We start from the raw sequence: 142,245 nt of genomic DNA on the forward strand, positions 1-142,245 counted from the left end.
CTATCCGACAGCCAATCAGCACATCCGACAAACCCGTACGACGCATCTCCAATGAGCGACACCGATGTTTTTAAACATCGATGATTTTGCCCATCTCCATTACAGATACCGTCCGCCATTAATGGATAATCTGTGACGCGTATTTCAAATTCACTTCTGTAATAAACGAAAATGATACGTAAAATGCACGCCTAAAGATGAAAATTTGAGTATAAAATGATACAAAACGCTTCAGAATAAAACACGTTACAAATATATTTTGTACAAAGTTGGCATTTCTTTATGTAAATTGTTATTTAACATTGTACATAAAATTATGCGAATATTATTGTTATTTATTAGTACACGCAATAATAAATTTTAATTTTCCTACTTCTATTTCCCTATTGCATATGGCGAATCGGTGTACATACGTACTCTGGCTAGAGGTACTCTAGATCAGGTGCATACCGTTATAAAAAGAACGGACCGTATGATTTATCGAAATTTATCGCACGCGATAGCAGAATAAAGTTGGTCGGCGCTTACGTGACCGAGCAACATGGCAGCCATCCTAGCCTTCTTCACGGCCGTTTGCGCGTAATACGGCGAGTGGATACGCGATCGAGGAACATAATGGGCGCCGAGGATTGCTGAGAGGTCGACGAACAACAGACGTGTGACGGATGATGAGGAGGCGGTCGCGCGTTCCGCGTTTCTCCACACTGTGATCGTCATCGGAACGGAGATTGACAGCCCGGGTGTGCGTGCGTTGCGTTTAAATCGTGCGTTGCGAGGGTTGACAGGTGGTGGTGGTAGTGGTGCGTGCGTGTCATCGCTGTTCGTCGCGTTGCTGATTTCAACGCGGCCGCATTCGCACCATGTTCGCCACCCTGAAGAACAAGATACGCGAGGAAATCGGCAGCGACGTATCTACCGTCGTCAGAAACGCCGGCAGCATACGCGCCATCAATTCCAGACAGGTGTCTCAGGTAAATACGAAGTCGAGGTCATCTTTTGCTGCACGTTTGGTGCCTTCACGATGAATCGTCCGACGGCTTTGCCTGGCGTCTAATTCATTTCTCTTCCGATATCTCAAGTGGTATCGTAATGTAGAAAAGGTTAATAGGTCGCTGACTCGTGGTATCAGCTAACCGCTGGTGCTTGAACCTGAGAGCCAATTACTCCCAATTACTGTTAATGTTATAGTATTAAGTTATCGTCTATCGGCTATATCTTTGACACAAAGGGATTTGGAAGAAATACTAACCGAAATTACTTAATAATCTATGACGAATATGTGGATTTATATTATCCTTCTGGATTTACAGATGTTTCTTTATAAATTGTGATCGTACATCTAAAAGAATAGAAAAATGAAATTTTATTTTTATGCATTGCTACTTTTGATTTATTTAGTATAAAAGTTCAAAATCGATTTTGTTATCTGGATCTTTAGATGCCAATAACATTGTTATTGTTGCAGACAGGCTCTACAAGTAGTATTAGTGGTTCCCAGGTATCGTTGGATGGATCGAGAGAAGAAAATGCAGCGTCTCCTTCACCACCGGTTTCACTGAGAAGAGAAAATAGTTTTGAACTGAAGCTCAACGATGGGATGCAATTATCAGCGAAAGATATAAAGAGGTTCGAAAATAGAGAGGAGGAATGGAGAAAACGCTTGGCCAAGAAAGAAACGGAGATGTTGAAGCGAATGGAGAAAAAGGAAGAAGAATGGAAAGTCAGGCTCTTCGAAAAGGAAAAGGAATGGAAGAAAGTTGTGGAAAGGCAGGAGAAGGAGAAGCGGAAATTAGAGGAGGAAATAAGGAAAATAGAAATCACGAAACAGTCCTTAGAACATGCTTTGAAAGATGCAGAAGGTAGTTTCAAATAATTCAATTTTTAAGGCATTTTTATCGATTGTTTTTTGTCAGTCTCAGTATGTGGGACATTTAATCGATTTAATTCTCGTAATTATTTTCCAGAGTATAAAAAGAAGTTGTACAGCTTTCAAGAGGATGCGGAACAGCTGGAAGGTTTTCAAACACAGGAGATGGCTAAAATTAAACATCTTGTAAGTTTTTTTGGAAAAATTATATGATTAATATGTAAGTACGATATTTCTTCTGTTATCATTCTTGAGAGTATCGACGCATTGTATTATTGCATGGATAGCAGGTAGTAATACATGTGTACAATTATTTGTTATATTGTTTATTTCTTTCAGTTATTAGCAAAAGAGCAAGAAGCGGACGAAAAATCTCACCACTTGAAAGCTGCTACATCAGAAATAGAGAACCTGAAGACCGAAGTTTCCCGTCTCAGACGATACGAGGACGAGTTGAACAATGTGCAAGTGAGTAGACTGTAGTGGTTGAAAATTTTTATCTGTTAAAAATTCACTTTTAACTAATTATTTCGATAGAATAACCAGTTCGTTCACTTTCTTCGACATTTTGTTATGACATTTTAATATCTTTTTACTTTATATGTAATCACATAACACACCTATATCGTATTGTTATTATGCAAGATATACAGAGTCTAAAACTGATGGAAATTGATTTAAACGATACTTTGTGTCTGTCACACATCTATATATACGTTGGAAGTTTTGTAACTTATATCAAAACTGTAGTTCGCAAATTTCTTCATCGATCGGAAAACAGGATTATTATTTGTCAAACACATGATAGTCGTACAGCTTAACATGTGTTTCACAGTAATGCGTTCTGCAAAAACGTTCACCTACAAAAACATGCATAAATATCGATATAAAGTCGAACTTCTTTACTTATTTTTGACAGTCAAATTCAATACGTTCGTCGATGCGACTTTTGCGAATCATCGTCGACGGGTACTCAGAATTTCTCGGCATTTCTCAAGCACGCTTGTCTGAGAGAGGGATTTTATATTCGCATTACTTTATATTCGTATTAATGTTTTTGACAGTAATATTACATCGCTTTTTGTTTCGTCACAGTTTGCCATATTTTCCTCTGCACCTTTTTTTTTTACCGACACGCCGCTCAAACGTGAATCCATGACATAAATATTACATGTGACTCTCGCTGTAGTGAAACACGTTCAAATTGAGGCTGCGTGAGTTCCATAACTCTCGGTTACGATGTCGCACGGCAACTCCGCTGCCCCAGTTGTACCGGTGTCGGTACGTTGCATTTTATCGAACTTAATCGAGAAATTGACCAAACCGATCGACCGAACATTGCTGACGCGTTTGGGAAAATTATTTTTGGAAATCGAAGGGAAGAGAGATACGTTTTTCTGCTCGCCAAAGATAACAGGTGTCCTTGCACGAGACGGTTCCATTCCTGGGACTCGCGGATACACACACACTCTCCGCGATATAGTATTCGACGGTGTCACCAGTTGGCGACGTTTCCCCTAGAGTTATGGAACAGCGACGTTGCTAAAAGTGATACCGAAAGTTTCGTGAACGCAACACACGCATGAAGATTGGAAAACTTTGGTAAACGAGAGCGTCGGAGATCAGAGTTAGGCGGTCGTTTCCGCTAATTCGCTGCTGCTACCGCTGATGCTAGAGGTACGTCTTCAAGGCTTTGCCGCTATCCGCTACGTTTAGAATGCTCGCTCACACTCTTATGCTTGCTTCTCAACGTGCTCCTAGAATATGAACTCTTGATATGTCGAACGCGAAACCTGACGGAATTTTCTTTACCTGACGATAATGCACGTTGTTGTGTGTACACTTTAATCGCGGCACTATCTCGGAGATAAGGTAATTTTTCTGTTCTTTTTGTTTTTTTTAGTTCATGAAAGGTCTTCTTTCCTCTTCAATTCTGTTCTGTTTTGTTTCTACTTTACTTTCTGTAGCATTCCTTTTTTAAAAGGTGATGGCAGCTCTGTGTTTTCTCACACCTTGAGTGGAAAGAAAAAAAAAAATGCGAAAGGGTCTGCGATTTTTATTATTCCCTGACTTGTACGCGTTTTGACTTCCTAGTTTCAAAGAATCGGAACGTCGAGAGAGTCGACGCTCAACGACGCAAGTCCGATTCCAAGCAAGTATCGCTTCTCTTGTTTGCCTTTTCGTATTTCCGTTTCGTCTCGAGAGACTGATCTTTTAACCTTCCTCGCTTGGCAAACTCGAACTCTCGCGTGTTGTCGCTTTGATTAAGGTTCGCCGGGGAAGCTTTTTCTGTAAAGATAAAAAGAAGGGAGCTAAGTATAATGCCATCAGAAGAAGATCGGCAGGCGGCGTTTCGGTAATCGTGGGCTCACTTTCAGGACGAGATGGAGACGATGCGCCACTCCACTCAGCGAGAAAGAGCGCAGCTCTCCTGCCAGCTGGCCCACACGGAGGAGGAGGTCCGTCACCTGAAGGACAAGGTGTTCGTGTTGGAGCAGAGAATCGCCTTGGAGACGAGCGACCAGGTGACGGTCGACGAGAGAATAGCCGATTTGATGCGCGAGCGAACGTTGCTGGAGCGTAAGCTGGAGGAGGCGCACCTACACCTGTCCGACATAAAGACCAGCTGGTCTGGCAAGATCTCCAGTCTGGAGACGCAGGTCGGCCGGCTGAGTAGGCAGGCCGGCGAGGAGGGGCTGGAGCGCAGGCGAGTCGAGCAGGAGAAGGAGAAGCTGAGACAGAGAATCAAGCAGCTAGAGGCCGAGATAGAGGTGAACAATGTTGTCATGGCGACGAAAGACGCCAAGCTTTTGCGCATGACAGAGGACATCGACGAGATGGCAACGGAACTGAAAGAGCTCCGTGCCAGCGTCGATGACGAGGTGGAAGAGTTTAAGCGGCAAATTGTGAGTTACCGCGATATGTAGTGACAGCAAGTTGCATGAGATCTTTAGATTGCCCTTTCTGCCTTCGAGAGAGAATCTTTCTTACCCGAATTACTCGTAGACAGCGCCGAATCGTTCCCGGAAGCGGCGGTAGGTGTCACAAACGATCACAGTGCTGAACGATTTTTTTTTTCTCTCTTCGCGAAACGTCCGAAAACGAAGCATCGTTAAATTCGTCGCGGAGCCTAGAGTCTCGAGCGTTCTCGTCGATCCGACATCGCGTTCTCAGGATTTTGCAAATGAATCCTACGACTTATCGTTGTTCCGTCTCACCGAACGGCTGTGTCGCGTCGCCATTATCGGAGAGGAAACTTCGGTCGTCTAATGTCTCTTCTTCTTATCTGTCTTAATGCATCGGAAGAAAGAAAGAGGTACACATGGCCGCTTTGTCTGTCTATTCTCGGTATATTCGCTTGTCGACAACGAACTAGCAGCTTTGATCGTTTTCGATTCTTCATCACGCGTTTACTTCCGGAACGCGCGACCGACTGTTCACCGGCCATCAAATTTTATAAGACTGATGAATTCCACTTATTTGAAAGAGAAAGAGAGACGGGAAATGCGTTCGTAGAGCCCGTGTTTGTGCGTCACGTTCCACACTCTTCGGCGCCTTGTTGTCCGAAGTTTCGTTAACATTCCTTATCTTGTAAGTTACGGATAACGACCGGTATGCTAATGAAATCGTTGAAGCGGTCACGCCAGCGGATAGACTCTGCCCTATAAAGCAGCATTATCTGTTACTTATGCTGATTATCTTTGTTAAAGCCAACCCAAGTGTGTCGCAATGCGTATTACATACACTCCGGCGCGTCGGCACCTGTTTTCAGGCGTGCTCGGTAGAATCTTCAACGGGACGAGTCGTGTTAAATTCAGCAAGCGAGCCTTGATATAGCGGAACGAAAAGTCGGATCACATTGAACAAACAAAGATTTTGCATCGTGTATATTGAGCGAGCCTGTAGAGTCTAATTGTATTATATATTGTATTGTTGTGTACTATACAGGGTATCCCAGAATTATTGTATGGCCTTAACATGACAGATTGAGGCGGATTCTAAGACGAAAGTTTAAGTACGACAACAAGTGAGGTTGCAATAATTTAGAAAAAATTAAAGTTGACTAATCGTACGATGAATGTTTTCTGAGCTGATATAGTCTGTAACAATGCTGCTATTACGGACGAAACGGATTGTTTCTTCTGAAAATTTCTGTACAAATATGCAATATAATTTTCAGAAAGAAACTTGTTTTGTTTAGACGTTGCGCATTTCTACGCGCATTTTACGCAAATTCAATATTGAATACGAAATAGAATTTAGATATTACATGAGTCAGCTCTCAAATCACTGTTACTTGATTCATATGATAACAAGTTTATGATAAGACAGGACGGTAAATTATCATAATAATCTAACAGCGAATATGGCCACACACAAAATTCATATCCTGCTGCGCGAGAATACGTAAGATTTCCAGATCGTAAGTGCAAGAAAATCTATCTGCATGTTTGGACAAAAATTTTCAAAAAATTAGTTTTCATCATGATAGCACCCTCATTAACCTCTATATTGCCATACCTGAGCGCGGAAAATGTCAACCGAATGATTACTTAACTTTAATCAGTTATAATTTACTGTAGCCTCATTGTTTTCATACTAGAACTTCCATCTTAGAATATCCCAAAGGATTTGTAATATTAAAAACATACGGTGATTCTGGGCCACACACATATACACATCCTGTATATTATATAATATGTCATATATAGTATAATTGTATTATTATTATATGTGAAATCGTAATGAAAAAACGACAGCTAGTTTCATTGAATCGTCCTCACAACTCATTGAGTCGTCCTCGATGTCGCATACCGTCCGAAGTAAAGTGAAAGCGAAAGTCTTATAGAATTTGCGGTCGACGTAGTAGTTGTTGTTAGACAATCATCAGTCGCACCCTCGGATAGCACCCATAGTATCTTGTCTGTGCCATCGCGTACTAGTCGCGTAAAGAGCAGTATAAACATATCGTCTGGTCTCAGTATTACATTTAAGAAACTACATATCGTCGCATGCTGTTCGGAAGCTTGACGCTTCTTCTTTTGCTTGGCGCACATCTTTATATCCCCTACTTAGTCTGTACTTTGCACGTGCATCTTATTGCGAGCCTTTTTGATTTTCGCTTTCTGACGATCTTGTCGTTATTATTCTTACTCTAAGCATGCTGAGGAAAAAAAATAAATAAAAAAAGTTACCCGCGCCGCGTTTCTCGGAAAGAACCCCGTCGGAGGAATGCGTAAGTCGTTCAGTTTCGCAGTTCTGTTCAGATTCACCGAGAATAGCATTGCTCTCCTTTGTACATCACCTTTGTACATGGACATTAGACATGCTGTACGCTGATATAATACATATATACAGATATATACGGATATATATTATATTTTTATGTACGATCGCACCTTATGTACATTTTATTTGTGGAATAAAGAAAGGAACCAAATATACAGTCTTTCTTGCGTTTCACCCGTTTTTTCGCTTCTTTACCATCACTTTTTGTTCCCGAGCGAGATTTGTCGATACCCCTTACCGCAGTTCCGTCGTAGAAAGGAAGCCCGGAGGGGGATTTCATTTCGAAATCGTGTCTCGCGTCATCGTCGCTCACGGTGAGAGACGGATTCGATTTCAAGATGAAATCGAAACCCTTCTACAGGTGTACACCGTAATCCTCTGTGAGCTGACAGCCCTATTATTTTCCGCCACATTATCGATACACGTCAGTTACGTAGGTCCATATTGCATAGTGCAAGAACTGCCAAAGAGAATGCGTTGTACCCGTTAGTTGGATGTAGACCATTTTCAAATTTGCCTCACAATTTATCAAATATCGTGGCAGTAATTACACTGTCCGACACACGGATTTCAGACTACGAACCAGACAAGGTGATTCTCATTAAGTTTTTCGTCGCTGAAAACAAATCCGCGAATGAAACTGCTCTGTCGCGTCGCATTTTTGGGAAAATTCGACTTGCAAATGCAGAAAATGGCATTTTTTGAGGTACTTTCGAGCTAAAATAGCTCAAAAACGTGACGTTTATAGAGCAATTTTATTTGCGGATTCGTTTTCAGCGATAAAAAATCTATAAAACTCGCCTATGGTGCTGGCTGCTTTATGGAAGAAGTTACAGATATCTTACGGTTATAGATAGTTATAAAAAAAGCGATAATGGTCCGCTTATGCAATTTGAATAACACTGTGCAACACCACTTTCCAACATGAATGTGGAATAGTCATTTCCGATATATTTTTGTCTACTAAACACGAATCCGTTGCGTAACCAAATTTGGTCAATCATGTTAGAATTTTGAGAAAAATAACGTTAAAAAGCAAGGTCAAATTTTGTCGGATAGTGTTATAAGACGCGGAGCGAGATTCAACAAGAATTTCATAAGCGGAATTCTTCGAAAGCGGAGGAATATACCGTTTCAAATTTCTCTACTTAATCAGAAGGAAGCTTTATTAAGAGGAAAGTACACAACTAGATTGCTAGACGTTCTTATTACGCGCGAGATATTTGTTTTACCACAATCGTCGGAGTATATTGTACAATAATGACAGATACACACAACCACACGAGAAATGATCGTGAACATAGACAGGAGTAAAACTGTGTACGATTCAAACGAATTTGCGTTTCTTCAGGAATCCTCTTCGAAGCAGATCGGCCAGTTGAAGACGGATCTCGGGGACACGACGAGCAAACTCACCGCGGCCACCAACGAGCTGTCGAGTCTTCAGTCGTCCTTAGAGGAGGAACGGTCGAGCAATGCCTCCTTGCGCGTGGAATTGGCTGGTTTGCGGGAGACTCTTGAATCCGAAAGGACGACGACGTCGGAGCTGCGCGTCTTCCTCGAGAAGGAGAGAGGCGAGAAGGACACCGCGTTGCTGAGAAATGCCCAGGTGTCGCAGGACATAGAGATCGTGAAGCAGGAAAATCGGCAGCAGGAGATTGAAAATACGGAGCTGCAGAGTAGAGTGGAGCATCTCGAAGAGGACCTGACCGGTAAGACGAAGGAGGCAGAACAAGCGGCGGTTGCGTTGAAGGAGCTTGAGCGAAGAGTGGCCGAGCTAGAGGAGGTGGAACGCAGCAAGGAGAAGCTGGAGAGTAACGAGAGGATACTCAAGAGCAGTTTGCTAGACCTGGAAGAGCAGCTGAATGAAAAGAATAAGGTGAGCGGTCGCGCGCAGGGACTGTAAGTGGGTTAACACTTTGGCTACCGGGCTAATTTTCAATAACCGTACAAAAACCTAATCGATAATCGCTGGAGCAATGTTTTTATCTGTTAAATTTACTATCTGAAGCAGTTGTATATCGAGAATCTCCGTCGTGACTCCCTTCGTTTGCCTTCAGACAATCAAAGTTCTGCAACAACGATTAGCCGACATGAAAAAGACGCTCCAACGCGAACTGAGGATTCCAACCTCGTCGTTGGACAGCGACGTCGAAGCTTCCGCGGCGATTCTCAATCCGAGTTCATCCAAAACCGTCACTGCCAGACATAATAATTCCAGAGAAGATGACGTTAATTTTAAATACCTTAAGCATGTTCTCATCAAGTTCCTCACTAGTAGAGAGTATGAGGTGTGTGTTCTCTCTCTCTCTCTCTCTCTATCATCTCTCTCTCTATCTCTCTCCCCATCCCTTTCTTCTTCTCCCCCACCTCTCTCACATCCGATTAGTTGGATCTACAATAGATGTAATCTAGCTAGTAATAAGCTTTCAGTTTTAGTTGTTTGCCTTTAATCTTTAGTTTTTAACTAAGCATTAAACTGTAAAGTAATTTCTAGCGAAAAGTGTTTCCAGCGCAATCAGACGTCGCAATCCCTCAAATTTAAGCATTATTGCAACTTTCGGCGGCACGAAAAATGCCTCCTGTCAGAAGTTGCGTTACATTTTATCGCTTAGAGCAAAAAGGTTGTTACACCTATCGCAGACTCGAACTTAACGTCTGTATTTTCAGCGCGCGCAATTATACGGCGTATCGTGTATCATCTTCTTTCCCTCTTCTTAAAGGCGCTCCATTTGACGAGGGCAGTGGCGACGTTGTTGCACTTCTCGCCGGAGGAGGAACGACTGCTGCAGGAAACTCTGGAGTGGAAGATGTCATGGTTCGGCACGAGGCCTAATTTAGGATTCGGACAAACCGCCAAGGCGATACCGCCCAGCTGATAATTGCAAGATGCTCCGTACTCGGCGGGCAGCAGGGCGAGAGTGAAATCTTGTCTGAGGTCCGGCTGGTTCGCGGAAGGCAGCCACGACTGATTCCAAAGGGCATAAGAAAGGAAGGAGGCAGTAAAAGGAGCGTTCTATTAGAAGAATTATATAAAGCTATAAAAAAAAAAAACGGTGATTTTTTTTCCGAAACGCGCGTCTTAGCATTCACGCGTTAGCACGATATGAGAAAACAAATTGCGACATGCTCTCAAGGCTATTTAATCGCGGCGGAGGGTGGCTTTGTGAGACACATCGTCTCTCTCGAGCGTATCAGACCGTACGACGCGGAGCTGCCGACTCGTCATATCGCGTATGTATGTAATCACGGACGCGCCGGAGAAACACAATTTCGAAGCGCTTAAACGAAGCACTCGCGTGTGATGATATATGTTGTGATGTTGCGGCACGCTCGGGCCGCCGCGTGATACACGTGCACAGTTTTGATACGTGATGCGAGTGTCGTAACGCGCCCGTGTCTTTGTCGAGTGTGAAATGTCTCACGTGCAATATCAAGCACTACGCGACGACAATGTAAGCTTGGTGTCGTTGGTTGCCGTCTGTCCGCGTTACCTTTACAATCGGCGGACAGACCGATTCGTGCAATAGACAAGTTTAATACACAGCCATATGTTTGTATCAATAAAAGCATTCCTGGCGATTAACAGATCCAGCTGTGTTTTCTTCGTGTTCTTACGCACGGATATTTTATTATTATTATTACTATTATTACGCCGATCATACAGGGTGAACTGCGCAACGTAATCAGCTTAGTTTATTCTGCTGTCAGTGGACCGTTTGAACATTTCTTTGTTTAGTATAACATAGTTCAAAGTGAGCCTTAAGATGATCTTTCAAGCTTAAATGGGACAACATTACATATTTTTATCATCGCAGTATTATAGCTGACAAATTCAATTATGTATGACATATATGATATGTTGACCTTCAGGTGACCCTTTCTCTCTGCGGTGCTATTATAAAATTGTAATGTACAGAGGCGATATGCATGTTTTGCTTACAATTTGATTTTATGACCGCTGACATGGTGGACCGTCGCGGGTAATATTTTCACATGCTCTTTTACAAACAATTTAGGTTCATACTTACACTGGATTGGACGAGGTGGGATTGTTCAATGGTCAGCATGTCCACCTGATTTGAACGCGTTCAACTTTTCTTTATAGAGCAGAATAAAAAAATATTGTTTATGCTTATAAGTTGACCTTACAGGTTAGGTTTCTAATGTTAGGTGACTCATCCTGTATATGAATTTGAAATACAAGTTACGTGAGTATGTAATTATTGCGATATAAGAGATATCTAACAAAGTTCGATTTAACTCATAACACAAGATTTATCTAATCTACCGCAATTATTTTTAACAATGAATAAAGCAGGGTGGCATACGCACGTATACACACAGCAATTGCCATTGAAAAGTATTTAAGTGAAAACTTATACAAATTCCTGTTATTTTATTAATAACAAGTTACACAATTTAATGAGCTTTTTACAAATATCCTCTATTTTATACATTAATTATATATTCATAATCACATTTGCGTTTAATTAAAATAAAATATGTCTATAAAATTTTCGGTCGCCTTTACATATATTTTCACCTCATTTAGATAAATAAAACTTAACTTCTCTGCTGAATCTTTCTTTAATCCATCGAAACGTAAACGCGTTGTAGAATATTTCCTTTTAATTCTGTAAAAGTTATGAGATGTAATAAATTCCCAAATGTATTATTTTATTGCAAACACAAGTATTTCTAAATGTTAACGGTATTGAATTACTCTGTCACATTTAAATGTCTCACACAACATTTTGCAGAAATGCGTTGAGATCATAAAACTTAGCATGTGTTAAATACGTGTTTATAATAATTTACATAAATTATTTATAAGCCTATCATTTTTTAATCAAATTCTTACATACGCACGTATCTTCTTAGACCCAATGACAACATGTACAAACGTAAATCACATTAATCTCGGTATTTTACTTTGTTATTTCTTCCACGACATTTACAAAGAAACTCGATAAAATTATAAGATACGAGACGTCACAATGTTAACGGTAAAAAATGAACATGGAAACAAGCCACAAGGGCTCGTTGTTTGAAATATTTCAACCGCCTTCTTCCCCGTGGAAATTTGTTGAACTGCATAAATGTTGAATGGAGGTAGCACCATGTCAGACATAAACGCGTATCTAGAGTGAAAACGTGATTGCCATAATTAATAAATGTGTCTCAATGATGACCTCATATTAGGGAAAAGGGAGAAAGAGAGGGAGAGAAAGAAAGAAAAAGAAGTTTTCATTTATATAAAATAAAATATAAATTCCAAGTATGAGATTACTCTCTCTCTCTCTCTCTCTCTCTCTCTCTCTCTCTCTCTCTCTAAGAGAATATATATATATATATATATATATATATATGCACACACACACACACACACACAATACACACACAGTTTTTTGGAATTTACCCGTTAAAAAAATGCTCTTTTCCAAAATACATTTGAACTGGACGTTCAAACATATTTACAGATATAGAGTGTTTTATTTCGTCTTTTGCCTTTTTTCTCGCAAACTATAAAGACAATGTCCGGTTATGCTGCTTACGATGCGCGAATACGCACATCCGCATTCTTGGGAACGACTGATTATCAGCACAAGGCCGTCACGGATTGATACTTGTCGAGTGAAAAGTATATATATATATATATATATATATATATATATATATATATAACATGTTTTTTATTCAATGATTAAGCAGGAAAGATTAGTAATAATCATTTACAATTGATCATTTGTGATTTGAGAAGTACTGACCCGTGACGCGAACAGAGACGCTCAAATTAAAACGGCTGGGATCAGCTGGAAATTATTTATACATTTAGATAGTATGCATCATTAGCACATTGAGTGCCATGTCACCCATATTTGAATGACGCGTGAGTCCCCGCAAGGGCATTGTCGCCATTGCGTTTGCGGTTGACGATTTTGCTTACCCGATTAGGAACGATTTTTACTATCTCTTCTAATCAGGCGCATTCTCGAGTCGTTGACAGTAATGTTTTAAGTAATTAAAAATTCGTGTCTGCTGAGATCGTACATTCAAATCCAACATGGCACTCAAAGCGTTAATAATGCACCGCAATGAAATTGCTCTTTTTTAGATTTTATATTTTAATATATATATATAAATATAAATAAATATATACCTTTTCATATTTATATATATTTATACACATATATATATATGTATATATGTATATGTTTATATGCACAGGATTATCAATGACGTTCACGAGAACAATAGTTCCAGATCCTCCATGTCCGACATGGAGAATTCATCTGAAAGATCGTTAAGATCAACGTTCGGATCGTAATCCACACTATCGTCGCCGGAATCGTCACCATCGCCACCATCCTCATCGTCATCGTCGTCGTCATCGTTATTCTCCCGATCGTTCTGCTCGTTATCATCGCCGTTATCCTCCGCGCCAGCATCTGCATTATCACCGTCTGCTTTAACAGAACAATACAAAATAAACATATCGAAAGACTGTAATGACAAAAAAAGACATTCTTACGGTAGTCTATGCTGTCGCCAGTATATTTAGTATAATTACCTTACAAGAGATATTCGGCAACATGTAAATTAAAAAAAAATCTGAAATTTTGTAGAATTATAGAGATAGATCTAAGAACGAAACAAATTTTCGTTGGTGGCCCAAAAACGTTTTCAAAGATGGAAATAGCCTTTGGAAAAATCGGTTTTTACATTTATCGATAAACATCATTGAAACTATTAAAGATATGAAGAAGTATTATAGACGAAAGTTTCATGGTTTCGAAAACACTTTATGACGACATATTTGGATTTCTCTGTAATGCTATATTTCTCAAAATATTTCCACCTCCATTCACATTCTTTAGGGATTTAATTTGCAACGAAACTAAAGTATATTTTATGTCAAAAATTTAATCATATATAATGAAGATATATCTCAAGAACGTATGTTTGAGAAATAATTTGGAAACATCTTTATATGCATGTTATCTATACCAATCTTACGTACTCGTTACTTAACGAGTTTAGGTTTCTTTTTTTCTTTTTCTTAGTCATTCCCTACAGTAGATAAGGATGTAGATATTCATAATTGTTGCTGAATGTTCCTTGTCAGTATTAATTTTTCCACTCATTATTATCTGAATGTTTCATGTAGATATGTGTATATATTTATGTGCATCAATCGCGTATTTAATGCAGCGATGAAAATTAACATAAATTTAACGATCTCTTTTATACTGATGCTTCGTTAGTATCTAGTACTATGCTTCATTAGTACTTAACCCCTTGACTGGCGAAAACGCAATACTGCGTTCACAAAAAGTAGCCCAAACTGGCGGAAACTGCGTTTTGATATTTTTAGCAGTTCAATATTTCTAAAATTGAGTATTCAAAGGTTTTTGAGGTCACTCTATTCAATGGTGAACTTCAAAATTCAAAGTTCAAGACGGTGGATGTAATATGTCCGACCTAAAATTGAAAAAATATAAATATTTTACAAAAACTTTGAAACGTTTTGAGGTTTTCGAAGTCGTTCTTTTCAATGGTGAATTTTAAAAATAAAAATTCGAAATGGCGAGTCCTTAGACCAATATATATAACTAAAACGAAATGTGTTATCCATATCTCAGACAGCACAATATCTAAAATCGGGTCATGAAACGTCTTTAAGCTTATACTGTCTGGAATATTGTAAATATATATATAATATAATACAATAATACTATATATTAATATTATATAATACAATATATTAATTGAAAATCCACTTTTTGCCAGCTTAAGCACTTTTGCGAAATTCAGTTTGCCAGTCAAAGAGTTAATGTACTACTACTAATACTGTTATATATTGAAAAAGTTAGCAAATCTTTTATCAGCGCGTTCGATTGTTTGTTAATTTAATTTAAAACTTTAAAATTTTCTCTGTTTTCCTCTCAATGCCGAGATGCAAATTTTACGGCGAATAATGCAACAACATTAATGTTTTTTTTACCGTCTGCATTATTATCATCAGACCCCGAGTTCGAACCGTCATCATCACTGGCGTCAAGATCTTCCTCCTCATCGTCCTCGTCCGCTTCATCTTCGTCGTCCCTACGTCTCCCAACGTCGTACAATCTAACGCATGATTCCTGTATACTCGAGAATTCACCCGCATTTTCCACTATAGCGATCTGCGTATCGTACTTATTGCATGCGAGACCATAAATCCCTCTTTTCACATCGTAAGTTGCTAAAATATTAAATGTTAAAATATTAAGTAGTATAATTACTTAGAATAGTTAAAATATCAAGTGGTTAATTACGAAGTAAATGCGAATAGCGACTAAAACGTTTGCATTCTGCTTTGAATCGCGGCGACAGAAGTACTTACCGATATTACTGTAATCGAAAGCATCCAAGGTCTTGAAGGAAGTTGCAAAATGAGTCTCATCAGTCTCCTGGTCTAACGACATCGCATATATAATATTGTTGACAGGCGAGAAAATGATCTCCATTTCGTCCAAAGTGGGAACCGTCTTGAGTAGATGAAACGTTCTCAGGTCCCACACTTCGGTGTTGGACACAACTTCGATCCCATTCGGATGAAAGACCCCGTTCAACGCTTGATTCAATTTATCAAATTTATGTATCTCCTTGCCCGAATTAACATCCCATAATATACCGTCGCTGAGCACCAGCTCGTCGTTCATACTGAATGTCGCGCGATTTTTCGTGTATTGATTCGAAATTGACGGTGTCAAGGTTGTTAGTAATTTCCCTGTTCCTATATCGTATATCTGAAAGACAAGTGCGTAAGGATACATATGAGACACATAGATAATATGAAAATATTCAAACCTCTTCAGATTATACGCAAATTGCAAAGTAAGGCAGAAATATGACATTTTAATTATACAATGCTGTTAACGCGATCGAGCATCGGCGATACTTAAGCATGCAATTTACCGTCGCACTCTCTCCTTGTGTGCCAATTATTCTGTCCTGCAACTTCCCGAATTCGACATAGTCTTCGTTGTCCAGGGGTAGTTTCATCTCAAAGAATGAACCCATATCCCAGAGCGCCGACATGGGAGTTCGCCAAGCGGTTGAGGTCAGTAAAAGATTACCACGCTGATTACATTCCATATGATACACATACGACTCATGGCATTGATAGGTCGCTTCTTCCATCCCCGTATGGGTATTGAACATCTTGATGTCTCCAGCATGAGTGCCCAGAATGAGGTATTGTGTGCATGGCTACATAGGAAAGTATATTTTGAGTGAGTGATTGAATGAGTGAGTGAGTGAGTGAGTGAGTGAGTGAGTGAGTGAGAGAGAGAGAGAGAGAGAGAGAGAGAGAGACGCAGAATGCGCGGGATCAATTATGAAATAGTAAATCCAAATTTACCGAGAAAGCGCAACAAGTAAAGATTCCTCCCACGTCAGTAGGCCGGAAGGTTTTTACAGGACAGAAGCGACTGTAAATGTATCTTCTATCTAACTTCCTGCTATCCATCCCTAACGGTTGTCTCGCTAATCTCACCGTCACGTTTGTAGGTAAGGAATTTTTTATACACGGGTCTGGACACTTGTGTGGCCTGTGAATAAAATAATTGGAGTAGAATCGCGGCAAATCGTCTCATTGGAAATAGCTACCGTATCTTAGAAGGTAAGATAGTATTCCCTAAAATATGCCCTTTAAAAACATTAATATTTACTCAAAAAGGTTGAACTGTGCGCACGTCACCATGGGGTTTTTACAGAGAGCGTGTTGATTGGTTAGATATTCTGTAATAATAGAATCTAGTGTGACAGATACATTGGAGGTGACTACACCAGGCCCTCCACCGCCTCCAGGATCTCTGGAAATTTGTTTCTGTAAAGATCTACAGCTAGTAGGTTGCAGCTGTACTACAGACTGGCAACCAGTCGAAGTGACTAGAGGTGCTTTGTCGGATGATGTTGATTTCCTGCAACGGAAAACGGCGCGTACCTTAAAAAAAAAAGGCGAGAGACGAAGAAAGGAATATGTCGGAGATATATGCGATTCTCACCTCTGACTAATTTGTAACTTAATCGGTTGATTTACGTTATTCGAAATGACGTTTTGATTAAGGCAGTCCGTAAATTTCAATCGAATGTTATTGTTGACAGTTGGTGAACTAGAACATGAAGTCGTGTGGGATATAAATCGAGATGACGATGTTGGGGTGACATTGTTTCTACAAGCGGTTTCTCTCGACGCACATCTACTGGTATTGTATAAATTCACAGGAGCACCAGGAGAAAAACTGTTCCTTGGCTAAAACAAAAACAAGCAAAATTTTGGACGTTATTAATTGAGTCATCTATGTACAGAAAGGATTAAAAATGTCTCAAATAACACTTTATCTAAGGGACATCTGTATTGTACAGGGTTTATAAATGTATAAATATATATGCATTTTGTAACATATATAACAATTTTATAACTAAGGGTTGTAAAACACTACAAAAGCAGATCTTTTTTCGATATGTCAACTTACAGTTACGTTCACGGGATTTCGGTATGTAAACGGTTGATATGTCGCTATAGATTTCATGATTGCAGAAGAATCTAAGTTTGCTTCTCTGTGTAGTATATTAGCCGTTTCAGTTAAACCCTTCGACATGAGATGCTGATAAATCAATTGATTGAGTTGTTGTTCGTTATATTGTATCCTAGTTTGCGCCACAACATTCGCCTTTAAGAAAAAATACTTAAAACTTACAAAGAGGGAAGATACATGTGATTATGTAACACAATTCAATCTTTTTTTTCGAGGTTAAACACAACTGTAAATTTATCAAGGAACTTAGAAGTGAAAGAAGATAATGAATTATAAGTGTAGTAACGACAGATCGGAAGCTGCTTACCCTGTGTAAACTAACTAGAGACATCTCGTACTCGGCACCTGTTGGCTTCGCTTTACCAGATACCCTTTCTATCAATTCCAAAGCGTACTTTTGGAAAGTAACGTGTTCCTGCCGTTTCTCTTGCAGGATGGGATCTTTCATGAGGGACTGTATCTGCCCGTCCGTGAACATTGGTAACTTACTGATAATCTGCTTAATCTTCTCACTACGTGCTAGTCCAGCTAATGCACGGCACGCTAATGCCCGTATGCTATCGGCGTCCGTGATGGGTGTTTTCACCATCATCAACTGTAGTAATACCTGTGGAAAAAAAATCACTCTGTACGGATCGTCCTAACGATTATCTGAACCAGTATTCGAAATATTATTTGCACTTTCGAGAAGTGACTTTCGAAACGTCTTTCTTCCCTTTGCCTCTTCCATTAACTTAAGCGCGACTAAACGCAACAACTATAAGTCACATAGTTCAAAGGACGAAAGACAAAGGGAAGAAAGCAGGCGTAGCCCTCGAAAGTCGCTTCGAAAATAATTCCGAGCACTGATCTAAACCGCAATTATACATACCATTATTCCATTATTCGACCTGACGCTTTCCCAGATTTTCTGTATCAATTCTTCGCTATTGTGAATGTTCGTCTTCTTTTTAGTGGATCCCGATACGGAGTATCTAGCTACATTTCCACCGACCTGAAACATTATCAAACGACATCTTTAGAAATTATACCAATACGACGACTAATTCGGCCAATTAATACACAGCATACTCTGTTTATAGGAGCGCATACGCAATTGATCAGAGCTCTGAGCGCCGCTCTCTGTACATCGGCGTCCGCCACGATTTCGCATTCGGCTGCAGCTAACAAGAGATTGATCGCCATTGTCATCGACATATCAGGCATATCGACTCTTTCACATAACAGCAGCATGACTTTCGGAACAACGGAACAAATTGCAATCACATCCAGGCACGATCTTACTGTCTCCGCACTGGAAGTATGCTGAATGTGTACCCTAAGAGAAAAAGACAGAGAGATCATTCGTTCATAATTTAAAGGTACCCAGCGTACCACTTGGCTTTTTGTTAAATTGGAGCGCCAAGAGATGTACGATTGGGAAGTTTGACGAGAGCTATCACGTCGATCACGCGATAAATCGCACTTACCGTCCACTGTAGTTCCACTCGCGAGCAAATGCGATGATTTGCAGGAGCAATGTGATACCGCCCAAACGATGGAGTTCCTCAACCGGTGGCCACACCGCTCTGATCGACATCAATTCTTGAAGTACTTCTACCTTCGCCTGAACTTCCTCACTGCTGAGCTTACATGCCTGAAATAATGCACGCATCTTCAGAATACACATGTATACACACATAAATATGTAAAAATTAGTCATTCAATAAGATATAAATTGAGAATTATTGCTGTTTTATAATTGTCTGGATGGCTAAACCGACTGTGACCAACATAATGTAATCAGAGATATGATAAATCAGGGCTGTAGATTTTAAGATGTCTATATGGATAATTTACATATTGTCTACGTGATGTTTATACGAACTTTGTTCATGTAAGCATAATGTAAATTATGGAAATATTATAAATTACATTATTTAACAGATTCTCTATGTTAAAGTATAACAAAAATTTCAGTGGACCGTTTTCAACACATTTTTTACTGTATTACACATAATTTAATTGTCTAAATGTAGACTATTATATTTTATGCGTAAACGCCTAACTGTACAATAAATCGCCAGATGTTTTACCTTGTAAGGTGGTAAAGACGGCTGCCACGTATCACGGTCGATTCTAACATTTTCCGCTCTTTGTAGTTGCTCAGCTTTTAGATGCAGATGTGCTTCCATGTATCTTTTTAAAGCGACAGCTACATGCCTTACGATTTGCCTCGACGCACACTCTTCGTCATCGTTTATAGTCGGCTCCTCTTCGATATTCAGAATAGACAATGTAGATATCTATAGCGAAATACAATGCATCTCGGGTTATTTTCTTCACGATAAAATTCAACGTGCTCATTTTTCGATATAAAGATATAACATTGTGTATATTTAAGAAAGTTGTATAATAAAATTAATTTGATAAGAATTCGATGAAAAATTTGCACTACGTATATATTGAAATATCATCTAACCGCTTATGCAATAAAAAAAAAATTTGACCATTCGAGAACCATAATATTTGCAACTAAAGTTGACACTTTTTATACATATTTTTTCATATATTAGCGCGCTATTTGTAATTTCTATTCTTAATATTTTATAGGTGAAGAATGATCCAAAATTGTTTCAAAACTCGAAAGCCAATTCGAGAATATCGTGTGTACTCTCGATAATATTGATTTTAGTCTCATCGATGCAGCAGTGAAATCGATCAACCCATCTCTTACCACGTTGAACAGTTTCCTCAAGCCGTCCTGTGCGTCGAACACTTCCAGGATTACTTTAAACGGGAAGGAGAAACCGAAGAACATGGTCGCGTGACATCGGCCGGAGTCGTGGCTGCGTTCCAGCAACCACAAGGCGTAGGTCACGAGTTCTGATATGACGGCTTTCGACAGCAGGCAGACACGCTCCATGGCGTCCTCGCAGTACGCCAGGTAATAAAGGCATATGGAGACACCAGTCGCCGCGACGCTCGGCCTCGGCACTTCCAACAGCCGTTGCAAGCCGCCAACGTTGAGGAACTCTATTGAGAACTTCTTGTGGCAGAGCAACGACGCGAGATATTTGAGCGCCTCGAAGGCGAGCCTGCTGTCTTTGGTCTCGCGCACATTAATGTAATTCAGAATCAGCTCCAGCGCGTTCTGCTCGAACACGTGGCCGAGGAATTCCTGGTACTCGCCCATAGGCGTGAGATAGCGCAGTATCAGAATCTGCCGTGTCGCGAGCGTCGGCGGGTGCATCTGCACGTTACCGATCACGTACGTCTCCATCTCGGCCCAGGACGAATTCGAGTTACCCTCCAGCAACGACGAATGCGCGCTGGAGTTGAGCGACAGACCGGACGACTTCTGCAGATTACGAACACAAGGCACGTTCGCGTTTCTCGACGACAGCTGCACGCCACTTTGTTTGGACGGCGTCACTTGCGAGCTGACCGAGTTGTTTGGCGTTTTCGGTATGCACAGGGGCGGGGACATGATCTCGGGGTACGAGGTGTCGTTGTTACTCTTCACCGGTGTCTGCTCGCAGTCGGAGTTGCTCCTCTTCTTTTTGGAGACTGGCATATCGTCGAAATTGCGCGTCGAGTCGTCCTCGTCGGAGAAGAGCGAGTCCTGCGCCGGGCTCTTCGCGATGCCGTTCTCGTGCCGTTTGTCTCGCACCTTCCGCTTGCCGGGCACGCCTTTGTTGTCGGAGTCGTTACTGTTCCGTTGATCTTGACCGAAGTGAGCGAACGGCCTGGCGTTTGGCACTACCTGACGATCCTCGTGCGCTCTCTGCTGCAACTTGTGCAACCGTTGCAGCATCAGCGGCACCATCTTGGCGTTCTGTTCCCTGAAACCCGTGGCGATGTCCTGCACTTCCATCGCAGCTGCCAGAAGACCGGTCGAGTAACTTTGCAGTGGCTCGACGCTCTTTTCCGCCCAGGAGAATAATCTGTGTATCAGGCCCTCCATGTCCGGCTGAAATACCGCTGAAGTCTCCAGTCCGGGAAGTATGTCCAGCATCAGGCGACAGGCGGCGATGTTCAGCTTCCTGACATCCCTCCCGTTTACTCCCGCCCGAGTCCAGTAAGTATCTCTTAAGTAGTCGTTTATTAACTAAAAGTAAAGGTGTATCATGGAAAGATTAGGTAGATAAGAATAAGTAACATCATATATAGTTGCAAGGTAACAGTGGATAATAAAAATATCTATCTCATGAATGAATGATGGAACGCATCAAGTGTTCAAGAACTGCGTTATATTTAAAGATAATAGATTTCTCCTAAACCACATTGATATATTATCTGGGTGATTACCTTCGTCATAAAGTTATCTTTTCTAAAAAGAACCTTCAATATATGGCCAAAGTTACATTCCGGATCAGTACGTGATGGGTGTCTCTCATCGAACGGATCCGGATCCATCTTCAGATAATTCTCCGTTTCCAGCTCTATTATTTCCGCCAATCTTTGAAGGATAGGAATAGGATCGTAGGTTAAAGAATTCTGTTCTTCCTCCCATTGCCGAAGGATTTGCACAACGTCCGTCACTTCCGCGAGTGATTCCGCGCTCGACATTGTTTACCTGTAAATGTCGATAATGTGCAAAGATCAGAATCTCACCAAAGAGTGATTTGAGTATGTGAAAAAAGTTTCCCCAACGCAACAGAGTAAGTAAAAAAATTCGATGAGATCATTCAAGAGATATTCCATTTCGACGAAAAAAACTTCCAACAATAATTTCATCCGCTACTTTCGCGCAAACAGAAGTACACGGTCACGTTTGTTATTGGCACGTGCTTCTTTTTATCTTCAAACGTATCAACGTTACGAAAACCAGGTCACAGCACGTCCAGTGTCGATTTTTCACCAACGGTAGCGTATATTCATTGAAGTGAACGTTTCAACGGCTGATCTCGCGAGAGATTACCCTCGGCGTCACAATCGAGTCACATATGAACCGCGACATATCGACGACATAACCTCACACCGAACGATGGATAAACAAAAGGCAAGACACGAACGAGGGATCATCGTCCTTCACCACTGTGAAGGAGGAAAAGGGCACGTCACCGCCACGTGCTAAACAGCGCGGGATCGCGCGGTGAGTCGAATTTCGACACGCTGCCGGCGCGGTGGGACCGCGAGAGCTCGTACGACGAGCACGGAGGCAGCGTTACGTCCCGCCGCTGCGTACGGTGGCGCGTGTCTTTTGTAGGTTAGGTACGACGAGACTTCACCCAGAGAACTCTCTGTCTCGACAGTTTACCTCCCGACGATACCTCGGTGCGACGACGACGATACGGACAACGGGCACGATACAGGTACTTAACAACGTAACTTCTTTGAGACTTACGGCTCTACGTTACTCTACTTCTTCAGATGCACAGCTCGCAGAACGAAATTGTCTCACAAAATTATTCTAACGTAGAAATACAACCATATAACAGGTAATACCGAGACAAGATGCACACCTTATAAAGGATTCATATTGCAACGATACAATGCGCAAGGATTCAGGCCTGGGAACACAATATGTATCGCGTATCGTCGTCGGAACGCAGCCGATGAGGTCCAATGAGACCTGAAGCCAGTATCGGACTACAGATCGGGAATTGAGATTGAATTAAATTTGTCCAATCAGTGCAAAGTTAACTGAACGCAAGTTCAGTAAAATTTATTGAACTTTGGTCGAATTTCAATTCAATTTCAATCTTGAATCCGTAGTCCGATACGGGCTAAATGCGCTTACAACGATGTCAGGACGCTAACTGGTCGACTTAGGGAGAATTCACAACTTGACGGAAAAGCAGCAGCCAATCAGAACTCGCGCTAATAATCGACATAGTAGGTCTATTCGTTTTCGCTGAACTGCAATAAGTTAAAGTGAGAAAATATATACTTGTCTCGCTTCAACTTATTGCACTAGTTCAGTGGTGCAGCGAAAACGAACAGACATAATGTGATGTCATTTGACTACGCTCGATGCTCAGTATCCAATGAATTTGCACTTTTAGAGGCGCTCTACATGCAACTTGGTCGTAGATATATACGTTTATGGACGCAGCAATGCTGATAGTGTAACATCCAAACATAGCTTGTTTATCGAATTTGTTTAAAAATATGCTGTATCATGAATGAAAACATTATTGGTCTATTCTTTTTAGCTGCACTGCTGAACTGGTGCGATAAGATGAAGTGAGATAACATATACTTGTCTCACTTCATCTTATTGCACCAGTTCAGCAGTGCAGCTATAAAGAACAGACCATATGATTATATAATGTAAACATGCATCATACATATATGCATACATGTATGCATCAAAGTTCAACATTACTTACGACAATGGTTATATCTGTAAACCTTTCACATCACTGTTGCTCTGATGCTGCATGCTACAATGAATCAAATTGTTCGCAAATTTGGTAGTACAACTTCCTTGATTAAATGCAATCGACTAGAAGGAAAAGTTGCGATCGTGACAGCATCGACAAATGGGTAATTTCCAATTATTACCATCGTTGATTAGCTATATAATTAGTACAATCTTTGTTTTATCGATTTCAACCAATAAACTTCATCTGTAATTAGCGAACAAACTACGTTATTGATGTAAATTTTTATCAGTTAATGTAACATTTTCCTTATTTTTATTATTAGTTAATATAATAATCTGTGATTGCTATATTTAAATTATATCTTTTATTTTCACAGCATAGGTTTCTCCATAGCGAAACGTTTAGCACAGGAAGGTGCTAAAGTAATGATCAGCAGCCGCAAGGAATTGAATGTAAAAAATGCGGTAGAAAAACTTCAATCTGAAGGATTAGAAGTTGCAGGTACTGTTTGCCATGTAGGGAAATCAGAAGATAGGAGAAAATTATTTGAGAAAGTAAGTTATAACAAGTTTGCTATATTGATTATACTATTAGGTTGGCGCGTATGAAATATCGGATTTTTAAGTGAATATATAGAACTGCATATCTTTTTTCAAAGTTAGATTCGTTTCCACCAGTGCTTTCAGAACATCATTATTCACAGACGTTTTGGGTCTTCCATGCGGTTCATTTTGTAGGGAAAAAATACTAGACCGAAATTTTTCGAACCAACGCTGCACTTTTCATTCATTAACAGTATTCTTCCCAAACGCCTGGTTTATATTGCGTGTAGCTTTTGCATCATTATTGCCAAGTTTATACTCATATAAAAAATTTACACGAATATCGGTTGAATTCATATCCGTACAAAATTCAAAACAGATAACAAAAGAGCACACTTTTGAAAAAATCTTTTTTGTTAAAATATGACTCTGGCAATAAACAGTACGACTGTAAAAGAAGTTATGCCAAAAACAAAAGCATAACAAAAGCAGGGAGACAAACGTTCACATGTAAAGAAAATCCGACATTTCATATGCACCAATTTAATAATTGTGCTCTATTTTTCAAAAATTCACGCTGTTGTCACACTGTTGTTTCCTATTCTTTGCATGATATATTTTCTAGTAGAAGCTTATATTACTCCCTGTGCAATTTTATCAACGTATTGTAACGGATAGATAAAATGGTGAAAAATTACAGACTAAAGCAGATTTTGGAGGTTTGGATATTCTGGTATCTAATGCAGCAGTTAATCCAACAGTAGGAACGGTATTAGAATGCTCAGAAGAAGCATGGGACAAAGTTTTCGATATTAATGTAAAAAGCACGTATCTGCTCATGAAGGAATCCCTGCTACTGCTTAAGCAGAGTAAATCACCGTCTATTATTATTATATCTTCAATCGCAGCATATCAGCCTTTCAGCGTGAGTTATTTTGAAAGATCTTTCTTTTGTTTATTGAAAGAACACATTATGACAGAATATAGATCTTCTAACTCTGTCTTTCTTCCCTTCTTTCCCCTTTCTTCTCACTCGCTCTACTTGTTTTCAGTTACTAGGTGTATATGCAATCAGCAAAACTGCTTTACTTGGATTATGTAAAAATACTGCGGATGAACTGGCGCGCGACGGAATTCGTGTGAATTGCATCGCACCAGGGATCATAAAAACGAATTTTTCACGTGCGGTATTTATCCATAATTATTTTTAAGTCATACCACGTCTCATTTTGTTAAAGAAGGATAACGTTCTACCTAATATCCTATATAATATCCTATATATATATACACATGATATTTTGGAATTTTCAGCTGCATGAGTCGAAAGAAGCACACGAAATTGCTGTATCAACGATTAGTATGGGAAGACTTGGGCTACCGGACGAAATTGGAGGTACAGCTGCATTTTTAGCGAGCGATGATGCTTCTTATATTACTGGTGAAGTCGTAGTGGTGTCTGGTGGAATGAAATCTAGACTCTAAGCTTTTTTTTTTACATCACTATGAAGTTTACAGTTTAATCATATTATTCCTTTGACAATAATATACACACAGATATATATATAAATGGTCAATAATATCGAAGAACTAGATTCTTAGATCCGACTCAGAATACCGGCCATAATCTGATTTAGGGATGGGAAAAACATTGATGTTCGCTCGTTGAGAATGGTATTCCATCTAGAGGAAATATTAGGGACTCTAGAAATGCTCTATCCGACAAACTCGTCGTATGATCAATCCTCAATGAGTAAACATTGGTGATTTTGCCCTACACTCGAAGCTGAAATAATTCAACTTCTCTTTGACGCTAACGTCAATTTGGCATGTAAGAAAACTTTGCTGTCAGATAACTTCCAGCCGGTAAATTTGTTGAAATTTGTGTTAAAAATCAGCGTAAATAACTGCGAAAATGCAGTTTCACAAAAATATTTAATATATTTTATTGTAGGCTATGTATATATCGATAAAAATATCAAGGAGGGGTGGGGAGGGGCGGATCGTAAATAATAAAATTAATACTTTCATTATGTCTTGAAAGATACTCAGCAAATAATTGTGATAACATATCAATAAATAATAACAAAATGGTTGGATAATGCCAAATCTTTCTTCAATTATCCGCGAATTCTTCAAGGTTTCTATCACTGTACGAAAATTTACGCAGGGCTGAAAAATCTTTTTTGTTACCTCATTGGTGCGTCATGTAATGTGAACCGTCAATATGAATATTTTAATGTTTTACATTACTTATTCTATCTGTCTATTCTATTATTTTTTCTGTAGCCTCTTGACCACGTTGCAATATTTACTCGAAAACATATTTCTCACAGAAACTATGCGGGATTAATGCCGCAATGTTCAAAATTTGATGCTGCTATACGTTTTTTTACATGTTTTCCGTTATCCAGCGATATCTCCGATTATGTAATGTTTTGACGCTGAAAAGCGTCAGTATGGAAAGATACTTTAACACGTAACTATGTAACTAATAAATTGCAACGTTTGACATTTCTGTTTTAAGCATTTAAAAAAATAGAAAGATATGATTGGTTACGCGTTACGCGGAAAACGCGCCATAGGACTCCACCCTTAGGCTGCGTTCGGGAATACACACTGAGGATAAAGTGGTATTTAATTATCCAATCATGATAAAGAGATTTTAGTTCTTTTTGTTTTGATTGGCCGATTAAAAGCTATCTACTTTCAGTGTGGTGTTTCCGAACGCAGCTCGAGAAAACGAGTACCGTGGACTTAAAAAAATACTAAGCCGTCAGTCTTTCGTGGTGTTTCGTCGATGGTTGAGTTGTTGGGTCGTTGATGCAAGCGATATAAAGTCGATGTAGTTATTCGCAGAAGAGTGTAGAGTGGAACGTTTACTGTTTCGCGAATACGAGCGAACGCGATTGTCGAGATGCTGTGGCGTATCTTTTAAGGAAAAAAGAGGTCGTCAGTCCGCGTCGTCGTGTTTCCGATATCGTTCCTTCCATTTGAACGCACGTTTTTCCAGCCCTGTGTGCCACGATGTCTCTCAGTCACAGCACAGTGGTGAGTAATGAACGATCGAGCTCGAATAAATACGGCGGGGCTTGTGCCGCACGAGAAATCCGCCTCCGAGTTTTTACCTTCGTGAACGAGCAATTTTCTTCATCCCGATGCTCAATACTCACCGACACGATTCGTAATTCGTGTACTTTCCACGAGTTGAGTTTTCGATCTCCGGCTGTCGGTAGCGCGTACTCGACACGTATTGACAACTTCTTGTTAACCTCACACGTAGACGGAATAAGAAGAAGACAGTGTCCTTGTAAATAACGTGACTTGTCCGACTAAGGATGTTCGATCCTCTCAGCTGCGGATTATGGTATGCGACGTTATACATTAACATTCGTTGTTTAAATTCCTAAGTATCAATGTGTGTATGTGATATTCGTGTGTCGCTCTCGGATTCAAAGTGTTTTCACCAGAAGGCTTCTTTAAGTCGCCACATATTTATCACAATTTTCACTATCAGCCGATGATAAGTCGATCGAGTTAACGTAATATATATTGTCGTAAACTTAAAATACCATCCGTATGATCTTGAAATATTTATTTTCCTCATTCGTATGAAAAAGTTTATGCAGGCACAGGGAAAAATTTTAATTTTCCCATATTTTTACTCTCTTCAGAGTCAAATTTTCCGAACACTTTAGAGTTTAGATATAATATTTCGGTTATTCTAATATAGTAAAAAGTTAATTAATGTTTTGTTTATAATTATTTTTTGTATTTATGATTTGACGTTCACGTAATATTTTTCCACGAGTATCAAAAAACTAACTTAATTGACTGTTTACAGCTGAAATTATACAATACTGTGATAGAAGATGTAATATCCGGAGTAAGAGAATCTTTCATAGACGAGGGTGTCGATGAGCAGGTTCTGCAGGAGCTTAAACAGATATGGGAAACAAAGTTGCTATCTTGTAAAGCTGTGGAGATGAATCCAGATCCACCAGAATCACAAGTTCCTCAACTCAACCCGCTCAAAGCTATAAGTATCAACAAAGGTAAATCAAAATTGCATAAAGTTAAAACATTCCTCTAAAACACCAATATCTAGGTTTTCATTTTACCAAAATACATAAGGTGATAACTGTTACCTTAAATATCCTTGAAAAATAAAATATTTTATTAACGATTAGATGGAAAGATGGAAGTGTTTGAAGTGATCGATGGTCAATGCAATTTCTGGCAGATATATTTTTTTCTTATTCTTATGCTTTAAAAATATTCAAAGTGATAATGATTATTACCTTACAACCTGCACAATGTCATGCACCAAGTGTTCAATCGCTTCCTACTGTTCTGAATGAGATACATAATAACAATGGATCGCGTCATAAATCATCATTATATATATACATATCATACATTGCAACAGCTTCTGTAGGAAATCATTATAATCAAACTGGAAAAACAGTATCGACGCAACCTCAACCACAAGCACAACCAAAACCGCAACAGCAGCAGCCGCAGCAACAGCAGCAGCAGCAGCAGCAAGCACCGCAGCAAGCACAGCAGCAAGCACAGCAGCAACAACGACCTGCGCAACCTCAACAACAACACACGCATTCTACAGCAGGAACAACAACGTTGCAGCAACACTCGCCAGCGCCGGTGCAACAAGTGGTGGCTGCTTCTGCCGCTGTACTTGACCGACAAGTGCCCATTCAGATCACCTTACCGCCCCAAACCGGCGTTCCAGACGCTCCGCAACGGATTTTGACTATACAAGTTCCTGCGTCCGCTATTCAAGGTGAAGGTGAAGATTTGATCGTAATATAAGGGAATTTTTTTCAGATTTGAATCGACACCCTGTATACATAATTTTTTCATGCTTGAAAATCAACTTCAGCACTATATTTAATGTAATATAGAGAATATTTTTATTACAATTTATTGGGCTGAATAAGGAAGAATCGCATTTTTTGATTTCTTCCAGAGAACCAGCTGCACACGATTCTAACAGGTCCCGTAATTTCCGCCGCTATGGGTCTTCCAGCGAATTTAGCTTCGACCCTGTTGCAGCAACATGTAAATGCCACGCTACAGGGACAAGCTACGTTAGCGCCACTGCAAGTGAGTCAGCCTATTCAAGTGGTTACACAAAGTACAAATAATATCGTCACGCAGAGGACGGTGCAGAGTCAGGTGATACATTTAATCTAAATGATGAATTAACATAATAAATACACATTACACGTGGAATATAATATGTCGTACTTTGGTTGTTTGCCAGCAACAGAATAATATAGCCCAATTAGACGGAGCTGCGGGTGACTCTTCTGACGATGATGACGAAGAGGAAGAGGAGGATAATGACGATGACGATGAGGACCTTGATGATAAAGAGGAAGAAGAGAACGATGAGGCGGCAACTCGCGAAGAAGTTAGTATTTTCAGAAAGATCTTACGCTTGACAGCTTGAATTGTGGCTTACGTAAAATTCTTCTGACCTAGGAACCTCTAAATTCCGAAGATGATGTTACCGATGACGACCCTGCGGATCTCTTTGACACTGATAATGTAGTCGTATGTCAGTATGACAAGGTACGGCCATAACTATGTGAAAGTGTCGGGCTTGAGCGTTATCTCGATCGATTATATAAAGATAATTAAGCTTCGAATCAACGTCATTCTTCTTTCAGATTACAAGGAGTAGAAACAAATGGAAATTTTATCTTAAAGACGGTATAATGAATCTAAGTGGGAAAGATTACGTGTTTCAAAAGGCAAACGGAGACGCTGAATGGTAATTCTAGGGTATGATGTGAATATCGTGTTGCCCACAGTAAGCTCGGAGGATGCTATGCGTAGCAGCTACTTCACTGATCATGTGTTCATGTGAAATTGCATTTCATGGTTAATATAGGATGTACTGGGAATGATTCTACTGATCGTACGACAATGTTATATGGCCGAAATGGCAATTCGGGGGAGCAACGGCAAGAAATAATCATAGTTATAAATATCATATATTAACGCAATTTGCGTTATCATCATCCTCTCTCCCCCTCTATGGACGACACTACAAAAGCGTCAGATATACGGATTTCACGAACTCCATTTACCGAAACCAAGTTTATATTTTGTAAGTTGTGTCTTTATGTTCTCTTAAAAATAGAGCGCATTATCGATATCCTTGATTGAGTACTTCCGTCGAATATTTTTCAATACTTTTTGTTAAACTTCTTGCGGAGTAAAACTCAGCGACAAGTTTAAGCAAAGCAATACATCGTACAAATTACATTAGCTTCGACCTTGTTGCAACATATAAATGCTACGTGTGGGCGCACGTGCTATTCATAGTATGTTACTGTACAGTCAAAACGGACTATATACATATATATATAATATATATATATATANAATTACACATATACGCTGTCCAAATTACACACGAGTCTCCCACTGTTATATTAGTCGTACATTCGTCGTGTATTATTGTATCATGTTCGTGGACACCGAGATTCCTTCTAGAAGACAGCCACGACGAATGTAAACTTCCCCCGGCAGATGAGCGAACTTAAGTGAAAAGAAAGTGCGTGATGTGTTTCACCGAAACATCCATATCGATTAGTAGTTCTGGTTGTGTCGAGAACCACTACATCACTACATCACTGACGGTGTCAAAGATTTTACCGTATATACATATATATTATATATATATATATATATGTGTGTGTGTAAGTATATATATGTATATATATATATAAATATATATATTTTTTGTGAAATCCTCGATTATGGACTTTTTCACATGCAGTAAAGTGTAAATAGTTTTAAGGAATTGCAAACTACGGCACATATGTGATGCTTCGGAAAGGAAAACGTGTCTTATATTGTTGCGAGCATTAACAAACTCGCTTGCCATCAAAAGACGGAAGATAACGGTTTGGAACTTAGGAAATAAATATGTGGTGTTCTAACTCCGGAGAATTGATTCGTTTAGAGAGCGACAAAGAAGAAATCAAATCACTATCAATGTCTGACTCGAAATATATTTTATTTGTCTGTACATAGTAATCATTTAAGGCACTTAAAAAAGCCACCATTCTAAATTTAATTTTCAGTTTTTCATCCGGAATATCGATAAAGATGTATATATAACCGTGAAATCGAAAATAACGTGAGCTCGTAAACATCAGATTTACTTGAACATCAGACTAATCCAAACCGTTTCAGTTAAACACATCGTAAGACTCGTCAGTTAGTAAATTTTACGTTACATGCGCCGTAAGACGTTTAAATAAAATCTATATTGCGTATGTTTACAAAGATTTATTCGTAAATTATAATTTATGAGAGAAGACACAACATATAGAATCTTCTCGCTTTCTTGCGTCGTTATAATTAATTAATATTTAAGTTAGAATCACTTTTAAATTGGAGAACGACGATATAAACAACTTCTCTGTTGGAAAGGCGTATAATAATGTTACGAATTATGAATACCCCAAAAAAATGATACGACAGTCCCGTCACTTTATAAGTGTACTTCGAATGTTGATAGTATTTCGAAATCTGAATTATATATTTTAAACAGAAAAGAGGCAAAATATATATATATATTTTTTTTTGTCATATTCACTCTGTCGTTTATACCGTCAATCAGCCAATCATAAGTCTCTAATTTCCTAAGGTTACCAAAAAGCACGTGTTTCGTAAAAATTGCGATCAAAATCCTGCATCATATAGATATGATACAGATGCTGTTCGCTAAATATTACGTTATTTGCGTTATATCATTCATCGTATGCCTTATATCTCGAGTTTAACTTATAAATAAATCTTCTTGGAATTTGCAAAATAATAAATGTTTAATGAGAATATTATTTTTCACGAGAGAGAGAGAGAGAGAGAGAGAGAGAGAGAGAGAGAATGTGTGTGCGTGTGCGCATGTATATTCTTATATAATATGATTCGACACATTTTAACTGGAAATTTTTCAGACAACTTTAAACTTCCAAACATCAAACATAGGACATGCTTGAATAAATGTTCGCTTATGTAAGAAATTGTTAATTTTCTATGTAAATAGTTGCAAGTTTTATTGGTTGATGTCGATTAAGGCAATTTTAAATAACGTCGAGTCTTGGTAAAAAGCAATGATTATCATTCAGATATTTTTTCGAAGAGCCTGGAGATTAGGCAGTTACAACACCGACTGCTTTGGCTATTCGATTTGAATGTGTAGATGGTTAACCTACAACAAAGTAAAGCCGAAAGTTGAAGGTTTAAGACAGAGTGAGAGAAAGTTACTTAATTTCCACTGCTTTCTATTGCTCGTTGTTCCAATACAGCAAGAAAATAATCATCCTCTATTAAGTGCACAGTCACAACTACCTAACACTATGTACAAGATGACAATGAATTGAAGAAATAGAATCATAAATATGTTTTATATCGATGTAGCGCGTTGATATTCGTAATATTTTATACCGTGTATAAATTATTTTCGCACTTCACTTTGGATGTTAGTAATAATTAATAAGCAGCTTAACAGTATAAAATATTTATTATACTTTCCCGTATAAATTTTATTCCGATATTCTCAATAAAATACATATGTAAATATGCTCTCGATCAGCACACGACAGGATCTTGTGTGAAGTTTTCATCTTCAATAGTTTACTTATTACGCAACAGAGTGCATTGTATAATTGTTTATAAGCTTTCTTAAATTATATAACATGTTAGTGTTATTTTTGATATTTTTATGTAAACTATTTTTGACATATTTATTGGACATTGACAATAAAAAATGAGCAGTTTACTTTTCGTTTCAAGAACAAAAAATATATCAACATAAAATATAAAACTAACACTTTGCGAGTACTCTACACTATTCTGTTAAATTTCGATTATAATAGTAAGTTAAGACATAGAAATTTTTATTTCCCGCAAAATATTACAAAAAAATTTTTATACTGTACATTTGATGTGATTTCATGTATAGATACGATTGTATATTGCTTATTTAATTCTTAATTTAAGTAGGATAAACAGTAAATTTTGGCCATCAGGAGTTTCTGAGCCTCACATATTCTGTTCTTATCATTTTTCAAAGCAGCCATAATTACGTGGAATAAATATCAATTGCATTTTGTAAAGATATAAATATTAAAAAATGTGTATCCTGAACACCAGATCAAAGGTTCAATATCTTGTATCAATAGATAGTACTAATAATATTTGAATTCATCGTAAAATAAAGTCAAAGACAATAATATTACTAATAACTGAAGATTCTTGAATAGAGTATCTTCATTTTATAATAATTGGCAAATTCTTTTTAAACAAACATTTTTTAATTTTATATTAAATACAATGAAACATATATTCCTCTATAGAAGCATTTACCGATGTAATAATCAGAAAAAATACAAGATGATTTCATGCTTCATTTTTCAAAATCATTTTTATTACAAACGAAATATTGTGCATTTTATTCATTTTTTACTTATTTTTTCATGAATCATCATCTTCCTATTTGTAATACCAACAATAGTTTATCTCCTATATGTTATATATATATGTGTGTGTGTGTGTGTGTGTGGGTGTGTGTGCGCGCGCGCGCGCGCGCGCGCGTGCGTGCGTGCGTGCGTGCGTGCGTGCGTGCGTGCGTGCGTGTGTGTGTGTGTGTGTGTGTGTGTGTGTGTGTGTGTGTGTGTGTGCATAACACATATATATATATATATATACTTTCATGAATTATCATTTCCTTAGTTGTAATACCAATAACGGTTCGTCCCCTATAGATGTGTCTTTTACACACATATATATATATATATATATATACACACACACACACATAGATGTGTGTGTGTGTGTGTTTATTATACATATGTATTATTTAATATCTCAGTCGTATATATAATATAAAGATATAGCATGGCATATGCTTTTAAAATTAACGTGATGCAGAATTAATCTACTGAAACGAAATCATCCTCAGTATATTCGGAACAAAGTATGTCATTTTCAATATTGTTAACTAGTGGTTTGATCAGATGCCACATCTTCAGAAGCAATATTGTCAGATGCCGTCATTTCAGTGTCAATTTCTTCTTTTAGTTTGTTTGCTTTCATTAACTGCCCTGTTATCTCTATATAGTTCCTAGGTACTAAACCGACAGTTTTACCATCAGTGGCCATGACCCAACCTGGCGGGTTCTTGTCTTGCACAGGCTGTGGTGCCAACCATATCTTCTGATCAACCTTCAGAGTCAATTCCTCATTAGAAACTGGCATGAAATCGTACTTTGCTATTGCTACTGGAACAGTACGCTCACTCTTCAACCAAGTTGACGGATTACTTGCTGTAAATTTGTCTAATATATATAAAGTATTCTCACATTTATACCAGTTGTTTTACACAGAGTATAGAAAATTATATCTCAAAATTGATCAGCAACTAAAATTATTACGAGGAAAAGAAATTTAAAACGACTGAAGAAATGTTTCACAAAATAATATATGAAATGTTCTGATGATTATAAGATTTCGTTATGTGTAGAACTTTGGTGACAGAAGAGGCTCTAGGTAAAAACAACCGTTACTTGCAAAAAAAATATAGTTCTTACGTTGAAATTGAAACCGTCTAACATTGCTCATGATCTTGAAAATTAAATATGGAATGATGGCGAAAATGGTGGTGAGCAGAAAGCTCATATGCCACCCGAATACCGACGTATGGTCTTTAACTTCATTTGTCATTTGTGACATGGAGTTTTTCCACAACATTTCATTTATCCTGTCCTGTTTTCCTCTACCTATGAGAAAGCAGTAATTATTAAAATTGCATATCATACAAATCGATGTTTTTCACTGTATGGCAAACTTACCAAACAAAGCTAGAAATTTCCTATAAATCCATTTCAATAGTCGGATTAAACTGAACGTTTTTAATATTTGTCCAAATGTTGAGCGCATTCGACCGGTATTATTTGCTAAAGATTCATATGCCCGAAACGAATTGATTAGAGCAAAATGTGATGATTCTACCACCGCAGTGATGGACGACAATGTACTTAATACAGAATCTACTACACTGACAACTGGTCTTGTAGTTTCTTCAACATAATGCTGAAAGCTAAAATATATAATAAGTTCTTTTAGATCAAGTATCTTGAATACATTCAAGGATATCTTTTCCAAATAAAAGTAAAAATTTTAAGGTGTTTACAACTTTTTATAATATCTCTCCTTATATATATAATTAAATATATCTCATTAAAATTATTATTAAATTAAACATATATGTAAGTGATGGTTTTGCATCAATAATACGTACCTATTTACTGCATTTCCAAAGGGTACATTATTAGGCATGGACATATGATAAAACGGATCCCCAGAATTATATCCATAGTTATTATGTCCATAGTTATTATATCCATAATTTCCACCATAATTTCTGTAACCACCTCCAAATCCTCCATTTAAATAGTTAAAGCCACCAAGTGGTCTATAATTATTATATCCTGTATTATATCCTGTATTATACCCTCCTATATTATATCCTGTATTATACCCTCCTGTATGAAAACGTGGTGGCACCGGTGGAGGCTGATTAGTTGCGGACACAAATGGATATGGCATGCTGTAATATAGATTAAAAAAAAATTGTATTATGTTGTTAACATATATTATTAATATATTTTTTATATCTGTTATATGTATCATCATGTAATTTATACGAATATTGATTGGAACTGTTTCTTTCAATACAATTTGAAACACAGCCAATTATTTAAATAAAAATGATAATAATAAAAAAACTTGTTTTTATTTAATTTCCAGAAATTTTCTCATTGGACTATTTGGCTGTTGGTTGCAAACTGCATCAAGAAAAATGTTTGAACCATATTAAAATGAAGTATATATCTAGCAACTGTAATTTTTCTCACACGTATAAAAATTATAAAACGATAGAAATGTACAACGTATACAAAGTAAGGATAAAAGTAATGATTTGTTACCATTATTAAGAAATGTAATATCATTATAGTTATTAAAAATTAACTACTACATGTATAATAACTACTATTACTAAGTCGTTACAAAGCAAAAGTATTTTGTTACGTTAACGATGTTAAATAATGCGTCAAGTTGCACGGATATTAATGCATAAATAACAGTGTTACTTTACCTTGTCGATACAGGAGGAATGTTATGTAGTTGGAAGTTATTTGTTCTATTATATTCAGGTGCCATTGTTCAAATCTCGATACTTGCGTTTAATACCAAATTCTATGTTGAAAAAGAAGCACACTTATTATGATCGCAATGATGTATATATATTTTTTATATCGTTGCTCAAAGCTCGCATAAACAACTTATCATTGGACTGTAGATATTCGGCAACTGTACACACGGCTGTGTCAAACAAAGTTAGATATTTTGATATAATAAAGCTGGGTCTACAACACTATTCCTCGCACTAAATCATAAATCATCGTACGAGTCGGTCCACTTCCAACTCCAGCGACTGGATTGGTCGGAGTCGCTGGAATCAAAAGTGGACCAACTCGACAACTGTGACTATACAACTCTGTACATTAAATCACCAATAGCTTCTGCCAATCAACTTGCTTCTTTTCCGTAAGAACGAAAGGTTGATTGGCTATCTTATGTCTCTTACCGCACACAAAAATATATAAGCTGTTTCATTGGCTACATAATTATTTTACGATATTTTTTCAAGATGATATATAACCAATAACTGCGTTCAGCAGAGAAAGCAGCTTTGCAACAGTGTAGAATTCGTGAATCTAATTCGTGAATCTAATTGGTGTATACATTTAGATTCAACGTTAGAAACGTACCAGTCAGAACGCAGTACGATGATTCCGATTCGGGTCAGCAAATCGAAAATGCCAATATTCTTTCTTTAAACACTTCAAAGCGTTTGCAGCTTTAAGTGGATCGTACCCTAATTCTGATTTATACATTTTAGAATCGCTGACGCATCGTGCTAAGTATTTGTGTATCAAGATTGATTAAAAATAAATCTAAAATTCTTTATAGGTTACTTTTTTACTATATAATTCCGTTATTTATCTGTTTTAATCTTATATTTAACTGTTTACATACTTTTAAACATTTAATACTAAATGTTTAAATTCATTGGACACAATTACGATACATAAACATTTAGATATAATACGTTGGATTCATAAATAACTAAAACTGAAAGGTGTTTAATTATGTAAAAGAGAGATTGTTCCAATCGGTAAAAATTTAGTTGTTTCAAATGGATCTGGACGATCACAATGATGACAATGACAGACCCAAAACACCACTGGAGGAAGATTGTTGTGGCAATGGCTGTATACCTTGTGTTTTTGATGTTCATAAAAGACTACTAAACGAATGGGAAAATAGAAAGGCACAAGATGTAAAAATTAAAATAAGTAGTAATTTATTGTCTCTTCTGTCATATAAAGCATTTGTTATTGCTGATATATCCGAAACTTCGAAAGATTACATTTTAGTTCATTTAGAATATCAAGGTATTGTGGCTATATATGTATCAAATATTTATATAAACTATATAAAATTTTCTCACGAACATCAAGATATTATATATTTAATTATATAATCTAATAATATCTATTATCAAAATATGTTATGGTCATTGGCAACATATCTTAAGTTGTTTTTGCATACAATACAGAATATAAAATGCAAAACAGTTTGAATTTGTACCTCATACCTGGCCAATACATTATGCTACATTCCTGGTGCATGTCCCGGCCGTACACGCCAATTACATGGACCAAAAGAGGTTTAGTTCTTTTGGTAAAAGTATATAAACAGGGTAAATTCAGTATACATCTAAAAAATGCACCACTTGGTAGCTCAATTGATGTCAGAGGCCCGTACGGAGATTTTAAATACGAAAGCAACAGGTGCGTAAAGAACGTGTACAGATAAGAAATTTGTTCTCATACGATTTCATGTATCAATAGTTTTCGACAGATCATCATGTTCGGTATTGGATCCGGAATAGCAGCGCTTTACCCTATTGCGAGAACAATTGTCGACGATGAGACTGAATTAACAAAAGTACACCTCATTGTGGGATTTCAATCTGTCGAACATGTTCCTCTGAAAAAAGAATTAAGATGTCTAACTGATTATTGGAATTTTAAGTGCACGTTGCAGCTGTCTCAGTTAAATAGTACGTTATTAAAAAAAAACAAAATAAATTATAAGATCATATAAATAAGATGTCCCAAAATGATTACATTTTTAGCTATGAATGAATTTTTTTTGTTCTTACATATCAATAATTTATTCTTTTTTAATCATTTACACGATTAAAATTATGATAACATTTTAGCTATGATAGTGGCTGAAGATAAATTTTTTTGAATAATTCTCTTTCAGATAAGACAATCGGTCCTCATGGCCTCAATATAAAAATCGGTCGCTTGAACAAACTACTCGTTGCTGATTACCTTCAATGTAATGATACAGAGACAACGTTGATTTTAATATGTGGGACTTCAGAGTTCAATCGATCCATGAAAGAATGGATTCAAGAAATGAATTATACTCACTTACATATATTTGAATAAAATATATTTTAAAAGTTGGAGAGAATCGTTAATATTCAATGGAACATGATATATTTTCCTTGCAATGTGGACAAGTGCCATGAATATGACCGAATACAACTTGATTTCCGGCTTTTGTCTGTAACCACTGTAATTAAAAACATTACCTTTTACAGTCAGTCGCATTACTTTATGAAACATATCTTGCATTTCTAATAAAAAAATATTTCATATATGTCATACCTACCTTTGCTAAGCATGCCGAATGGTAGTGTATCATGCATTTCTTATTGTTACATATCTTATCAGGTAACACAGCAGTTTCTTCCATTTTCGCAAAGAAACATATACCGCATTCTCGACTGCCAATAATAGAATTTTTGTCCTCCAAACTTTCTTGTGGCTCAGGAAATTCATACATATTCAGCAGCATCCTTAAATTCTCCAAAAGACTACAGTTTAGATTCCAGTTCTACAAAATATCAATGTAGATTTTTAGTCATGCATAAGTGAATTGTGATTATTATTACACTCCCCACAATTGCATAATTATAAAACTTACACCAATATTATTGGAAGCATATTCTTCTTGTTTTTTCACCTCACTATCGCTGCCTATGAATTTAATTTCTGGCAAAGCAGTAGGTTTTAGTGGATCTATTGTAATTATCACAGATATGGATTGTGAAAGGTGAATACGTCTGTGCATATGGCTCTTATTTGGCTCAGGCGGATCAATCACCCAGCAATTTCTAGCAAGAAGACATTTTAAAATAAATCTGAATTTAAGCGTAACTTTTTCCATGGTTTGCCGATTCTATTGATAAGTGTTGACAAATATTTTCAAAAATATTTTTAAGATCTTTCGAACATCATTTTTGTCTTCTAAAGCTACTGCAAACATTAGCATCACAAGTACTTACTTATCAATCTGCCTTAATTGTTCCCATGCTTTCTCCAATAATTCCACCTGCCACTTAAACTTTGTTATCGCAATACTCAAATTCTTTATATTTTTTTCAAAACCTTCGAAGGCTAGTATCTTGGGAAAATCAGAAGATATAATCTTCCAAGGAACTTCAGTGTTTTCATTTCTTTCTAATATAACAGATATATCATTTAAGGATAATTTAATATTTTTTAGCCTATCATCACATGACAACTGTACACCCTTAAACATAGTATAAATAATTTATCTTCAACAACATTTAATTGACTTGATGATTTATAGGATACATCTTAGAAAAATATACTTACAGATGGATTTGGAAGAACTGATTGTAAATCTTCCATAAAATTACTTAAAGATAAATAGTTCGTATGACTTTCATTGTGTTTATCATATAAATGTTTACCCTATTCATAAATATATAATCACAATATAATATTCTTTTAGTATAAGAAAGAAATGCTGAAATAATTACCTAGTACTTACAATGAGTGATTGTAATCGTGTTAAAAATGAAGGCACCATTACATCACAACTCATTAATTCTTTCATCTTTTTATCGAATTTTCTATCGCGCAGCAAGGCTATTGCTGTGCCAAAATTAATCTGTGCATCCCGAACTGATGGATAATTTGGTGCGATTAGTTGTAATTTTATTCTAGTTTGTATGCAACCCAACGTAGCGGAGGGTGAATTTGGAATGATTAAGAAACCTTGCAATGTGACTGGTGCTTTTGACACCAGTATCATCTCTGGATGCCAGGCCGACAAACGATAGTCTGAGATAACATTTTTGCCATTACTATCATTGCGTTTTTCAGACATTATCAACGGATAACTTCTGAAAGATAAATTTTAGTCGAATATTATTGAATAAAATATCTTCTCGTAATCAACTTTGTGAAGATACCACTTCAATGAAACTTAGAAATGACAGTGTACCGATACGAAAAGATATCAAATTATAATAGAACCTGCCATCTACAAAACTCTTTATAACTCTTTGTAATTTGAATTGCTCGCCCAGAATTTACTGGCATATACTTTTAGATCCCGGTAAAATCTAGAAGTATGTACCAATAAATTTTGAATATTTATCCAAAGATTTAATAAATAAAACGTGGAAACGCTCAAGATACGACGTTGCAAGATACGACGCGGTAACCAATCAGCTTTCTACCTTTACGGAAAAGCGGCAAGTTCTCGGGAGACTCAAAAATTCGAATGTTGAGAATTTAATTTTCAAAGAGATTCGAATTGATTGCAATAAGTTCGAAGAAAAAAAATGTGTGCAAAGAACAAAAGGCTATCTAGTCAGCTTTGCAACATATTGATAACTGGAATATGAAGATACGTGGATCTCGTGAATAACCTCGAGCCAAAGGACGTGGTTGCCAAAGGGACTGCCATTCTCTGTCACACACGTATTTCGGAAATTGAAAATATCACACTACAAATGTATTTCAATACTAATCGATAAATCTAATTCAAAATTTGATTAAAAATAATATATAGAATTTTTAATTTTATCGAATATAATTCACTTGAAACACATCGGGCTATTTGTTTATACGGAGGTTAGAACGATAGCACACAATATATCAGAGACACAAAGTACAATGCGTGAAAAAGACAGAGAACATAATATCTATTTTAATTTGACTATTTACAAACAAGTTTACCTTCCAGTATATTACAGACTTCACTAGAATATTTTATGTTTCTCCTGTTCGAAACTCATGAAAACAAAAAGAATATCTTAACGAGACCAACTTAACCTGACCTAGCCTGACCTAACCTAACAAAAATAGGCATAAAAGAATATTGCGGGTTGAAGGGATTTGTTGTTTTGCGTGATCCGTCAATAAACCAGCTTCGTAAAGATCGCGGTGAGAGTTGCGATAGATAAGATTTGATGTGAAGTTCTCGATTACTTTTATAAAATTTATGTAGATACTGAAGCGGAATGTTTTAGACAGTTAACCTAATTTTATCGCAAAGGATAAGTAAATAGGAGAAAGCACAATACACGGTACAATCTTAATAAGGACTGGTAGAGATGTTTATGTAGAACGAAGAGGAAGATCGAGTGAAGTACACGCAATTGTTTATCGATCAAATGGGTCGGCGCAAGAGCAAAAGAAAGCCACCTATTAAGAGGAAGGCTATCCAACCACTGGACACACAATTCAATTGTCCATTTTGCAATCATGAAAAGTCATGTGATGTTAAAATGTAAGTACATCGGAAATCCGCGCTTCTATTCAGGTAACGAAAGAATCATACCTTATCAATGTGATCAACTAATACGAGTTTTTCTGGCATGTTGAGTAAATAAATACTCGATGCAATTTGAGATAAAAATGCAAATTTTTGATGTGTCAGAAAATATAAAGATTATGCAATTGTTGAGTGATTATTGTTTCTGACTGAGATGTACTTTTAAATTCATGATACATTGAAAAGAACATCCAATAGCAATGAATGTTCACTTTTTCTTAATCCTTGTACTTTTCTTAATCCTTGTACTTTTCTTAATCCTTGTACTTTCTGGATATAGCCATGTCAGTTATGTTAATTTTATAAATTTATCAATATTATCAATATTATTATATTATTATCAATACTATTATATTTACTTTTATATAAGTAGAAGAATTTAATTCTATTTCTATCTTTTCCCATGACACAGGGACAAATCGAGAAACACAGCCAAGATAACATGTAGAGTGTGCTTAGAGGACTTTCAGACAACTGTGAACTTACTCTCGGAACCTTTAGATGTGTACAATGATTGGATCGACGCCTGTGAGAATGCTAATTAAGAAATCATCAATTATGCGATCTAGATAAGATTTCTATGTATCTATAAATAATAGTTTGTATACATTAGCTGAAACTTGATCTTTTAATCAAATTATATTAATATTATTGTTATAGTTTTATCTAAATTGCTTTGTGAATGATAGATATTCTGATATGATGTAATGTAGCTATCCAGGGAAAAATGATTATATATGAATTTTGTTCATATATATCTATATATAATCATATATAATTATATATGTCCTACATCTAAAAAATACTATTATACGAATATAATTGTGAAGTAAACGCTGTTGTGTTTATGGCTGTCCATGATGTAAACACTTAATTTAATCAGAATATTTCTTCTGCTTTTCATTCGTTTATGGCTGTCCATGATGTAAACACTTAATTTTATCAGAATATTTCTTCTGCTTTTCATTCAATAGTATTTTTATTTCGTGTGGACATATATAATTATACATGTCCATAGTTAAATTACATATTTATGAATAAAGTATAATAAATTTCTGAGTAAAGTATATGATACTTGCCATATAAAGTATATAATTTTATATAAAGTGATACTTGATAATTATGATGATAAATAATATTTATAATGAATTATAATTATACTTCATGGATCTTACAATAGTTAGGATAATTATTTTATTATTCAAGCTTCCTTTACCACATGTTAAATTTAATAATTAACCATGAATGGAGGAACAATTTTTGCATCATCACCAGTTTAACCACGAGTTGACCGTAAAACGAAAAACCGGGTCTGAGAAACACACCTTGGGAAGCGTGACTATCACCGTCGGAATAAGAATGCATAAATTTTTGCTCCAGGAGGCGATCACGAGTATTCTCTCCGGTGGGAACTCGTGAAAAGTGAATATCTACAAATGCTCCCCTAAGCTGGGAAAGGAACGTTAGTTTTTCACGAGGAAATTTTCTCTCCTCTACTTTCACGCGGCGGAGAAGGTTCGTGAACGACCCTCCGAGCGTAGACCTCTTGCATCACCTTCGGTCGGACGGCCGAAGCACAGCGCGCACCCTGGAGAACCAACCACTTCCGCCAACCACGGCCGCGAACGTGATTCGTCGGCTCGCGTTCTCGACGGCGGCGGCGCGACGGTGGCGCGGTCGGAGATCGGCCAAGATGGCGTTCGCCGAGCGGAATACGCTGTCGGGCAAGAGCGCGTGAGGAAAAAAAATGCCGCGGGGAGCCGCGACGACCAGCGACGCTTCGCGCGCTGGCGAGCTCGCGTGAGTAGGTGTACCGGGAATCGGAAGTGCGCTCGGGAGTGCGTGCGCGCGCGCGCGAGAGACTATCGGGGGTATTACCCGAGCAGCCGATTAACCTAAGTGGTGCGCGCGGGGCTGAACGGCTGCGGTGTGCGGTACGTTACGGCGCGATACGGTGCGCAGGGACGCGGTGCTGAGCGATACGCAGCGCGGACGAGGAGCTGCTGCCTCCTCGTGCTGCTTGGCATGGCAGAGACGATCCGGCCGAGCTGTCGCGCGGTTCGCCGGACGTGAGGCGGCATCGGGACGTCGTTCGTCACGGTGATTGCGAGATCGGACGCGAGACCGTCGTCCGGCCATGGCGTCCGTCGCGCGCGCGTGATCGTGAGGTGAGAACGCCGGGACGCGCGACGTCGTCGTCCGCAACGACGGTACACGTAACAGGAGGAAGAGGAAGAGTGAAAAAGAGAGAGAGAGAGGGAGGTAGAGGGAGAGAGAGAGAGAGAGAGAGAGGAGAGAGAGTAAGTGAAAGAAAGAAACAGTGGTAGTGTCAGTCTCGCCGTGTGTAAACAAACATTCTGGCCTACCCGTTGTATCCTGGTGCTCGTATCCTCCTTCGTGCGTTGCTTTGTTTCACGTTTAACAGTTCTCATTCACTGTTGTGGATCACTCTGGACAACATGCGCAGCCAGCCTCTCTCAGAGGGACGTCCTGGTTACTCTGCTCACGTGTATGAGGCTAGACTACACCTGGGCTGATCTCTGTTGTTCAACGGGACAGTTGAATCGTTGGCAGGCAGCTGATGTGAGTGTGCTTCCTGTATTGTAGTTTTACACAGCGAGCGAGTATGGTTGCTTGCAGGGAAGATTCCGCGAGAGTTACGCCTGGCAAATCTCCTTTGTGTCACCTCCTCGCTGTTCTAACGCTTGATACAGGTGCTATCAGCGGGTGTTTGATTTCTTTTTTTTTTACACACATGCAACGAGGAAATCTTGCGAGTTAGTCAAGCGTTACTCTTGTATGTAGAAATACATTGTGAAAGAGAGGGAGAGAAAGAGGAAGAGATTACATTAATATTTTTGGTGAGATCATTTTGTTATGATGCAATACTGAGTCAAGCATGTTTCGAAGAAGAAGCTAGATAAGATGGATAGAAAGGATGAGATAAACAGATTCCTTACTGCATATTTCTTCTAAATCAATGAATATTTCATTTTATACATTATGAGTTGAGATAGTCTGGAATATTTTGCCAGTATCAGTTGCGTTTTGCTTATAAATATAAATGAATACAAACTGAAAGAGACAGCAGAGTTGAATACATTGCCAAGAACTTTTCAGTCTCTGTGATCTGTCGATACAAGTTCACTATTACTTTTTTTTTTTAATTACATCACTCAACTATTTTCTTATATCAGTTCTGATTACATATTCTGATTAGATTTTTTTTTACACCAATGCCACTGCATGAAGCTTGGTTTACTCGTGAGAGTTAGAACGTGTCCTGCGTTACTTTGAACATTTCATTCTTTCATTCATGTATTGGCGCCATTAGCATTTCCTACTTTTATATATATACATATCTGTAATAAGGACTTCCACGTTTTATATTGGTTTAATGTTGTCCCGCGCGTTTTCTCTTCTTGTCGGCAACATAACGAATGGATTCTGGCTATTTGACAGATTTGACGAAATAATATGAATACAAAAGAAATAAACACACGTGTCATTGCAGGAGAGGGATATAGAATGGCAATTAAGCAATGTAAGTGCTAAGCAAGTAGATTGTTAGTGTTGTGGTAATAAAAAGTGTCGAGAGACATTCCACATGATATACTGTAAGATATCGATAAGGTAAACGCGGTCGTGACTTAATGGACGGTGCACACCATGTCTAATAGTCTGGACAGCTTTCTGACACGCATCGGAGACGTCACAATTGAACGCGTGACACCTCGCGGTGGCCCTAAGCCCGGCGAAACGATCATGACCAGTGAGACTGCGACCAGTGCGAACATGAACACGGAACCGCAGGCGACTAACGACGAGAGCTCGGACGAGTCGAGCGGCGAGACGACGGACGGAGAACACGAGAAGAAACTCGACGCTTTGCAATCGGAGGAGATCGAAGAGATACGCTCCGAGGGCTCGGGTGACGACATGGATCTCGACGAAACAATCGATTCACAGATCGGTGTGAGGGTAGAGGCGGAGAGGCAGCAACACCATCCGTCTCAGGAAGAGGATGATGAGGAGCCAGTTAATATCTTAGACACATTACCGCTGGAAGGTGAGTGTTGGAATGCTGATAAGATGTGAGTAGAATTTTATGTTGGATATGTTGAGTCTAACGCAAAGTAATGTGATAAAATTTGACGTTGAATTGATGATCTTATGACTTTAATAATCGATGATCTTATGACATTAATAATCTTATGATATGCGTAGTAATTTTATTAATTTCCACCTAGCATATTAGGTCAGTAATATTCGTTTCTATCATCGTGGTTTAAGTTAATCGACGATTTACTCAACGGAATTGACCAGTCACCTGGACAATTAGCTGAACTGATCAATGCGATTGGTCAATTCCGTTGAGTTAATCGTCGATTAGATTTAAAACGTGATGGTAGAAAAGGGCATAAGACTGATCCCTCTGTTTCAATTTAATCTAATTCGAGTTCTTTTTCAGCTGCCTTAGAATAAAATTGACTTAGCTGCGTTAATTAGTAAATAAATTTGAATCTAATACGATTGAATTTGCATGAAGTAATTGAACGTTCCACAAAAGTACTGTAATAATATATTATTGTTGATAAATCTTCAATCCACATGATTTCAGCTATATGATGTTATCTTACAAGTTTGCTATGAGATTGATTTATTCTTTTGCAATATTTCTCTGTTAGAGTAATTTGTGACGCAATCAAGAGCTGTATCTCGATCTGCGTTGTGTTGCCGCTGTATTTTAACGATCTCATTTTTGTATTACCAAAAGGAGCGCCTATCGAAGGTCAGGAAGTATCCGAAGCTGACCTACTAGGGAAACCGATATTGAAAGACTCGGAAGATGAAGAGAGCATGGACATCGACAAGGATGGTCACTCCGGCGGGGAGGATACGGACGGTAAGAGACAGGCGGATTCTGAACATTCCGACTCGACGAAGAAGAAGGCGAAGAAGGACGATGGTGCCGAGGGCTCCACATCGGAATGCGAGTTGAAGGCGGAGAAGAAGCTGGCCAACATGCGGCGAAACATTCGCGAGGTGATGGACGAGACACAGTTGGACGAGGCCACGCTGTCCGCTCAGCGGCAAGAGATGGAGCGTTTGAGACGGGTGCAGGAGCAGCAGAGGATCATCCGCGAAGTGCAGCGGCAGATAGCGATCAATCGTCAGAACAATAAGTCGCAGACGCGCGTTATCAGTCTTCTGCAGGGCAAGCAGAATCAACTTGGTACGACGACGCTCTCGCAGTCCTCGTCCTCGTCGACGTCGTCTACGCAGGTCCGCCTGCCGAACACGGTGCTGCTGAAGGTGAACTCTGGCACCGGGATCGGCGCGTCGCAGGCCGCTCAGGTCGGCATGCAGCCGGGACAGCTGCAGAGAAGATCGATGGACGGGGTGCGTTGGCAGAAAGGTAGGGGCGGCTATCAGAGCACGCAGACGTCGATCTCGAGGGTGCCAAGTCGCTCGGGCGCTCCGAACATGCTGCAGCAGAGGATCCGCATGATGACGCCGTCTGTGAGCATATCGCCGGTGGTGCCTAAGAAGGAGCCGATGGACCGTACGGAATACTATTCCGACTCCGATATGTCGGACATAGAGACCGAGGAGACGATGCGCGAGAAGCAGATGCACGCTTCGCGGAAGCTGACCGGGCCCAAGTACCAGAAGCCGCCCAAGGGCAAGGACGTGGTGACGATATCCAGCTCGAGCGAGAGCTCGGACGACGATTGCATAGTTCTGAGCGATCCCAGCGGCGAAGAGGAGACCGACAATGAGGACGACCCGTCCAACTCCGGTATGCACACCAACGACCGCTACAACATTCCGGACGAGCACGGCAGGGTGCTGATCAACGTCGGCCACCCCGACACCGAACCGGACGTCTTCCTGGCGCCGCAGGTGGCTCGTATCATCAAGCCGCATCAGATCGGCGGCATTCGCTTCCTCTTTGACAACATCGTCGAGAGCATAGAACGGTACAAGACCAGCTCCGGCTTCGGCTGCATCCTGGCCCACAGCATGGGCCTGGGCAAGACCCTGCAGGTCGCCAGTTTCTGCGACGTTTTTTTTCGTTGCACCACCGCCAAGACCGTGCTCTGCATCATGCCCATCAACACCCTGCAGAACTGGCTGGCGGAGTTCAACATGTGGCTGCCGTATGAGGATCCCGCCACCACCGCCGAGAAGCAGTCTAAAGCGATGAACGTGAAGATGGAGCCCGGAATGGACGTGAAGCACGAGGTGAAGGAGGAACAATGCGGCAATCAGAGCGACATGTCCAACATGTCCAACATGTCCGGTATGTCGCGGCCGATCAGCACGGAATCCGCTCACCGTTTCAGCCAGGAGCCGGCCGTCACGGCGCCACCGCCGCCGCAGCAACAGCCGATGAACGTCATGCCGACGGACACGCATCCGTACACGCATCACGTCTACGAACCGCGCGGCATGATGCCAGGCTACGGGATGCCGGACGCCGCCGCTATAATGAACAAGAGCATGATGGAGCCGCACATGCCGCCGAGTTATCATCAGGGCGAGATGCCGCAGAGCTCGCTGTACAGCGCGGCTCCGAACCCTCTGCCCAATCCTTTCCCGCCCGACCCGATGAAGCCGCCGGACGTCAACTGTCATGGCATGCCGCCGAAGTATGCCATGGAGAATCAAGCTACCGGCGTCATGTATGCCGGCGTTATGGAGAGTCGGCCGCAGGCTCCCATGTATCCCGACATGGAGAATCGGAACCCCGTGGCGGCGATGTATCCGGGCATGGGCGCTCATCACCATCCCGGCCCGATGTATCCGAGCTACAACAGCGTCTCCACCGGCACCTTCGCGAGCTACGGCAGCCAGACCAATAATCAGGAGCACTTGGAGCAAGAGTCGAAGAAAGAGAACATGCACGGGCCGCCGCTACCTAGCGCGGAAGTGAACGTGAAGAAGGAACCGGAGGAGACGATCAAGAAGGAAGAGGGCACGTCGACGGTGAAGGAGGAGATGACGGAGGAGAAGAAAGAGGTAGTGGAGAAGGTGAAGACACCGTTCTGCGTGGACACTCCCGTCGGTATGGAAATGCGGCCGAGGCACTTCCGTCTGCACATCCTCAACGACTCGCACAAAACCATGGCGGCGCGGGCTAAGGTGATACAGGAGTGGCAGGCGTTGGGCGGTGTGCTGCTGATAGGCTACGAACTGTACAGGCAACTGTCCCTGAAGAAGCCGAACAAGGCGAAGCGAAAGCGCGGCCAGCCCTTCAAGGACACCGTCGACGTGGAGGAGGAAGACAAGAACAAGGGCCTGCTCGACGAGATGCACTCGGCCCTGGTCAGCCCGGGACCGGACCTGGTGATCTGCGACGAGGGCCACCGGATCAAGAACTCTCACGCCAGCATCAGCATGGCGTTGAAGCAGATGCGGACGAAACGTCGAATCGTGCTGACCGGATATCCGCTGCAGAATAATCTGTTGGAATACTGGTGCATGGTGGACTTCGTGAGACCCAATTACCTGGGTACCAAGAGCGAATTCTGCAACATGTTCGAGCGACCGATTCAGAACGGACAATGCATCGACTCTACGCCGCAGGACATACGCCTGATGAGGTATCGCGCTCACGTTCTGCACGCTCTGCTGGAGGGTTTCGTGCAGAGGCGATCGCATTCGGTGCTGCAGATATCCCTGCCGCGCAAAGAGGAGTACATCCTCCTCGTTCGTATGACGGCCCATCAACGGCAGCTGTACGACACGTTCATGAATCAAGTGGTAAAGACACGCGCCGTGCCGAACCCGCTCAAAGCTTTCGCCGTGTGCTGCAAAATCTGGAACCACCCGGACATCCTATACCATTTCCTGCGCAAGCGGCAGGCGAACGAGGAGGACGACTTGGACCTCGAAGAGACGATCGGGGAGAAGAGCGCGGGGGGTAGTAAGAGGTCGAAAGCGCGCCAGGCGAAGGGAGAATCGAAGAAGAATAAGAAGACGAGTACGACGATCAAGAACAAGCCTGCGGCCAGCGTGCAGCCGAATGCCTCCTCGTCGACCAGCGTCGACAGCGTCGAGCCGGAGAACGCTCACAGCGCTCCCAAGCAGAATAATTACACCAACTACCCAATGCCGGTCTCCAATTCCGGCTACTCCAACTCCATGTCGCAGGGCTCGTATCCCTCGCATAGCTACCAGAGCTACCGGCCGAACGAACAGAACACGTACTACAGGAACGACAGTAATCACGGGGAATACAATCACGGGGAGTTCTACAACAATCCGGGCCAACAGAGGTACGGCAATCAGCCGTTCCAGTCGTACGCTCAGACCTCAGGCTACAACGCGTCGCAGGGATACGGCAATCAGTCGCAGAACTACATGCAGTCGAACGAGCAGTCCTCGAGTCACCCTCAGAGGTACACCGGCACGTCGACCGGCTCGGACTTCAGGTCGGATCAGAGCCAGGGCGGCAACTACGAGGCGTCCGGTATGTTCCCGCGGCAAGGCTATCCTTATCAGGAGCAGCAGCAGCAGCAGCGCAACTATACGCCGAACTTGAATCAAGGGCCTAGCAATTACCCTCAAGTCCCGAGCCAGCCCTCCTTCCAGTCGCAGATGCCGAGCCAGTCGGCGAACATGCCGATGTCGGACTACTCGTCGTACGGCGCGAGTCAGAATCCAAATTACACACCGACGCCGACACCTCAGGCCAACTCCCAGATGTACCCTCGCAACGACGCTCAGTCGCTGCAGAGCTCGATGGCCGGGTACCCAGCGTCTCAGCAGGGCCCATCTCCAGCGGCGCAGTCTCAGACCACTGGTTACATGCCACCGCCACAGCAGCAGCAAGGGCAGAATCCGTCGCCGGGTCAGAATCGGGGCTTCTCGCCGAGTCAGTCGAATCAGAATCTGGCGCTGCAGAGCCAGTCGCACTCGCCGTACACCGGCCAGCAGAGCCAGGGTGTGTCTCTTCAGGGCCAGTCGCACGGTTACGCGACGCAGGTGAACCCGAGCGCGCCGCAGGCTCCGCATGCGTTCAACCAACAGCAGTCAGGCCCGATGCCGCAGGCCCAGTCGCACGGTTACATGCAGCCGAGCCAGTCGGGTCAAGGCTCCATGCCGCAGGGTCCGATGCGTGGCTACACTCCGGCGCCGCAGCCGAGTTACCCGGCCGCCAATCAGCCCGCCGGTCAGAACGTCAACGCGCAGAATCAGACGCACAGGTATCCCGCGGATCAGCAGGGTCCGCCGTCGAACCCGCAGAACGCGGTCCACGGCTACGGTCATCATATAGCGCCCGCAGCCTCCAGTCAAGGGTCCCCGTATCCTCAACAGAATCAGCAAGGCCAGACGGCACCGCCATCCAATCAGGCTCATCCGACTTACCCTTCGAGTCACCCGGGAACGGGCGCGATGCCGCAGACTCCGCAGGCTCACCGTTACGGCGGCGCGGCGCAGCAGGTGAGCCAGAGCCAATCGATGACGTATCCACCGAGCCAACAGCAAGCGAGTACCACGTCGCTGGGTCCGAACGAGCAGCTGTACTCCAGGCAGGACAGCGCGGTGTCGCAACAGACGCAGGGCTACACGCCGGCGGCGGGCGAATTCTCGGGCGATCGGCCAGGCGCGAACGCCAGCGGCGGCAACGCCGGCGGCAACTACACCGCTGCCGGTCAGGCCCAAACGCAGAACCCCGTTATGCCGAATTACCCGACGTCCGACGGATCGTCGCATCAGAACCCGGCGGTCGCCCAGATGAAAGGTACCGACGATCCGTATTGGCAGCGCAATTATCCGCAGACGTTCAGGCCGGATCAGCAGTGCAGCGACACGTATTACCGCGAGCAGATGAATCCCGGCGTGAATCGTTATCAGAACAACTACTTCCCGCCGCAGAGCTACCCGAATCAGTCGTACACCGAGTACGCGACGACCGGCTCCGCGGATATGAATCAACGGCCGGACGAGTCGAAGGGGTCGCAGCAGGCCGCAGCTCATCCGCCGAATGTCGCGCCCTGCGACAAGAGCAGCAAAGACATGACATCCAGCATCGGTGTGCAGAGCCAGCCGATGCATCAGAGCAATCTCACCGGCACGCCCGGCTTCAACGCGGAACCGAGCCGCCAGACCTCGGCGACCCCGATACCCAGGTCCGTGCAGACGATCAATTCGGCGCACAGTCCTCGCTTGAATCAGAACGATTTGTCAAAGGAGGACGAGAGGGAGAAGGAGGAGCAATTGGAGAAGGATAAGGAGGAGAAATCTGACGACGAGATTCTCACCAAGGACGAGGAGAAGGACTGCAAGAGTTCCCCTTGTAGCAAAGACGATCCTGGAATTCCGTATGATTGGGTATGTCATATCATTTTGTGTTGGGATGTAGTATATATATTTTCTTATACTAGTATTGCAAGTATGGAAGAAAAGGATAAAATTACGAACTGTGAAATCACATAGGGGAAAGGGGGATAAGATGACGAGAGTTCGAGTTTCTCGATTTTCCTCATTTTCGTAGTAACGTCAGATAATGATCAAGTTTTTCTCTTGAGTAGCTAAAAGCCTCGCTTATTATCTACGTAAACTGAAAATGTATAAATACATTAGAATTTTGTTCAATTTAAGTTTTTCGAGAACGTGTCAATTGCGTCATCTTACTCTCATAGATGAGATGGCGAAAGTTAAAAATAAATCCTTTTATGTACACAACAAAATAATTTTCACAAACTTTAAAGTGATAAAATACAACGGTTGCTTCTCATCAAGAGATTCAAGTCGACAACAAATCTAGTTATATCATCTATTATCTTTTTACCAAATGCGAGATAAGGACAAATGATGATATAACTGGACTTGAGTCGACTTGTGTCTCTTGTTCGAAAGCAACTAAAGTGAATCAAACGTAAATGTTTATTTAATCTTAATTAGATCTGTCTCGAGGAATTAATCGTATCGTTATTTTGTGCTGGAATGGTAATTGTGCAATATTTACTTTTGTTGCAGGCGACAGAATTGATGAAGGGTTACGTACCCGGATTGATAGACGCTTCTGGAAAAATGACACTCTTCTTCTGCATCCTTGAGGAAGCTATCAGACTGGGAGACCGTGTACTCGCATTCTCGCAGTCGCTGTTCACATTGAATCTCATAGAGGACTTCCTGGCGCGAAATAGCTTAAAGTATCCGGACGGACAGACCGACGCTTGGATCAAGAACGTAAATTATTACAGGCTGGACGGTAGCACCAGTGCTTTGGAGCGAGAAAAACTGATCAATGAATTCAACAGCAATCCGAAGATCCATTTGTTTTTGGTCTCAACGCGGGCTGGCTCATTAGGTATCAATCTTGTGGGCGCAAATCGCGCGATCGTATTCGACGCTTCCTGGAACCCGTGCCACGACACACAAGCCGTGTGCAGGGTGTACAGGTACGGCCAGCAGAAGCCGTGTTTCGTTTACCGCTTAGTCACCGACAATTGCCTGGAAAGGAAAATATACGACAGACAGATCAGTAAGCAGGGCATGGCGGATCGTGTTGTCGATCAGTGTAATCCTGACGCGCATCTTTCGTTGAAGGAAGCGACGACGTTATCGTGGGAATGGGAGGAGGATAGCCAAGTGCAGGATTTCTCGCAGACCAAGGATAGTTATTCGGATGAAGTTATGCATTGTGTACTCGAACGTCATTCTTCGTTGTTGACCAAACAACCGTTTCACCACGAGAGCTTGCTCGTAGATCGGAAGGACAAGAAGCTCAGTCAAGCTGAAAAACGATTGGCCCGTCGCGGCTACGAGCTTGAGAAAATGGCAGCTAACTGCTCGAGGCCGAGTTACAACTATGTTCCAGGAAACACAGCCACGCGAGGTATGATTTACGTCCCTCGTTGAGAATATTTATTTGGAAATCGCAAAATCATTGAAGTCGGTTGTGGTAACTATTAAAAAAAAAAATTCGTGTAGACCCATAACTCGAATGATATCAATAGTGATAACATGGTAAAACAATGAAAAATATCCTGAATGATTAAGAAAAATTTCAGTACTATTTATACTTTTTAAATCATGTATCACATTTTTATTGAAACGTACGTGAATTGGATCTTTTTTGCATAACTATGGTCGATTTTATAATATGTTTTATTAGTCAAATTTGAAAATAAAGTTGATTAAAGGACGAGATAATTATAATAATCATTTTAGCAGGTGGATTACAAATCAGAGCGATTCGCGGTGGCGATGGAAGTACCACACCTAAACCTGTCGCATCTGTAAGACCTATGCAACAACGAGGTGCTGAAGGATTAGGCGCACGAGGTGTAACCGGAAGCAGATGGATTCCAGCGGAGGTGTGGCAGAGGCAAGGAATGAGCGCGCAAGAGATGACGCTACCTTTAGACGTTGTCATTCCGACCAACTCCCCGGACAAAGGAAGCATCGTTTTGAAGGCAGGCCAACGGGTAATGGTGCTCAAGAGCCCGAAGGGTATCTACATGCAGCTCGAATCTGGCAAGATTATAGCAATTCGCACTGCGCTTAAATTGAATCAACAGAAGCGGGAAGAGGAGCCAAAGAAAGGTGAGGCTATTATATCGTTATGATGTCGTTATGATATGATTATAATTCCAGCTATTCTGTTATATTCGAAAGTACCATCAGTTTTAAGCAAACAATATAAAAATAAAGGACGATACTTTCCGCTATCGGGCCTTGTATAAGAATTGTTTGTTTTCATCTAATGTTCTCTTTTTAATTTTTCTTTTTTTATTTACAACAAACTTATAACAAACTTTGCACATTAACGTATACATTATGATTTTGTCGTCAGTTTACAATTTGTCGTCAGTTTACAATTATAACCATTTGACACCGTTTTCTTCACCGTGTTCTCTTCCACCTTATGGATATCAATATGATATATTAGCAAGAAATTGGCAAATTATTAGCGAGAATATTGGTAAGTTTTTTTTTTTTTACTAAATGTTATATTATAATACATCAAATTATTAATGTTAATTTTATAATTTTCATCACGATATATATACGAATGATGATATATTGTGGTTAAGTTTTTTTTTTACGATGTATTGTTAAGAAAAGAATATATGCCCATTATTGCCGTATCTTCAGTGGTGCAATAAGGAGTCCATTCATAAATTTAATACTAGTCAAACAAAATTACATTTCTATACATTTATTTCATTATCTAAATAATATTCACTTTCAACAAAGTTGAAGTAGGTATATGTACACAATATTATAAATATTATTATAAATTATGAACTTTACATCGCTGTATTTTTAAAACAAAATTATCAATTTTTAAATTTGTACATAATATCTGCATATTAGTTTTTAATACTATAGTAGTTTTTCATTAAAATCTTATTTTTCTACCTACGACCTATTCCGTTGCTCATAACCATAATTATCTATAATTTGTGTCAATTTCTGCTGAAGATGACCAAATTATACGGTGGAAATGTTCAGATAATAAAATAATTTGTATCTGCATCTTCGGCATATATATATATATATATATATATAAAATAAATGCATGCGAATTAGATCTTTAATCGTCCGCGTATCGTCCTTTACTCTCATATATTGTTTGGTTATTAATTTCACTTCTAAATTCGACACTTCATATTTCGCAGGCGTTTCCTCGATGATACAGAGGAATTCGAAGCCCGAGGTTGGCTTCCCCTTGCGAAACAACTCTGCTATTTCAATAATACCCAAATCATCCTCGAGTAATCAAACCAGCGGCCGTCCTCTTAATAAACCATCACCTGGCCCGGGCTACAAACCGTTCGGCGACAAGGAGATCTCCAAGAGACCTAAACCTGTCGCTACCGCGACTGCTAAACCTTATATGAATCATGTTAACATAACTAATCAGGTATCTCTGTCAAGGTTACCCAAAGTCAAGCAAGAGCCAGTGGATCATTCCACGCTCGGGGAAAATTCCAATTCATCCGACGGTCAAGTGAGAACCGAACAACGAGTCGAGGAAGTTAGATTAGAGGACGTGGTGGCCGAAGTGAGCTCTAACACCGAGTACAGTCCCTCTAATCACACGCGAACCACGAATTCGGACACTGACACGTCCTTGCCGAAATCTTCCGAGGAGGGTACTCAGGTTTACTCGTCCGACACCGTTTCGTTGGCGCAAGGTGTTCAAACGCAACACAACCAAGTAGAGCCGGAATTACCGTCGACCGCTGATAAGCAATGTTCACCGCCGGAGAAAGAACCATCCAAGCCGGACTCCGTGATACCGAGCTACGGCAGATCTTTCCACAGCCAGACGGAGAAGCGGGACGCACCCAACGACGATATCATCATTGAGGAACCGCCGCAAGTGACGCCGCAGGCGGTCACGCAGACGCACGTAACCACTCCAGGACCGATGCCGTCTTTGTTGACGCCACAAGTGGTACCATCGAGCATGTCGGTACCGTCCAGTATGCCGGTACCACCCAGTATGCCGGTACCGTCCAGTATGCCAGTACCATCAAGCATGCAGGTGCCGTCGAGTATGTCGATACCGTCGAGTATGTCGATACCGTCGAGTATGTCGATACCGTCGAGTATGTCGATACCATCGAGTATGTCGATACCATCGAGCATCCCGGTGCCAACGAGTATGCCGGTGCCAACGAGTATGGCGGTGCCAACGAGTATGCCAGTACCAACGAGTATACCGGTGCCGACGAGCATGCCGATGCCGACGAGCATGCCAGTGTCGACGAGCATACCGGTGCCGACGAGCATGCCGGTACCAACGAGTATGCCGTTGCCGTCGAGCATGCCGATACCGTCCGCGCCTGTGAGAGGCCCGGAGCCACCTAAGAGTATCGCCGACTCGCCCGTCATTGCGTCATCGGTCACCTCCGTGTGCACCAGCACTAATAATCTAACCTCCCCGAAGAGCGCCGAGCCGACGAGTATGCGAGACAACATGATTCAGGGCGACCCGCCGAGCGTCCCTCAAGGATATCCCTACGCCCAATACCCGAGATACTACGACTACAGCGATCCGCGTTCCCGCTCGCTGTCCAATCCCTACGGCACTTATTTCCCTGGCGTACCGCCGCACACGGCGAATCCCAGCAGTCGACTGCCAGTAGACACGAAGCCTCCGCCGGACCTAGGAAAGCCTATGGACGAGAGGAGTGTGATGAACGTGCCTACCGCTTACTCTCAAGTATCGAGCATTACTGCCAAAACGCTGACGAGTAGCGCCACGGAGTCTAAGAGCACGGAGAACTCGGTGACGACTACCACGGCGACCTCGAGCAGGGATGAGACCACGCATATACCCACTGCATTTAGCCACCCCACCAGCACGCGTTACCCAGGCCCGTATCCGCCGGGCCCGTACGACCCGTACTCCCAGCATTATCCACCGGCGCCTGGCTCTTCCGCGGCTTATCCGCCAGCTGGTGAGTCTTTAATTAATCGAATAAGAGAGGACGGAGTGCGAAGTTCGTAATAAACCTTTTAAGCTTGATCCATTATAAGCTTAATTTGTTTTAAACGTTTAAAGAGGTCGTAAAGCTCGGTGTCGTATTTTCAATAACGCATCGAAGGGTCTACTCATAAATTTAATATTGGTCGAGCAAAATTATGTTTCTACACATTTATTTCATTATCTAAATTACAAAAATTAATTACTTAGCTCGGTAAACTCATCTCACCTTGCAACCTCTTCAAGCTTAATTCGTTAATGCCTGTTAATTTCCCTCATCTTTTGAGAAAAGGGTTGCCCTTAAGGAGGTTCTAGCATTAAGTGCCAATGGCGTATCAAGAGGTTCTTTCATAAATTTACTATTTATCGAACAAAATTTCATTTCCATACATTTATTTCATTAACCCAACAATATTACAAATTCGAAAATATTATTTTTTATTTTTCTTATTAATGCATCAGTTGATCTAATAAAGATGTACAGATAATATAAAGAAGTATATAAGTGTTTAAATATATGCTTACATGTATCCCGATGTACATATCACAGGTTTATCGTATTTATCCAAACGCTAGTAACCTCCTTAACTCGAGAACAGGGACTCTTCCGAGATGGCTTTGTGCGCTGGTTTGCGAAACATTAACGAGCGATTACGTTGCAGGAGCACCCGGATATCCGGCATACGGTGGGCCAAGCTACAACACGGATTACGCTCGCATGTACTCGGCGTTTCACGGTCCGCCACCCCCGACGGATCCCTACATGCACAGAGGATACGCCCCTCCCTCCTCGCATCCTCCCAATTATTACCCGCCGTTCCCGCATCCGCCGCCGCCGTATCCCAACTATTCCTTCCTGTCGCCGTATCCGAATCCCAACATGTCCAGCGAGCCTCAACCACCCGCACAATAGGGAAGTGATGGGGTTAAAGGGTAATCTTAATGGTCGCGAAGCGAAAGAAGAGCCGTCGCGAAGACTCGGAGGCGGTTACCGTCGCGGTTCCGAAGCTTAATAGACTGAAAGCTGTAAAACGCATCGATGTAAATATTTAGTCACAAATATTGAAATATTAAGAGAGATTCGATCGCGAGCGTGAACGCGATCGTCGTCGTCAACATTGAACCGTGCAATTTGTTGAAATGTTCAGAATACTTTAATCACTCGACTGTCAAATGCGATGTCCTTGCGATGCGTTTGTTCACTAGTTAACTCCACCGTGGAACGTACCCGTTACGAAGCGGTACAAGTCACTCCTTTGTTTGATCCTCCAGTCTCACGAGTCTCCTCGATGACTTGGTGCGACAAGAGATTCTTTTACGCGCGCTTAGGCTACGCTGCGATTTAGATTGAGAAGTACGTTTTCTCTTACCAAACACGCTACGACCGACTAATTGCGTTCTACCCGTGACTTTTTCTACTTTTTGTACTTGCGCGATGTCTTTTGCCCAGATTATTATCACTTACATGCCGCCGTGTCTCCGGCGCCGCTCACCGTAGCGAGTAACGGTAGTTTCTTTCACGTACGAAATGATAAGTTGCTGACTGCGTGTGACTGGCAAGATTGAATGAGGAGTAAATTGTACCATCCGAATGATCGAAGGGAGAGCAGCGCTGTATACTATCATTTAGCTTCAAGCGTTTACACGTCACTCAGCTCATTTTTATATAGTCCATGTAGTGAAGAGGGGAAGGGTCATTCTAGCGAAATTCTCTAACAATGATCAACGATCATAGCCAATGACGTGCGCGTCTTCAATTCGTAAATTCCGTACTTCAAGAGCCGGTAGTAGCAACATGGCTAAGAAAAAAGTGTTTCGCACGGGACTGTGAATTTGTTTTCTTCAGAGATTTTATCGCCACCACAGATGACAACAGAGCATTAATTGGAAATTCGTTCTTTTTCGAAAGAATTAAGAGATTAAGGAAAGAACATCGGCGATGTTATTTTTCTATTCAAACACGGTTGATCGTTTCTCTTCGGAAAGATTTTCGATTTTTTTTTTTTTAGCTCATGTTGCTGTGTCAAAGTCTTCATCTGTAAACAAGAGACGTAGAAAGAATTGCCATAACAAGTTTTTAACAATTCTAACGAATTTGAAATAATTCGACTGATTCCCCTCGGACGATACAGGAAGAGTAATGGATACTTGCAAGCTGTATAGACACCACACTGACATTATTGATGCTATACTATAAAATGCAGATGTTCGTTGAAGTACCTACGTGCATGAACTGTATTAGAGTCTACTGTTCAATGAGATGCTTTCTTCTCTTCTACCATATGATGTACTTTATATATCATAGCGATATATTCGACTGTTATGCCGTGACTCTTTGCGATTCAACGGTTCCGCTCCGAGAACCGGTTCTCTCACAGCCTTGCGTTGTGTTGGATTCTCTCTCTCTCTCTCTCTTCATTTTCACTTACAGAAGTATAATCGAGTTTTTATATAATTTGATGAAATGAAACCCAAGTCTGAAACATTAATTTTTTTTATAGCTTCTCTTACAAACTCTGTTTTTATAATTCTGTTTTTTTTTTAGCCATTTTATTGAAATCTCAACGAGATCGCTCACAAGACGTGTCAACTTTATTTCAAGAAAGGGCGATTTCGGAAACGAAAGCGTTGCATCGCGAGGAGTCACGTCGGTTTGCATTATACATCACTCTTCCGTGAATTTGATTTTTAGAACGCGCATCTCATTGTCTCCTCTCCTTTTCTTGACGCGCCGAGGTCGACATTCGCCGAACGACGGCGATGAGTTCAAGTCGCGCGTCTCCTACGTGTCATCTTGAACCTTTTTCCATACCATTTAAACACGCGTAAACATACGTACAGTATTCACCTGGAAACATTTAGCAGCCAGTAAACACACAGTCTACAGCATCCCTAGCGAGTTGTATATGGACTACGTATTATTATTAAACGTTACGGTTTCCGAACTAGCTAATCTTACTGAGTAGAGTGTAGGATTGTTGTTAACTAGGATGTCTTACGATTAAAGAAAAAGAAAAAAAAAATCAAGAATCACACTATCTCGGAACACGGTAGCATAAACGGGAAGAAACGTAGGGAGAGCCATGATTTTCAGAGAGCGACTCTTCAGACTCGGAACTGTGATATTTTATTAATAATCTCGTGTCGAATTCGCACTGTACGCTCTTGTCCGGAATCGATGTCGCCTCCCGACCTTGGTTTCGCGGGGAACGCGAGGAAGTGGCGCCGGGAGATCACCTCCGAGCCCCGCCCCTTCGCGACGCTCGGTCGAAATTGTTGCATTTACGTTAGTGTAAGTCAATCGGGCACGAGATGGCTAATCCATTTTTCCAAGTGGGACACAGAGGCGCGCACGGGTCTATCATGGTGCTCCCTGAAGATATTATAGACCAGTGGTATTCAACCCCTTCCTCCCCGGCGCTTCGTGACGCTATTAATCTTATTTGGACCTTCCTTTGCTCTCTTTGAAAAGATATTTTTATCGGCGTTACATATACACACACAGACACACTTACGCTCTCGCGTGTATCAGTAGCGTTACGCTTCGGTAGTTCTCTCATGAAGGATTTTTATAAGACTATTTTGTACATTTTTAATATACATTTTTATTGTGAATATAATTTGATAGAGGGCAGCGCCCCTCGCCGTGGAAATTCTTTTCCGGATCTTCGCGCGCACGCGCTTATATTTCTTCGACACACTTCACTTCCTGTCAGAGTATTTTCTTACAAGCTTGTATATTCTCAGGAATGTTTTCTCACGACTTAATACTCTCTCTCGGAGCTACCCTGCTGCGGGTGAAGTTTGCATAAAACCACCATTCTAGATGCGCAAATGTTTTCTAAGATTTTGTACTCGCGATAACAATAATGCATCTCGCGCACTTTTTGAAGGAAGCACGAGCGGCCAAGTTCTTTTCTTCTCTTTTATTTTCCGAACGCGGGCGCGTTCCCGACGTGCATTTCTTCCGAGGGTACTTCAGGTTGAATACCTCTGCGATAGACGAATTACTCTAACTACGAGATAAGCGTTCATGCCAGATATATTATTAGTATATGTCTTCGCGGCGGGCCTCTGTCACCTATTCGCCGCGAGAAACGGACGCGACGTCCCGTTTACTTTGGAAGACGCGTTGCGGTCACACGTTTCGTAGGTTCTAAGTGTACAGGTATTACGTTAGCGCAACGTGCGAGTAAGCTGTGCAATTCGATTCGCGAACAGGCGACAGAAACGAGCCCGCCGTAAAAAAAAGGGGGAATCGCGGGCGCGCAGAATGAGAGCCGTTCGTTCTGAAAGTGATACGAGTTCAATTACGAAGCGAAGCAACGACGACATTTACAATCCCGCGCTCTTTTTTTTTTTTTTTTTTTNACACCGAGTGCGACTGTTTGTGAATCAATTTTATTTAGTGTAATCTCGACGTTACCAACAATCGAGGATTATTAAATGTACAGATAAATAATCCACGTTGTTTTGTCGATTTAATCGTTTTATATAATCGGAACGTGGTAAAACGATTCAATCGCCGAGGTAATTACCGTCATTTTTTTTTTTTTCAGCGCGTCCCCGCTTCTTTCAGGCGAATTACTAATTCCAGCTCGATAGAAAAATATTGGTTTTTATTGATATTACTAGACTTAGATCTCTTTGTAATTTGCCTGGAATATAGAGGAGAGTATTGAAGCGTGATGGGAATTATTTTGGTGATTAAATCGGTTCAGTATGTCTTGAGTTGTTTCATTGCATGTTGATAATAAATAGAACGAATAGAATGAATTTTATAAAAATTTGTGGATTATTTGTACATGTGATATATAACCGCATTTAGTGCTGGAATGCGGCAAACTTCTACTCTCTGGTTTTCTTTGCGGACTCGGTGAAATTCACGATTTTGATCATACATTGCATATTTGTAACTTTTTAGCGTTATCACTCTTGTTGTCAGATGTGATTCATGAATATTAAACTGTTACTGGACATTCAAGATTTGATGATAAATACGACAAAAGTAATGAAAATAATGTAACGACTAAAAATGTCAGTTTAGGATTTGAATTGACAAATTCGAAGTATGAATACGAATTGGATAATGTATAAATATGAATATGTGCGCTTTGATCAGATTTTCAGGATTAACTTATACGACTTTCAGAACGAATAGTTCGCATATTTGCGGAGACAATTATTTCATCTCTGTTATAGCTTCTTTGCCATTTACATACTTGTAAATACCCATTATTTACATTTCATTCTTTATTTATTATTATACATTAGCCATTATTACTGCTTTTTTTTGATGTCAGAATATTGCCATTATGTAAAATAAATTGTTTACACTGATGAAATTTGTCTTGATCATGTTTGTTATTGTTGCGCAAAACGAGAACAAGAGAGAGGGAGGGAAGGAGAGAGAGAGAGAGAAAGAGAGAGAGAGAGAGAGAGAGAGAAATGAGAAAGCCTATATATACTTGTTTTTTACACAGTATTCGTTTTAAATGACCAAAATTGTATTTAACTCATAGGTCCGTATTTTCGGGATACGTTCCCTTCGTCTGTACACATTAAGATGGCTAAATATATGTTACACATAGGCTGGGTTTATTGAAAAGTTATGATAAATTTGTCGTCAAAAGGAAATAATCGCGCTCGTGTCGCAATCTTTTTCTGCGGTCTACAAGTTTCACGTTGTCATTGTAATTTTTCTATAAACCGCGCTATGGTGTACGAGACGAGATAAAGTAATAATTCAATAATAAAATAAAGGGTATTCGATAAATTAAACGGACCTGTTTTTTTTGTTGTTGAAGCGAATGACAAAATTTATAGCGTCGTTTCGTACGTATAACTTATGTATTTTATTTCGTGATGTTTTATCATAAGCTATTAATGTATGTGATTTCCTTAAGCGAGCGATTAAAAATATTTTATAAATAGGTACCTATACGTATGCTGAGCTATATTAGTTCAACTACAATATTGTTTAACAATAATCATGAAAATTAAAACTTTTGGAGATGATCATTATTGTAGTGAACGCAAATAAATCTTATTAGATATTTTTCATAAAGTAAACCTTAGAGAGTAAATTTTATTTTGTAATAAAATTACGAGAAAAGTAATATAAATATTACATTATATTACACTGACAACTCCATTAATCTGTTAATATGAGTCGTTAGTTAACGAAATCTTATATATTGGAAGCTCGCTATTAAAAAAATGAGCAGATAATTAGAAATTACGTTTTAAATTTATTACTGAATATTCTCGCATACATATAAAATTAAAATAGATCTATAACCATAAAGAAGAATGAGAGAGAGGTAACAGGTTGATTTTCCTTGCATGCACAGCGCCTCTACAGCCATGAAAGTGAACATGAATCAACGCCATCTACACACTAAGCTCATGACGTAGCCCGTATTAGGGAGAATTCACACGTTGACAGAAAAGCAGCAGCCAATCAGAACTCGCGCTGGTAGTTGACAGTTTCTGCTTTATCTACTATTTGATCTAGTTTATTACTAGCTCGAGTTCTGATTGGCTGCTATTTTTCTGCCTTTTTTCAAAGTATGAGAATTCCCTACGGTACAAAATCCTGTTATAGGGGCTCGATTCTTGAATCGATTCGTAACTATTTGTATACATAACTTGCGAATGATATCCAATGAGCATAGAGCTATTCCGTAAAAGCTCATTATCACTCGCAAATTACGTGTACGAATAATTACGATTCAAGAATCGAGTCCCGGAATGCTACTTTGGTTGCACTTCTTTGCACTTCCCGTACTGGAGGAACGGACACGTGATGATATCCGTGATACTTCGTGATACCCCCAATAACGGAACGGCCCTGGCGAACGCATGGCATAATGAATATGAGAAAGTCGTACCGCACCTCCACGAATGTTTCTCCAGCGCGGATTGTATCATATCGCTCGTAGGGTAGCGGTGCACTACGTGTCTGGAACAGTTCCTCTCGTGAAAGTTCCGCCTGTCAGAAGCATCGCTGTCACCACCAGTTTATGCGACTTTAGCCGGTGGGGTACCAAAAAGGCGAACAGAAAGCTGAAGATTGCCCTTATGCTGGATATGACGGATCCTAAGATCGAGGAAGCTCTGGCACCGCTTCGAGCGAGCGTCAAAGAACAAGTGAGTGCCATATGGAGGTGAAGTAGAAACTTCGTACTCCCTCTTTGAAAGAAACTTGTAATACTGTCGATGTTAATGTCTCAGCCATACTTCGATCAGGAATGGAACAATCTGAACATGCCGACCGGCTTCATTTAAGCTTAGCAGCATTCAAGTACAAGCATTTTTTATCTTTTAATGTGTTGATATTTTGAGTATTTTAATATTATTTCTAATAGGATTGTATTTCACAAACATTCATACATCGATGGTTGAGCGCACACTTGTTGTATGCCCACTTTTGATTAATTTTTAGTTAATATCATTTTTGTATGTCTCTTGAATGTCTCTACATAATGTACAAATATTGAATGTCTCAAAAAAGCTTGTTTTCAGGATACAAATGTTGCATGTCCTGATCTGAAAATAAATACCAGTGCATAATTGTTGTATGCACATTGTTGCTGCTTGTTTTGCTTGAAAGAGAATGCAATCAATCTAGAATAATTATAATAATAGGAAATCAATATTTGGATCAAAATTATGGCGTAATAAATGAGTGTTTCTTAAAACAAGCATATTTTAAACATGTGCTGTTGCAATGGCATCGCAAGACACACAGTAAACATTTGCATACTATGTTCAGCATTTTTGTTTATCTGATGTGTTTAACTGAGAGTTATCCTTTTTTCAGATATAACTTTGTATTCTTTGCAGGGTGACTATGTAAGGAAGCTGAAATCCGATGGCGCCCCAGAGTTAGACATCAAGAAGGCCGTAGCGGAATTGAAACTACGCAAGAAGGTGCTGGAGGACAAGGAATTGTCGCTGGCCCCCAACAATGTGACGTTCGACAGAGCGAGGATGGAGGACCTCTTGAAGCGTAGATTTTTCGTGGATCAATCGTTCGCGATTTACGGCGGTATCACCGGTCAGTACGATTTCGGGCCCATGGGTTGCTCGTTGAAGACCAACCTGTTGAATTTCTGGAGGAACTTCTTCGTGCTGGAGGAACAGATGCTGGAGGTCGACTGTTCGGTCTTGACGCCTCAGCCGGTGCTGAAAGCGTCCGGTCACGTGGAACGCTTCGCCGATCTGATGGTGAAGGACGTGAAGACCGGCGAATGCTTCCGGTTGGATCACCTGATCAAAGCGCATCTGGAGAAACTGATCTGCGACAAGAAGACCGACGAGAAGACTCGCGAGGAGTGCAGGGACATCATCGTCAAGCTGGACGGCACGACGAAGGACGAGATGGCCGCGATCCTGTCGAAGTACTCCATGAAATCGCCGGTATCCGGTAACGATCTGACCGAGCCGATAGAGTTTAACCTGATGTTCGGCACACAGATCGGCCCGACCGGCCTCGTCAAAGGTTTCCTGAGACCGGAGACGGCCCAAGGCATCTTCGTGAACTTCAAGCGACTGCTCGCCTTCAATCAGGAGCGGCTGCCGTTCGCGGCGGCGCAGATCGGCAACGCTTTCAGGAACGAGATCTCGCCGCGGTCCGGCCTGATTCGCGTCCGCGAGTTCACCATGGCGGAGATCGAGCACTTCTGCGATCCGAGCGACAAGAGTCACTTTAAGTTCGAGACGGTCAAGGACATCGGCATGCTGTTGTACTCCGCCTGTAATCAGATGGACGGCAAGAGCGCGCAGCGCATCACCATAGGCGAGGCCGTCGCGTCCGGCCTCGTGGCGAACGAGACGCTCGGCTATTTCATGGCGCGGATTCATCAGTTCATGCTGAAGGTCGGCGTCGACCCGGCCCGTCTGCGCTTCCGCCAGCACATGGGCAACGAGATGGCGCATTACGCCTGCGACTGTTGGGACGCCGAGTGCCTCACCTCCTACGGCTGGATCGAGTGCGTGGGCTGTGCGGATCGTTCCGCTTACGATCTCACGCAACACACTCGAGCCACCGGCGTGAAGCTGGTGGCGGAGAAGAAGCTGCCCGCCCCGAAGACGGTGGACGTCTGCGAGATCGCACCGAACAAGGTGGTAATCGGCAAAACTTTTAAGAAGGACAGCAAAACTGTGCAAAACGCGTTAGCGGCCTTGAGCGAGGCTGAGATCGTCTCCTTGGAGAAGGTCCTCGACGAGAACGGTGAGCACGAGCTAGCGTTGCCCGATAACAGCGTAAAGATCACCAAGGACATGATAGAGGTGAGGCGTTATCAGAAGATCGTTCACGTGGAGGAGATCGTGCCGTCGGTGATCGAACCCTCCTTCGGCATCGGTCGTATCATGTATGCTCTGTTCGAGCATAACTTCCGAGCGAGGGAAGGTGACGAGAAGAGAACGTTCTTCGCCCTGCCGCCGGTGATAGCGCCCTTGAAATGCTCGGTCTTACCGCTCAGTGGCAATGACGAATTCGTACCATTCGTCAGGAAATTATGTAAGCGAAATATTTTTCTAAATCTATGCGTTGTCCCGTGTAGAACGTTATTTCTCCGTGTTTTGTTGTCGTTTGATTTCCTATGCGTTAATAATTTCGGTCCTGTCGTTTATAACAGCGCAAGATCTCACGAGAGCGGACGTGTCGCATAAAGTTGATGACTCTTCCGGTAGCATAGGACGTAGGTACGCTCGTACCGACGAAATAGCGATACCATTCGGCATCACCATCGACTTCGATACCCTGAAGACGCCGCACAGCGCGACGCTCCGTGACAGAGATAGCATGGGGCAAGTTAGGATAAACGTATGTATATTTGCTTTATTATTACTGTTTAATTATTGCCCGTTGGGAATGGAAAAGAACGAATGTTTTAACCCGCAGTTGGACGAACTGCCCGGCGTGGTGAAAGACCTTTCTTATGGCAGAATTACTTGGCTGGAAGTGGAAGCGAAGTACCCCAAGTTCGAACAACAAGAATCTACAGAACCGTAAAAAGCATAGATAGATCGGAAAATAATTTATTTGTATTAAGTAAAAGCTTGTAATAATATAAAATTTATATCACTTTTACAATTCGTAGGGTATGCGATGTTTAAATCGCATATAACTTATCACAGATGTTTTCGACATTTAGCATTGAGGTGCCTATATCAGATGAACATACCGTTAACTGTTTCAGTAAAGAACAAAGAAATTCAGTGTTCTAAATAATCAATTGAGAGAAGCAATTTTTTTTAGGAGAGAATTTGTATAAATGCATCTAATAATCATTTAAAATGCGAGGTAAACTTTGAGGACTGGTGACATTCAATACTATTAACGGTAGACAGTTCACCGCCGATTTTTATCTCTTTAATTTATTAGCGCTACCATGCAGCCACTTGTGCATTTTTCTAAAGCATTTATTTATCTAAGAATTTTTATGAACACTATGTAAAAAATAAAGATTTGTTCCTCCATAATTTTGTCTCCTCTCTCTCTCTCTCTCTCTTTCGGCTTTTTATATTTTAATATTATTGACTGTTAATGTTATCTCACATGGTACGGATATAATATTACACGGAAAAAAGTTTGGTTATATATTAACTATATTTAAATTATAAGAACCAGAAATTCTATTTCAACCAGAACGCATCTAGTTGTTCCCTTTCTGGTTAATTCAACCAGATTTTTCCTGTATAGAGATTGAATGAAACATAATACAGAATGTAATATTTATTATTACAAATTATATAATTATTCGATATGGAAATTGATTTTACAAAATCGTTTTTTGGGATTTCTGATAAAACAGCTGTTGGCAAAAGTGTTTTCTACGCCGCATTTACCCGACAATTGGTTACCATGAATGGATCACAGATGGCATTATGGATCAACGCCAATTTCTTTAATAACGAATATTATTTAATTTTATAACGGCTTAATGAAGGATAATTGAAATACTTGAATTATACAACTTAAAGCATAATACGCATAATTTTATGAGATTAATCATATTTAAATGATATATTGAAATTATAAACATATTATTTGTATGATTCGCGCGGTTCACGAAATTTATATCACCCGTTACGCGCGACGACCAATCACAGCGTTCGGATCGCTTGAGATATCACTCTACGAATTTTATCGTTAGTTCGGACGAGAAATGTCGCGCGCGAAGGATCGTCCGTCATTTTCGATACGCGAATATACGGGTTAAAGTTGTAATCGGTCGATTATGACGGTGGAATCACGAAGGGTAACGGGTTGTGAGCGCGGATTCATTGATATTTGCCGAAAATTTCACTCTTCGATAACGTACAGGTGAGGATTAACTTTGTATGCTTACAATAGCATACTGTCTCAAGATGCCATTATGAGCAATAGAAATACGTTGTACAGTCCTGGTCCATATTATTAGACATACTTTAATTTTTTTTTTACAATTCATTGATTTCCGAAAACCAGCTCCATAATACGGCTCATCTATCGATCGAATTAGGTTAAGAACCATTATTCTATAAAAAGTATTTTTCCTATGACGCCATTTTGGTTGACCGTTACAACGACTTTGAACAAGTATGAACCTGCACCAGTTGCATTGCGATAACGTGAACAGACGTGTTTTAAGTGTGTCAATTGAAATAAATTTTATTTTCATATGCGCTCATACAAGTATTTCAACAGTTCTGTTCAATTTACAGGTTCAGCATTGTTAGAATATTTTTGTGATACGTTTCATACATATAATTGATTTAATTGTTAAAAGTGGGAGCATAAAAAAACATTTATATAAAAATATGGTATATAAAATATAGTAATACATATGTAAAAGTATAATATTACTACAATTGTAACGAGTTATAATATAAAATATGCAAAAAGTATATGCAACAATTATTTCTAATGAATCGTGTGTCGAGTGTAACCACAATTATATGATCACTTGTTATATCTTACATAAAATATTAATATCGGATGGCGAGTTTTATTTTAACTCGCTGAGCATCTTCAGCGTAGTCAGTAGGAATGATTTTTTAACTATCAACCATGGTGACCGCAACCGGCATCTGCGATTGAATTCTAGTCCAGTTAATCGAGTTCCTGGCTCTCAGCCTCGAATCTCATGTTTTCTCTGCTTGGCTATCATGCAAATATGAAACACAGGATATGAAATATTTATGCTATGAAAAATAAACAGAAATCTCTTTTTTTGAGATTTTTATCTTATCCATCTTTATGGATAACATCTTTCGAGTAGACCGTCTTATATAACTATTAATTGCAACTCGTACGTTTGTTCCAGGTATGCTTTAATTCATCTTACACGATCATACGTTTTACACGTCGCCTCGTATATTATTTTATACACGCGACACGACGGCTGGCGCATTTTTGAGTACCGCTCTCTGTGTGGGATTGGAGAATTTCGTGGGAGCGTGATAGCGGAAGAAGGAAGGGATGAGAGGAGAAACAGAGTCAGCGGGCTGCTTCTCGTGGGTGCGGTGCCAATTATCCACAGTGGCTCTTGAGAACGAAAAAGGAGGACCGGCGTATCCTTAGGCGGTAGAAAAGACGAGACCCCGGGATTTCTCTTCTCTCTCTGCTTCCCCTCCCCTCCCCCCTACCTCTTTTTCTCTCTCGCCTGCCAACAACCCTCCGCGAGGACGTGTCGAATCGATTCTCCCCGACTCGTTTACAAGTTGTTCTGCGAATGGCACTTCGCGAACTGCCGCGCGCGTTCGCGAACTCGCGTAGGCGAGAGATGGAAGTGCACCTTGCCTCTCGCTGCGAGATATATATTCGAATCGGTCAGAAATCGTCCGATAGGAGACGCACGAGTCCATAATTTCCGAGAGTCGAGAGATAACGATAACGACGCGCTGTTTTCACGCGGTCTCGAGGGAACGTCGTTTTCACGCACGTACGATTCATGCACTGGTGTCGTTTACGAGTACTCTTTTAACCGGATCCAACTTAATCTCTCTTTTCGCGTTAATTCTTCCAAAACTCGTTTTTATCGAGAGAGAGAGAGAGAGAGAGAGAGAGAGAGAGAGAATTTTTTGAGATATCTGTCCGTCGCCTCTGTCGACTTCTAGAAATGGAAACGACACGAGAGAGGTCAGTTCGAATCCATTGCGATTTCGGACGAACGAGTTACCTTTTACACACAGATAAACGGCCGAGGTTTTCGTACAGGTTCAATAGTTATCGGGGCAGCGACGAGTGATATCTCCGCCGACCAAATCGATTCGCTGTTCTCTTGTATTCTCGGCATTGGGTTACGAAAACATTGGTCGGTTTCTGTTTTCTCTGTTCATCGCCGGAGCTGTTCCCCGGCGCCGAACCCATTCAGGAAACCCATCGGGAATGCAGGCGTTTTATGTCTCTCTCTCTTTCTCTCTCTCTCTCTGTCCTTCCCTCCCGCGAACTCTCTGTCTTCCCGTTACTATTTCTTGCTTGCTCTCATTCAGTCACGATCCGTTGATGCGATCCGCCGTGCCGTTCCATTGAATTACGACTTTTCTCGACGTCGTCGACCCCGAAAATAGGTTCACCAGGAAGAATCTCTATTTATGTCGCGGTAGGTCCGCGACATTATTACCATCACACAGGCGTTTATATGGAGTATCTCGAAACAATCGTGCTATAGTCCAATCACAGAATATAAACCGCGGAGAATAGCTTCAAAGAGACACATCGAGATATCGGTAATTTTCAAAATACTAACAATTTGAGATTAAGGAAAGAATCTCGACGATGTAAGATTAAAAATATAGTTAACACTAAATCGCATTTTTGGTTAAGTGTATTTTAAATTTCGACCGAAACTTGACGGAAACTTTATGGAAGTTAATTTTATAGAATGTTGGTGAATATCGAATGAAACTAATTTCTAAAAGCTTAGAAGACAAATATTTCAATCTTCTAAATCAGATAAGCAACAATGATACACAAATAAAATTAAAAATTAACGCTATCATAACGATAATTTGCTCGTAAGCGGATCTTCTTCGTTACAAAAGTTGAAATTCGAAATCAACTCACGAACTCATTCGTCAAATTTTCGTCCGGTCCAAATCAATTTCATCGATTCGCGTTGCGGTCGCAGGCAATCCGTAGCTAAAGGTAGGCGCGACGGTTCGGGGACATTCTGTATAGCTTGCGTTTGGCTTTATAGTTCTCGTGAAAACGTTCATTGGAGCGTGGCTAAGGAGTGCGCATTCGTAGATGAAAAATCACTCGGCCGTCGTAACTCTCTCGAATAGTCTTCAGCTCTCGTTCCCTTCCCCTCCTTCTCTTACTTTCTTCACCCGTTCGCTTACCCGCTTTTCAGGGTGTAGCCGCGTGCTGCGTGGGTGAACGAAGGTCTTCTAGATGTTCGTGTACGGACGAGTTGTTAGCGTGCGAAAAATCTCACCGACTCTCTTTTTCTTTCTCCCTCTCTTTCTCTCTCCCTCTCTTTTTCTCTCTCTCTCTCTCTCTCTCTCTTTCTCCCTCTTCGGGCTTCTCAAGTTTTAATTGGTGCAGAGTAATGCATTTGTATTACATATTATGAGGCGGTACACACATTATTAATTGTCGGTCTGTCTACAGGGCGGCCCAGAAGAAATAACGATTGGGATGTACCCGTTAATTGAGTCATATGACGAGTCATCGATGACGATTTGATTAACTTCCACTCGTCGTCCTCGTGTACATTCTCAGCGTCTTGACGATTAATTTTCGAACCAATTCAGATTAACATATTTTCACGTATTTTACTATTATCGCTGCTCCAGTACTATTAATGATTCTGTTATAACTAGCTGTTTCATTGTCGAGCACGTTATTATCCCTGATAGTAATAATTGGCAACGTCGTACTCCCGTATAAATTTCTTTTTTGCTGCGAGTTATTTGCATATGGCGCATTCCCAAGTAAAATGAAAGTGGTTTCTCCCAGGGCACCCTGTACATGCGTCGCAAAGACCTTCCCTGCACCACATTCGCGCTACCCAGCTTTTAATTGCGTCGCGTAATGCATTCATATAACACGTTACGAGACGTTGTGCACATTAGTATGCTCCTAATTGGTTACCTTAAAGCGAAAATTAGTCCGTAGCCGAGAAATATTTGTCGCTACCCGCAGAGGAATATTTTAAATAATTATCGCTCAAATGTCACACCTCCTTATCAATCCTATTTAACCATTGAGATTAAAATTTCATTCCCGACGGACGGGAGACGGGGAGACAGACAGAGAGAAAAAGAGAGAGAGAGAGGGGGGGAGAAGGAGAAAAAGAGATTATAAGGTATTTAATTTAAAACTATGTTCATATAAAAGCAGAAAAGAGAGAACGTTATTTATTTATTCAAATCTTTACGAGAGACGATTGGCTTTTTTCGTAATATTAATGTCTTCGAGATATGAATATTTTAAAAATACTTACACATATAAATATAACAAAATATAGCTTTAAAAATATTAGATGGAAATAACATGTGTAATAAAAGTAAAGCCGGGCGCTCGGTTCGTTCTACACAAGGATCGTCCAACTACGCGAATGAAAAGCTCCCGCTTGCGGAACATATTTTTCAATATCGATTTTCAGGCCAGTTATGTAAGGCGTCCCGGGAAAAATCCGGCGCGCAGCGACTTCGTGAGGCAGAAAAGTGTGTTAAGCGTCTCGGCGCGTTCGCCAAAGACGTGCTCGACCGTAGAACGTGGGATAACGATGGAGTAAATTGTGTCGTGAGCGTTTTACACTATAGATTTGCATAAATATTCTTCGGCCTTACGACTCCGCGAATCGTAACGTCAGTTATACCTCGGCCGCCGCTTTCTCGCAATTTATCCGTCGCGTTTAGTTACTCCCCCCTCTCTCTCTCTCTTTCTCTCTCTCTCTCTCTTTCTCTCTCTCTCTCTCTCCCTCTCTCTCTCTGTCCTTCGAGCTTTTTTCTCTCGACATTGTTTTTTTCAACGACGCAGGCGGAGGGTTGCATCATCGCGTGCAAGTAGAACTTTGTGTAGGATTTTACGGCCAGCAGAGGTGCTCTAAAGTCTCGTACTATCCGGTTTGCGCCGCGTAAAAAAGTATTAATCGTCCCGGCTTATTAAGTGCGCGCGCTCTCGCGGGACGTTATCGGATAAATTATTACCGAGACATCGGGATTAATTAACAGAGGCGTATCGTCGCGCTGATGGAAGCGGATTTAATGCCGCCCGCTCGGCCGGCAACGGCGAATAAAGCTCTAACGTTCTCTAACCGCGCGTACGACGGTGTCTCTGCGTCGGGAAAAAAAAGAGAGAGAAAGAGAGAGTCGTTTCTATAAATTTTACGTATGGTCAGCTATACACCGGTACACATATACACACACAAACGCACACGTGGTCATCGCTTCCCGACAAATTAAAGTTGCTTAGGGTTACGACGCTGGTATTGTAATTAAGAAAGAAACCAGCTACTAAATATTTCCCGAGCGCTCCGCTTGTTTTGACCGAACTTGTCGGTCGCAAAGTTAATCGTTGTAACACACGTCCTTACTTTTTGTATGGATTGTGAACGATTTCTCGATTTTACACGGTCGTTCGAACTAAAGGCCGGATGGAGGGACGGCCTCGCGGCATTCCGAGGATTTCATCGGTCGGTCGCGATCGTGTCGCCGTCGTAGTGCGACAGCTTTTCGATCACCCGGTCGTTTTACTTGTACTTTTACCCGTACGAGCCGGCGGGGTAGGAATTTATAGGCGTTAATTAATGTTATTCATTAGGACTGGTCGTTCGTGAGCGCACTCGTCCGCTCGCTCGCTCGCTCGCTCGCTTGCGCGCCTCCAGTAGCCGAATTCGAACTTCCGAAGCCGCCGATTAGGATGCTGTTAGTACGCGTTCCTGCGGCGGACCACACAGGACGAACACACTCTCGCTCCGCGGTACTGAAAAATGTCGCCCACACGCCAAGGGACGCGAAAGTGTCCCGTGAGAATCTATCGGTAGCCGCAATGTCGTCCCGTTCTAGTCCCACGCTTCTTGCACAGGGTGTTTTTGAACCTCGTAGAATTTTTATTTCTCACCAAGGCTAAGTGTGACAAGACAAATAGATTTCCAAATTTTTCGTACTGTACTATACCGCACAGTACAATGCTGCACAGTGCATTAATCTCACATACAGAACAAGAAGGAAAATAAACTGAATAATTGCCTTTCTTCGCAATATAAGTAATATTCTTCTTTGTGCAATCATGTGAAATCTCAAGTTGATTAACTCCCACGGAAATATACACATGTTCCTACGAGAATTGATCGTTTTCTATATATTATTCATTAAATTTCTTAAATAATATAATTTTTAATACACTTATAAAAGTATTTAATTAAGTTTAATTAAGTATTATATCATTATTGTCTTTCTCCGTGTTGATTTTATTTATTTTTTTGGTACGATGGAAATTTATAAATTTGTTTATCATCATAGTATTTTTCAATATTCCGAATTGTTAAGAAAATACGTTCATCCTCGATGAACTAATAAGTTCAATGAGTTTTTTAGCGGGCAAGATGCCGAGAATCGCGCCCCCGCTTTTTTAATCTCCTGCTCCGTTCTCGTAACTTATCGAAAAGTGGGCCTGATGAAGCGGTCTGATTAGGTGGCTTGATTTATCACTTCTTTATACATATATCTAGTGCTCGCGGCATCGGGCATCCTCCCTTCTGCCCCTCCTCCCCATCCCGGACGTTCGTGGTCTCGTTAAAATTTATTCATGATTCGGCGGCGCGGCATCGAGGCACCCTTACTTCGTCCCGGCGACTGGTTCGACTGGTCGCGGTCCAAATATTCGACGTGGCCGGCCTATTTTCCGCGTAATGCGATAGGGGCTTAATACCACTTGTGAACCGGTCGCGGGGACTGATTTATCGATCGGCGGTATCGACTTTGTTCGGCTCCGGCTAATCCCCCGCGTTCCTTTCGAGGCCGTTATCGCGGCGCTCTTTCATTGGCTCGCCGACATGAACGGAATACTTTGCATGTTAAAGAGTACGGGTAATCAAATTGGTCTTATCAATAACTTTTAGGGAAATTGCGCTCTGATTGATGACACCTTGACGTACGCAAATTCGTAAAGACGCGCTGATGCGCTTTGAAGAAGAACGAATCGTCTTTTGCGCTCGCGACGTAATTGCCGTGAGATGATGAAGATGAATAAGCCACGCGCTTTGCATTCACGCGGAAAATAAATAGTAATCAGTCATCATAAACCGTAAACTCAATCTAAAAAGTGAGCTGATATACCGTGCGGTTCGGAGTTAATCACTTTAAGATATAAAATTACGATATAAAAACCTTCCTCTTCATTCTTTATTTTTAAGGCAAATCGAGAACACTGACAAAATTAAGTATGATCTTAATGTATAATGAGACCTTATCTTTTTTGAAATTAATTTGAGATTGATATTACAATGCAAAGAATTTAACCGACGGGATTTAATTACGTGTAGATAGATCAAGCATCGAAAATGCAACAATTATATGACACTTTCTGAACTATTGTCAAATTTATCAGACGGATTTCATTCCCGAGTCTCGATTGCATATCTTGCAAGTAACACTACGAATGCTGCGCGATCACTTTATGCTCGGGTGAAGCCTGTAAGAGATTTAAATTCGGGTAAGCCTTGGTCGAGCAGAATCCCGTGTACTTCGAAAGAGCGATGCACCAGCATCGCTTCGGGTTTGTAGGCGTATGCCTCTCTCTCTCTTCCCCTCTTTCTCTCTTCCTTTAGCGTATACAATGGGATACACTGTACCAGCGGCACGAACAGAAAGAGGAGGAAGAGCGAGTCGCCCACCTCCGAAACTAATAAGTATTGTCCATCAGGCGCATTGTTTCGGTGCCCACGTAAGGCGTGCAACACGTACGGGACGAGTTACACTTTAGATCGCTAGTGTCGTTACTTAGACGATCGGTTCGCCTCGTTAGAGAATGTGTCTCGTAAATATCCAGCGAAGGCTTAATTCGCCACTTTTGCCATACTCGATGTTTAAGTAAAAAGACAAGTGTATATGAGTTTTGATTTTAATTTTTCAGAAAATTCGTCTCTTTAATAATGCGTTAAAAATAGAATGCTGGAAAAATTTAAGATCACCGTTAATTATGTAATAATTAATTAAACGTAAAATTCCCGGCCGATAATTAAAGTATTCAATATCCGTTGAATATTTTTATTCAATTTATTACTTATTAATTCAATGTATTATTTAATACATTATGTCACATATTCAATATAATTTGAATATTTCTCTCTTTTTCTCTATCATTTATTAAAGATATTTTATATTATATAAGGTTATGAAAAAACACATTTGTACGTATGTGTTTGTAGGATTTGAGGAATATTGATGGCTCTATAAAGTACGATATCAAGTAAACTTGCAATACAATTTCCAATTTCATATTAATTTGTGATTAATGCGCCTGTAATTCTCAACATAATTCCCGTTTCTATTTTGCGCGCTTTATTTAAGGCAGTTTAACGCACTTGTTACGATTTCTCGCATTTTAATTTTCGCATTCCTGAGGAGTCATAAATCAATTTCGCAAGTTGCTAGTATCTTAACAGGGCTAGTTATTATTTCATATTTTTTATGCAGTCGACTTCGCTACGTAAGTTTGCTAAGTAATCCAGTATTATAACGAATCGTTCGCGAGTACCTTGATTTGTGTGCGTCTAACTTCTTTTTATAAAATTACATCAAAGTTATATCATTATAATACATACATATACATTTATTAAAATTTCGGATATTTTACCTCAAGTTCCGCGGATATTTACGTTAATTATATTACGGACCAGAAAATCTAAAGTATTCCAATTTCGCGAAAGTTACACGATTCGATTATTTTCTACATAATATATAGTCGCTTTCCTGTTACGAACATGTTCCTCTCTTATGAAATTTTTTAAATTACATTATTATTTTAGAGAGATGAGCTACATGCGTTACATTGCATTAAGAGGATACATTTTGCAGCTTTCTGCAAAATTTATCCTCCTGATAGATTTATAGAGATTCCTTTTCTCTCAGGAGATTATCCAAGCGCTGAAATTTCAGCTGTATGCCCATCGATTTTACGTCATATCATTCAGAGTTATAATTATCCAATTCACATTTTCGTTATGCTTTCGCACATTCAAGTGCAAACAGCCATTTTTATCAATTCTCACGGGAACAATGAAATATTAGAAGCTGTGGATAAACACCTTTAGAATCATACACAACGTTTAATGACGACGCGTACTAAGCGAGCCGAGTGTTTCAAGCCGCGGTACTTTCCGCTGCTCTCGTTGGCAGCCATTCGAAAGAGCCACTGCTCTCGAAAGAGACGGAATTCCGAGGCGCGCGAGCTATCCGTTGGTAGTTTGTCATACCGCCAGTTAACCATAGGGTCCGTATTTTTAGGGCCCGTCGCTCGGTTTCCGCCGGTGCCACTATTTACATAACACTCGTAAGCGCCACGTTTCGGGTTTGACCGCCACTTCGGGAAATCATATTAACCAAATACCGCGGTCGTTATGCGCGCGGGAAATATATTACCGCGGGACCCCCTCGGGGCCCATTCAATGGGGGAACGTGGAAAGGGAGGAAACGGTCCGGCGCGCCCACCCCGTCCGTCGCGGCTGTTGTTCGCCGCGCGGACCCACCACACCTCGAGATTCTTTACGATTCCTATTCAATCTCTTTATCGCCCCCCTTCCTCTCTTGGCTCGGGAATTCCATTGCCGAGGGTCTTGTCTGTATAGTTATGCGGCGCCTTGAGAAGCCGCGAGATGCACCTGCACATTTCCTCCTCTCTCTCTCTCTCTCTTCCCATTCTGTGGGTTTTCCAGGGAGGAGAGAGGAATTCAATCGAACGGTTCCACGCGACAGTAATTTAACCCACTTTTCAAGGAGAATCGGAGAACATCAATTTCTCTTCGAGAGAGTCGGGAGAATCGAGCCTTGGAATAATTTCTCCCGATCCCTTTCGAGAAACGACTCAATTCGCCGAATGTTTCTCGGCCGTTAATTCGAGCGTGCCGTTTTTATTAATCGGGGAATCTTACGTAATAATTCATTGTTGTTATTGCGTGGATTATACGAGTTTTACAATAGCGTTTCCCGCTACGTCCGCTCCCTAACACGTCTCTCTCCGTCCCGCGTCTTAGAGGGGGTGGGAGTCACGTCGCGGTAGTTGAATATGAATCAAACGATGTTCAGCATTGTTTTCGCGATAAATTTCGCCTGTGTACGAAGTTATCCCGCATAAATTGCATTCTGGTGTCCGGCTCGAAGCAGGTGGGGCGAAGGGGATGGGCGGCCCGCTCTCGCCGCCTCCCCTCCCTCTCTCCTCCTCCTCCTTTCGGGCGCGAAATAAATTGGCCTTTATATTAGCGCGAGCCGCGGCATAAATCCCGGTGCTCATTGTATCGGCCCCCGTGGGTGGACGACGCTGTGCACGTGGGCAAAATCCGCTTCTCCCGGCCGCAAAAGTGGCGCGCGATCGCGCGGGTGGAGGAAACGCGGAAGGAGGGAGAGAGAGAGAAAGAGAGAGCGCGCGCTTACCTGACACGGCGGTGCCGCAGATTGCTGTAACATACACACTGCACCGTCGTGCCGATGAAATACGGATGAATACTGGTGTCGCCGTGTTGCGACGCGGCGAAACGGGAACCTTGGAAAAGTAATCAAATTTAGACGCGTCATGCGGGATCGAATTTCAGCTTAAAAGGAAGAAAAAAAAACACCTCGAACGCGTAAAATATTTGTCAGATGAAACTGATGAGTGTTGTCGCTATTTTAGATATTTTACAACTACCTTGTTTTGTATGGTCAGTCGTAGAAAGGTTGCTGTTCCTTCAATGGAATTTCGCAACGTATCTCCTATGTAATAGGAAAATGTGTCTCCTGAGAATGACTGAAAAACAATCATTCTTAAAATTTGAAAAAGTGACTTGCCTATATCAATCACTCCGAAAGCAATATAGCAAAAGAATGATATTACCTGCAGCCCCGTTACTCGTATATTTAACGTGGCTCTTTTGTCGCTAAAAATTACGGGGGGTTCTATGAAATATTGACAGTTATAGCATGTTACGAATACAACAACCCGTATTGTCATCCCCGCTCGCGTAGCAGTTCTCGTCGTCGAGAACTATGGTTAGAAGGCGGTCCAGTGCATTACCTACAGGTCTGCGGCACTTGAGCGTACAATACGCGGTACCACGGGCAGAGGCACCCACGTCGTCCCACGTGCCAGCTTGCTGATGAAAGTCGACAGGGTGAGACGCGCGCACGTGCGGCCGATAAAGTAAATCCGTTCGCGCGCAGATCCGGGGATGTTAAGTGACTTCCGCGCAGAAGTCCCTGCTCGGCTTTAAGCGCGGCTTTATGTGACTGCCGGCGTAGTAAACGGCGCCTACGTTTAAGCCGCGATTGAGCCCAAGGACTGGGTGTGGGAAGACTGTAAAATTGGAGCCGGCTAACAATCGGCAGGTGCGCTTCTAAATCGTACAGGGTAGGCTGACGGATCCGTTCCCGTCTGCCGTCATGGAAGACTGAATAGGTGCACGTTTAGACATACTTCGGAAGATTGTGTGTGTGTGTGTGTTCGGCAAATACCTGCAGAAATACCTTCATCGATACTCATATGCCTCGCTTTGAAAATCCTCGAAAATATCCGCACTGTAAAAAGTACTACTGTTCAATTAATATTTACTTCATTCGAGTAAAATGGTTACTCCAATTCTTAATATAATAATTATAAGATAATTATAAGATAATTTATAAGAATTATCGCACACTCACATATAAATTTTTTTTCCAATACAATCTGTTGATTGTAATATCATTCCTTTTTGAGAAAGAGAGAAGAATCATAATTCTATAAATGTTATGATTCTATAAATTATCGTCAGAATTCTATAGACCTAAAAAATTGATATTTCTCGTCTTCTTTCATTATTTTGAGCTTTAGCGAAGGAGGGAATTAAATTTCAAATGTACCGAATAAAAGGATGATATTGATCAATCCATCTCGCCGTGATTTGTTGCGAATTACAATTGCGGGTGCAAGTATCGTGTACCCGCGAAGAGGAGGGCTTCGGTTATATGCACGGGTTACAGTAGGCGGCGGCGGATTGCACGCACACGATACGTCGAGGAGATGCCGATTTATATCCATCGATAAATCGCGGTTACCGGCGCGGCTACGCGTAAGGGGAGGTAATTTGCCGAAGAAACGATTCTAGCGGATTACCCGCGTTATTTATTATTTATCAAGACGCACTCGTGGTACATGCCAGTAAATAACGCACCAACCACCATGAAATCTCTAAGTGTTGTCATTACGCATTGTACACTGCATTCCGCAGGATCGATTTGTGTACTGGTCGTTCATGAGTACATGCGCAGCGCCCCGGGTTCCTTTACTTTCTTTCATTCCTGTTAACTATATTTATTAATTACGCTTATTAATGCGAGAACATGATTTAATTACGCTATACTACCCGATACGACGAGTTCATTAAGTACAGGCGTGTGTAAATTATTAGACTTGATGATAAAAAAATTAAAATTTACATTTTTAATTAAAATATACCTTCATTTGCTCTTTTTCAAAAATATTTCAGTATTTTAGTATACATCGTCTTACACCGATCTGAAAAAACGTGACCAACACACTGCGTGTCGAGAGAAAGAGAGATTACCAACAACGAGAGATATAAACGATAACGAGTGCTGAAATCGTCTGAACGAGAATGAGAAATAGATTTTACGGTGGGATAAACGACGGAAGCGGACCAGCTAAAAATATTCGGGCCACTTCCTCGGGCAAGTAGGGCACGTAGCAACGCGGCCGGTCATTGTGGGACGTTTATCGCTCCTCCGGGTTAATACAAGAGGCTAACGTTAACGAATCGACAGGATTTACGAAACATATGTGGCTTCGCCGGGCCCGATCGTATTTCTTCTCTCATGCGACCGAGAAGACGCGCGCACGCGGGGAGATACCTCCGTCTCGCGTACCTCGTGATAAATCGCGACCGTGTAAGGCGATAAATCTCGCTATAGCGCGGCTACTCCGTATTTGTCCCCAGCCTCTTAGTATATTAATATGCGATAATATATTAGCGCGTGACCGCGGACGAAGAAGCTGCTCACGGAATATTACGCTTAATTTTTCAGACGTGTCAGTCGTTACCGTTACGTCGGACACGCGCGTTATATCGCTTTCGATATCGCTTCGCTGCTCGACGAATTCTCTGACGAATTTCAGAATGATCTCCTGAATTTTAGATCGGTCTTTCATCAGAGATATTATCTAACCAGGGAAATTGATAGGGAAATTAATTATTGCGGATATCCTATAAAATTATTCTTTCTGTTTGCTCGATTTAACGTAGACGAGACTTATAGTCTGACGAATAGTAAAGAAGAAGGTAATATTATAGCTCACGTGTCGCTCGGATGGATTTCTGCGTTATCAAACACAAGTATGATCCTCAACGTCGTCGAACGTCTCTCTTAATGAACATTTTTCTTGCGGCCTCGTGATTAATCATCATCGTATTCTTTGTACCGGAGAGCTCTAACCGACATTTGTTAATGATGATCAGAAGTAAAAAGGATCGGGGAATCAGAGGCCGCCGACGCAGTACCCACTTTCCTCGTTACCCACTGCGCAAGGTCGTTTATTCAATCAATTCTCCGGGTACCATCGCGACGCGCGCGATGTGCTGTAACATTAACGTTCTCGTTACTCTTCGACGTACGTAAAAACGTACGAACACACGGTATGTCTTCGATGTGCCCCTGAAGTTTCACGACGAATTTCTCGCGCGACGCTATCGCACGTCATCCGACGTGTCGTCCGAACACCGCGTATCGCGAGAGAGAACGTTTCGATATATACGGAAGTGGAAGTTGACCACCTCGCCGCCCGCGGATGTGCATTTACGACAAAGTAATTACGAGTTTCCCCGTCACTCCCTCGCGGTCGTGTTGTGACTGTTTCTTCACCGCAGACGATGTGAGCGATGACAAGGAGTCGCGGGCCCGGTGGGAGGTCTCAACAATGGCCATCCGCCTCCGAGTCGAGTATGCCGCTACCTGGAGATTCTCTTGGCTCGTGGCTCGAGGTTAGCGGTGGCTTGCGAACGCGACCGTGGCTTGTTTATCTACGCCAGAACTTCTTAAAAGTCTCTCGAATGTCGACACAGAGCGATCATCGTTCCACGTGTAATTTTCCTACAACAAAATAAAAAAGAAGGGTATATAATTATATTCAGATTTCTAATTATTGAATTAATAATTCGCATTACGGGAATTTTGGGGATTTAATACGAAAGCTTTTCCTTTCCCACGAACTTATCTCTCACGCGACGAATGACGGCCACGTTCGAAAAGTTACCGTCGCCGACTGAACGGAAAACAGGGCCGATCAAGTACAAACTATAATTGTTTGCTTCGACATTGGCTCGGGCCTTTCGTTGGGCCCGAACGAAAACCAAGTGAACTGAACGCCGCAGCCCGAGCAGTTCGCTCTCTCGGGACCCCTCTTCTGGAAGTGAGACAGACCTCCTTACTGATCGTAGGTGGTCCCTGCCGTCGGACGCAACGATTTTAAATTAAAATTAAAGTCAAGCGTTCTTATAGTCCCTGTGCTCGACATCGCCGCCACCCGCGTAACAATGTTAATGGCCGCGCGTCGCCGAAATTGCGAATCCTGTACAAGCGGCATGTGTTCCTCGTGTGTCTTGCGGAGCCGCGGGAGCGCGGACGTAGCGCATTATGTCGCCGCGAGGTTTTCATCAACACTCATTTCAACATTAGCATACGTTATCTTCTCCGGAAAGCGTGTCTTTAAATGTAGAAGAAGCGCGCGATACACACGACGGCATGCAACGCTCTTAGGAGCTTTCGCCCTAGAATGTCAAAAATACATACATACATACATTTATCTATCTATTTGTGTTTGTAGAGAAAAAGATTTCTTTGGATTTAGTACACGTGTTTGTTTGATTTTGATTTACTTAATATGAGCAACATAACTTAGTATCGAATATCATTTTGTTTGAGTGAGAATACTGTTGCTCCACTTGAATAAATCATGTTATTTGATAGAAAAAGTAGTATTATTCAGAGGAAACAATATTTGATTTTTAATTTAAAAAAATATTGTGTACTTTTTAACATATTCCCCATCCTAAAATAATATAATATTTTTTACCGTGAATATATAACTTTTTATATATTGTATTGAAGTAATCTGAGTGATGTATGAAAAGTTTATCTTTTTCGGCAAAATTTTTATACGTATATATATACACATAAATATTAAGAATACAATTTTTCTAAATTGTCAGGAAGCAAAACACGCGACGTATAATTCTTTATGAAAAATTCACATTTAGATCCGCAGGGGAGAAAAAACGTTCGTTCGTTTCGACTTTCTGGCAGCGAAATTTCGCACTCAGTTACCGTGCGTGACTATCAAGGGATTAAAGTGGATTTCAATAGCGCCGGGGTCACCGGTGCACTTATACGGATCGCGCACAGAACGTTTCGGTCCTGATAAAAAGCGGATATCACGTTTCCGTGCCGAGCTCGCGACGCGCCTCCGCGCTGCGCGGCGTCACCGGCCACTGTCGCACCGGAACGTGCATTTTTCGCATTTTTATTTGTATTTCTGTGCCGAGTTTACAACGCCTGCTCGGCCGCTTTCGAATGCTGGCGTTCCCCGTCACCGTGCTACGTAACTCAGCTTGCGCGATCGCGCCTCCTGCATTATTTCCGCCGCGGAGGTCGGCTCCCCCCCGAGAGTCTCGATTTTTGCTCATTGTTCCTCGTCGCACGTGCTTTACGAGAGGGCGTGCATCCTTTCTCGCCGGGCAGCGGATAATTGGCTTCGTGTTTTTCGGAGTGTTACGATGTTTGTATGCGGCCACGTATAGTCGTATCACTATTTCATAATTAGCAAGAAAGTTATTGTACGCGTACCCCGCATACCCCCGTGCGGCAACGTGAAAAATGAGCAGTGTCGCGTCGTTATTATTTCATTAACTGCAACAGTCGCACGTGCTTTCGAGACGTGACAGTTTTTCGATTGTCTCGTGTCCCTCTTCTTTTTTCCTTCTCTCTCTCTCTCTCTCTCTCTCTCTCTCCCCCCCCCCCCTTTTTTTNATTCGTGGCAGCATAAATTACACGTTGAGAGTCGAGAGTCGCAGGATGAGAGAGACAGCCGAGAATAGAGTAGTCGAGAGCAGCGGGGTCAAGCGTAGGAAAGTTGAGAGTACAGGAGTATCAAGAGTAAAGGCCGGGATTAAAAGAGAGTGGAAGAAACGGGAGCCGAGAGCCACGAATTGGGAGATAGTCTGATTTAGTATTGAAGAGACTCCGTGGATTAAGAGGAGATCGTTTCAGGGAGAATATTTTATCCCTAAATGATACCCCCTTTTACCGTTTTATTGTGCGATTACGAATACTGCCGGCCATTATAATTTCATAAGCCGTAAACACCTTTGATACGAGCATCGAACCTTTGTTTTATCGTCGACGTTGAGCACCGGCCACGGACACTCGTTTCATGCATCAAAGGGATCCGCGGGGACCCCTAATTGGCAATTAATTTAATAAGCTCGAATAATCGGCGGAGTTCAACGACGACGAATACTCTCGGCGGAACAAACGGACAAAAAAAGCACGAGGGTCGCGCAACCTTGGGCGTGCTTCAAGGCTGATCGTTCGCTTGTTATCGCATCGAATAACTCACCTGGATGTCAACGAAGTTTATTCAGCGCTCTTATTCTTGTAACTTTTAACGTATGCGTTAAGCCAGCTCCACACGATATGGGAAATATAGGCAAATATCGGAAATTATATTGATCCACGTATGTTATATTTATGTTACATCATGTTATATATTATGTTATATATGCTTTACCATCACGTATGTTACATTCGTCCCATATACGTGATCAATATAATTGCCGACGTTTGCTACATCGTACGGAGCCGGTTTTACAGGCGTAACGCATGCGTTACAAATCTTTGCACAGACAAACCGTATCATGAAATAGCTGCGCAACGATACGTTAACGATAGCGAAAACATCGTTGCAAGTTATTATTGAATAAGAAGGCAGGATAAGCGTCGGAGAATACGCACGAGCGTCAATTTGTGATTCAGCCATTATTTTAAATGCAAATTACGCGTTGGCCATATCTCATCCGGCAAGTGAGAAGTCAAGATAGTCGGCGCGCACAGGCAGAAACAATAAATGAAACATTGAGCGGTGACGTATAATTAATTTTGTAATCGTTCGGGCCGGCGGCGTCACGCGTTTCGCGCGCGCATAAGTCACGCGTTTTACGGATAAACGCGGCGTCTAATTCTCACGCCACCCTTCTGCCGCGCGTTCGGCGCTGTAAAAATTCCGGTCTAGCCGGCTTGGCCGAAAAGACTCGCGCGGCCGATGAATTATCTCCTCGGTGGTCTACTGATTTTATTTTGATGAATTTCGAGAGTGGGGTGCCCGCGGCCACGGGGCATTAGTCACGGTGTAATTGGCGGTGGGAGGGCGGCGTGCACGCCAACCTGCCGTCAAAGAATTCCCCTCGCGAGAATTTCGCCCGATGAGACGCCCGCGTATCTCCGTGATTAATTGATAAATCGATCAAGTCGCACAGGGTTAATCGCGCATCGCGTTATATATCCGCGAATTTTTACGATCGTATCATTTTATTTCTACGTCGTTAAGCTCGTTTCCTTTCCTTTTCGTCAGCTTGTATTTCACTACTTGGATTAATAGCAAAAATTACACCCTTACTGTTGGAGATTCATTATCCCGAAGATATATGTGAATAATTTCCAAGGGAAATTTCTACAAAGTCGATGCAAGTAAATTAAATTTAAATAACAGTTCTTCATATCGTGTAAATGCGTATGTGAACTTCGAAGGTAATATATTATACCGAAGTCTCCTCTCACTATCTTTATGTTGAATTCAACAACTATGTTATCAATTAAAAGTTATATTTCAACGATTCGATTTTATTCGATTCGACATAAATGATCCTTGATTCGCACATCTTTATGATATTATAATATATCTCGTTTTCAATTAAAAATTTACAGTCTGTGGTTAATTATCCTTCTTCCTCAGTAACGGTCTCCTGTATATGACAATTTATCACAGATACTTCATCAAAAGAAAGAACGCACGTATGTCTCGTGCACATACATTGTTAAAGGATTTTGTAGGAAGGTGTCGTGAGAGAACAATACATAAATTTAATCTGCGTAAACCGACGAGATAACGATAATTTCGGCGACGTCCTTTGAAGATCGCAAAAGGAAGTCCCCCGCGCGGATGATTTGTAACGCGAGACTCTGACCCCCGGAGGACGTCGGCCCTTACCATTGCCCGGGTATCCTGCCCGCGAATCCCTCTCGTAAAAACCGCGCCGATAAGGATCCAGATCCCGTTGCGCGCGCGGTCGTTGCCGCGATTTCAGCGAATGCCGAACGGTTTTCAGAACCGGCGAGTCGTCCCTGGTCGTAATCGTGAGCGCGGCGCAATAAATTTCATCGTTCTTAATGACCGGGGAGGTTTCTAAGAAGGGCGAAACAGCGAAATCCGGCGCAATATGGAATAACTCGTAGAACATCGGACATTCGGAACACGCGGGCATTCTCGCGTCTGGGATATAAAATATATGACGAAACGAGCGGGGGGGATCAGCCGTGACGCATCTAGCTGTGATTTAACTGTGATTTAATCTAATATGTTGCGCCGCGGCGCGCATGTGAAATTCAATCGTGCCGAAAGAGAGAGAGACATCTTCCCGCGAGTCGAAGTGTAATTTACCGCTGCGGCGGGTGTGATGCGCGCGTGTGCGCGCGAATTTAATTAGCATATAATTATCAAATGTCGAAGGCGGGCGTCCCACGTAGAGGCAGATCCCGGCCGGCGGGAATACGATTCCCGGGGGCAATAATCTGTCCTGTAAATCACGTCTTACGACTATCGCGGATTATTCGATCCGCGTACGAGGGATAATACGGGGCATGATAACGCGCGTACGTTACCGTCGCGTGCGATGTAATCGCGTGAGGATATTTCCGCGCTGATGACGATGATGAGGCGGACAAGTTATGCTTCGGAAATGTCGTGCGCTGACCCTCTCGGGTTTTCCGATGCTCTCTGTAACTCAAATGCTTCGAAATTAAATTCGAAATTAATTTCATTAATTAATTAATTTCCGGGAAAAAACGGAAATCATCAAGGTTTAAATCTGATCGACGCTTAACTCAACGGAACAGACTAATTGCATTAATCGGTTCAGCTAACTGATCAATGAGATTGGTCAATTCCGTCGAGCTATTCGTCGCTTAGATTTTAGATTTAGAAACACGGTAGAAACTGGCGATAGAAGCACATCAACTGTGTGTTTCAAGAAAAAAAAATATACTTAACTGTCGGAAAGAAAATCCTATCCCAACTGTCCCCCGGATACCAATTCTCCCTTATCTCCCCTACCCTCAGCGAGCGTTTCCTCGCCGCACGGTATAATTCACGTCGTCGTGACATTATATGCAAATTCGCGTTAATTTCGCGCGAGGAGGTCCCTTCGGCCGAGAGGACACGTCGAAGTGGCGCCACGGCATTCCGCGGTCGTCAATTTCGTGCGGCCGCCTGGCGTCCCACGCGCGTTTCCATGCTTTTCAGTTTGCTCGTGTGCGGCGGGGCCTACCGCGCTCTCGCGCACCTTTTCGCCCCAAACCCTCTCGCCCGAATCTTTCCCTCCGGCCCTCCCCCGTCTTCCCTCCCTGCCTTTTTTACTTCGTCGCTCCTTACCTTATCTGAGATTCCTTAATTCGCACGCGTGGGCGCGCGCCCTCCCGTCCTCCTCTGTCCTTCCTGCGCCTCGTTAAACGCGCGCTATCTCTCCTTCTGCTTCTCTCTCTCCTCTCTTCTTTCCCATCGGTGTCCCTCCTTATCTCCCTCTCCCCCCCCCCCTCTTTCTTTCCCCGTTCTCCCTTGCGCGCGCACGTTGCACGCGCGCCAAAAAGCACGCGCCTTTAAACGCTATAATCGCGTGGCCCTTTGGAAGCTAATGCATTCGATCGTTGATTTATGCACTATCCGCGTCGAATATATTGGGACTCTCCCCGGTGTATGAAATTAATTTCGTACATGCCCCGTTGGCCTCGCGGCCGTGTAACTATCAATAATGAAAGGTGGGCCTCACTCGTCTCTATGCGGGCCTGCCCTTGTGAGCTCCCACCGCCCTATCGCCGCCGTTACCTTATCCCTCTCTCCCTTCATTGTGCTGTCCGCGTTCCATCGCAGCATTTTTCCCAACTGCGGCCGTTTAATCGGCTAATAGGCGGTTATCGATCTTGCCTGCCTTCGCTATTCGATGTTTATTAAAATCCTGGCAGGCAGGAGGAAGAAACGAGCGGAATGCGATAGATCGCGAGGCTTCGGGCTGGGTAATTATGTATACAACGGGTAATTGCGAAACGTAAGTCGTAACTTGATGTAAAGTTTCAATAGAGAGGTTAGCGGGAGGGAGGGGGTTGATCGGGCGCACCTAAAGCTGGGTATACGCTGAACGAGCGGACAAGAAGCGAGAAAAAAATGAAAACTTTTGTTGTTACAATTTGGAAACTGTGTACGCAATAACGAATTCGAACAGAACATTTCAGATCGATTTGCTCACAGTGGTTTATCAAAGAAAGTTCGTGCGCGTCTAATGTCGTAACGTGAAATCTGTATTTCAGTATTGAGTTGGTTACCTCGTCAGTCTCCAGAATATCCTCCTGTCAGAATGTATATAATTTCCACATGGATACACATTCACATTCACTGTTCGTTTGTAGCTTGTTCGCTCGGTGTACACCCACCTTAACAGCATTGAATCAACGTCAACTAATGTTTCCGATAAGGATACGAGCCAGAATTAGAATCAGCCGCGTTAGAATTCCCATCCATCTCACATTATTGCCAATTTATTCCATTTAATTCCCCCTGCCGATAAGAAAGCTGATTGATCGCGGGCTCACAGCTCACACGAGAGTGCCGTATCGTTTTATCAATTTAAAGATCATCGAGATCGACCATTCCACCGCCGGCTAGATGTAATTGCCTCCCGAGGTGTAGACGACTCGAGGTGTAGATTTATACATATCGTTTCGTGATGAAGCGGGAAGAAGAGTGAGAGGAGACAAGTCTCGCGCCGTAGAACGCCGCCCGAGAACCGACCGCGATCGCTATTAATTGACATACACCGCGACTAATCGGGATGACTTACAGCAGTCTGGTTATCAACGGCTCCCGCGCGAGTTCGCGCTAAATTATACGGGCCGTACCGTTAATTAAATTTTTAAGTGACTCGTCCCGCTATTTCTCTCTTCCGCGCGGCGCGCGTAATCTCGGGGAACAAGGGCCCGCCTTTCTCCATCGCGCTCGCGGCGAACATAATAAAATGCATTCGTGTCAGGTAGGAAGAGAAAGGCGGCGCTGCGCGGAAGCGTCCAAGTTCCAGAGTCCCGATACACATGTCGCGTTATTAATATCGGCCGCGCCGCGGTCCACGATCCTGTCCTCCCTCCCACCCTTCCTTCCTCTCCCTCTTCTCGCCGGTCCTCCTTTTTTACGTCCTGGAATCTCGTCCCGAAGTGTATAATCTTGCGCGCGAAGTTCGGGGACACGACGCCACCCGGCAATCTGCATACGTTTACGCTCGTACACCCCGATGGACGAACAACTCGGGTTTCGCGAAAAAAAAAAGGAAGCGAGGAAAGGGACAAAAAATGCACCGGCTCGCGTGGAAGGGAACTTTCGCGTGAAGCGACCTGTCGTCGGACGCTTATGTATTTTTTCAATCCTTAAGTAGCGAGTCTGCGCGTTAAGAAAATACCGGGGATGTTCTGTTCGCCGTTTCAGACGTGGTAGAGATGTGCGAATCAAGCATCTCCGCGGTTGAATCGAATCTTTGATGTGCTCGAAATCGTATCAGATTTTCCGGGATTTGCATTACATGCTAATGTAATGAAGTAATTATTTTCGATGATGTTAAAAACCATTTTTTTTAATGGGCTAAAAAAATTAATCACGGCATAGTTTGGGAAAAATGCTTTATATTCGTCATTTGACGTTTCAATTTCCGAGATATTTGGAGGAATTATCCAATTTTTTCGTTCGAATCTTGTGAAGCTTTTATTCGCCGGTGTCTGCAACACGATTGCGCGAGCAAATTTGATAGGGTAAAGTTCGACAAGAGAATCGTTGTTCGGCGAAGACGCGCCCGGTGTGTCTTCCCCGCGCGATAAGTTGAGCCTGCACAATACGGTGTTTCGCGCGGGTTCTTCTTTTTTTTTCCCATGGTGTAGATTACGAGGTACGGTTTGCGCCTCAGCATCGATCGCGCCGTAACTAATGGCCGTGTCTGGTGTCTCGCCAGATTCGATCTCGGCCGCGATCCTCTCTCGACGGATTAGCGATCGGGAAGATGACCGTCCGGTCGTGTAAAGCCGTGTCTAGCTTCGCGGGGTCGCGCGCGCTCTTCTCTCACGAGTATCAAGTGCCGATCGCCTCGCGTGTATACGCTCTTATATTATACGGAGAATCCTCAGGCTCGTGTGTTGTGAATCACCCGACTTTTAAAGCTACAGTGAGGCTGAAAAATCCCCCGCGACGATGAAGAAATATCGTTCGTCCGGGAATTTAATTCGGCTTCCTTAAACGGCACGTTGTCCGCGCGCAAAAGTTTCGCTCGGATCCTCGTGAGCGAGACGGCGCGATCTACGAGTCGGGATTTTAATTTAGAGGATATACACGGCCCGTGTATACCGGTTTACGTGTACAAGAGCTGAAATTAATTAAAATTTTCACAAGGGAGGAAAGAAGAAAGAGAGAGAAAGAGAGAGAGTCGGTTATTCTTTGCCAAAGAGAGATAAAATTACATCGTCTCGGCAAATAATGCGCACGTCGGAAAAGTAAGGCATCTGAGAAATGACGACGACCTAGCAGCGCACCTGGAATTATTTCTGCTGCGCTGAATCTTCAGTGGGAATCGTCCCTCCGACAAAGCGAGACACCGTAGAATGTTTTTCTCATGAGCTCACCACGCGCTACGGTGAAGACTCGTTTGGGTTGCGTTTGGTAGACTGTACCTCCACCTTCCATATATGTAATGACCGAGGTCCGCGAGAGATGAGGGAAGAAAGAAAGATAGAGAGAGAGAGAGAGAGAGAGAGAGAGAGTGAAAGGAAGCAAGAGAAAGAGAGACGGGGAGAAAGAGTGAGAGAACGAGAAAGATAGAGAGAGAAAGGGGGAAAATGAGAGACGGACGGTATGAAAACGTAGTGGGAAGACGGTGGGAAGAAAACGAGGGAGAGAAAGAGAGAGAGAGATAGGTGGAAGAGGGGCGCGAACTCAGGGCCCGGGAGTACGGGCCCCACCTAGACGCGTGGGACCGACACCCACGATCACCGGCATCAACGTACCGACTCTCATCGCGTACACGCGGCACTTACATACATACAGCCGGCTTTTACGACGGGGGAGACAGCCTGTCGGAGTAATAAGAGGGGCCCTGGCCACGCGCACCGAGTCTCGACCAACCACTCGCGTTCGAGGGTCGATCTCTTCGCGAGGTCGTCCGCAGACGTTACCGTTTCGCCTCGTGGAACCTCTGATCTCGCCGATGGACGAAATGATCTAAGGCTCGTGATTGTGCAATCGCGGCGCAAGATCGATCGCGTTTCGCGAGAACCGCGGCTACGGATCTTATGAAAGATTAGCAGGAGGTGAAGGTTCGTGCGAGAGATGGGAATAAGCAGAACTTGGTTCTACAAAAATCCGGGATAAATATTGCATCTTGGTTGAATGCTGTGAAACTCTTGTTAAAAGTGCTATATAAATATCTGAAGAAAAAACTTCCTCTCTCTCTCTCTCTCTCTCTCTCTCTATCTCTTTTGCAAGAAAATCAATATATATTAAGCCTTTCGTTAGGCGAAATAATAATCAAATTATTGCTAGAATTATTCAAATTTCTTTCTTGAGAACATTTCTATTGTTTCTTAACGCAATTCAATCGATAGATGAGTCGTATTATAAAGCTGGTCCTCGGAAGTGAATGAATTGTAAAAAATGAAGGTCTGTTAATATAGCCAAGAACTGTAAACCTACCGGTATGATAACTTTGATTTGTATTTCGTCTATTAAAAATGTTTGAAATAAAATTTCATCGACTTCGGTTCTCTGAGCGACTTTCTCGAAGAAAGCTTCAGGAGTTGCTAGCTTAAAGAGCCGAATAAATCCTGCTGCGTGTTACAGTAACGCGACATATATTGGACACCGGAGAACTAATTGTTCCCCGGCGCGGAGTAGTCCATCCACGGCGAGATTATTCTTGATTCGCGGACGATTTATTATTCCAGATCGAAAGCCGATCTCCGGGGTCCTACACGTGTTGCCTGTTGGCTCAGCGAGCTTTCTGATAGGGAAGACAGATCGCCTGGCTGGAATTGGACGTGGATCCGCAGGAAGCGAGTAGGAGGTAAGCGATGTTGCACTCTCGCCGGAACGTAATAAGTGCGCAAAGTGACGTCTCCGCGAAAGGTGCAGTGAATAATTGCGCTTGAAAGACGCGTCGTTTAATTTTGGAAGTAACTCATTACACGTTCGAAGCCCACGTGGGCGTGTTGCTTCGAGACGTTATCGGTTGTTTTACGGTATTTTATCAAGAGTACCGATAATAATCTTGCCAGAAACTAAAAGTCCTCTTTTTCTCCCTACAAGAGAAAATACAAAATTGAATTTTTAAAGAGTATAGTTATCTCCAACTTTTACGGGAGAAAATAATGCGGTATAATGGCTTTTGAATCACTTATATTAAATAATTAATTGAGTAAACAAGAGCGTGTTCAATTTTAGGTAGGTAGAGTTACTTTTATCTGAGGAGATTCAGCTCGTAAGTGCTAAAATTACAGCCTAAAATTATGACGATTTATATGTGCGTAATATCCCAAAGTTCAATTTTGTTTCTTCTAGCCGTAGATAATACAATAATAAGAAAATTTTACGTCAGAAATAAGAATGAACTAATATCCTCTTTAGATAATTTTGCTTGAATTTTATTTCAAGCGGCATTTAATTAAAAGTTCATTTACCCGAGTATTAAATTTTAAATTTGAGAAAACAACCATTGTCGGATTTTTTTGGGTACAAGATCATTAAAACCAAAGGTAAGGATTTGTTAAAGAGTGTAGCTGAGAAAGAATTGCTGAGACATTCCATTTATATAAATATTGCGAAAGAACGCCTAGAAAAACGTGTACATGCAAATTTTGTCGGATTAGAGAGCACCCTCATCAACATAACATTCTCTTGAGAATGTCTTTATAATGATGTCGCGTCGATGAGAACACAATGTTGTGTAGTTTGTCACAAAGCGTAATTATTCCGTTCGATGAACGTGTCGATAAAAACGTAACATTAATCATCACCCGCTCCGCTCACGCGGTCGTGTTCGTAAAGTTCCCCTGTATAAGATTTGCTCCTAAACGCGTCAAAGAACGATTGATCTTAATCCCATTTTCTCCCGTTCGGCTCTTATCGAGGATCAAGTATCTCCGAGACGGCAAGGAGTGTCTCGTAATCATCCGAACAACTAAATCCTTGTAGGACTAAATTTATTATCTGTCCGCACCGGAACTTATTCTTCGCATTGGCACATTTATACGTCTCTTGTTGTGTCTGCAGTAATTATCTGCAAGGTTGTTCTACGGCTTGGAGATAAGAAAATAGTTAAATAGTTTTTAAATTTAAATAAATATAATTAATCATTCACAAGGAAATAAAAATCTCAGAAAGTTGAAATTCATGCGTAAGAATATAATAGATTTTTATATCTCTTTCATTTAATTCTATTTGGACCGCACTTTAATATCATTACTAATTTGAAGCTTAGTCAGATAAAGCTGACGTTAAGATTAAATTATGAGAAGACGCGTCTAAAAGAAATTTCACTATGAAGAAGTCGACTGTGTTGGAAGATTTGTCAAGGAACCTCTGGTCGCGAAGAAGCGCTCACTGCGTGATATTTTTTTTTCTTCTTTCTTTCCTTCTCCTATATCCAAGACGTGGAATGACGTTGCTCGTTTTAATTCTACGAGTATGAAAAGATTAGGATTGTAGTGACCGCTCGAAAGCGCTGCCAGCCTCCGAGCGAAAACATTTCGTGAACGTTGCGCGAGTGTAAGCCGGAAGCTGGCTGGCGTGCCGAATCAACGTTTCACAGCAAAAGAAAGCAAGAAAGTCCCGTCGTCGAACTGACCATAAATCATAATTAAACGTCAAGGAAGTGTCCCGTAACCGGGGCCTATAACTCGTTCGGGTGACTCCAAAAAGCGGTCGACCTGCTCGCCACACCCCCGCAGTCATGTTTATACTTCATTACTATTCTAAGGCTGCCTCTAAATCACAACCTCGGCCTTTAAACGCGTCACTTTCTCGATTCGCGACCATGCCGTGATCGGGTATTTTGATTTTACTCTACGCGAATAGCACACATGACACGTCTGGCGTGAATAGAATGGTATTTTGAAAAAATACGGTCGACACGATTCATAAATGAAGATAATATATTCGCAGTACTCATAAATTGCTGAAATAATAATGAAATGTATGAAATAAGACAAGAAAATAGTGATATGAAAAAAATTATATTGAAAATATTGTTAATAAAAAGGAATTTTATATTATATGAAGTTTTTGATAATTGGATATAATTATGCAAAAAAAGCATTCAACCTATAAAATTATGATTTTTGACCATGAAAATGATGAAAGACCAAATCTCAACGATTAATCTATCTCGAGTGATCGAGCTAGAGACGCATCTGGCTAGGCACGAATGTGCAACCGGTGTTTTTCAAGGCTGGCCGCGCAGACCCAACAATCGTTTGGTCCAACCAAGAAAGGCCTGATTCACGTCGGTAGATCTCCCCGGCAGATTATTCATGCAGTTCGCTTCAAACCCGAAGAAGCATCTCGATACCACGTTAATAAATCTGCCTAATACAAGAGGCGCGGCCCTCGCGGCTACGCGAGTAAGGGTCCCTTCACACTGCAGCATGCCCGAACACGAGTTTTATCGCGGCCGCGCGCATAAATCTCGCCGCATTGTCGAGAAAAAATCACTCTCGCAAATCAGCTTAACCTACCTACGTCATGGGGAATTAATTTTTCTGCCTTTTATTTTTTCTCTTGCCGTCTTACTAATCGCGGACCTTATCTACTTTAACTGCTGAGCTCGTATTTTATTATCAATTACCGAGTCCTCCGAGTATAATCGCTCATTTATAAGCGACAAAGTGCGTGTATCGGAACGTCTCGTGAACAGACCAATGTGTCCCTTCGTGAGCCAGTCGATTTATTTCGACGGGAATGATCCTGTGTTATCCAGCCCGAACCCTCCCACGAAATTGTCCCCGCACTGATCGTCGCGAGGCCAGCCGTTAGAGATCTCTCGAAATAAATTAGGACCAATTAACGAGTTCCGTCTCGTGACTCGCTGCCGCCAGCAATTCCGCAAAATCTTCGACGGCATCGATTATCCCCTTCCTCCACCGTTCCAACCCTCTTTTTCTATCATCTGCCTTTCGGTGTCGTAAAGCTGTCCGAGCTGGACAAGATCTCGCCGAGTCTCCGGCGCGTTGCCGAAGAAGATGCTCCTTTCGCCGGTGCATCGGCTCGAATTTCCGGTTCTCTCCATTGTGCACGCTCTCTCGCGCGCAAGTCTCGCGCTCTCGTCTTTGTCTTTGTCCTCCCCCGGCCCCTTCAACCCTCCTCTCTGCCGTCTCTCACTTTCGAACGAAGGATTCTATAAAGGCTAGATTGTAAGCGAGACGGTTCTCTTGTATCAAGTTGTTCCTCCGGGCGTGGGCGTAGCTCCGCGCGTTCGTTTGCTTTGGTCCTAGGACAGTGTTTCCCAAAGTGCACTGCGAGCGGCCCGAAACCGTCCGGACGATGTCAATTCTTCGTCACGCCATACAACCCCGCGAGACCGCTTACCTCCGAAAACCCGATCGAATCGTGGACACACGCGGTGATTTTGCACGAAGCGATCATGCATGAATCGAAGGGTGTTTTTCAAGGCGAGCTGCTCAATTTTCGATCGGATTCTTGAAAGAACAATGAATAAAATGGGCCGATTATGGCCCTCGGAGTGACAAGTAAAAACAGTATGTCTTTTCGTAATTTTTGAGCTGACGAGTCTGATTTTGACTTTTAAAAAATGATCACCGTAAATGATTTTTACTAGCCACTCCGGGGATCAAAATCGACATATTTTATTTATCCATTTTGTTCTTTTGTTTAGATCCGCCCGAAGACTAAAACTTTTCGCGACCGTTATCGGGAACGACGCGTATTGTTTTACCATGAAAAATTCGTACATTTTGCCCTTGCAAGTTCGACGTCGCTGGAGAATCTTTGATTCCTAATAGATCTCGTACGAAAGCATGCAGATTTTACAGCGCTGCCTTTGAGTCCATGGAATAATCTCATTCTCCGTAGTCTACGCGATCTTTATACAGAGAAGCTTTGTTTTACGTATACATCGCGAGTTCTTAGCATAATGTTTTTCCGTTTCATGAGATTTTACAGAATCAAGCAAAGATAAGCTCTCCCGATACGAAAGAGGAAGAGGCAAAATCGAAACATCTCTTGTTAGTTTTAGCGTTGTTTTTTGCCCGAAGAGACGTCATTTGAAATAATTCAATATCTTGCTTTCAGCCGTCGACAATCCAATTTTCAGGTTGCGAGATAAATAGAGGGGAAAAGTACCATCTGATATATGTTTGGAAAATGGACAAACCTATGTTTATCGAAGATTATGTAAAGTATCGAATCGTGTTGAACAGCACATGAACTTCGTCTTACAATAAATCGCATTTTCTGTTTGCAAGCACGTTTGGTTATGTTATTAGTATTAGTGATTTTTTCCGATGTGTTGAAGTTCTTCTCGAGCTATTTTCTTCTAAGTTTTTAAATAACAAATCAGCAATAAGTAATTTATTGGACAATATTATTTTATAGTGTTATAAGACAATATCTTTAATAATTAAAAAAAAAACTACAATGTGTCTCGGTAGAGAAATGTTGCCTCTTTGCATCTATGCATATAAATTTTAATTCCACGTCTTCAACGATGCTTCAGACGTCAAAAACAAAATGGTATGTCGCTCTTGGTGCTTTTTCTCCGTAGAAAAATTGGAAGGGAATATGCGGGTTTGGGAAGCACTGTGACTTAGAAGGCAATGGAACTTGTCGGCCGCGTCCTTCCTTTTTCTTTCGCGCGACTGCGATGCAACGGGGTCTCAGGTAGAGGATTCGTCCTTTATTGTGAGGAGAGAGAATATGCTTTCGGCATAATGCGCGTTGGCGGCGACGGTGTAGTCATCTGGGTGAAAAACAGTCGCTAAAAGCACTCGATTATCCGACGATACCTCGTCCGCGCGCACTCGACTTTCTCGCCTCGCACTTCTCCCCGGCGATTTCAGCTCCCCGTCGATTCATCCTGATTGTTTTTCCTGCTTCTCCCGATGCGCTTTGAACTCCTTGAGTTGCTGCTGCTGCTTTCGATGCTTCAGCTTTAGACTCTCCGGCTCCAGGCTACCGCTCTCTTCTCCCACGGTCTTCTCTTTTCCCGCTACCCTCTCGATTTATCGGCGGCCCTTCGAGGATCCCGTCCGATACTCGACCGCTCATCGTTCCTTCCCTCGTTGTCCTCGGGCATGACGTATTTCCAAAAATCAATTTCGCGGTCGCTTCCGGGCGATCGTTCATACGCTCGTCCGACTTCTTCGCGTCGGTGGGACGTCGCGGTTCGCTTTTTCAGCTTCAGCTCGTCCCGTTAGCACGAGCAGCCTGTAATCCGCGCACACTCGAAGAGATGGGTAGGTTCTTCCACGCGGTTAATAAATATCGCGCCCACTCTTCTTATTAGCGCGATCCACCGTGCCCGACCTGGTCGTCCCGAAGCGAGATTACCACGTTTGCCGTATTAAAGCCGCGAGAGCTATGGAGTGGTACTGGAAACTTTCCACATATTGCTCCGCTCCGCTCGCAAGCGGCATGTAAAATTGTGATTATTATCGCGGAATTATTTTTTATTCGTACAAATATCCTCGCGGATACTTTTATACGCGTAGACACGACGCGACATCGTTTGAATGTTGCGACTGAAACATCGTGTTCTACACTTATCTTATTTTGTAGAATCGCACTCCTGGTAGAAATGCATGCAGTTTTTCTAGATACCCATTTAATCATTGTCTAGTATTAACTCACATTAAGGCAGACGATGGGTAGCAGAAAAGTTAATATTGGGATGAGGGCATTTGATCGAAAGATTTTTTATGAAAAAAAAAATTAGATTTCCCAATTGTTTAAACAATTTGTTTAAAACTGCAAGTTACTAGCATAGATTGAGTCAGAAGCGGAGCTACGAAAATCACGGGAGTTATGTAGACTGTTTTTCTTCTACCTCACTAAAGCTTGGGTTGGTTCCTTCTCATAACTATGTACATACATTCTATATCGAATGTTTAAATATTCGTATTTAAAGATCAAAGCAGTAAGAATATCCAGATTTAGGGCACACGTCCAGATATTGGTATTTGACTTTTCTAATCATTCACACGCTCTCGTACCTTGAATTAACGAAGTCTCTCATATGCCTCGCATATTGTATTTTGCATTTTAAATCACCGACGTCCCCGCGACTGCTCTCGCGTGTATCTATTTGCGATTAGTGCAATTATACCGATGTCGGAGCTCCGTTTTACACGCTTGTTGTTTATCGCTGCACGGCGTGCAGGAGAAAGATAAGCGTGACTTTGTTAGCGCGCCCGAGCGGATAAATGGTGCTCGTGCGACGAATATCGAGCGACTCGGAACAGCGTGATGCCGTTGCAAGGAGGCATCTGGACCGAAGGAGGTGAGACGGCGCGCGCGAGAGACAGAGAGACCGAGAAAGCGAATAAATAAAGAGAGAAGGGGGGGGGGAGCACGACGTCGTTCGCAATATGATTAATGCGGCCGATCGGCAGAGGAACAGAACCAGTCGATCCGGAACGAAAGCCGCCTTCGGGTTAACTCTTCAGGATCGGTGGCTCCACTTCCCCCATGGGAGGAGACGGTGGAATCCATCGATCGGGCGCCATCCAGTCAGCTTCTCGATTCTGCCCGAGAAGCGTATCCTCGCCACGTATCTCGATACATATCTCACGGCGGTAATGAGCTTTTTCAATGAAGACGCCCCGTCAAGCGTGAAGCGCGTAAAAGTAAGACGGGCCGGACTTTTATCCGGAGAAGTCCCTTTCCAATCCGGGGGAAATAAAATAATCGCCCGGCAAATGCACCGTGGGCGAAACGGAGCCCGAAATATTCGCGATCCCGCATCTCAGAGCTGTACTCGTCGCGAGAGATATCGGAAACGTAAATCTTCTCGTTGCTTGAAGATAATTTTATATCGTAAGCGTACCGAGAAAGAAATACCTCAAAATTTATTTGCGGGGGGATACGAGGTTTATTTCACAGAAAGAAACCTTACTTTTGTGAAATAATTCTCTGAAATAATTTCTCTCCCGCGCAAATAAATTTGTAAGTATTTTTTTTCTCGGTGCGATGCAATTTTTTTTTTTTATAATTAAGGACACACGTGGGATGAAAGTTTCACGTTTTTTTTCAAGCGGATTGTTCGATTTGCTTTTCGTGCTGTGAAAAGCCGTTTCGCTCGGCATGCTTCGGAACTTGACGAAAATGTCGAGTGGGATGGGAAGGAGGAGGGGGGATCCTCGCGGGGACCCTCGTCCGAACGTGGCTCCGTGTTACCTTTTTATCTATTAAACTACTCCCCTCAATTTTGTCCCATCGTCGCCTCGACACCGGGCCCGCCGTGAACCGGTTTCTTTTTCGTATCTGTTTCATCAGAGGAGTCAACCCCGCCGGGACTTCCATATCTCACCGTTCGACGCGTTCGCTCGGCCGTTCACGGATGATCTTTATTTTTTTCCTCACCGCTTCCATCTCCCCACTCTCTCTCTTTCCCTCGCTCTTCTCCCGGTCCTGACCATTCTTGAGGTCTCGATCGTTTGTTCGCATCATTAGAGGCTCGCGTGCGGCAATTTGCCACGCCCAGATACAAGAATTCGCACCTCCAACCGCCGCGGATCGGCCAAAAAGGAGAAGCGCGCACGGGGCTCTCTCTCTTATCAACGCTCGTGAGAGTGCACGTGCACGTTACTCCATCCTCGTCTTATTCGAATTCCTCGTCAGCTCGCGAATTACTTTGACCCGTGTCACCGATATGGCGCGCGTGCGAAACTCCGGCCCGATAGGAGTGATTCGAATTTTAACTCGCTTAAACTTAATAATAAACTTAAATTCTGCGGAAAGAGAAAATATTATCCATATTACCTTTTAAAATCTACCCTCAAAAGAATTGATACAATATTAAACTCACTATAGATAAACGAAATCCGTTAGAGGAACGCGTTATAAGAAACATTTGGTATTACAACTCGGTGAAAACTAATTTCAGTTATCTTCGATAGTATTCAATTTATCTTAAAAAGACCTTAGGGTGTTCCATAATACTCTCGCATTTCCTCTAATAGCAAAGGTGGGGAAGTAGCAAGCGCGGTGGCGCTTCGAAATTAGGATATTTCGCGCTGTTTTTGCGGCTAGGTTCGCAACAATGTTACGTGGGAGACCGAAATACGGAGATCGTGGTTGTTGTTTTAGGCGAAATAAAAACCACGGCTCTTTATGGACGCGTCGTAGCGCGTCCGTTTCGTTTTTTATTTTTTAGCATTAGCTCGAATAAGCGTTCGCGGTTTTGCGATTGCACAAGCTTTGATCGAGCCCGAGAGGAGAATGTAATTGGAGTGAAAGTTCAGCCATTGTGTAACGCGATACTTGATAACGTGCCGGCAGTAGTCGGAAGTGGAATTCTTCGAGGGGGAACAATAAACAAACGGATGACTGTATTGCACGGCAGCTGTTACACACAGGTACACAGGGTTTCTATAGCAACACAGACCTCCGCACTTTCCGTTGATTTGCGCCAAGATTTTTTCCGGTTGTTGCAACGAATCGATATTACATTATTTCCTTCTCTCATTGACACCCCGAAAACGCACCGGAGCTTTCCGCGTTCACCGCGTGACATCGAATAATTTCCCGCGATTTAATTAAATTTCGGAAATTTCGCCGGACTGTACAACCACAATCGGTTAATCCCGACGAGCCGGTAGAGAGTTTGCGGTGATTAAATGTAAATATAAAACGACAAGCGTGGTGAACGGGGTTTCACGCTTCCTCGTGCTTACTCCGACGCGGCGACAGAGCCGCCCGGCCGAATGTCGCGTTATTATCAATCAGCGCTTGTTTACCAACGGGAACAAAATGTCAAAAGGCTTATTCAAATGCGGCACTTTAGCACGCGAGGCATTTTCGAGGGGTGGAGGCTCTCGCGTGGCTTTACGTACGCTGTACTCAGCACACCTGTCACTTCGCATTACGCTCGATCGCCGTGTCCACGGACTCGCGCGGGGAGAGAGAGAGAGAGAGAGAAGGAGAGAGAATTTTCGATTTGCACGATTCGACCGCGACCGGACAGCCGGTTAATTCGTCGCGGATGAGCTGATAGAGATGTTTGACGGGTTCGCATAATAAATCAGCATCGGGCGCTGTTGATAAGCGGAGTCGCATCGTATCGTCTTTTTCTCACGCCTCGCGAAACATCCGTCCGTGCGCAGCGCGAAACGGGTTCTCGGTCGATGCGAAAAATGGGAGAGTCCTTCCCCCTCTCGCTCCGCCCTTTTTTTCCTTCTCTCGCTCACCGAGACCCGGCGAGCGAACGATGAGTTCGTCAATGCCAGAAATAGTCGTCGTTAGGCGCTTAATTAATCCGCGAACATTATCTCCGTTGCGTTATTGCGTAGCTCGTTCATAGCTCGGCGTGCGTTCCGAATATCGGCCGGCGTCGATTGAATATTAATGTTACGATCGTACCGATATCGCAGGAGCCCTGTTGCGTACCTGGAGGGATTAGAAACGGCCTCCTCGATGACTCGAGAACACGAAAGAAGGACGCGCGAAGGCGTGAACTTGCGATAAGCTTGCACGATCCGAGTCGCAAAACTCCGTACCGCCGCCTTCCGGAATTCTTTTTCGGCCGTACCGTTAACCCTCCGCGCGATTCGTTATTTTTCGCTAATTCCATATGACTCGTGGACAAAACTATTTCTCTTGCTGTATGTATAAGTGTAAAAAAAAAAAGAGAGACCGGGAAAAGTATTTTAACATTATTTCAGGTTTCTACTTTCTATTGTAAATGTTGTTTAAACGTCAACGTTTATAACTGTTTTCTTTATAAGAAAACACGGAGGGAAACGATTTTTCTACTTGAAAGAAAAAATTCGTAATTTTTAAATGCGTTGAATGAAAACAAAATCCCTGTAGATCCACATTCCTGAAAGATTCACGGATCATTTCGGAAATATTCGTGACTTTTACGTGCTCGCAATTTCTCAGTGAATTGACGGAAATTGTTACGCGAATTACACGAATTACACAAAGGGTTAAACGACGATGATAATAATGCGATTCTAAAATAGTCCAATTGGGAGTATCTCACGTTGCGCAATTGACGCGGGATGCAAAGTACAATTGACTGTAGATCGCTGTTAACATAGCCAATTTTTCCTTTTATACATATTTCATTCGGCTTTCGTGGGATAAGGGTTCCGGTTGCCCTCTCGCGCGAGAAGTCGTTCGACAAGATGTACGATAGGCGATAAATAGTAACAGTGAGATGTCGATATCAGACCCGCGAGAAAATCCGGCGCGAAGAAGTCGTAAAAGTCATCGATAAAACGAAAGAAGCGGGGCGGTGGTGAGAGAGGGGAGGAAGATGAGAGACAAGGGGGATGAAGGCGCTCCTGGAATACCAATAAGCGAATATTTGTCGAGGACAAATTTGACGAGATCCCAAATTTTGCATGGGGTGTTCCGTCTCTCCGCCTCGTCTTCGAACGTTTAAGGGTGTATCGGCAAATATTTGCGTGCGCGAAAGCGGCAAGGTACTCTGTGCAAACTGAAGGAAGTATCGCGATAAGCGGCGAGGAAGATAGAAAGGAAAGGACCTCCTCCTGTTTGTGCATACGACTCGACAATCGCCGGCAAGAAATTCGCCGGGCAGGAATTTGAAGACGTCGAGACGGCAACTTGCGAGCTTAGTACCGCGACTCAATTGGCTCTTCGACTGTCGGCATTTCTAATTGTGGACATGTCTCTCTTTCGTTCGTCGTTGTGTATCGCTTAATAAACAGACACGCAGTTTTCAAGTCGTGTTACACAATCGCACGATAAATGGATTTATAATTTCGGAATCATATGTCCGAGTAGGAAACAAAGCAGAATCTAGCCGGTAACTAGCCAGGAAAATTTTTGTCATTGTTAAAAATCCAATAACTGCTCAGTAATCGAATGGAAAGTCATGTTTGCATGAAAGTGGCCAGAAATTAGCCGGGCCAAACAGATTGGTAAAATGCTAGCTAATTTCTGGCTAGTAATCAGTTATTCCCGGAAACACACGTTTCTACGAGTCGTTCTACCTCTCGGATCGTTCAGCATCGTTTATAATTTTTACAAATGATACACGGTGTGGGGAAGGCAATATATAAAAAGTCAGTTGTCATTTTGCTCGTGCTCAGGATAGGCTTCAAGACACGAAACTGGTCTATACAGGAATTCCAAGACCTGAAGTGTCCGTTCTCGAAGCGAAAACAACTCATGAAATATTCACAGGCGCATTTCTCTTTTGAAAAAATAAAGAGTTGACAAGTCGGTACCGAAAGAGTCAAAATAGCGTGCGCGCGTTAACTTTCAACGGTCGCGTATGCAAAGTTTCTCCTCGTTCTGCTTGTGTTTCTCATTTGCGAGCTGCGCCACCCACCTACACGCACGCACGGCGAAACCCACGATGTGAATACGTTATGTCCCGGTGAAAATCTTGCGAACCGTCGCTGATACACGTGTTAATCGTCATTGAACGGTACTCTCTCTCTCTCTCTCTCTCTCCGGCCCTCTTTTATCTGGAAAAGATACTTTTTCTTTTTCTCCCTATTTTTATTTTTACATTCATCTTGCGCCTACCTCGTAAATGTTCTCGCGAATGGCGCTCGCGGTCCCTCGCGGTGTCACGTCACACGGACTCTCCTCCCGACGACGAGAAATGATTTTCTCGAAATATGGCACTTACGGGCTTTTTTACGCCACCGTGATATTTACGAGCGTGTTATCGCCGCGCACCCTGCGCCGGAATAACGCACCGCGCACTTGTTGCACGCGGAAGCGATTCGGCCGTGATTGAAATATCGCGTTCGGCTTTACGGTGGCGTTAAAATCACGGCCGGCCCGAGTAATTGTACTTAATTGCGCATCTCCGGATAAATTCCGCGCCGGTGCGCCCCGCGATCGGAACACCTGCGGCGAGATCTCTATAAAGTCGTGTCCCCCGGAGGAAACACGATCGTAGAAGTCCCGGGGTAGCGCCTTCTCGTCGCGCCGCCGCGTCCTCGCCTTCCTTTTCCGAGGGCTCCCACCTTTATTGCTGCTCCGCCACCTCCCGCTATCCCGGGAGCTATCCTAGAGAGAAGAGAAAGAGCTAGAGAGAGAGAGAGAGAGAGTCATCGGCCATCCCGCCGAGCGTAACAAATGTTCGCGATCAGAGCCCGACACGCTGGTGTAGAAACGCGAACGCGTGTGTCACCCGATATTCATCCGCGGATAAGCTCGCGCGCTTCCCCGCCTTAGGTGTCGTAGTCCAGTACCGGTGATAACATCGATAACCACGACACGGTTATACTCCGTTATTTCATATCCAATGATACGGCACGTTCGATCGTCTTACTCGCGAACAAGACTTTCCTTCGCGTGGAAATAAGGAGGACGCGTTGTACAGGATGTTTCGAGCCTGTCTCGTGATGTCCCACGGTAATCTCAGGCAGGTAATCTTTGGGTGGTAACTGGTTAATCGGTTAAAGGTTAAGTTAGAAAGTGAAAAAGTTCGTAACTTCTGAGTTCAATTACATTAACTTCCGTCCAATAATTGAGGAATAAAATTACTTGGGATCCTAATTGTGACGTGACTAGATGTGACGTTTTTTTTCTTCTATGCAGCATTGTTACAATTAATGAGAATGCGTTAATATTAAACAGCGGATGAATGGGTAGGTTGCGCGTATTTCTGCCAGAGATGTGATCATTGCTATTATCAGTTTAATCCAATGAAATAACCGATTTTCTGGCGGCAACTGGTTTACAAAGACAATAAGTAAAAATTGATAATAAACTTAACAAATGTAAACAATTAAGGAAATGCAAAAACTATGATTTTTACAATATCTTCGTGATACAGAGAGACCTATGATGTTACTTCAATGTCAAGTTTGTGGGAGTTAAACTCGTGGTTAAACGCACGCTCAAAGCCGAGGAAATCGGCCGTTAACGTTGTCGCTGAATATAAAGAACAACGATTCGAGTTTTAAGCGGGCGAGAATTTCAATTTCAAATGTGATCTCAAGCAAGAGTTCGACGGTGGGCGTAATCGTCACGATACATCGGCGTTAACTTTAGCCACACTCAGTTAACATTTGACTGACGTCCATGGAAATGGCTCTATAAAATCGTTTCCTCCGGCGGCAATTTTGGAAATTTATGCCTCGGTTCCGACATGCAGGAGGCCCCGCGGCCCGCTTTACATAAAAGTCGGCCGAATAACCGCTGTGTGTCACTTCTGGCAGTGGATGTCCGCGGTGGGTCGACGACACCCTCTTTCTCTCTGTGCGCCGTCGCGCGTCTGAGCTATTCTGATTTGCGCCCGGTCCATACATAGTCGTAAATTTTTGAGAACGGGCGACCGTGCGGCGTTAGATGACTCATTTACGGTCATCACAAACGCAAGCGCCGGTTTATGCGATCGTATCTCTCCCGGGGCTGGCGTAGCGCAAATACGCGTAAACCATAAAGCTTTAACCGGCCGGCTGTAATCGCGTTCTCCTCTTCTTCTTCTCCCCTCACCCCCCTTTTTTTTTACGCCCAGTATTCATACGATCGTCCCCGGGCATCAGCGCCCACGAATTTGTTTTCACAACTGCGTGATCGTCGTTTTCAAGCGTCGTGCGACGCGATACACGGCGAGGCTTGTTCTCTGGACACCCTGTAGACGAACGAGCACGACGCTCGTCGGTGCCATTACGGAGGCATCGGCGCTGTGCGTGGAAGCCCCCGAGGAGGCGAGGGGCCCTGAGACGAGCAGACGAGGAAACCCGTTCGGTCGCGTGGCTCACGCCCACGCGTTGCGCGTGTGTACGTCGCCTTATGCCGCCTCTCTCTCTCTCATGAATAGTCCTCGCGATCTCCTAGATCTTAACTTTCTTCTGGCATACGACTCCGCTGACCGAGCCGTTTTATTCCTCGGATATGTCCCGAAGAACGCGCGCACTAAAGAGAGGAGATTTCTTTACGCCCGAAATAACTCCTCCGAGAGAGAGAGAGAGAGAGAGAGAGAGAATGAGAGAGAGAGAGAGAGCGGGAGATACGCGCGTAATGTAACTCTGGTGAAATTAATTATGACAATCTCGGCTTGAGAATGCGTCCGCGAGTCGCGACTTAAGTAATTTCACATTACCGGGGACTATATCGGCCGCGGCGACTGTAAATCCGTTGTGTGCCGTCGCCGCGGTATACCGCGATAGCGGCGTGTGCGCAATTATTCCCGCCGCGTTCGACACTCGTGGACAACGTAGCGCGGTTGTCTCTCCGCGTGACGTTTACCGCCGGAATTCATCGTTTCCCGATACGGGATCAAACGAGCTGGAAACTCGAGCCTCGTCTTACGAGCCTCTCCGCCGACCGTGCGGGATAGAAGGCCGCTGAATTGACTGAGGGTTGCCAACCCTTGGTCTCTCTCGTTCCCGAGATATTCGTGATAAGAGGCATGCAAAACGAGGCCACGTGGAGTGGACATTTTCACCGTGGAAGATTTTCCGACATGCACCCGGAGAAGTGCTCTCGAGGTACTTTCTCATGGGATATTTCCGGTCTTATTTTAGACGATCTCGTACTTATCGGACGAAAATTATAATATCAAAATGTAACGGGTAAAATTACTTTTAATCGAGCCCACGGTTAAATCGATAAAATTTCGCTGTCTTTCTATTTCTTTTTTTTTCATATCGAATGGGCTATTCTCGGGCAGTAAAACATTGTTTCGTCGGACCGCTAAATCTCGCGGAGTTCACGGGCGAAGACGCATCAGGTTGGCAACCGTAGACTATCACCCGATAACTACACGGACTTAGACCCCATGGTCCCCGTGCTCCATATAGAAAAGCGACAGACGGCGATCGCCGCGACGGCAATAAAATCGGACCGATATGCACGGCGTACGTATACGGGGCGATCATTTTCAGCGGTGCTGATATATACCGGTACGCTTTACTACCGTGGTAGCGATATTATAGCTTATAAATTCCTGCGTGCCCGTCACTGTGCTCCCCGGGATATAAATGGGGTACTTAAGCGGGATGTCGTTCGCACGTAATGACGCCTTCAAAGCTTACCTACCGGAACACAGTCTCCCGTACGTGTCACTTAAAGGCCAGTGCCGATTTTCCCACACAGTCGTCCGGATATCGAATCGTCATATTCCTACGAAAAGAAATTCACTCTCAACCCCTTTTGATCCGATCCCGGTTGGCGGAAGCACGTTGTGAGGGTGAGCATGTGTCGCGACCCTTTCGGGGGATCTTTAGAAAACGGTACCCTCCCGAATTGAAATTCAGTTCTACGTTAAGTCTTTAAAGTCTTCTGTTGTGCTCTTTTGATACTACAAATGGGAAGTTATTTACACATTAAAGGCTTAATGTAGAATTTAAGTAGACTTAATGTAGGACCAGAATTTTGTGTGAATTTTTGTGTTATTTTTCATACATATTCACTTTGTGTTAAATTAACACAAACATTTCTTTAGACTGTTTGGCATATGCAAAATGTATTAAATTTAACACCAAATTTTATTACAACATATAGTTATTTTATTTGAATGATAACTAATAATAGTAATGGACAAATAACCTGACCGTTTTTTGTTTATTTTATACATTTTACTACATTTTCTCCTCTTTTAATCTTACAATGATTATCTGCAAATTTCTATATTTCGTTAAAATAATGATTACAGCGCGGATTCGTAATGCTGATAACCCATACCTGGGATTAAATCGCGAGTTCGTTGGAGTCTGGCGGTGATAGTCGTAAGTGGTTGGCAAACGCGTGAGATTACGTTAATCTTTAAAGGACCGGATTTAAATGAGCGTGTAAAAGCTCGCGCGCGGATTAATCGTGACGAGATTTTGCATTACGTTTATCATCCTAATAAAGATTAATCGTGGAATACGCATACATTTTACAAGTAGATACAGATAGCGCACTGAAGTTAACATTGCATTCTCCCGGGCTCCACGGAGGACGACGCCGGGCGAGATAAGTATGCAAATAGCCGGATAAAGGTCCTTAAAAGAAACTCACACGTAAAACGAACAAATTAACAATCCTACTTAACAATGGTACATTTTTACAACCGAAGGTAGCATTAATCTTCTCGATTTCCTTTTACGTTCCTTTTCTTCCCTCGGTTTTAATGTAGATAAAGTTCTAAATAAAAGTGAAACACGCTCTTATAAAAATTACAACAGACTCGATACTTCGCAGGATAATACTTAGGGACACATATTTTGCGTCGATACGTTGATCCGGCTTGCGATTTCCTCGAGCGAAGGGACACACCCTTTGGCTGAACCTTAGGGGATGAACGAAGGGTGACACAGTGGGCGAATGGGAGACAGGGGAATAAAGACGAAAAGCGACTCACGTGCTCCGTTATCTCGGCCCGCGTCGTAAAAGACCGCGGGAGTTATGGCGTTTACCTGCGTGCGCGCACGCAGCGCCGAGTTCCCATCGGGAAATCGTCTCTTCTCGAGCTCTTCGCGTCCCCTGCCGTCTTGTGCCTACCGCGTCCGTACCCTTTTCATTCTCTCTTTCTCCCAAGCCTCTCCACCCACGAGCGATTTACGAGCCGAGTGAGAGACACGCGGCCGCCCGACACCGCCGCGAGTTTTATAAACCGGCGCGTCGACCGAGAAAGTAAGCACAACGTCGTTTTATATATTTAATGGAATCTCCCAGCTTCACGATTCAATTCGGATCCGTCGAGGATTAGGGATACTTACGACGCTTCGATGCTATCGACGATACCATAATCTGCGGGGGGGGGGAAATTGGTCAATTTTGCGCGGAGCTCGTGTGAGGCGCGACCATAAGCCGAGGTATTTGCGTATGCATGGTTGTTGCTTCATATACAGGGTGTCCCAGATTTGCTTTCATTTACGGACTCCTTGAACAATTTGAAATTTATTCTTCGATAACGCAAATCTTAGATTGCTGTCTCTTTTTACGAGACAGTTAAATCTTTGACATTAAATAGATTGCTAAGTGAACGTAGAATTCACCGAGGAGTAAAGACTCTTTTTCCGTTTGCATATCTGAAGTGAAGATATCATATTTGATTTGCCAAGTTTAATTTGTCGCTCAATTAACAACAGAGATTACACGTGGAATAGAGAAAGGGGAGGAGAGGGAGCGTGATTAATTGTACGTGACATTCTTCATACGTCGGGCCTTCGTGTTTAAACACGACCTAAGAGAACGTGAATTTATGGGTTTATGGGTTTATGGATTTATAGATCTAACAACGCATGCATCCGTCTATGGACCTGGCAATCTATGAGCCTACAAATCACCCGCACTAAACCTAGCAATCTACAGATTTATGTATCTGCGGATCTAGATCTATGGATCTATGAATTTATGAATTTAAGGATATGTGAATTCACAGAGCAACCGAGCCTGTCGTTCTATGCACCGATGAAATTAACATTTCAACCTTTTAACGTGCAACAAGATAGTTTGCCGAGGGCGTCTTTCACTCTCACATTTTATTACCCCGTCGGTCAGAGATTATCTCAATCTTCGTGATCTGTGAGCGCGCTTATCTTAAATTATAATCTGACACACTCAAATTTCCGTTTCATTCTATTGCGGACGTGGAAGAAGTCAATTAATTTAACGAGTCATAAAAGTAATCCTTCTTTACGTTTCATCCGGCGCCTCTCGTTCGTTGCGAGCCTTCGGCGCGATTCATCCCCGTAGGATTCGTATCGGTGGCGCAGACCGACATCTCGAATCTCAGGTATGCATGGCCGATTCAGAAATTATTCGCGAACGCGATCGTATCTGCCGCTCTCGGGAAATTTACGGGGCGATCACGAGTGCGCCCGAGCTCGAATGTCTTCATCGCACGGGAGGCTGCTGCCCTGGCACACGGCGCTGTACTTGATCCTCGTAAGGCGATGATGCTTTTATTCCTCTCGCGTGTGTTTACTTTGATGTTAGCGTGGAATTTAAAACGTGGCTTAATCGAGTACAATTAAGCGCGGTTAATAACAGTGATTCGATCGAGTGATCAAAGAAGCGTTTACTCACGTTAACTTCAACGTTTCCAACGATAACCGTAGCGTAAAATTTTTACCGACAAAAATTACTACTAAATTGCTGGCTATCTTAAGTGTTAATAATTATCGGACGTGTATTCTCTCGCTCATAATCCGATTTTTTGTTACTTATATTTCCAAGAGCAAATACACGCAGACAATTTTTGTCATGCTTGGAAATCGTTTCAAGTATAAGTCTATTCTAATCGAGCAAGATCACTTACGGTGCTTCTTCGGTTTATGTTTATATCGTCGAGAAAAATTCCCTGCATGTACGCGAGATCGAAGCAGCGAAGTGAATGAAGGCAGAGCGCGGCATTGCACTCGAGCGTGGGAACAAGCTCTCTAAGCTCGCGGGAAGTTGCTCACCATGTTGAAACATTTAATTTTACGCTCACTTACCGCGAAAGAAATTAAGGGACCCCTCCTGGATAGCCGTGCGTGTGCAACGATTGCAATAAATTCCGAGATGGAGAGGGAAGGGCGACTTTCTCCGCGGGGGTACGCGTAGGTGGTTGTCGAATATTGCCTCGATACTGGTTTGAAACGTGCAGGAAGCGTCCGTTTCGAGCACGGGCCTCGTGATTTAAATTCCTTCGTACAATGGCATCGCGACCGGCGTTCACAATACCATCTCCCACACCTCGTATTTATGATGCCACGGACACTTGTATCGGACGCCGCGGCATTTGCATATGTGCATCGCGTAAGTACACGTTGCGTCTCGGAAAGTTTCGGGGCGGGCCGTGAATTAAAAGAAGAAACGTAAGCTGTCGAGAGTCGGCCGTTTAACCTTTATTCACTTCCCAGAGTAATTCCCCAGCCCAACGAAGCGCCGTGTGGTTAGGCGTGACCCTAAAAGAGAAGAAAAATAGTTCATCTTATTAAATTTACGGTTATTCTCGGTCCCGACTATGTCTTTTGGTTCTAACGAAAAAGTAGCAATAACATGGAAGATTGTTGTGATACCCGCATAAAAAATTTCTCCAGACCTAATTGGGATTCAGTTTAATTTCCTCAAATAATTGTGGATCCTAACTGAGAAATCTATGCAGGTTGGAAGTGTGCGATATTTCAAGCATTCGATTATAAGTGGGAAACGATGGATCCTAATTAGTTACTTTCAACGTTTCCCTAAAGATTCTTTGATTCCCATTTTATACTATGATTGAAGAAAATATGCGAAACGCTTCATGTATTTATACTTCACAAATATATACACTCAGTGTACACACGCGCGCGCGCGCTACGTGCGCGCTCTTAAGAATGGTAACATTAAAAATATAATCCCCTTTATTAATCTCCCAATCGGATATATTCAGTCAAACTGTCAATTGATTCTGGCGATAACAGTTGCACGCGACACGAAGCAAGTCGCAGCACACAGCCAATCTGCATCGCTCAAGGAGGCTTCATCTCATGTTTGAGATAAGATTGGGATTTCTAATTGGTTTCGTAGCGGGATAACTTATTTTGGGGCAACTTTGAATATCCTAATCTATGCTGCATCTCGGAAAATTTAGGAAAATTTCTATGCTGGCAATAAAATAACATTTACTACAAATATGGCTCCCCTGATAATGATTCTCTCACTATGTGCTTACCATTACAAGTGCCAATAGTTTTTTTCTCATGGCACAACTCGGACGAGTTTCATGTTACTATTCGCATTGGAAAGCCCGTAAAATAAGCGTTAAAAAGTCAGAGTAAATCTCGGTAGGGATCGGTGGAATCGGACGCGATAAGAAAACGGCTATCGAGATCTGCCGTTTCGGGATAATTACGCCGGACCTTACTCCCGCAGTATCCCCGATCCTGAGTAACTGTAACACGGCGGCAGGAACGACGCGGTTTCCAATTTCATCCAGTCCTTATCTCCCGCCAAAAATGTTACTTTTTAATATCTCTTTATCGCGCGTGCATTTTATCCCGTGACCGTATCCGAGCGCGCCTATCCTATCCGCGCGTATCGCTATCAGCAGCACTTCTTTAATATCTCGCGGTACAAATTACTCCGTGTACACGGGCTCTCTCGCAGGATCGCAGAGGCCGCTCCTCGCGGGCTTCCTCCTCGTCGTCCCTCCGTCTTCCGGGCGCCGTGAACCGCAAATCAGATAATTCCGCGGGCCAATTACCTTATCGTGCGGCGTGACAAGGAACGCGGCAGAGACGAGAGCGAGAGAGAGAGAGAGAGAGAGAGAGAGAGACGAAGTGGGCAAGACGAGCAGATACCGAGCGAGGCAAGGGCGACGACGACGGGGGTCAGTCAAGTCGGGGCCTGAAAACTTCATCGGGACCGCGCGAAAAATCACCGTTACACGCCGAAGATAGCCCCCGGAGTAATAGAGCCGTGTACTCAGCGGGGACATTATCTGATGGGGATTTGCATCCTCCCGGACGCTCTCTGCTATAAATACTTAGCGAGTCCGCTCGTACCGAGTCGGCGGCGCGCGGCAGGCCGCCGCCGCGAGGCCCGAGAGACTCGGTCCCATTTTTGAACCGCCGCTCAGCATTGTACTCGTTTTTCCGCGCGCGCGCAAACGACAAATTATGTACTCGCATTTGCATATTTGATACGTGGCTACAACGTCCTGGAAGAAACGTTCCGGCACTGAGTTACGTTACGGGCCACGCTCTCGACTTTCGGGCCCGTCTACTGCCTGTCCGTTGTCTCTCTCTCCTCTCTTTCTTCTTTCCCCGTCCGTTTCTTCGTTTCTCTCCTCTCTCCCGTATCTGTCTCGTCCGTAGATACTGCATGGTATCTTCTTTTTCATACGTGATATTATTTTTGTACTTTATCGTATCGCCCGATACGCTGACTCGAATTTTTTCCGTTCCGTCTTTCTCCAAAATACTCATTAAAACGAGGCTGGTTTCGCCGATGGAAGAAATCCCGCGCGATCGAAGTGGCGAAGTTTCCGAGCGTCCCCGCGTATTTTACTCTATCTTTGTTACACTTTATGCGCTCTCTGCGCAGCAGCACTCGTCCGGACGAAGTCCACCGTTCGGAATAATAAATAGATCTCTCTCTCTCTCTCTCTCTCTCGCTCTCTCTTTATCTGCGTAATAAGTGATAATCTCCTTTTACCGCTTTGCTTTACTTTAATGGCATTTTTTAATTACCGTTCTTGAGGAGTTTGCCGAGTTCCACAGTACGAACGAACCGCGTTTCTCCGCTACTGCTCGCTCTCTTTCTCTCTCATTGAGGTCTCAGTTCCACGTGCCTTTCCGAAGAACGAGCTCGTTACGAGCAAGCGAATGGAAAAATTCGCATCCGCGAGCGGCGCGCGCTCGCGTAACTTATAAGCGTATTTTTGAGAGAAACCGAGCGCGGCAAGCCTGCGCATATACGATTGGATCAATCGCCGCGGCGACACGATGGAAGCTGTGCGGCGTGCCACTTAACGTCTTCCGGTATCTGGCGATAGCGTCGCGGTCCGCTCTCGTCGGTATAATGATTTCGTACGCGCGCTGTTTTCTATTATATGCCCATAAGATAATTTATTCCGCGATTAGACAGCGCTTTCGCATTAACGTTTTTCTTTCACCGCGTCCCTGGACACCCCTCCCGTCGCTCCTCGATGCTCATAAACCGATAGCGAGCGAGCGATCCGCGAGTCGCGGCCGCGTGTCGCGAGAAATTTGTTGCAGTTACGGAGGCATGGAATTATCAACTATAAATAGCCGTGTGGCGAGCGTCGGTGTCAACCAGCGTGGCGAGCAGAAACGGAGACAGGTGCCACGTCGTGCGAGCTAACACGGGTCTCCCTCTGCGAGAGCGCGCGCAAAACCTCGATTAAATTCTATCCTCTCCGCGATATCGCGCGGAATTAACGCGTCCCTTTCGGTTTATCTGTGTGCCGCGCGCTGAAGTAGGAGGAACGACGATTATTACGTTCAATGTGCCCGGGCAGTGATAGTTATGTCACTTTTTTTTTCGAAGAGGAAGATATGGCGCGTGCGTGGCGCTTCGTTGCCATTTAAAACGGTCCGCGCGGAGTCAAAGACGTCGAAGTCGCGCCGTATCGAAAATAAATTTGCCAATCGCGAGCGGACACGTTCCCGGGACGATTTATCCATGACGTTTTTTCGTACGTGTCGCACGAGGTTGCAGTTAGTTAGCCAGTCTCGTTCTGCCGTCAAGATGGCGATCAATTAGCACCGTTCTCCATTTCCCGACACCTACGGCTACGTAATCGCGCACGGCAATGAGTCGCAGTGGACGTAGTGCCTCGCCACTTCTTAATCCCTCGCCCATTTACGAGCGACGATCGAGCAGTAAAATTAGAATATCGATATGGAATGAGACTTGTAACTCAACCGGTGATTCGTGGTAGTGCCTTGAGCCGCGCAGTATCTTTAAAGCGATCGATGCCGTTTTACCGTGGCTTCAGCAAATGGACTGCCTTAACACCACGACCATTTGAATACTAATGTGTTTATTTGAAACTTAAGCCCATACTCGCGTTCTTTAACGTTCGTTTCCGGCGTCTCGAGTGTCTGGATTTTATGCGTATTAATTCCTACATGTTTAAATAATTCGGTATTTCCATGCTTTCCGTGTTTCATGCTCGGTGGCTTGCTCGAAGAAACTTTAACGGCGGATTTGATCAGAAGTTAGATATGTTCATTTTTAATTACATCTTAAAATAATAAAGTAAATCGTCTCTCCTCTGAGATCTACGTAAGAGGAAATATACGAAATTTAAATATCTACACCGAGAAACAAATTTATTGATAAATGTTTAAAAATCTTACTAAAAATATTAAGGACAAAGATGCAGTAGCACTTTCAAATATACGCTCCCCGAAATGTAATAAATTGTAGTGAACAAAATATTTATTACTTTCAAGTATACTATTTCCTATTTTCGAAAGTTTGAAAACACGAATTTAAATAAATATTTACTTGAACGTCTGTTTTAAAATGCAAATCTCAAGATTTAGAATTTAACAAATTCATCTATTAAATTTCAATAAACGTTAATTAGAATATAGTGTGCTAGAATTACATTGAAGTAACCATAAAAAGAAATTCATATTTTAATTTTTATACTTCAATTTAACGTAATCATATAAGGACGGTTTATATTTAGCAGTGAAGATTAATACTTAAAACATTATTTACTAAATTATATCTCAGTAAAAATAGGTTCACTGAAATTAAGAAAATTTTTTTTTCTCGGTGTATCTAATTGCGTCTATCGTGGAATTTTCCTCAACGGATACCTTAGGCAAGACCAGAGTTTCACATAACGGTTATTAATATGTGTCTAAGATCTATTCTATCTATCTATATTCGATTTCACTGATAATCCGTTAAGAATTTTTTCTTTCCCCGACCTGGAAGACGGCAAGAGAATTCGCGAGTACCGCGTGCAGGAAGGCTTAAGGCACCGAGGGGCCTTTCACTCTGAATACGATTGCGGTGATCGTTATGGCGATTGTCGCGGCACGCGACATGTACAAATGTTCCCGTCCTCGCGCCGTAAGAAAGCAACAGGTTAAGAAAGAAAGGAATGAAAGAATCATTTCACTGAGCGGATCGCGCGGGGACGGACGCGCGTCGTTTTCCCGCGCGCGGTTCCCGGTGTTCGCGATCGCGCGCTACGACAAATTGTGCATACCGGCATCTGCATTTGCATTATTGAGAAGCGTGGCCGCGCGAGAGCGCGGCTCTCGCTTGGAAACAAACGCGGCGCGCTATGAGTTACGGTACGACGACCGGATTAGGTCGTATTTGGAAAACCGGTAATGGCCGTGGCGCGCGCGCGCCTGGCAGCGGCGGATTTCTCAATAGGGCCTGTATTTCAAAGAGTCCCGTGTCCGACACGCGAGAAAAGAAATGAATAAATCCTTCGAGAAATTTACTCGAGAAACGTCTATCGTCTAAAAGCGTCCGATTTATCTCTTCACTTTCGCGTTACTAATTGCATGTAATCGTTGTCACGTCCTATTTGTGGATAGGGATGTTGCGATATTACTGATACAATACTGGTATCGATATTTCTCTTTTAGTACCGAATATTTTTGTATCGATATTTTTTTCACACTCAGTACCACCTCGTTTCGGTACTTTCTCGATACTTTTTTAAATTTCTTACTCAGTCGATCCTCAAAATATCATGTATTTTTGCTTCATTAAAATTAGTGCAACATGCAACTCACGTATTAAAATTTGGTTTTCCTGATTTCTGTTGCGCTAATTTTACGGTTATTCATTGATTGGTTATCGAGAAGTCTCTCTCGTTTAGGCGATCGTGAAAATTTCAAGAACGACTTCCTTCGCCTATCAATCAACTTCTCTCTATACTTAGGCGCATAGGTACGTTAAATCCGCCACTGCTTTCAGGGCCCATCGGCGAAGCGGCAGAGGCTTATGTCTCGCGTGTAACGTTCGACACGTGGGACGTCGCGCTGAGATACGCGCGATTCGCGCGCGCCACGGCCATTGTATCTCGGCTTTCTCCGCGCGGCGGGAATATGAGCCGGTAAAAAGAACAGCCCATGTATTCGCATTATCGTAATTCACACGCCGGTTATGATGAGACGGGCGAAATTGTGGCGGTGCGCGGGCAGTATTGCGCCCGATCGCCGGCACGCCCCAGGTGGTTCCCAGGCGATGGTCACCGCGCGAAGTGAATAGCCGAGTTTGCGTTTAAGGGACGTGGACCAAATTCGCGACGAAAGTTCTCTCACGAGTGAGTATTCGTAGACTCTATTTTCGACTAGCTTAAAAAGGAAGCATCAAGATAGACAAGTTCCAAATTGGTTTCAACTAAGAATAAATGTAACCGAGGAAGGACAGATTTAAACTGAGAAGTGAATCCTAAGAAAGGGAATGAATTTTAATAACAATTTAATAACATTACTGGAATTCGGGATCTTTTTAAGCGTGAAAGATTGATTCACCGCGTGCGATTGGCTGAAAAAAAAGCAGTCATAATTATTTAGAGTTTTTATTTCAACTCCAACTTTAACGACACACGATTAACAATATATTCAAAATTCCCCCGAGATTTAGCTAATTCGCTAAATTTGGTCGTTGGTCGATGTAACCCGTATTCGCAAATGGAATCTTCGGCGTCACTACCGGTCTTGCGAGAGCCCGTCGCGCGGCACCTGTCGGGCTAAAAGCGATCCGATATCGCGATTATGAATATGGACGTCGCGGGTACCACGCGTTACGTTCAATTAACCGTAAGACGCTTTGCTGTGCGTCGTGTTATCGCCGGGAACGCGATCGATCTTCATTACTTCTAACGAACCGCCGTCTTCTGCGTCGTCGTCGTCGTCGTCGTGGTTGCTCGGATGTACGAGCTCTCGCCTCCTCCTGTCCGCGTTTGCCGGCTCCATTATTACGACGATCGCTTCTACGATCGGCCTTATTAATATCAACGATACCGGCCGCCGATATTCGTACTCGTTAACTCGGGATTAGGCGCGCGCGCACGCTCTCACGTATTCCGAGCGTGTAGCATGAACGCCCGGATAAATTCAATCTCGAGAATCCATTAAGTGCAACGCACTCCTCTCGAGCCCGCGTTACCCCGTGCCGTGCGTGGGTGCCCGGTAATGGGAAGTGCACATAGAAACCGTCCTGCCCATATTTGTCTACCATTCGTCTTTTTCATTCCCCCGGTCTCTCTCTCCTCCATTTCTCGTACGCGAGCTAGTAGGGACTAAGCGTGAGGAATGTGCGCGCGCTCTCGCGCAGGCATACCCACGGGAACGGGGTTCGGTTCTGTGCGCAGAGTGAAAAGCGAGATGTGAGAATTGGTAACAGGAATGCATCGTCCTTGAACGAATTTAGAACATCCACCCATAACTTATACGCTTTTCTCACGTTATTTCTTGTTATTCATCGCGGTTTCATTATTTATTTATTTTTCTATCGCTCGATTTTACTGCTTAATTCAATCAACGTTTCGTTTCTACATTTTTCCGGATCATCCCGTATGGTTTTCTTACGTTTCATACAAACACATTTGACTTTCCGCCGAGAATCGGAATCCGTCAAAAGAGAGAAAAAAAAAACATCTCTTTGAGAGCGACTTTACGACTGATATTTTTTTGGACTATTTTGCGCGAAGGATATATACCTTCCGAGTGTCCTCCGGGAGTCCACGTGTATTAATCTCAGACGGGTTTGTCCATGCGAGCATACGCACTCTCATCGCGCTGTCCGGACGTGACGAATGGACGGCGGCGATCACGAGCGTCGATAAACATATTAAGCCGCGTTAAGCCTGCCTACAAGTAAACGGGGCAGATTCGAATCGATTTCACTACACAGGCTATCACGCGTCGAGGCGGACAGGATTTATTTGGATTTTTCGGCTTTAATCTGTCCGGCCGGGATACGCACCCGGTGTAACTTATTTTACGCGCCCGGCCGCTCTGTCGTCGGGCCGATTGTACGTGTCAAATTAATGCTCTCGTAATTCTCCCCGTTCGCTGTAAATATATCTCGCCTTGGCGATACGCCATCGAGAGCCTTGAGAGATTTCGACTGATTCATCAGCCGCGAGATCGGCTCGGTTAGTTTGTACAGAATGATCTTCGTCACGACTTGTCGTCGTCAGGCGGGTCTTATGGTCGGTGAAATTCCAAGGACGAAAACTCTCATGTCCGCCACTCACCTCGTTCTACGTTACAGGTGATGGTTACACTTTGATAAATGAACGCGATGATGCGTTTCTGTGCGCGTACGTAAGGTTAACAGTTTTGATTTTCGCACAGGAGAGATCGATACTCGTGGGTTGTGGATTAAGAAATTAGTGTCGCGGTTGCAAAGGGGAGTGTTAAACCTCGCTGATGATTTATAGCCTTTTCCCAGTCGAACGCCCGTCAAATTTTGCTCTATGCGACTATCGACGTCCACTGTTGCCGTGCGCATAGAAAGTCTCTTGTTTAACGTTTACGTTCGCGATAAATGCAAATTCGTTGCATAGAAATCACGTATTTTATGCTGAGCGTTAAAGTACGCGGCGTTTCTCCGCGGTCATCGATGGAAGCTGTTCGAAGTTATTGCGTTACAGAGATAGCGGCCATTGTTATTATCGTCGATATTACCGTCGAAAAATCGGTAAAAACAGTGCAACATGTCAATCATCAACCGTCGTCGCCCTATCATTAAATAGTCGGTAGATCGGTGCAATCGACACTTTGAAAACATTCCGGACCTTCACAGCGATCAAATTTACCTTCGTGCGTCGCATACTTTCTCAAGTGTTTATTACGTTTCGGGAAGACGACACGCATACCACGCGTGTACGTGCAGTAGTATCATTCCGGTTGGGTGATTAAAATACTTTGCTGGCTCTTGGGATATTTAATCGGGCTTTCGTGTTATTTAACATGCGTTTCTCCGATCGAACAGTATCTGTGCGAACATTAGTGTCAGTGTCACGAGTGAATATCCGGAGTGCCATAATGGATCAGCCGGGAGACAGGGTCGATAACTTGGCGATACTTGGTCAAAATTAAACTAGCGTTTGTATATAGGATGAGTCACTTAATGTTAGAAGCCTAAATATATAAAAAATAAAGCAAAATAGAAAGAATGTTCCGGACAGTCGTAGGGTTTGGAGAAGGATATAAATTGGTAACTTTAACTTTGTTGTCAATAATTTAAAGTTATTTCAAGGTTTTCATTTTTTAAATAGAATCATATAGTTTCTTCACTACATTTTCTAATATAAATCGATTTCCCTACATTTTTTACAATATAAAAATACTAGAGTAAGATCATCGAAAAATAAATATTTTTCGAAATGTTTTTCATTCTCATATTTTTTGGTATGATATAAAATATCTCAGAAAATATTCACTTTTCGATAACATCTTAATTCTAAAGTTAAGTGATTTATTGTATATATAGCTCGTCTTCATTTAGTAAGAAATTATAGATTTATAAATTTTTTATTATTTGTTGTCCTATATCTGGAGATTTTTCATTAATCTTTTAAGTTCGACGGAATATATGGGATTGATGTGGAACCAAAATTTCGATAATATATATGTAAGAGAGATGCACGAGTGTTATAAAATCAGTAACCTATATTTTCAGTTCTAATTTAATTGAATTTTATCGACAAAAGTGCCTTAGATATGACTTCTCAGCTAATCTGCTTGTTTCTAAGTCACTTTTAGAGACACTTTTATTTAATAAAAGTCAGTTAAGAATATGGACCAATAAAATTTTTCGGCAAAAGAAGAAAATTAGATTGGAAATAAATTTCCATTACTCGGAGAAGAATTATCTCTTACGATCGTAAAAAACTAACTCTCACAGATAAAAATTAGCTGTCCAAGTATAACTGAAATTTAGTTAATTTCGTTAGTTCTTTTTGCCACCTGTACCTAAATTTTAGCTCCTGCCGCTGCAAACTAGTAACTAAATTTCAGTTGTATCATATGGACGGCTATTTAGTTTCGTCTGTGCACAATAGAAATAACGTCACGAAACAATGAAATTGCATCTTGATATTGCAAGGATAAGAGAGACGTGACAAGATGGATCCACCTGAGAAGAGAAATCATCCAAGCCACGTACTTAATTATCCGTTCGACGCGTTACTTCACACCAGCTGTGTATAAACTGTGTGTGTTGGCCGAGTCGAGGCTCTCTGATTCGCGTGATGAACGGGAATTTAAGATCGGCCGAATGTCGTACCTATGGGAGCCACGGCAAATGTTCGGCCGCAGGCTGTTGCTGCAGGCTGCGCCCGCCGTACGTAAACGTTTGCATTTCGAACGTGCCCGACGCGGTTTGTACGACGTGGCAGTAAATTTCGCGCTAAGCCGAAGTCGCCCCGAGTGATTTACGCGAGTGCCAAGGGCGGAAGGGTGGTTTTCAGTTTTGGACCGTCGACTTCGCCGCCTCCGAGCAGTCTTATCGCCGACGGCTGGAATCGGAGGGAGACGCGGTTCGGGCTCTGCATCTTCGGAACTCGAACTATCAAACTTTCTGCGCCGTGTCATAGTTTCCATTATTCGATCACGATTACCGTTTGCATTCTGTGGGGGGATCAGATGGCGGATAAGCGCCACTCGGGAACAGCGATATCGATTTATTGATAAATTTCAGACCCCTCTCGGATATTATTATATCTGTACCAATCATTTCCTCCTGTTTTCACGAGGAAACGTAGAATTAACTAAATTGATTACTCAATGTTTGTCGGGCGTACACACAGTCTCTGCACTCGCAGAATTTAACGTAGCCGAATGTTTATTTTAGTAGGAAGCGTATGAATTCGACGTTACATTGTGCTTGCATATGGTTCTCGCTGAAATAAGGTTCGAAATAACATCGATGTCAAAATGACACCGCGCGGGACGCTTCCCGATTTTCAGAGAAACATTGTATTATTCGTATTTATATCCGCGTAGCCATGCGTCTCCGGACGCTGATTACCGTTATTAAACGTCAAAGCTCGTGAAATATTGAATATCTCGTAAACGTGTATACTATCTTCCTCGGGTATTCACGACGAAGATGCGCGTGAGCGTGCTCACGCTCACGAGATTACGACGTTTCCGGTTTAGTCGGCTATCGCCGGGGAAAATTATGGTGATCCTGCTTACCGCGTGCGCGCGCGCGCGCGCTCACGCTAAGAATGACATATGATGCTCACTTTTAATGCCGATATTGTTCTTACGTCTCCATTCACGTTTCGAGAGGCATACTCTTGGCCCGCGGCAGGGAAAGGAAAGGTAGAGCGGGACATAAAATCGCTATTGTTCCAGTGCTGCTCGTACTGCTCGCGGACGGCAGATGCGCGCGTTTCTACGGGAATCCGTAGGTCTTAAACCGTACGATTACGTAGTTATTATCGGAGATATATTCTCCAGATATATTATCTGGATTATAAAAGTTGATAAGAATTTCGACGGTAATGCAGGATCGTAAATTTTCCGACGAATTTCGCATTTATTCCCGCCCGTAAGTCGGAGGGTTTACTGTAACGACCACCTCTTTTAAACATCACGAATCTGCAGCGACAATTTGTCAATAGACTATTTTTAACATTGAACAATTTTGAGTGTCGTGATGGTCACCGGTGACTGGTACTGTGATATCTGATGATACTGTGACGTCTCATTGGGTTATAAAATCGAATTAAGCTCATTTGGGAAATTGTACGGCCAATAAAAAGCCAATTAACATCTTTGACATCTCCTTAAGTACACTGTGAGTTTTCCTTTTATTTTGTTTGTCTTTTCATGTGATCTAAAAGTTCGGGATCTATTCTCGCGGTACGTAACGCGTAGTGACGTTTCCGTCGGATCCTTTCCTGAAATTTCACTTTAATGCCCGCTTGTCGGGATATTTAATACCGGCCGTCATAAATTCTCTCGATGCCTCCCGATATCGCGCTTTATCGGCGATATCCGGAGGTGGTAAAGAGAGAGAGAGAGAGAGAGAGACGGAGGGAAATAATCGTCGTCGGAGACAAAAGCGGACGCGCGAGGACACACTTGTCCCACGCCGCGTGGCTGTAAACAAGGGATTTCGCGCTGTCCCTCGCGGAATAAACGCACGGCGGCGCACCCACGCGTCCCTCGCGCGCGCGCGCGACGAGGGTCCCATTGTTAACGGAGGCGTCGCGTGCTGCGTGGCAAACGCGCTAGCGCCTTCATTCCCCTTCATTACTCACCGGGGGAACCTTCTCTCTCTTTAAACGCTGCGCCAAATCGCCTTGTCTCCTGTGCGCCTAATGAGGGAAGAACTTTATCTGGCCTGCGCGACGATCCCGCCATGCATCGGCATGCACTTAACTCCCAGACAAAAGCGGCTTGGGATCTGTTAGGAAGCTCAGGAGCAGCCAATGACTGTTTTATTCGAGCCTGACTGTTCTCCCCTTCCTCTTCTCTTCTCTTTCTATCGAGTCAGATAATTTGACCCCATTTCGTTCCTCTGTTCCTATACAATAACAACAAATTTATCTGTCTTCAAAAATGGTTTATTTCTGATAAAAGTAGATTCTGGCCTAGATCTTGTTACTGAAGTGTAATTCGGACTTTTGCCTTCCGGCGAACGCGGAGGGTGAAGCGCGATATAGAAGTGTCCTAAGTATCACAGATTTAGATATCTATTGCGAATAATGTGATACCTAAAATGTCACATAAAATATGTAACGTTCTCGTCTTTTTATCGTATCAATCTGAATTTAAATGTGAATTTCCCTCGATTTGATTTGACGGAAAGACCGCAATATTTCAGTATACCGTCTTCGTGAATAGCGCGTTTGACTTCAATTCGCGGGATAAGATCTGGGGAGCAATAAACGTTAGCCAAATTTAGCCACGGTAGTCGAGGGTTAATGTAAGAGGCGTACGCAGGTCGTAGTAGGATCGCTCTCGGCAGATTGCCTCTCTCGCGGCCTCCTCTCTTGCTCGCTCGCTCCCCCTTCCACCCTCCCTGTCTCTCGTTCTTTCCCACCGGTCGCGGAATGCGGGATGAGATTTCTTCCCGAGTCCCCCCGATTGTTATACGACTGCCCTCGCGGCTGACATTTTTATGCGCGGCCGGTGGACTGACAGCGGATGCGCTACGATGTTTGGCCACGTCGGTCATCAATCGGCGCCAATTTACGATGATTCGCGCGCGGACCGATTGATTTCGCTCCGCACCGCGAAAACGGACGCGCCTGTTTCGTGAACGCGCCCTCGGAGGAACCGGATGCCGCGCGGATGTCGTGGTTGAATGCGCGACAAGGCGATAACTTTTGAATTCGAACCGAAAAAATGAAGGAGCCGGGGGGATCCGGGGATAAGTCACAGTTCCGCACGCATTCGATCGATTTCGACATGCAGCGTAATTCAAATCATCCCGAGCAGTAGCTCAATTATATTGATCATTTAGAAACTATGAAGAAGAAAAATTTAAAGCGCGGTTAATCACACAAAGGTTGCAACACTTTTTCTCCGATGAGTTCGAAATTCCGATGGACCGTTTTTAACATAAAAATTTTCATTGTACAGTACTTAAGAAATACTCTGAACATTTCTTTATTTGTTACGACAACATAAATTTGTTGTACTCCTAAATTATTTCTCTCTAATTAATTATCTTTTATTAAAATTTTAAAAAATTTTGGAAGATTTTCGATGTGGACATCCTTTGCTAAATCTCAGACCAAGATTCTGTTGGGTGAACTCCACTTAGGATCAGGGATTCATCGTCTGTTTGGTTTCTCTAATCGCGTGCGACCCAGGGTTCTTTTAATTTAGTATCTCCGATACTCTTTATCTCCCCCGTCAAAATACACGATACCAAGCACTCTTTCGGTATAGTCGAAGCCCCAATGGTAGAGCTCATTCGGCAGCTGCAACTACTACGTCACGGCGATACGTCCTGCGTTCGAGTTGATAACCCCGACGCGTTTGCTTGAGCGTCGTCGCTCGAGGCATTAGAAGTGGCCCACGACGAAAAAGAAAGAGAAAGAAAGAGAGAGAGAGAGAGAGAGAGAGAGGTGGCCGCGTGTCTGCACTTCAGGAATTAGTTTCTTATGAAGGCGGCTCATTGTTCTCGACAAGTGCGCGATCAACGCGGGCGCGCGCTGGGAAATGGAGTCATGATCGACGGATCGGTCGCGGTTGCCCTTCGATCGGATCGACGGACACGCCCGGATTCGTCATCGTCTGGGCATACCGATCCCGAATGTCACTTTAGCATATGAATAGCAGGCCACGCGTGTAAGTCCGCGTCCTCGTTGCGTCTGCCGACGCTTTTGCGTGATCTCTCTTCGTGATCACGTTCGGCCGCGCGTCGTAAGGCTTTCACGGCGCTGCATCGACGGTTTTGTTTGTCGCGACACGAGACGCTTCTCGTCCGAGCCGCGCCCTTCTCGGGCGAAAGGATTTCTGGCCGAACATTCGGAATCTACCTCGTGATTCCGAGTCATTCTTCTCTTTCGTTTAATTTCGCTCATCGGTCGAAGCGAACCGCTTGTTGCCGCTTCGAATGCGGAAGAACGTAGATAGGTTGAAGGAAGATGTGGGTGCAAAATCGTGCATACATTGAATATTTTAACGAACTTTTCGAGATTCTTTCCACGTCGCTCGCACGAGTATAATAAGCGATTCACGCGGCGATCTCGAGGAAGCTTTACGATGCCGTCGTGCCGTCTGCTGCCAGCAGCGGCGCCGTCGACCTGGTACGCGACTTTGTGTCGAAGTGACGGCAGAGCCGTCGCTCGCCTCCTCCTGCCTGAATTCAATTTTCTCGCGGCAACGGCAGCCGGACTTTTTTTGCGAGCCAGGCGAGGAGCCGCGCTACGACAAGTTCCGTGTACGACCGTCGTAATTCGCGCGTGAACGAGGCAGCTCCGCGGGAAAATAGCTCCGATAAGTTCGCCGGGACGGGACGTGTCAGTGTCCCGGCGTCGCCTCGCGTTATGACACCTTTATTCCATGTTTATTCAATCGCCGTGCTAAAACTGCGCCCGGGACGCGCAAGGTCGGCGCCATTACCTGGCGCGATGCCGAACGTTTCCCGGCGAACGCTCTCCCGAGACACGCTCGCCGGGTAATAATAATATTAAACGAAAGTAACGGCCCTGGCCTTCGACTGGGTCGCGCGAGTCTCGTAATTTTTCGACTACCCACCGGGTGCCGCCTTTAAACAATCTTTCGTGCCGCTGCTTGCGCAGGTTAGACGGTGAATCCCGCGCTCGCCGGAGCGATCCATATTTTCCCGCGTTTCGGGATAGCTTTATACCATGTAAGCGTGAAAGTCACCTTAGGGGTCTTTCCTGCCGCGTTTCCCGGCGGGAACTTTGTATCTTGCTGGAAGCAATCGAAAGCTGAATCCTCGGCGAGAAAGATCCTCGATTGATGGTCCGTGGTTTATGCTGTATCTATTTTGTCTCGACCTTTCTTTGCTCTTTTTCTCTGCTATAATTTCGCACTAAACAAGCAGGCCTCTAAATTTCATTGAAAAAGTGTAAAAATGTTCTTTGAAATTTCTCTAATTGGAGCATTCGGTGTGTACAAACTGCAGGATGCCTGTATCAATTATGCGCAGTGTATTTATGTTAAAAGAAAATGCTAGAATCAAATAAACGTAATTACCTGTTTTTTAACTTCTTAAATCAAGTAATATTTTTATCAATTTAACCCGAATTAGCCGTACTTATTTTCGAGCGATTGCTCCAATTCATTTTCGTACTTTCACTGCGTAACGGCATTTGTAATTAGAGCAAGGTAAAGCGGAGCATAATTCTGTACAGCCAACAGTTTACGACTTTGCAGAAGGAAGTCAGTATTCTGCTGGTAAAGTTTTCAAGTTTGACATCCCCTTAATATTTGTATTCGAGGTATTACCCGACATCACCTGGGGCCAAGTTTACAGCGATAATTAACTTTTACGTGACACCGTATTTAAGAACAGATAAAATGGCACGAGCAGATTTGGAAGGATTATCTCAGTGGAATATTTCCTATAAAGTAAAAATCCCTCTATTAAAGCGGTGTCTACGACGGGTGAAGTAAGAAATTGACCGATTATAATCAATTATTCTTCTCACATTCGACTGCGATTGGACAATTTTCTGCGACTTAGGGTTTACTACACTTATTGTAGACACTGCTTTATTTCGCTCTAATCCATTCTGTGCAACCCCATCGGCCCTAAAAGCACAGAGACGCTCACCGGTTCGGCCGGCGGACATCAGCGGCTGTAATAAACGCCGGTAGAGAGGAGATCTGCCCGTCTTTCTTCGCGCATCGGTGAAAACCGGTCGCATTCCGCTAATTGGCTAAACAGTGTAACTACCCGGACTTATGAGTCGATTTACATCGCCCATAAGAAATTTGTTGCTCCGTCGCGGCGGCGGCCGGCTATTACTTTAATAGAATATCGCCGCCGCGCGCACTGAGAGCCGCGGACACTCGATCTCGCGCCGATATCGCCGCGACTCTTCGACATTCGCTCAATCATTAAGAGGCGAGCGCATTTCCGATCCGCTAACGATCCGACATCGGCGCCTTTGAGGGACGCTGTGCCACCAGCGCGCCGATTACCGCCCGCTTATTAAGGAACCGAGTCACATCTCGCTCGGACAGCGATCTAATAATACTTGCACGATAATATAATTAAACTCTAACGATCTTGTCCTAATAATGTCGTCGGGGCTTTACGCATAATGAATTGCGCGTTACGTCCTTTCCGAGCCGTCCTTCCGTGGCGGAACGCGATTCGTCGAATGCGATATTCACTGTTGCCAGAGACGACAAGTCTGATTGTGGAAGCCGTCGTCGGCCGTGCGAAGATTACACCCGGTTGAATCATTAAGCAGACCTGCGACATAAATTGCGAACGCGATAATGAGCGAAACAACGCCTCTGTGCGCGTCGGTGTTCGCGTGTGATTGTTTCACCGCGATCTGAAATTTTTACAGTCAAACTGTGAGAGAGAAATATTATTCTAACGCAAAGAAAAGCGATTATGTTGGAGTGAAATCTCACTCGAAAATTCGCTTGAAGTGATAATGAAAATACCGCCGCTACTTTACACCGTAGAATGGCCTCTTAATCCAATATTTCAATTGGTTTTGAATTGAATTTCGTTCTAATGATGGTACTTACGTCAGAGATCCACTTTCCAATTTCGGATGAAAATATTTACTTGACGATTCAAAATTAAAGAATTCTTCGTTCCACTAAATGAAAAGTCAATTAACTTTAAATGACTTGGCTATTGTTATTCTTCGAGTGGAATATCATTCGAAGAAATGTAAAGAATGTAAATACAGAGATCTGTATTTATAAAAAAAAAAAGAAGATTACTTTTTAATTGTCAAATTATATTCCTTTCTAATATGTGCGTATACTTAATATCATACACGTGACGCTATTACATTACGCTTGCAGACAACTCGTGAACGTGCGTTGGCTCGCTACGATCGGACGTGTAGAGATGACGGATTCGATTAAATCGAGACGGTGCTATGGTCGGGGCCCGTTTCGCGGAGGCGTTTCGCGCGGGCCCTTTAAGGCCGCATTAATTGCCCGTGAAAACGCCCCCGCGAGCACACGCACACATACACACTCATACGTACACATACACACACACACACACACACGAACACTCGGGGCCCGGTTTCGCTACAGTTCATTAGAGGACTCGGCTGCCTCGTCGGGTAACTCCGGTTGGATCTTTGCCGCCGTGAAAATAAATCCTCCCGAGGTCGGCGCAACGGAGCGGCGAACGGAGGAACGAACGCCTCTCTCGCCGTCGCCATCTTGCGGCCCGGGAAAGGCCCACGCGGAAGTTCACCGTGTTCCGCTATATCTCCCCCCTCCTTCGCGGCCTCATCTCCTTTCCATCGCATTATCGCCGCCCATTCGATACGTGAGGCAGATCGATTCTCACCGACGGTTTCTTTGATGCTTCAATCTTCGACCAATGGCGTAGGATCTATCGAGTAGGGCTGGCTCGCTCGCCGATCCGAAAATGCTCCGGTAAATTGAGACGTGTGCCGGTAGAGAAATCGGAGATAAATCTTCCGCGCTTAATTAACCCTCCCGGGCGGCTAAGCGCCGGTAATTTATGTATTCTACGAGAGGTATTCCGGATTTAAAATACGAAATGAGGTCTCTCCCTGTACGTTTCGATTCCATTTCGGATTTTGTAACGTCGGGGAAATGTATTAAAGTGTAGAATTATTTTCCCGTATATTCGCGTTAGCGCATTTCAAATAACAGCTTGTATCGGGAAATTCATTTAAAAGACGACAGTTTTCCCACGTTGAAGAGTTATTTTTTATTTTGCGATTTCCCTCCTCGAGTACCGCTGCAAACGAAGGAAACAATCCGAAAACGCAGATTACAATCCGCGACGGGCATCGATTATTGAGATGAACGCGAAGCGAGGAAGAAGCAGCTTTTTCTTCGGCGTACGCGAGCGTGTACGCGATGAAGTCGCATTAACATAGACGGCGAGTACCGGAGGGTCACGAGGGCGGATCCGGTTCCACCGGCGCAATGCGCGAGAGGAACATTTTCGAATCCTTTGATCCGACGTGCCTATGCGGGCTGGTGCCGATGCGCGGCTTTATCGCCCCCCGATCACAATAAATTAATAAACACTTCTTTTTTAGTCCGGCCACAGGCGAGAGATCGGCCGGCCGCGATATTAGAGAGGTTTATTAATTTATTTTCTCTTTATTAGGCGGCCCAAATCGCGCCCGTCGGTAATCAGGGATCTGTAATTAGTCGAACATGCTGTCTGTCCGTAGCGATTTATGCCGTGCCCCCGGGGGTGATTCCCTCTAGGCTCTCTTGGTCTTTTCTCCCCCCCCCCATGCCGCCTTTCTCGCGGTTCGCTCCGCCGACGCAGCTTCTTCTTCTTCTTCGTCGATTCTCCCGTCGGACAATACCGCCGCTCCTCCCCGTAGCTCCTCACGTGTTCTTTTTCCCTTCGAGGAAGGACGAATTCCTTGCCTACCTATCGGCACGGCGCATCCTTGAAACCCGTAATTGTCGGCGCGGCAGACCGCGAGGCACGAACGCCGCGTGCGCGCGCTCGTCCGATCAATCACTCTCTCCGCGGCTTTCACGCGTTGCATGGAATATTCTTAACCAATATCTAAACGCGCCTTCGGACCCCGGGCACTAATTGAAGGGCTCGGTGTAAACACGATGTAAGCGCAATTCTGTATCCCCGGGCTGACACAGGCGCGTGCGGTTCCGCCCGCTTGAAAACAAAATCCCGATGCGCAATTAGGGGAGATAACATTACGACCTCATGGTTTGTCGATTTTTTTTTCTCATTTCTGCGGTAACGCGAAAGTAATGATACGAAAAATAATAATATACGTTTTTAGATATATTATACAGTGGTTTTATGGAGAATGCGAAATCACTCATCACCTAATTGTATAATTCTCTCTTTATGAAGAAATATCACAAAATTATATATTAGTGCGTCCAGAATACATTTCTTATTATATTATTTATACTATCTATATTATCTATACTGTCATTGACAGATTGATGTCCAAATACAACAGATCGTTTAATAAAAGCTTGCAGTGAGTTGAGCGCCGACTCGTTGCTTGTTATTAGCTTAGAAAAATTAGCAAAATCGTCACCTCATCTCCCTTTCCCTATATCGTGCTCCGGACGATCCTCCGCTCCGTCCGTTTCTTCAGTTCGGTGGAATGTCTTACGCAAGAAAGTTGCGAATCGGTAATTGAATCTTCGTGTCGCGCTTACGCAACGCGCAGCGATAAGCTCCGCCCGGATGAAAAAGAAGATCTCGTCAGTATTTCGAAATTGACACGGGCGCGATAAGGAAATTATAGCCGACTTGCATCCACACACATTGACCCGAAAGTGCACCTCGGAGAGGGGTTAACGAGCGACGCGTCCCGACAAACACCAGATAAGGATCTCTCTTCAGGTGCTGCCCCGGCAGCGCGCGTTCTCCTCCGTTGACTAAGTGGTTCGCAGGACGCGAAGGATCCGTTCGTAGGATTTAAGGCCAACGCCTGGCTGTCCGTCAGGGACCACACCTTCCGACCGGCCCTCAGGTTCCTTATAAAGTATCTCGCTGAAGTTTCATTATTTCCGTCAAGATCGAAGAGCATGCGAGAGGGAGAAGCGCCAGCGAGAAAGCGGCGAGATCCGCTTCGGGGCCGATATCCAAGTACACAGAGGAAAATAATTTTGCTGCTGTGGCGAAACTATCGTTACTATTGTTATTGCCATAAAAATGAGTGTGTGCTTTGGCTGAAGATTTTTCCACCATGTTTTATACCGTTTTGAATTGCAACACATAGATGTTAATTTAATACGTTTAAACTCGTCAGAATAACACGTGCGCTGCGATTTAAGTGATAAGAAACGTGTGAAAATAACTTCAGTCAAATGACACACTTAGATTTGCAGTATACTTCGCACAATTCTCCAATTACTTAAGTTAGCGATATTTCCCGCTCTTCCATTTAAGGCATTGGTATCGTAACGTGAAATCCGATATATATTGTATATTCGATATTGAATTGGTATTTCGCCAGTCTCCAGTACTGGCCAAATGTATACGATTTCTACATGAGTATTTATAGCGCCGTGCGCACTCGATTTCGAGCTCGGAATCAAGAATTTAAACGATCGCCCCCGATATCATTCGGAAATTTAATAATTTATCTCGCTATCTTCAGCACCCGAGGCGCCGGTAATTCTGTAACGGAATACTCTCCCGGGTTTTCTTACCGAAACACCGAGTCAAGTGCTAATTTCTCGCCGGCATTAAAAATTTAAACGCGTCGCCTCGGTAATATTTCGATGATCCACGAGCCGTGCCGCCGAATTAATATATCGCGAGAGCGCGCGCCGGCCGGCCGCTCGAAAGCATCTCGACGTAATCGTTGAGGATTTTTCAAACGACGGTTCGGCGATGATGCCGTCTCTCCGCCGAGACCGAGTACTCCATAACACGGCAGTCCACCATAAAAATGAAATTCCGCGGCGCGGGTCTTCTTCCTTTCGGCGGTAACGGTCGAGTGCCGAGTCGCATTTTTCTTCGCGAAACCTTCATTCGGACTTGTCCGCGAGCTGCACCTTCGTCATCTCGCGGCAGCCGCGCTCGGCCGACGGCTTATCGTCCGAATGACTTATCGCTCGAGACCGAGCCCTTTTGGCGAGCGTATGAGTACACGCCGGGCCTGTAACAACCTAAATTAAGTTCGTGCCTGCGTCTCTCACCCGTATTTCATTTCCGCCGACCGAACCGGCAGCGCGGCTTGCGTGCCCGAGGTTTCGCTCGTTTCCTCGGTTTAAGGTTACCGCGCCGCGATCCGAGAAACACGCGACACGAGATCTGTAATCGACGCGAAATCGTCGTCTTCCGCGTCGCGCATCAGGTTTTGCATACTCGGCAGCGATCGATTATCGCGAGTAATGACGAATGTAGCAGGTGTAGCGGTCGGAACGAACGACGGTCTCACGTCGTACAAGTCTTGGCAAAAAATGAGTAGAGCCAATTCCAACTGATACTTTTATTTGCTGCTCACAACTTTGACTTGTTGTCAAAGAAAAGAAAAAACTATTGCTCTGTCAGTTCTTTTTTTCTTTTTTAAACCTGACGTTCCGTTAAAGGAAGGTTAAGTTAGTGGAACAACATATAAGATTTAACCAACATTGGAGAACTTCTCAGCGTGCAGAGGTATAGTTCCACTATTACTTAAACTTACTTCGCGAGCAACAAATTCGGAACTTGGATTATTGTTATATTATTGTTACGTCGAATTTCGTTACTATATATATATTTTGCTCTGCTAACTTAATCTCCAAGTAACGGGACGTCATTAAAAGAAAAAAACTAACAGAGCAAGAAAGTTGTTTTCTTTGGCAACGTTTTAATAACAGTTGTTTTTAGCAACAAATATCAGTCAGAATTGGTTCTGCTCATTTTGTTCCGCCAACTGATGAGACGTGAAACGGTCTCTTCAACCGACTCGGAGAAAGAGAGAGGGAGAGGGAGATCCGGTTTCAATCGAGGAAGTCGGTCGTGTTCAGGAAAATAGCGGCCTGTCTCGCGCTCGTGGAAATTGATTGGGAGAATCTATCAGCGAGCTTCAGGTCGTAATACTTATTACGGCGTTACAAATTCAAGGGTGATACCTCGCGATTGCACAGACGCGGTCGCATTTATTCGCAATAATTATCGTTCGAGCTTATCCCGTCGGTCGGACAGTCGGGCTCCGCCATTAAGAATCCAATTTGCGTGGAACGTCGAGCGTGTATCTGCGCGGAGATAAAACCGTCTTCTTTGTCGCGCGAGATGACGTTTATCGGCGGCTACGGCGGCGGTGAATCCTCGTTTCGCGAATCCGTGAGCGTCAATGCGCTGATTGAACGGTTCTCACGACGATACGCGTCCCCGTCACGCTGCTCTCTTTCTTTCCTCTCCTGTCTTCCTCTCGCCGGAGCGCGTGTTCCTCCGTCGTATTTACGATTGTCGCTACTCGTAAAACGCGGATCCAGCCGCGATAAGACAAGCCGTGTGTACGACTCTCCCGTTTCGCGGCCAGATAAGGACGTCGTGGACGTTTAGCGGCTAAGTGGATGTAGATTGAATCGTCAAGCGGACAATTTCGGTTCGGATCGGAGATCGAGGGCTGATAAATGATTCATGCGGCCCGGAGGATGGACCACAGGACGCCGTGGCGAATGCTCTTGCTATCGATTTGTCTTACCGGCGTTGCGCCAGCGACTCGTAGGAGTCTATTCTGTGCCTCAATCATATCGCGTAATCGTATGCATGATTTATCGTCATATTACGCCGCAACATACGCGCCGGCGAACAATCTGAGGGGCGCGCGCTTTTGATTTCCGACGAGGGGATCGAGATTTTCGACGTCTTCATCGCTCCCGATCGTCACGTGGATTATTCACACGCTTTTGCAACACAGACTTCATTAATACCACGTGCCATTTCCTAGGCATTGAGCGTTTCTAATTGGGAAAGCGCGTTATTTTTTAATATTTGCGCATCGTGACTGTCGCTTTGGAGAATCGTTGCCGATTCATCAAATTCATCAACAATCATGATGTGCAGATAACGCTCATGATTGGAAATTTTTCACTAAGTCTAGGAAGTCGCGCAGAATTAATGGAGTCTGCTATACACTCGGTTACGTATGGATGTGAATCCGGAAGAAAGTTTTTAGTAACTTGCAATCCGGGGAATGGCTAGGCATATATGCAACTGAGTGTACACTCAGCGATCTTCTCATGCCGATGTGCGGATGCTTTCGACGACCTAGGAAATTGTAGAGTAAATAGCGCAGGTATTCATGGATCTACGAAGCCGTAGATTGACACATATGCAAACCAAGCGATCGTTGGATTTAAGGATCTACCGGATTTACGAATACGCGGACTGACGTATCCACGAGTGTGTGTTCACATTTACCGATTTATTGAACCATCAATCTGGAGATATATGAATTCATGGATCCATAAACAGAGCGATTCATGGATCTATAAATCGGTGAATGCATGAATTTATGGGCGAATATGCCTCCGGTAATCCATGAATCCATATGTATCGGCATTTAGTAATCTGTCGATCTATAAATCGATGAATACAACGACCACGTATGTGAGACCGTACAGTCAACAAGGTCGTATAGTAAAGCATCGATAGTAAACAGCTGACTGGAATCTGTTACGTTGGTTCAGTTTATAACGAGGATCAATGAAACGCCAAGACATTCGGGTAACTCGGAAGCAATGTCTAACGGGTTTTTTATACGAGATGTCTGACGCAAGCCGTACCATCCGTCGTATGCTTACAGTTTATGCCAATGTGAAGAAAAAAGTCCTCCACCACTTTAAACAACTACATAAAATTTTGAGTTAATAATTATCGGCCGTGTTTCGAGACTTTTTCATTAATAATTCAGAAATTTGCACGGTTATCTGCAAAATCTGCAAGAGACTTTTTTGTCCAGAATTGCTTAATTTACAAGTATATGATGACGGTTAGTACAGACTCGTCTTATTTTCAAGTCGGATCGTGATTTTTTTGCGAGTGCGTTACCGGAACCGCTTTGAAGCCGGCGAAACGCGTGCTCTACATAAGATATCGCTTATCGAGCTTGTTATCTTCACACTTTCGCGGCGCGGTGATCCTCTTGAAATTTTCGCGCGGGCCGCGGCTACTTCGCCGTCTGCGTCACATCCTCCGTGAAATGGCTGCGCATAAAGTCTCAAGGACCGCACACAAACACGCTCGTTGTGTGTCCGTTCGAGGAAGACGTCGAGAGGGCACACGTGTGTCCCTCACCGGGGTCTTTTCATGTCTCTCGTCTCGCTCCGCGGGAGGAGCATTATTATCCTCTCGATAACGGTACGCGGGCAGGAGGAAGACTCGCGGCGAGAGTCGCAGCGGCACGTTGTGCAGTTCGTGAACTTAATTTAGGTTATTACGATGCGCGGCTCGAATCGACGCGTCTCGCTATAAGTCATTTCCGACGATAGGCGTGCGTAAGTACCCGCCGCCTATCGGCACCACAGGCAGGAACCCCTTTCTCCTTCCGCATTAATCCCGGTTAAGAAAGTTTTAAGGCACGCATAAATTTTTTTTTTTCAAGGGCTCGTTAAGCCCGAGGACCGGCCACTCGTCGCAAATAATCACTTTTACACGCGAGCTTTCGATCCTCCTTCGCCGAGCTGCGCGATCGGGCCCCCCCCCCGTGTTTAAAGTGTCACTGACTTTCGTGCGCACACTCGCGCGGCGAGTCTCTCCTCGAGGAATTTGTCTTGAGGTAAAAGTACCGATGCCTGGACCTATATCTAACTCGGGGGCGTTCTTGTTGTTTTGGTCTTTAAATACTTATTGTTGATCATTGAATTCGCACAAATATTCCAAACAATTTCGACGCTAAAAACAGCGGAAACGTGACGGATCTCAGACATCGTTGTCGTCAAAGTAGGAGTAAATTATTATATCATCACAATTGAACCTCTATTTCGCTATCTTAGCTTCGACTATTTAAAGATTTAACACAAGGTGAGAACTTCAACTCGGGATGCGTTGAAAAGTTACTTAACATTCGGAATTCGTCACGTGGAATTATTCGACGATAAATTGAATTTTTCGTCACAGGCAGGCGGCCGGTTTCTATCGCGGACGGACTGCTGCGGCGGAAAATGGTGAGTCCATTGACTAAGTTTATCGTACCTCAGCCAGATAGCGCGTAAAATATTCGGGTGTTTCGTGGCGAAGTATCTCCTTCGGCTCTACTATGAAAACGCGGCGCATTCCGCTATTTCGTTATCGGTAAACCCATAACGCGAGAGGGACGATCGTTTCGGCTGACGTCTATCGAGCGTTTGGGTAAATTCCGACAATCGGCGGACTGCCGCGTGGCCACTAGCACCGCGAGCAGTCGCGTTACGCTCCGCGTGCAAACTCCGTTGGCGCCGTAATATCGCGAGAGGGATCGTTTCCGCGACGTCCATTGACGCCGCGTTTCATAATTCGCGAACGCTGCCGGTCGTAAGCGGCTCGTTAAATCCGCACCGCCGATCCGGGTGTCGTTAACGCGGCATCTACCGTGCACTTTGCACCGCTGATAAGTCCTATCCGCGCGTTCCTCCATCCACTGATTGTCAGAATGATCAAGTGGACGCGCGGGATGCGGGGCGCTATTCGAAGCTATTATGCGGCTTCGATATCGAAGATGCGATCTTCAATGTTGTTCACGTGACTCTTACCGCTTCGAAATCGCACGATTGCACACCGGCAATCATACATGTGGTTTCCAATTCCGATCTTTCTCTCCGGTAAATATTTTCCAGAAATAAATTCGGATATTCTCAATATTATGAATTTCATACTTGTCATAGTTGTTTCCACCCATACGAGCAAATGTCCGTAAGAAATGTCATATTGTGTACGCAGTCAATTATATTTCCATTTCTAGTGAATATCTGCCGAGTCAAGTTTCAGCCATTTTACTTGGATCAGTTAAACATTACCTGGACACTACCACACCTCTTTATTCACAGTGCAAACGACGATCTGGAACGCGTTATTCTCCGTTTAAAACAAATTGAACAATACGTATTCACTGCACGACGTATATACTCTCGTAATAACGTGTCAGTGTCGGTTCGACGGACCGAATCCGATCGTCCGCGACGGATAACATCGTTACGCGATCACGTGGGATTGCGTACGGTGACCGGGGGCGATTTCTATCCTCTCGCACCCGAGGTGGATCAAGGTGGACGACGGTCGGAAAGAAGAAGAAGACGAAGAAGGAGCGAGCGGTTATACGCGGCGAGCGACGCGAGCGTATAAGCATAGCCGGCATGAAATACGATGAGAGAGTGCCTCGGGTGCGAGACTTATGCTAAGTACACGCACACACGTCCCGTCGTGTGCGCATTTTATGTCCAGCGTTCGTCCACCACCGGCCCTCCGTCTTCTTCTTCGTTCCTCCGTCTTCTTCGGCGAGTCCGTCGAGAGAAAACAGCGCGCGCGGCTCCCGTCCTCTATCTATACTACCTGCCCGTTCTCGCGTGTTCTTTATATGGGTACCCCGCGTGTCTCTCGCGCTCTTTCTCTCCTTCCCGGCGCAGCGCCGGTAGTGCCTGGCGGCATCCGCGACGACACGTCGCCAATATCGCCGGGAATGTCCGCCGCTCACATCGCTACGCATCGCCACGCATCGCTGAGCCCGCCGCGATTTATCGTGCGTGCGCGCCGATTAACGGCGAGCCGGACTGTCAGATTGTTATATGGACTGGTGGGGGCCTTAGAAGCCGAGAAAATGACGAGATCATTTTCGCTCGTTTTCGTCCGCCACGCGCGTCATCCACTCACGCCTCGATCATCGATCTTATTCGTACACGGAGGTAACAACTGCGTTGGTGTAACTGAATTTTCCCGTCTGCCTCGAAGGCCAGACGAATATTCGGTTGTAGGGATGAAAAGATCCCTGTGGGAGTTTTCTGTTCGGTAAATCGCTCTGCTCTGTCTCGACCGAACTCTCCGCAATGATCTCCGCGCGAAAGCGGAAAAATCTTATGAAGAATTCTTACTTCGGAGAAACGTGTTCTCTTTATCGCTCCGAGTGCGCACGACTAATTCGGGTGACGTGGTCGAAAGGTAAGCGACGGCCTCGGTATCGGTCGACAATGACATTACTCAAAAGGTCCTGACAAACGTATAAAGAGTTAACGACGCCGGCATTACGGCGTACGTGCACGCGAGCATTTGTAAGATCCCGCGGAACGACGGCGGAGGTGGGGGAGGCCCCCGCGAGACCCGGAGGCGACGGTCGCCATAACTCATCTTCATCGAGCCGTCGACAGGTCGCTTTCGCGGACGATCCGCGCTCGATCCCCTGCTCGAATTCTTCGGCGACCTTAACGCACCTAAGTGATTTTTAGTTGCGGACGTTACGAGAGAGAGGTGTCCAACTTTCGTCTGCCAGTTCGAAAGCTAAAACCTATCTGCTACTGACGTTATTATTTCCGACGAAGAGACGCGCGCGAGATCATTCTTTTAGGAAGGTTAATTATTCCCGACGGTACGTTTATGTCGAACGTGAAATTTCCTCGCGCGCTAGAAATAGATCGATCGTGACTACCAGATTATTATATATTAGAAGAACGACGGTCGTTGCCGGAGCAGTTCAGTCAACTGCACCCTTGCGAGCGCCATGCGGTCAGGACGATCGTACTTGTCGTCGCATGCTCGACGAAGATATAGTTATACGCAAAGGGGGAGTGTGCCGTGAGGTAGACGCGAGGTATGCCCGACGACACGACCCGTTCGTTTCTTCTTTCTTTTTTTCATTCGAGTGCGACAGGCTCACCGCGGCGAGGTCGTCGTCTGAAACAAAGTGGCGCATTAGTGTTCCTTATGCGTGTATTGTTAACGAGCCGCGCAAATCGATGCACTCGTTAGTTAGAGCATCACTCGGCACGGTAGCTCGTCCCCCTCGGCTCAGCAGCGCTATGTTTCACTCCCTTCGACCGGCGATTTGTCTAGTTGCGTATGCAAACATCGCGCTCGGTGAAGGCGATTTGTTTAATGGCGTTCCAGTCAGCAGCGCCGCATCATCGACGAATGAACGCGCAATCTTCTCAGTAATGGTTAATTGCGCGGTCCGCCCGACATCGATCATTTTCGCGAGTGTCGAAAGTGTGTCGCCGTGCGTTGGAAAAATAATCCACGCACGTTCCCGAGTCGAAATTTTCATTCAAACAAAATCATATTTTACATCAAATTATGTCGTTTGTTGTTAAACAAACCCAAGTGAAACAAACATATACTAAAACTATACTATAACTTTAACAACGTTGCTAATTTAATGTGACAAAAATACCGGTGCGGTACTCAGCGAATCATAATCTGAAATTTACGGATGGAGTGGTGGAAACACGGCGAGGAACCTCCGTTTTCTCTCTTTTTCCTCGATCGTCACTCTAGTAAAAGCGCGATGTTGTGATGTTCAACAGGTTGTCGCCACCTTCTTACCTGCACTTACCTCAGAGCGGTTTCCCGCTTACCTTATCAAGCCGGATTGCCACTATTCTACTCGAAATCACGTACAAACGCATCGCATGAAAACTTTTCGAAATGTATGTTGTTACGTATACGATACACAATGTCTCAACGCTTTCGGCCGACGGGTTCGTAATACAGCGACGTCCGTCTCGTCGGGAATACGATATCACGAGGAAACTGAAGAAGATACGCGGTAGTGTCGGTACGCGCTTCATTACGGTATCTCATATCTGGAGGTAGGCTGCCGGGGTGTCGCGCATATCGCGGAACTGACAATCGGCGGGTAAGATACGGGGCCGTCGCCGGTGTAACTTCGATACCACACCCTCTTCTCCGCTCCGGGGATACGGTCTGCGAATCGCGAGGACGCGCGCGCGCGATATATCGCGTGGGCATCGCATTCGCCTTCGCTCGTCGCTTGGGTCGCGCGCGTGCTGTGGGGACTTAATGCCCCGTGTGGAAGCGAAAAGCGAAAACGATATCGCGTGCCAACGATTCAGAATCGTCCCGCTGTCCGGCCGGCGGACGGATCTCGTTTGGCCGGCCGCGCGAGTCCCGCCGCGACGCATTCATTATCGTCAACCGAATGTATTATGCGCGCTATCCGCTGACAATACGCCGCGGCTGAAAACGTACGACCGGGGGGGGACTCTGTCGTCGCTTAATAAGCTGAGCCTCGGTGACGATGTGCTAATTCCGCGCGCGCGCGACGTCTCGACTAATATCGCGCTCTCCGAGGATGCGGAGAGGTATTAATCCTCCGTGCCCTTGACTGGAAATGGACTCGACAGCTTGCCATTTTTCGCGCGTATTGCGTGTCACACACGTACGGAACGTTGAATAATGATAATCTTGATAACGTATTATGCTCTTCAAAGTACAGTCGTAGATTGTCAATTGTAATAAATAATAAACTGAAACATTATATTAAACAAATAACGCGAATCTGTCATTAGGTGCAACAGTTGTCACTTGTAGATTGGGTCACTCGGAACAAAAAAAGTCCTATGTACCATTTTGCAAATAACGCGCAAGTTTTTGAGTTATTCATTAAAGAAACTTCTATACATGGCTATTTTCAATCATTAATGACTCGAAATGTTGCGTGTTGCTTGCAAAGTGATACGGGACTCTTTCGTTCATCTCTACGCCTTCACGAAGCTTGTCCCCGTGGTTCTGAGACACTGTACAATCTTGAATGATTATAATTATAGTCTGTATTTGTCGATGGGCGGGAAAGAGAGAAGCACGGTAAATTGGTTCTGGTCGCATAGAAAAGAGATCAAAAGAGTCCGCATCGCGGGGACATATTTAAAGCGCAGCTCGAGGCAGATAAATTTTCCAATTTCTCTTTGTACGCGCTTTCATAGGAATTACAGCTGATTCGTACCGCATTGATTAACAAGCGCAACAAGATCCACGTTCCGTTATCGTACAATGCTAATTGACCCAGGACTACGTCGTAAATTGTTGACTTCACGGCGTGATTTCTATTACCGGGTTCATTAGATCGAGGCGAGTAGTTTTACGAAAGTTCGTGTGGGATGCCAACGGCATAATTAT

At 43.3% G+C, this 142,245-nt stretch overlaps 10 protein-coding genes across 33 annotated transcripts; 7 read left to right on the plus strand and 3 right to left on the minus strand.

Annotated features, from left to right (window-relative positions):
• Nucleotides 1-440: 440 nt before the first annotated feature.
• Nucleotides 441-10,746, plus strand: LOC106749115 (golgin subfamily A member 1-like). Of its 4 annotated transcripts, XM_014628231.1 has the most exons (8): nt 446-971; nt 1,466-1,859; nt 1,965-2,053; nt 2,207-2,335; nt 4,246-4,773; nt 8,508-9,035; nt 9,217-9,447; nt 9,880-10,746. In XM_014628231.1, exons 1-8 carry the CDS (start codon nt 861-863, stop codon nt 10,033-10,035), a joined length of 2,166 nt encoding a protein of 721 aa, XP_014483717.1. In that variant the 5' UTR covers nt 446-860; the 3' UTR covers nt 10,036-10,746. The 4 variants fall into 4 exon arrangements, with proteins under 4 accessions (XP_014483718.1, XP_014483716.1, XP_014483719.1 ...); XM_014628232.1 differs by having other exon boundaries at nt 441-971; nt 1,499-1,859; nt 9,217-9,969; XM_014628230.1 differs by having other exon boundaries at nt 442-971; nt 9,217-9,969.
• Nucleotides 10,747-11,535: 789 nt separating this feature from the next.
• On the minus strand, nt 11,536-23,279 carry LOC106749114 (protein mahjong). Of its 5 annotated transcripts, none has more exons than XM_014628226.1 (17): nt 23,193-23,279; nt 22,036-22,303; nt 20,462-21,835; nt 19,821-20,030; nt 19,215-19,381; nt 18,817-19,063; nt 18,617-18,739; nt 18,053-18,352; nt 17,683-17,880; nt 17,212-17,459; nt 16,876-17,127; nt 16,566-16,755; nt 16,121-16,414; nt 15,546-15,951; nt 15,165-15,404; nt 13,320-13,626; nt 11,536-12,300 (listed from the first exon to the last, which is right to left on the minus strand). In XM_014628226.1, exons 2-16 carry the CDS (start codon nt 22,294-22,296, stop codon nt 13,403-13,405), a joined length of 4,734 nt encoding a protein of 1,577 aa, XP_014483712.1. In that variant the 5' UTR covers nt 22,297-22,303; nt 23,193-23,279; the 3' UTR covers nt 11,536-12,300; nt 13,320-13,402. The 5 variants fall into 5 exon arrangements, with proteins under 5 accessions (XP_014483712.1, XP_014483715.1, XP_014483711.1 ...); XM_014628229.1 differs by lacking the exon at nt 23,193-23,279 and adding an exon at nt 23,075-23,173 and having other exon boundaries at nt 13,320-13,623; XM_014628225.1 differs by lacking the exon at nt 23,193-23,279 and adding an exon at nt 23,075-23,173.
• A 744-nt stretch (nt 23,280-24,023) lies between these two features.
• LOC106749117 (dehydrogenase/reductase SDR family member 4-like) lies at nt 24,024-26,697 on the plus strand. Its single transcript, XM_014628234.1, has 5 exons — nt 24,024-24,219; nt 24,436-24,613; nt 25,302-25,526; nt 25,654-25,788; nt 25,913-26,697. The coding sequence occupies exons 1-5, from the start codon at nt 24,107-24,109 to the stop codon at nt 26,081-26,083; spliced, it is 822 nt and encodes a 273-aa protein (XP_014483720.1). The 5' UTR covers nt 24,024-24,106; the 3' UTR covers nt 26,084-26,697.
• Nucleotides 26,698-27,395: 698 nt separating this feature from the next.
• Nucleotides 27,396-31,008, plus strand: LOC106749134 (transcription initiation factor IIA subunit 1). Of its 8 annotated transcripts, XM_014628283.1 has the most exons (8): nt 27,396-27,649; nt 28,443-28,653; nt 29,028-29,408; nt 29,589-29,797; nt 29,886-30,035; nt 30,107-30,196; nt 30,295-30,416; nt 30,519-31,008. In XM_014628283.1, the coding sequence occupies exons 1-7, from the start codon at nt 27,626-27,628 to the stop codon at nt 30,400-30,402; spliced, it is 1,173 nt and encodes a 390-aa protein (XP_014483769.1). In that variant the 5' UTR covers nt 27,396-27,625; the 3' UTR covers nt 30,403-30,416; nt 30,519-31,008. The 8 variants fall into 8 exon arrangements, with proteins under 8 accessions (XP_014483769.1, XP_014483768.1, XP_014483771.1 ...); XM_014628282.1 differs by having other exon boundaries at nt 30,295-31,008; XM_014628285.1 differs by having other exon boundaries at nt 29,892-30,035; nt 30,295-31,008.
• Nucleotides 31,009-34,492: 3,484 nt separating this feature from the next.
• Nucleotides 34,493-37,212, minus strand: LOC106749123 (peroxisomal membrane protein PEX13). The gene is made up of 6 exons (XM_014628257.1): nt 36,992-37,212; nt 36,801-36,901; nt 35,943-36,251; nt 35,494-35,741; nt 35,233-35,421; nt 34,493-34,968 (listed from the first exon to the last, which is right to left on the minus strand). Exons 2-6 carry the CDS (start codon nt 36,863-36,865, stop codon nt 34,640-34,642), a joined length of 1,140 nt encoding a protein of 379 aa, XP_014483743.1. The 5' UTR covers nt 36,866-36,901; nt 36,992-37,212; the 3' UTR covers nt 34,493-34,639.
• A 474-nt stretch (nt 37,213-37,686) lies between these two features.
• Nucleotides 37,687-39,234, plus strand: LOC106749124 (NADH-cytochrome b5 reductase-like). Its single transcript, XM_014628258.1, has 4 exons — nt 37,687-38,163; nt 38,328-38,562; nt 38,623-38,834; nt 39,044-39,234. Exons 1-4 carry the CDS (start codon nt 37,905-37,907, stop codon nt 39,232-39,234), a joined length of 897 nt encoding a protein of 298 aa, XP_014483744.1. The 5' UTR covers nt 37,687-37,904.
• A 3-nt stretch (nt 39,235-39,237) lies between these two features.
• LOC106749121 (E3 ubiquitin-protein ligase FANCL) lies at nt 39,238-44,888 on the minus strand. 6 transcript variants are annotated; one of them, XM_014628256.1, is made up of 8 exons: nt 41,535-41,828; nt 40,876-41,003; nt 40,649-40,782; nt 40,471-40,569; nt 40,137-40,384; nt 39,776-39,965; nt 39,461-39,685; nt 39,238-39,361 (listed from the first exon to the last, which is right to left on the minus strand). In XM_014628256.1, exons 1-8 carry the CDS (start codon nt 41,570-41,572, stop codon nt 39,263-39,265), a joined length of 1,161 nt encoding a protein of 386 aa, XP_014483742.1. In that variant the 5' UTR covers nt 41,573-41,828; the 3' UTR covers nt 39,238-39,262. The 6 variants fall into 6 exon arrangements, with proteins under 6 accessions (XP_014483742.1, XP_014483741.1, XP_014483740.1 ...); XM_014628255.1 differs by lacking the exon at nt 41,535-41,828 and adding an exon at nt 44,809-44,888 and having other exon boundaries at nt 40,649-41,003; XM_014628254.1 differs by lacking the exon at nt 41,535-41,828 and adding an exon at nt 43,768-44,057 and having other exon boundaries at nt 40,649-41,003.
• On the plus strand, nt 41,946-43,159 carry LOC106749125 (transcription elongation factor 1 homolog). Of its 2 annotated transcripts, none has more exons than XM_014628259.1 (3): nt 41,946-42,051; nt 42,142-42,397; nt 42,855-43,159. In XM_014628259.1, exons 2-3 carry the CDS (start codon nt 42,282-42,284, stop codon nt 42,985-42,987), a joined length of 249 nt encoding a protein of 82 aa, XP_014483745.1. In that variant the 5' UTR covers nt 41,946-42,051; nt 42,142-42,281; the 3' UTR covers nt 42,988-43,159. The 2 variants fall into 2 exon arrangements, with proteins under 2 accessions (XP_014483745.1, XP_014483750.1); XM_014628264.1 differs by having other exon boundaries at nt 41,957-42,051; nt 42,138-42,397.
• Nucleotides 44,889-44,939: 51 nt separating the features above from the next.
• Nucleotides 44,940-63,876, plus strand: LOC106749120. 4 transcript variants are annotated; one of them, XM_014628250.1, is made up of 7 exons: nt 44,940-45,025; nt 46,123-46,511; nt 47,220-52,786; nt 53,435-54,296; nt 54,632-55,006; nt 56,086-57,876; nt 58,565-63,876. In XM_014628250.1, exons 2-7 carry the CDS (start codon nt 46,208-46,210, stop codon nt 58,813-58,815), a joined length of 9,150 nt encoding a protein of 3,049 aa, XP_014483736.1. In that variant the 5' UTR covers nt 44,940-45,025; nt 46,123-46,207; the 3' UTR covers nt 58,816-63,876. The 4 variants fall into 4 exon arrangements, with proteins under 4 accessions (XP_014483736.1, XP_014483734.1, XP_014483733.1 ...); XM_014628248.1 differs by having other exon boundaries at nt 44,971-45,025; nt 45,957-46,511; XM_014628247.1 differs by lacking the exon at nt 44,940-45,025 and having other exon boundaries at nt 45,040-46,511.
• Nucleotides 63,877-64,572: 696 nt separating this feature from the next.
• LOC106749137 (glycine--tRNA ligase) lies at nt 64,573-68,396 on the plus strand. Its single transcript, XM_014628297.1, has 4 exons — nt 64,573-65,054; nt 65,751-67,431; nt 67,550-67,737; nt 67,816-68,396. Exons 1-4 carry the CDS (start codon nt 64,809-64,811, stop codon nt 67,924-67,926), a joined length of 2,226 nt encoding a protein of 741 aa, XP_014483783.1. The 5' UTR covers nt 64,573-64,808; the 3' UTR covers nt 67,927-68,396.
• Nucleotides 68,397-142,245: the final 73,849 nt, after the last annotated feature.

The sequence above is a fragment of the Dinoponera quadriceps genome, unplaced genomic scaffold (assembly GCF_001313825.1).
Source record: "Dinoponera quadriceps isolate SergipeBrazil2010 unplaced genomic scaffold, ASM131382v1 scaffold3024, whole genome shotgun sequence".
In the NCBI taxonomy this organism is placed as follows: domain Eukaryota; kingdom Metazoa; phylum Arthropoda; class Insecta; order Hymenoptera; family Formicidae; genus Dinoponera; species Dinoponera quadriceps.

Excerpts from the sequence above, each read along its gene's own strand:
- LOC106749134 (XM_014628282.1), top strand. The coding sequence starts at position 27,626 with ATGTCTCTCAGTCACAGCACAGTG. Across the intron at positions 30,036-30,106 it reads AGGCGGCAACTCGCGAAGAA|GAACCTCTAAATTCCGAAGA; the intron begins GTTAGTATTTTC and ends CTTCTGACCTAG. Across the intron at positions 30,197-30,294 it reads TCGTATGTCAGTATGACAAG|ATTACAAGGAGTAGAAACAA; the intron begins GTACGGCCATAA and ends TTCTTCTTTCAG.
- LOC106749120 (XM_014628248.1), top strand. The coding sequence starts at position 46,112 with ATGTCTAATAGTCTGGACAGCTTTCTGACACGCATCGGAGACGTCACA. Across the intron at positions 52,787-53,434 it reads CTGGAATTCCGTATGATTGG|GCGACAGAATTGATGAAGGG; the intron begins GTATGTCATATC and ends CTTTTGTTGCAG. Across the intron at positions 54,297-54,631 it reads AGGAAACACAGCCACGCGAG|CAGGTGGATTACAAATCAGA; the intron begins GTATGATTTACG and ends TAATCATTTTAG.
- LOC106749123 (XM_014628257.1), bottom strand. The coding sequence starts at position 36,865 with ATGGCACCTGAATATAATAGAACAAATAACTTCCAACTACATAACATT. Across the intron at positions 36,252-36,800 it reads ATTCCTCCTGTATCGACAAG|CATGCCATATCCATTTGTGT; the intron begins GTAAAGTAACAC and ends TCTATATTACAG. Across the intron at positions 35,422-35,493 it reads GAAATTTCTAGCTTTGTTTG|GTAGAGGAAAACAGGACAGG; the intron begins GTAAGTTTGCCA and ends GCTTTCTCATAG.
- LOC106749124 (XM_014628258.1), top strand. The coding sequence starts at position 37,905 with ATGGATCTGGACGATCACAATGATGACAATGACAGACCCAAAACACCA. Across the intron at positions 38,164-38,327 it reads AGTTCATTTAGAATATCAAG|AATATAAAATGCAAAACAGT; the intron begins GTATTGTGGCTA and ends CATACAATACAG. Across the intron at positions 38,563-38,622 it reads TTTAAATACGAAAGCAACAG|TTTTCGACAGATCATCATGT; the intron begins GTGCGTAAAGAA and ends ATGTATCAATAG.
- LOC106749125 (XM_014628259.1), top strand. The coding sequence starts at position 42,282 with ATGGGTCGGCGCAAGAGCAAAAGAAAGCCACCTATTAAGAGGAAGGCT. Across the intron at positions 42,398-42,854 it reads AAGTCATGTGATGTTAAAAT|GGACAAATCGAGAAACACAG; the intron begins GTAAGTACATCG and ends CCCATGACACAG.
- LOC106749117 (XM_014628234.1), top strand. The coding sequence starts at position 24,107 with ATGCTGCATGCTACAATGAATCAAATTGTTCGCAAATTTGGTAGTACA. Across the intron at positions 24,614-25,301 it reads GGAGAAAATTATTTGAGAAA|ACTAAAGCAGATTTTGGAGG; the intron begins GTAAGTTATAAC and ends GAAAAATTACAG. Across the intron at positions 25,789-25,912 it reads AAACGAATTTTTCACGTGCG|CTGCATGAGTCGAAAGAAGC; the intron begins GTATTTATCCAT and ends TGGAATTTTCAG.
- LOC106749115 (XM_014628230.1), top strand. The coding sequence starts at position 861 with ATGTTCGCCACCCTGAAGAACAAGATACGCGAGGAAATCGGCAGCGAC. Across the intron at positions 972-1,465 it reads ATTCCAGACAGGTGTCTCAG|ACAGGCTCTACAAGTAGTAT; the intron begins GTAAATACGAAG and ends TTATTGTTGCAG. Across the intron at positions 4,774-8,507 it reads AAGAGTTTAAGCGGCAAATT|GAATCCTCTTCGAAGCAGAT; the intron begins GTGAGTTACCGC and ends GCGTTTCTTCAG.
- LOC106749137 (XM_014628297.1), top strand. The coding sequence starts at position 64,809 with ATGTTTCTCCAGCGCGGATTGTATCATATCGCTCGTAGGGTAGCGGTG. Across the intron at positions 65,055-65,750 it reads GAGCGAGCGTCAAAGAACAA|GGTGACTATGTAAGGAAGCT; the intron begins GTGAGTGCCATA and ends TATTCTTTGCAG. Across the intron at positions 67,738-67,815 it reads TGGGGCAAGTTAGGATAAAC|TTGGACGAACTGCCCGGCGT; the intron begins GTATGTATATTT and ends TTTAACCCGCAG.
- LOC106749121 (XM_014628251.1), bottom strand. The coding sequence starts at position 41,572 with ATGGCAGTCCCTTTGGCAACCACGTCCTTTGGCTCGAG. Across the intron at positions 39,966-40,136 it reads CAATTAAGGCAGATTGATAA|AAATTGCTGGGTGATTGATC; the intron begins GTAAGTACTTGT and ends TCTTCTTGCTAG. Across the intron at positions 39,362-39,460 it reads ATTCGGCATGCTTAGCAAAG|TGGTTACAGACAAAAGCCGG; the intron begins GTAGGTATGACA and ends TTTTAATTACAG.
- LOC106749114 (XM_014628226.1), bottom strand. The coding sequence starts at position 22,296 with ATGTCGAGCGCGGAATCACTCGCGGAAGTGACGGACGTTGTGCAAATC. Across the intron at positions 19,064-19,214 it reads GAGTGGAACTACAGTGGACG|GGTACACATTCAGCATACTT; the intron begins GTAAGTGCGATT and ends TTTTTCTCTTAG. Across the intron at positions 13,627-15,164 it reads TGATGATAATAATGCAGACG|CAGACGGTGATAATGCAGAT; the intron begins GTAAAAAAAACA and ends GTTCTGTTAAAG.